General features: G+C 34.8%; 2 protein-coding genes across 5 annotated transcripts in view; one reads left to right on the forward strand and one right to left on the reverse strand.

Moving 5' to 3' along the window:
• Window positions 1–358: 358 nt before the first annotated feature.
• LOC129246274 (F-box/LRR-repeat protein 20) lies at window positions 359–85,411 on the forward strand. 3 transcript variants are annotated; one of them, XR_008582455.1, is made up of 10 exons: window positions 359–1,797; window positions 14,963–15,079; window positions 72,401–72,484; window positions 72,585–72,679; window positions 72,784–72,961; window positions 81,696–81,884; window positions 81,965–82,258; window positions 82,340–82,552; window positions 84,180–84,360; window positions 84,492–85,411. XR_008582455.1 is itself a non-coding variant. In XM_054884965.1 (9 exons), exons 1-9 carry the CDS (start codon window positions 661–663, stop codon window positions 84,285–84,287), a joined length of 2,415 nt encoding a protein of 804 aa, XP_054740940.1. In that variant the 5' UTR covers window positions 359–660; the 3' UTR covers window positions 84,288–85,411. The 3 variants fall into 3 exon arrangements, 1 of the variants encoding a protein (XP_054740940.1); XR_008582454.1 differs by having other exon boundaries at window positions 84,495–85,411; XM_054884965.1 differs by having other exon boundaries at window positions 84,180–85,411.
• A 56,715-nt stretch (window positions 85,412–142,126) lies between these two features.
• LOC129245524 (UDP-glycosyltransferase UGT5-like) overlaps window positions 142,127–144,179 on the reverse strand; it is a 5,996-nt gene continuing 3,943 nt past the window's right edge. For both annotated transcript variants that reach the window (XM_054883727.1, XM_054883726.1), the window contains exons 5-6: window positions 143,587–144,179; window positions 142,127–143,515 (exon numbers count right to left, since the gene is read on the reverse strand). The exon at window positions 143,587–144,179 is cut by the window's right edge and continues 46 nt beyond it. In XM_054883727.1, coding sequence (XP_054739702.1) covers window positions 143,239–143,515; window positions 143,587–144,179 — 870 coding nt within the window. In that variant the 3' untranslated portion in view covers window positions 142,127–143,238. The remainder of the gene's footprint in view (window positions 143,516–143,586) is intronic.

Genomic DNA, 144,179 nt, shown 5'->3' on the forward strand with positions numbered 1-144,179 from the left:
TGGCGTTTCCAATGATCCACATACATACATACATTATGTACATTAATACAAATTTACAAATAAAGTGGCTGTGCCTACAAACGGACAACAGATCAACAAACCGACGATGCGAACGAAGAACCTGTTTATATTTGCTTGTGTTGGTGTTTATCGTTTTTTTTTTAGAATAATTGCATTTATTTTTTTTCGCTACAACGCAGAAGCAGATAATTGTGTCAAAAGTGCCGGATGTGTCGCGTGCATTGTGAGCGTGTTGGCGAAGAACAAAGAGCAGCAGCCGTAGCAGCAAATAAAAATAAAACAGCATTTTGTAAAGATAATTTTATATTTTAGTGATTATTTGCTATCTTTTTACTAGCAACATTTGCAAAGCGTACGAAGAAAATTATAGCAAATAAAAAAAAACAAAAATTGAGAAAAATTTAAATTAGCAGTGCTAAAACGCAATTTTTGAAAAGGCCGAAAAAGACGCTCACCCCATTAACAGTTTCAAATTTAATTTCTTCGCCGTCTACTAACTGTTGTTTACGCGCATTCAACTTTGAGCCAAACAAACAAGCGAATAATAAAAAAAAAAAAAATTAAAACAAAAAAAAAACCGATTCGACATACATCTCCTTCAACGCCTCAGCATAGCGCGGCAACCGTCGTCGGCCTTAAATGTTCATCAAAAATAATACAATTTTGAATAGCAGCAGTGGAGTTGGCGTTGGCGTTGGCAGCGGCAGTGGTAACGGCAGTCTTGGTGTTGATAGCATCGTCGGTGGTGGTGGCAGTGAGAGCATTGGGGCGAGCAGCGTGGCAGGCAGCATTAGTATCGCCAGTAGTAGCAGCGTCGGCGGCAGCAGCATTAGTATTGGTGGCGGAGGCGGTGGTGGCGGCGGCGGTAGTGCAGAGTTGCTCTATCCGAGCAGCAGCAGCAGTAGTAGTTCGAGCACAAGTGGCCAAGCCAGTAGCGCTTGTAGTCATAGCGGTAGTAGCAGTAGCGTCAGCGCAGGCAGTGCAGCGCCACTAAATCCAACGCGTGCATCTCGCAACGCCACACAGACTGACAACAATAATAGTAGCAGCGCCAAACGCGGCCTCAATTTGAGCTTATTACACAATCACAGCAATAGCTCAAGCGGCAGCAGCAACAGCAGCAACGGTAATAACAATAACCACAATAGTCACAACAGCACCGGCGGCAGCAGTGGCCTTGGCTTGTTGGTTGGCAATAGTGTTGGCGGCATTGTTGGCAGTGGCCGACGTTTAATTGGTGGTCTTGGTGGTAGTATTTGGCGTTCGGCCACTTCGAATACATCTTCATCATCGTCAACGTCTGCATCATCCTCAGTTTCAGCTACCGCCTCTGCGCCGACAGCAAACGTAAACGCTCACTTAGCAGCTAGCGCAACTGCGTCCGTATCTTCGAATTCGACATCGGCATCATCGCCAACAGCCTCGTACGCCAATTCGACAGCCAGCAGTAGTGCTGTGGCATTGACCATTGCTGACGGTTTCACCATAGCCGGCGGTAATAATTACTTTTTAAGTGGCAGTGCGCCGGCGGCTGTAGCAGCAGCAGCAACTGCAGCAGCGATTGTTTACAGCGCCGGCTGTGGTAGAGGCAATAGTGGTAGCGGTAGCAGCAACAGCAGCAACAGTAGCTATTTGCGCGGCCATACAAAAGCATTATTATTGCAAACGGTTAACACAACAGCAGCAACAACGGGTAGCAGCGTGAGTGCAGTTGCTGGCGAGAGCAGCGCCATCATCAAAATGGACGAAGAGGACTCGATGGATGAGGAAGTGCCAGTAAATATGAATTTATCAATATGCTTTGCTATCTAACATTTGCTATTTATAAGTCATATGTGAATTTACATACACCTATGTTCACAATAATAGCAGCGCGGCATATTGAAAAGTTTTAACTATTTGATTATATTGCTTTTCATTTTATTTTGTTATTTCATTTTATCATTTTTATTTATTTTAAATATTCGTAGTTCATACTTCTACTAAATCCATATAAGTCATGGTATCAATTTTTTTTTTTAAATTGTAAAAAGTCAACAAATTTGAATCCAAATTTCAAACTTTTTAGTCTGAATTTTTAGAAAAATTATGAGTACACAGTTTTGTATTCCATTCAGTTTTGGTACGACTTTGTGCCACTATTGCCAAATTTGCGTTGATTGCTGATTATACTTTTTGTTGACGGTGTTAAGCATTTCATTTCAAATAGGGATGCTCGAACAAAAAAAAAAATCAAAAATCAATGCATTTTTAAGCTACTTCAAGCTGGTATCAAAATTCAAAGAGATTTAAGACTGCATACTCAAGATGCATTTAAAAAATGTTCTACAATTTTTTTCTAGAAATACTGATTAAAAAGCTATGTACATAATTTGAGACTTTAGGTACGATTTTTCCTGTAGAATGAACTGTATTTTTTATAAAATAATAATGCAAAAAATTTAATTAAAAAATAATCAAAGCTTTGCAATATCTCTCGCTGCTGTTATTGTGAACACAGGTGCATATGCCAATTGATATACATATGTATGTATCTACTTACATATTTCCATATACATATATGTAAATTCTCGCACGCACACACATATAAGCTGTTTACATGTATGCCTCTACATTTGTTTTATGTTCCCATGTAGTGCAATGCGCATTGCTTTATTTATTTTCACTTTGTGTTATCGGGTTTCTTCCATCCATTGCATTGTTGTTGTTCAACTACCCAACTACTCATTCGTTTTTACGCTTGAGTTCACACTTTACGCCCATTTGCTGCAAGAGTTCGTTGTAAGCGATTGCACATCATTCGTCGGCCATAGCCTTACATAGACACATATTTAGATATATATACATATACATATTCATTTATATACTACTTATACACATTATATTGATGACACTATGTATGTATGTACATATGTGTAAGAGAATTTATTGAAAAAGGCTGGTATCTTAACTAAATTGTTGCAATTTTCATGAGTGGTCAAAATCGAATTAATGATCACTTCTCACATACAGCCAACGTCAAAAGAAAGTGTACACCTCATATTGATAAGTTTTTACAATTAATTTTTTATTTTGTAATTTCAATTATTTGTTGATGAACCATATAAAGCAAAGTTTTGAATTTTTTATAAAATTTGTGAAAATTCGGCAAATTTCCATCAATATTTCAAACTTTTTGCTCAGAGTTTTTAGAAAAATATAGTGATACACTGATTTGTGAGACTTTTTTTGTTCGCGGTCTTGTGCACTTTCTCCATTTAAAGCCTACTCCATATTTTTTGTTGTAGTGTGAAATATATTTTTATATAAAAAAATGGAAATTACAAAATAAATAATTATGGAAATACTCAAAACTAATCATTATGTGGTGTACACTTTCTTTTGACGCTCACAGTACATAGGTACAAACACACTATAAGAGCAACGCGACATATTGCAATTTTATTTTTTTTGTTTGTTTTATTATTTTGTTTTATTTTTTTTTTTTTTATAAAACTATATTTGTATGTTATAGATAAAAAAAAATATGTCTATATATATTTTTTTTTATTTTATAGATAGAAAAGTATAGTTATTTTCCAAAAAAAAAAAAAAAAAAAAAAATTACAAATGATGTCGTACGTCAATCATATTTGACAATTTCGAACTAGACAGCTGCAGTATACAATAAATTAATGGAGTTCGTAGAGGTTCATTCATATTGGGGTTCACGCCTTCTAAATCAAAAAAGTCAACAATTCTATAATACCATATACGATTATCGATAAACCAATCCGTGTTGATTTTGTGTCCCCAAGACAGCCAACATAATTATGGTCACTTCAGGGTCTGAAAGAGTTAAGCTAAACTTTGGCTATAATTCTATTTGATGTTTTTGTCGTTGCTTGTAATAATATACGAAGTGATGTTCCATGTTGTATTTGGAAATACTCAATGCCATGTTTACTTCCTATCTTTTCATTATTACCCACGAATTTCATATTAACTAAATGATACTGCCCATAAATTATCAGCAACTTCAATGTTCTCTGTTACCTACTAATCCATAAATTATGTCATACGACAATTATCGAAAGTCAACAAGTTAAATAATGAATCAACATTACATTCTTTTCTTCTCATAAGCTTTACGCCAAATCCCGTAAATTGCTTCCTTAAAGAGGTAATAACCCGATTTGTGCATTCAGTTCTAATAAATCAACTTACATATAATTAAGGTTGTACGAGTCAAGAAGCCAACAATACAGCTGGCTTGCCTTGAAGTTTCTCACTCCTCCACTCGCCTATTTGCCTAAGCTTCTGCTCACCATTCATTTAGACGTTGAATTTGAGAGGCGTATGGAAAACCTGTTGTTGTTCCGCAACGGCACCGATAATGGTGAATGTGCTATAAATCAATATGTGCTCGTAAAATTGTGGGTACTTTGCATAAACAGCAGATACTTGTACGGGCAGTAGCAACAATAACAATAGGTACAAATAATAGAAAGCTACAATAACTTAAAAAAAATAAAATAAGAGAAGAAAAAGCAAAACCAAGCACGCGACTACAAAGAGTTAATGACTTTAATTGTAAATCAATATGTGGGTGAAAAATGGAAAGCCAGGAGTAAAAGTTTACTTTAAAAACAAAGAATAAAGAGATCTGTTAAAAGGGGAGGCTTTCATAGTAAATAAATAAATAAATAAATACTATGGTAAAACCAGCCGAGAAGTAGCTGTGCTAAGACTTTTACTTACGTCAGTGGGAGGTCAGGTCAAAAGGTATGCGGAATTAAGAGAAGGAAATGTTAAATTGAACATGAAATAATATTTTTATATTTTCAATACAATTTTTTTAAATTGCATATGTGAGTAAATGTTTTTTGTACGAAGCTCTTTCTTTTTTGGAAATAAATAGTTATTTAAAAGCGCTCCACAAGATATCACGAGGCAAGCCATCGAATGGAACCCACAGGGATCACGTCAAGGTTGTCGTCCAGCGCACATTTGGAAGGCACAGCTAGTGAAGAAAATATAATTAAGTAAAATGAAATGGAATGGAATAAAAATAATGTTATATTTGAGATTTATGGCCCTATGCTGCTTGACAAATTTCAAAATACGTTTCTGTGGTTGTTGTACATACCTATATGTGGAATGCTGCTGAAGTGATAGTCCTTGGCCGCATATAAATTCGGGTCGTTCCGGTTAAGTAGAACCAACTTTCATGGGAACGTCATTCCGAACGTCATTCAGACGTAGAGTCGACGTTTTTCTAAGCATTCATTTAAGTACACTTCCTGATTTATCGAACCCATTGTAACACAAAATTTCACTTCTCTCTTCCCTTCTAGACTTCTTGTTCACTTCCCCTTTGCTTTCCACGACCCGGGTACCTACCTAGTAGTGAATATTTATATTTCGCAAAAAATCATAACCTACTTCTTTAGTAAGTCTAGAAGTATATTTATTCAAAAAGTGAAAGCAGTAAATTTTTTCTTCTACACTCCTTAAGTTTTTTGAAGCCTCAATTGTGTTGTATAGTCATCACTATCGGCGAACGAGAGTTATCGTGCAAGGGTGCATTGTCAGCCGGGAACATTCAGTGCTCTAATGCCATACCAAAATGTTCAGAGTGAACGTTCCTATTAGTCCTAGATAAAAATTCAACCATTTCGGCGATATACGTTTACTTCAATAATGTACGATGACGTCATTTCAATCGGGCTGCCTTAGCCGTAATCCCCGCCAACTGACTCTCTGAGCTTGAATATACATACTACTTCCTTGGCAAAAGTGCCTGTAGTTGGCATGACTTTCATTTGGATCTGTGATAATTTGCATTCTGGTAAATTTTCTCCATAAAGGATTTTTTTTTAATTTTCTCTTTGATATATGCTTTTTCCCCCGATTTTCATCTTTATTCAGCGTTACCTCAAGGGGTGATTAACACATTTATCTAAAATTTGTTTGCCAAGTAGTGCTAAATAAAACAATATTTGTCGTCTGTAACCGTTTCACCGCAAACTTTTTGACCTCCCCTAGTATGTTTCTATCTGGGAGTTGCACGGAAGGTGATAGGCGGCAATGTGGGAGAGTTTAATATGCTACCGGCATGTGACAACTTCGCTGACACCAACAACTAGGTGCACGAGTGAAATGTTTTGTTTGGCTGTTCAGATAGCAAGTGGAAAGAATGAGTGAAATGAATGCACAGGTAAATGCAGAGCAACTTTCCCATGGGCTTGCTTGTACTTATTTACTTGTATTTGATGCGGAGGGATTTCCAAACGCCGTAATGTTCGTTAGCCATCTTGGAATGATGGAAATTTTCGCAGAGGTTTACACTGTGTGGAAGGTTGTTTTGGATTTGTATTAGCACTTTCTTTTCAGAAAACAATTCAAAACAAAAAACCGTAAATCTTCGTTAAAATGCCAGTGAATACTTATTTTTTAATTTATACTTAGCAAGTTTTTTTTAAGTCTTCTAACTCATTGGCAGAAGAAACACCGTAAACCCTAGTGGACAACGTGAGGCTGTTAAATAAAAAAAACTGGCGCTGTTTTAGAACATGTACGTATGTATATGTCAAACGCCAACTATCGTCAACTGTTTAGATGAAACCTTCCATTTCGATTGCTATCCCTCTCGCTTCCGCTAACAAATGTGTGTAGCCACAGCTTTCATTCGTTTTAAAGTTGGTGAGCTCAAGGTCGGTTTAACAATAAAACCATAAATTCAATTATACGAGTAGCTTTCGTTTAATTGTCGATGTTTTGACCTCAATCAGAAGTCATGTTCAGGAACTCTGCCTGTGTCTGGTGCCTGATCGACTAGTCCACCATTGCTAAGAGTAACAATGGAATAAGAAATTGTTGTGAGGTTTTACATGAAACCAGGACAAATTGTAACTGAGTCTTTGTGCTTTCTGACTGGCTTAAGCGATTGCAGGGTGGCCGGGAAGACTTTGAGAATGCGAGAATATCGGTGATGAGATGTCGAAAAAATTGGTTATCCGATTTCATCTGACCTTCTATTAATTTCATTAAAATTCAACATTGAAATAACTGAGTTTCGTGAAAGATTAAGGAACATACCAATCCGAATAGCTACAATGGATAAGCCATGGAATATACTCCAGAACAATGTGTCATCTCATTTCGTATTGTTTATCAAGAGAAGCTTCTATTATTTCCGTGTGGCTTTTAACGGTTTATTAAAGTACGATAAATATGTATGCAAAAGATTGCTTTACGGTGTCTGTCAGTCATGTTATTTCATAGGTACTCCTCCTATATGGTGTAGTGATGATAAATCGATAAAAGAAAAAAAAAAAACAAAAGTCAAAACATTGCAATATGTCGCGCTGCTATTGTCAAAACAGGTGTAACTATGCCTGGACAGGCAGAAAGACTGGAGCACTCATTGTCTTGGAAGCTTTCAAAGTTGCTTCCAAGCGTCCCCATGACAAGCGGTTCTACGCTACCGAAACGGCCAAAGCTTATATCCTGTCAAGGACTGTCACTCCAGCAGCATTATTTATAAATGTACGGGCAATGTACATATACATATGTGCATATGCTGATACAACAGCAATAACTACCAACTTGGGTACCTGATCACAGTGGGTACATGGAGTGCCAGCAAAGAGGCAGGCTAGTGAGTTTATTGGAGCTCTATTAAGCGGAACTATTCTTTTGCTTGAAAAGAAAAATACATAAATCGACTGTTATCGCTGTTTTTACAGGGAATTGCCTGATACAAAAATATGCAGGAAAGTTCAGAAGCCATAGTATGAACTATGAGATAAAAGAAACGACTTTTGTTTCACCTTTCCGAGTCATATAACTCAAAACAGCACATTTTGAAGCCTCAGTATATTTCGGATTATGCGTTCTACTTCCTCTTTTTAATGGAAATATATAAAAATTTTAAAAAATATGACAGCTAATATGCAAGGCATAGAATCTGACGCGCACAAAGAAAAACATAAAATTTCAAGAAAATATTTGCAGCGCCGTAAGAACTTCAAAATACGAATAAAAAACAAACAAAAGTCCCTTTAATGCAAACAAAATATTTGCTTATTTACTCTTTGCCACTTTCACCCTGCACTCCATCACTGACTTCTGTAAAATTTTCTTTGTTTCGCTCAGTTACCAGCCAAAGTAAAGTGAAATTGCAAATATTTGCGAAATAAAATCTTGGCAAACAAAGAAAGTCGCTGTATAGACTACATATGAACATGCGTTTGTAAATTGTATTCATATGTACTTATACCCACATACAAATATATGTGAGTGTTTGCATGCATATTTGCTGTTAAACTTCCTTGACCGCAATCGTAATGCCTACACAAAAAAAAACAAAACACAAAACACCAGATAAATATTATAAATAACAGCGATATGATAGCTTATGAAATCAGCACTGCGTAGTAGCAACTCCGTTTCGTCATGCGCCGAAAAACAAATTAAATACTATAGGAATGAAAATTCAAAATCAATTCACTGGCACTCCACTGGCTGTTTTTCTTTTTTTATCACAACTCTTCTATAATATTTGCTTTTCTACTTTTGCTATCAACTTTCTTCCTTTCCCTTAATGCCTCTTGAAGTTCGTCTTATCACATTCAAACGCAAGCTGTCACCGAAGTGCAATGAACTGCTTGTGAAATTTAATAATCACTTTTTGAGAGTGAGTAAATCCCTCATAAATAAAAAATACTTTAAATAGAGAATTTTTCTAAAAAAAAATTATCAGATTTGATAACTGTCGAAAGCCGAAAATCGGATACATATACAACATAGATATTTTTAGAAATTGTTAAAGCGTTCAAATATTAGAGAGTGGATCAGACGGCTCTTGAAAATGTAACACTCTACTACACAAAAAAACAAGTATTTTTCCATTAAAAACTGAACTTTTTGCAAATAGAAATAAGCAGTGTGTATTTTGTGATTAATATTCTTTTTGATTCGCATTCTGTTTTTATGTACGCTTTTCTAAGGTGCGTGCCAAACGAGCAATCTACATACAATTTGTCTCATACATCTTTTCATATGAAAACATTTGACAAGCAAAAATGTTTAAAGCGGATTTGGAAAGTAAAATGCACGTATTTATTTATTTATTAAAAAAAAAAATCTAATTTATTGCCTTTTTCCGCTATTTATGAAAAAAAAAAAAAAATTTAAGGTGATTGGAAAAAAATATGTTATATTCGGCACTGTCTCAAAATTCGTTTGAGATATCAATAAAATAAAAGATTAAATAAATGTACTATACATATACATATGATTCTTTTTATGTTATTATCGATTATAACCTCCTGGACATTGATGTAATAAGTTTTATTAGGTCATATTCTTGTAGCATCTTTTCCCCTTTACTCTTTGATGCACCGTATCAAGTTGTTTTTTGTTTGTAGGACACCTTTGTGTCACTTTCTCTTTCAAGTGCGACCATAAATTTTTAATTGGGTTGAGCAATTATGTAGCAACGAAGACCTGCATATGTAAGACATGTGCGTGGGATCATATCTTGGCATAATTTGATAATTTCAATGAGCCCAAATTTTTCCACACTTCGTTTGAAATTGTTACGTAAAATGTCTAAATAAATTCGTTTGATCCGTTTTGATATGTTTTCTTCTATAACTTTAATGACACCAATACCTTTTCTACAAATACAGCTCCATACCATTACACTAGGCTTCCCAAATTTCAGAGTGGGAATAATGTTCTTATTTTTTAGGGCTGTTTAAAGCTTTATCTAAACTCTGTTTGGGTCCTGTAGAGATTATATAACATATTTTTTGTCTCACCACAAAAAAAGCAAACAATATCTTAATATTTCACTGAGTGCGCAACGTGAGTTAGAGCAGTAGTTTGTTAGCGTTAGCTTGTGATAGTAATGACTATCTAAGGCCGCACTGCAATTTTTCGTGAATTTGTTTCACTATGGACCTTTTCATCCTTGATGTGAGCTTTTTTGGCCTGCCACTGGAGTGTTTTAACTACAAGGTGAGTTTCAGATACAAAGCTGTAAGTAATACTTACTTCAATTTCCCAAATTTTTTTTTACGGCAGCACAACAGTGGGGCATGGAGTCCATCAATTGCCTACAACGCTGCTTCGAAATCATAAGTCACACATTTTTAACAATTTCTCGAAGTTGTTGATTGTTATCCGGTTTTGAATTGCTCTTTTTAAGTCCCCCCCACAGATTTTCTATAGGCTTGAGATCGGGGACTGAGCTGCCCATTTTATAACCTCAACTTTATTTACGCGAAATCAATCCTTGGCCTTCCGACTCGTGTGTTTAGGATCATTATGCTATTTATTTGGCTTTTCCTCTTTGCAATTCGGCAAAATAACATTCCGCATTACAAGGTAAAGTCCAAAATAAACAAGACTGAGCTAATATAGAAACGGTAGGAGCTTTGTTCTCATAACTTCCAGTTTATTTATTCAAAATAGCCCCTCTGACCCCGATACTCTATTTTGCGCGATCTAAAAGCTTTTCGAAAGAGTGTTTCAAGTCATTGACCGGAATGTCCTTCAGGATGTCGGTACAAGCCTTTTGGATGGCCTCTACGTACGCAAAACGTTTTCCTTTCGTGACCAAATGCAATTTTCCAAATAGGTAAAAGTCACAGGGAGCCATATCAGGGGAATACGGTGAGTGATTAATGGTTAAAATGCGATTTCTAGTTAAAAAATCAGTCACAAGAGTGGATCAATGAGTTCATAATCATAAGTGCATAATCATGCAATTAGCGCCAGCTTCTCCCTTCGCGGTATTCAGGGCGAATTCGACGAATGCGATGCAACAAACGTTTCAAAACGTCAAGATAGAAAATTGCACTGACGGTTTGGCCCGTTGGCACGAACACTTTGTGTACAATTCCCTTGGAATCGTAAAAACAAATGAGCATTGACTTGATTTTTTACTTCTAAAAACGCGATTTTTTGGGTGGTGGCTCATCTGGGGCATTCCATTCGGCACTTTGACGCTTAGTTTCAGGTTCGTGTTGGAAACACCATTTTTCATCACCAGTTACAATGTTGTAAAGGAAGTTCTCGGCTTTCCTCCCCTCTTTAATGAGGTCTTTCGAATATTGAATTCTGAGAAATTTTTGGTCCTCAGTTAACTTGTGCGGAATGAAACGTGCACAGACCTTTCGTAAGCCCAAATGTTCAGTTGAAATGCGATAAATCGATGTTGTGGAAATATGCAACTCCGATTTCGATACATTTTTCATAATATATTCATTGTCATTTATGTCCTCACAACTATTTCTGAAATGTGTAAACCGTTCATGAGCACTGGCACAAGATAGGCAATCAACGCCATAAATTCTTTTCATCAATTCAATTGTTTCGGTAAACGTTTTACCGATTTTAAAACAAATAAATATAACGCATGTGTTCTGCTACAAAAAAGGGATTCAGCGGTGAGAAAATAATGATATTACATTGTGATAAGAATTATGCGGCACACTGTATGTATATCCATATGCCCCCTCGTATGAAAGTAGTTTTTGCATGGCGACCACAGCTGCTTAAATGACTTCTATCCATTCATGACGCTTTTCTTTCATTGCCAAATGTATGATAGTTTCGCGAATAGATAATAATCACAGGGTGCCATATCAAATCGGTAGAACAAAACAGCAGAGCCATTACAGGTCAAGTGACCCAAATATAGGATGGGCCATGTAAAATTTGCTTTTTGAATCGGCTATAAAAACAAAACTAATTAATATTTTTTCAAACTTTTTTTTTTTTGAAGATTGAACATTCGCATTTATGAATGGATAATTATAATAATTCAAATGACTGAAACGACTGGCTTTACAGTAGGCCATTCGATCCACCCAATTTTTAAGCACATTTTCGATTGTTTGGGCTCCAATTTCATGAATGGCAACTTCGATTTCGTGTTTTAAAGCATCAATCGTCTCTGGATGGTATTGTCCTTTGTCCATTTATCCTTAATGGCTCCCCACAAAAAATAGTCCAACGGGCTTAAGAATAGAAAAATTGTCAGTTAAATTTTTTTTCTAATTTTTTATAAAGTTAATAAATTGTATATTTTCCTTATAATTGTAATTCAACATCTGAATACATGTATTTGTTTTTACAATTCATTCTGAGCATTTTACGAGAAAAAGGAAGATGGAACAATTTTAGAAATAAGAAACATTCGAATTTTCCAACTTGAATACAACAAATTTTCCTGCTTAGAGTTCATATTTTGCATGCTTCTCGCTTTTCTCTCTCACAAATTCGAGTTAGTTGGATTTTCAAGTACTCAAAGGCTTTTCTACAGCTTCTTGCTCTACGAGTATTCGGCTAGTCGTAATGCTCAGTTTGTATAATTCTCGTTGTTGTTGTTGTTGTTAGTACTTTTGCGAATTTGTTTGTCTTAGGTTGTGCTGTGCTGTCTTTGTGGCTGATAAGGCCAGCAGTAAATGGATATTTACCTTTCACTTTATACGTAATTTGCAATTGCGGTTCTTGTTGTTGCCAAACAAAGCAACATCAAACAAGCAATTGTTGCGGCAAATCACCCCTTTTTTTTGCTATTTCCTTTTCTTGTGACGTTTTAGTCTAACACGAAAAAAATTGAAAGCAGCTTATGAAAAAGCGTACGGAATGATTTATTTTTATTTATTTGCTCGTTTTGTTTTGCTTTTGAGTTTTGCTAGCTTAATTAATAGTTCCTTTTATTCACCTGTTGTGGTGGTGGTGATGTGGAGGGGAACACATTTGATATCTGTCAATATGGATATATGTATGTGTGTGTAATCACCAATAAATGGACATTGGGCCGATTACTTTGTGTGGAGAAAGAAAATAAAAGTGTGTGTAAATCGATATCCATATATACATATACTCGGTTGGCTGTCTTTAGCCGTCAATTTTGTTGTTATTACTGTTATAGTTGTTGTTGATGTTAGCGCAATGATAAAGCCATATTCAAGGTCATTGCAAAAGAGGTGTTTGTCGATAGACATATAGACTGCCTTTGTGGTTTTTTTTAATCTTACGCAATTAACTACTTGCTGAATGTGTGGTCACTTAGGTATTATGAAAGGCAAGTAAATTTAGTAGTAACGAACTGGTACGCTTCTCGTGAATTTAGATCCATGACTAGTTCTCGCTTTTGCTATTTTTTATATAAATAATTCTTGAATTATACTGCGTGCTGCCATAGGAAGTCTTAATTATAAGTTAAATCTCTTTCAGATAGTTCGAAACTCATACGAAGTTCTCCAGATGAGATTTAGGACGCTTTGCATCTTCTCTCCGAAATTTTTTGTATGCAAAAATCGTACAAAAGTGAAATTGTGGGTAAAATACCCACGAACTTGTGGACTGACCTGATACCAAAACATTTTTTTTAATATACATATTTTTTTGTAGTAGTGTGGCACCAAAGTAAGCGTCTTGTCAACAGGATTTTGGCTCTTCGGGACATCTGAAATGAAAAAGTTAAACTGATTATTATTCTGGAGGCTTGTCATTCTGGCAGGTGCTACAATGGGAAATTTTTTTTGAAAAATAACAAAATGGCGGACTTTTGAAAAAAGGTATGTTTTTCGGCTGGAAATCAGACTGTAGTATGGAAAGTTAGGGCTGAAAAAAAAACGAAAGTAGTGATGCCAATAATAACATACTATAAAATCAAAAGGATCGCATTTTATTTTCTTAAAAAACAAAATCCTAAAAAATATCTTTAACAAATAAGTATTTGACCAGACTATTAATATACCTTAATATGTTTTAGTGTTTTATTTATATTATTTTAGGCTACTTTACTTAATTTTGGTTAATTTAATTTAATTAATTAATTTTGTTTTGAATACCTTTTATTTAGTTGTTTTTATACTTCATTTTATTTTTTATAAATTATTTAATTTATATTTGGTCTATTTATGTAAGTTTATGTTATTGAAATTGTTTTTTTTTATCTTATTTTAACATATTTATTGATTTAGTTTATTGAACAAATAAATAATATTTTTAGTTTTGATGTATTTTATTTTTTATTTGGTTTACGCTATTACAATATAATTCAGTTTTTTTATTATTTAATTCAGTTTGTTTTAATATTATTAATTTATTGACCTAACATTTTTATATTTTTGTTTTTATTTTGTATTATATATTATAATAAAATTTATTGTAGATTACTTTATTTAATTTGAGTTTATTTTCTTTTATTTTAGTTTCTTTTATTCTATTAAACTCAGGTGTATTACAATTAATTTTTTTTTAATATTTAGTTTTAATTGAATTTTATTAATAAAGTAATGCATTTGGTTATATTTTATATTAATTATTTATTGAACCGATATTTTTTATTCTAATATATTTTGTTTAACTTTATTTAATATTGAACAAATACATATAAATTTTTATTTTAATATTGTTCATTTTATTATTTATTTTTGTTTCTTTTATTTTAGTTTATTTAATATAATTGTTGAATTGTATTTTTTTTGGATGTATTATATTTTATTTTATTTTTTATTGTTTCTTTTAGGGTTTTGGTTATGCTCGTCTTTAATAAACAAATATTTATTTTATAATAATTTAGTTTTATTGTGTAACCATTTTCGCATACCAGAAATCTTGCCACAGAACCTATGCCAAGAAATAGTTTGTTAATTTGCTAATCTATAAATAAAATTATGTCTGTTATATATTTATACCGGTTTTTCTAGTTGAGATTTTAAAATGAATTTTACATCATTCCCAACATTTCCTTCATCACTCACAATAATTTTTAGTTGACTCAAAGCACCTAGACTTTCTTCACAATCCATACATATACACATAAATATGCATACATATTTTATATGCAAATAAACATTTTATTAATGAGCTAATCCGTTGGCACTAGATTTATTAGAAATTGTATTTTTTTCTTTGTTTTTATTTGCAGCAAACATTCCTCAGTTCATCGGATACGGATGATGAACCTATAAAACAACTGCCAAAAGAAATTCTTTTACGTATTTTCTCCTATTTGGATGTGGTGTCTTTATGCAGATGTGCACAGGTAATTTGCGAAGAACATATTTTCATATTTTTTTGATTTATAAAAATGGAAGCAAAAGATATATAAACGTAGAAGAAGATTTTAAACCTGTATGATAACACCTGGGCTGAAAAGTCCCGAGCGTAACAAAGAAAACACGTTTTTTTTTTGTTTAAAATTAGCTTTATGCATCAACGTAATTTCCATCAAGCATAACGCAATCATTCCAGCGCCGTTCGTACATTTCAATACCACTTTTGTAGAACTATTTATCTTTTGTCTCCAAGTAGGCCTTAGTTTCAGCGATAACTTCTTCATTCGAGCGAAATTTCTTACAAGCGAATATCTTTTTAAGTCTGCGAACAGCCATTAGACGCTGGGAGCCAAATCTGGCGGATACGGTGGATGTGGAAGCAATTCGAAATTCATGTAGTTATGTCAATGTTTTGCCATCATCCAACGCGTTCTTGTTCTTGGTCAACACTGAGGAAACGCGGCACCCACTTTGAACAGAGCTTTCTAATAGTCAAATGCTCATGCCATATAAAGGCAGCACGTTTTTTTATATCTTTAAGATGCCAGCAAACTACTTCACTTACTTACTTACTTCACTTTTCTATCATTCAAAACGGTTTTGTGGATTTTTTTTTTAAGTTTTCTGGTGTTACCGCCACTAACCAGCAAAACCATCATTTTATTGTTGTTTGTGATGGAGCGGAACACTTTTCTAGTCATTGCTTTGCTTGAACGATATTTTTTCCCATCAAGAAGCAGTGGAAAATTAAAACATGAACATCTTTTTGATCCATTGTTTTGAAAATAACAAAAGTAGCGTCACTCTTAACACAATAATTCACGAACTAATGAATAGAATATCATGAAATTTAACAGCTGTCTTTATAAACTTAGTACTACCTGAAAAAGAGGTGGATGTAATAAAACTAGTCCCATCTATATGTTAGGCCTAGGACTTTTCAGCCCGTATGTAACTTTTGTTTTTAAGTAAGTATTATAAGTATTAGGGCGGGTCGATTTAAAAATCGCTCATTGCTCTGTGAAAATCGTATTCTAGGGATCAAAATAAGAAACTTTGCCGAAGGAACCATACCTCTAAAACGAATTCTGATGTCCCCCAATTTGGGTCAAACGAAAAATCCCACTTTGACCCATTTAGAGTGCTCCAATCGAGTCCAAATGTATGACCGACCCCCAATAACTTTGGACGGCCGATCCACCCATGCCAGTGGTCACCCCCTGAAACTCCCCTGGGGGGTTCCCCATACAATCATTTCAAAATATCACCATTTTTGGCCTTTACATGAGAAAAGAAACTAAAAAGTTTGTTAGTACTTTTTCTTTTCCGCTCCATTTCTTCTTTTCTGTCCTTCTGTTTGCCACTGCCTGATTTGGGCTACTCTTTATATCGCTTATTAAGGAATTTCATTAAGCCACGCCCCAGTGTCTCGCTATGCGGTTCATAAAAAAATATATTACACTTTAACAAATATTTATTATTTCCGGTATATGTGCAAAAAAGGAGAAAAAGTGCATTAAAAAAACATAAATATGTATAGACATTTCTTACTTTACTTGATTTGAATCGCCGCTGAGAAAACTAGCATTACAAAACATCATACCTTTTTTATCTCGAAATTCACATTCAAATCACGTTTGTGCGATTTGTGAAATATTTGTTAAGTATCTGTTGGCAGTTTTGTTTGTTTACACTTTTCATGTACTTGGAAGTAGCAGTTTGCTTTAGATTTCGATATTTTTATTATTCTCTATTTTAATTTGCATTTCTGTATTTTTTATCGCATCATTTTATGAGGGCTTCTTTTATAGTTTGCACCCAGTAATGAGAACACAGTAAATTAATAATGAAAATGGCTTCACTGTTTTTCCAAATATTCTTCTTGGAAGTTAACACTTCTGCATCCGCTTGAATCAGTTTTCAAAGCACTTTTGATAGAGTGGAAGACTAAATATGAAATTATTTTGGAGATAGTTATAACCAGGGGTGGGCAAATACTTTAAAGCGCGGGCCAAAATGAAATTTTCAAAATGTCTCCCGGGCCGGAGGACTATACCGCATATGCTTTGCACAAGCGGATGTTTTGGATGGAGTTTTTTCCCTGCCAATTTTTTTTTGACAAAAACACTAAGTATCATTTCATTTTGAATAAAATATGTCACGTAATTTTTAAAGAAATATTTTTATAAATAAATGCCTATTAGATAAACCAGTCAATGAAGCATTTTATTTTGTTACTTATTTATGTCTTAATGATACAAATTATTTTATATTGACACATAGTTATTACAATTTAACATTTATATTGAATTTCGTAAATATAATAGTAAATAGAATTCAAAAAAGAAAAGAAAAACATCAAACGGTAAAATAAATATTTAAAGTTAATGCGAAACGTGAAATCTCGAATGTTCATCTGACATTATTTCTTCAAAATTGGGTTCCAAATCACTTGCAGCAATCCTTAATACCGAGTGTAGATTTTCGTCAGTAATTTGTGATCGATATTTATTTTTCGTGGAAACCATTAAAGAAAAAGTTCTTTCACAAATATATGTCGAACCAAATAAAACAAGGTATTTTTGAACATAGTTCAAAAAATGTTTGAAATGTTCATCATTCAAAGCGCCATAGAAAGCACTCAATTCGTTTGAGTGAAAATTTTCTTTTAGTAAAATATTTGATTGTAAGTCAATTAGTTCTAGTTGAATTTCAACAGGGGCTTCTTGCACATCGAAATTGAAAGGTTGGCTAATTAATGATAAAGGTGTTTCAATAGCTTTGAAATCTTGAAATCTTCTTTGGAATTCAGAATGCAGGTCTTGTGTTATTGTACTATATTTAAAAAAATCTGTATTTTTCAATGATTCTCGCCGTGCTTGCAATGAGGGGAAATGATTTAATAATTTATTATTAAAGTTTTCAGCAAATAAACTTAGTTTTGTCATAAATGCTTTGACGTTTGAGTGCATATTGAAAGCGAATTGTTTTTTCCCTTGTAGATTTATATTTAGTTCATTCAAATATTTTACGATATCTACTAAAAATGAGAAATCGTTTAGCCAAGCTTTATTTTGCAATTCAGGAAAATCATGTAGTTTTTCTTTTATCGACAAGAAGGATACTATTTCATCAAGCAAATATTGAAATCTGTCCAAAACTTTACCAATGCTAAGCCATCTCACTTCAGTGTAATAAGGAATTTCATAGAAGTCACTTTCAATTTCTTTCAAAAATTCAACAAACTGTCGATGGTTTACGGCACGTCCTCGAATAAAATTCACAACTTTGGTCACAACAGTAACGACGTGATTCAGTTTTAAAACCTTTCTGCATAGCACTTCTTGATGAATAATGCAGTGCAAAAATAATATATCGTGTTCTGGTTGTAACTTTTTTACTTTGTCGCGAATTCGTTTAAGTAAGCCTACATTTTTCCCTGTTAAACTAGGACAACCATCCGTAGTGACGCTTACTATTTTATTCCAAGTTAAACTTACTTTAACTAAACACTCTTCAAGAGCGAGAAAAAAGTCTTCACCAGTAGTTGTATCTTTCATTGGATGCACACTAAGAAGTTCCTCGCTAATTTCGCATTTCTTGTTAATGCCGCGAATAAATATTAATAATTGATTTGTATCAGTAATATCGCAGGACTCATCTAAAGCCAGAGAACAATAGGTAAAATCAGCAATTTTTGTTCTTAGCTGGTCAAGTAAGTTTCCTGAAATATTTTCAATCCGTCGTACTATTGTTCTTCTTGAAAGGCTTACATTTTCAAAAATATGTTTCTTTTCAGGACAACATATCTCCGACACTTGTACCATGCATTGTTTAACAAATTCTGCTTCATAAAACGGCTTACATAACTTAGCAATTTTGTGTGCGACAACATAACTTGCTTTTGTTGTAGATTTCTCTATATTACTTTGTTTGGTAAATATATTTTCTTGCTTATTCAAGTTTTTTGCCAAGTTTTCTGCTACAGTTTAAAGTTCTTTTAATGAATGTGATGCATATTTTGGATGTTTTATTTTATGTTTGTAATATTATGGATGTAAATTTATGTGCGGAATTTTTCAACGGGCCGGATAAAATTAGCAAGAGGGCCGGATCCGGCCCGCGGGCCGGCTTTTGCCCACCCCTGGTTATAACCTTTTTTAGGGTGTGTAAATTATAGATAAAATTGACCTAAAGTTCTTACGATCGCTAGGTTTTCATTGACTTCAAAAATTATTACTTTTCAGTTTCACCTTTTTAGGTTCCGCCAATTTAAGTTCGATGCCGTATAAATGGGCATTTTTTGATACGAATATCAGTTAAAAAAGCTGCCCAAGTACACAAATGTTTTAGGATTTATTTTCAAAGACCTTTGCGTTCGCATTACATATAGAAATTGCCATATGATCTGAACGGGAGAAACACGCAAAAAAAACCCACGTATCCTTTGTTGCTATAAGTTTTGACATTTGTTTTCTTAAATTTAATTTTAATTAATTTTCAATAAGAATATAGTAAATTTCTTAACAAAATCCACATCCTTAAGTTCCAAGCGTCATACGAAATTCAAAAAAAAAAGAGGTTGTCTGCAAAGTCGGTTTACTGACGATAGTTTAACGTGATAACGTCATAAGAAAATACTGATTGAATGGTTGCATTTTTCAAAAGAAAATTTTAATTTTATTTGTTTGATACATATTTTGTATGGATATAGAGAATGAGTTAACATTAACATAACATATACTTTAACATAACATAACATAACATAACATAACATAACATAACATAACATAACATGACATAACACAACACAACACAACACAACACAACACAACACAACACAACACAACATAACATAACATAACATAACATAACATAACATAACATAACATAACATAACATAACATAACATAACATAACATAACATAACATAACATAACATAACATAACATAACATAACATAACATAACATAACATAACATAACATAACATAACATAACATAACATAACATAACATAACATAACATAACATAACATAACATAACATAACATAACATAACATAGCATAACATAACATAACATAACATAACATAACATAACATAACATAACATAACATAACATAACATAACATAACATAACATAACATAACATAACATAACATAACATAACATAACATAACATAACATAACATAACATAACATAACATAACAAATTACCCCGTATTAAAGCACTTATCAACAGCTTTCATTTGATACCCATATTGTACATACACAACCAAAGGTTACCCGGGTCCACGTTTTGACCTATATCTCGAGACCCCAGTCACGGAGCAGATGGAAATACTCTGAACTAAAGCATTCACCAACAGCTTCCATTTGATACCCATATTGTACATACACATCCGAAGGTTACCCGGGTCAACGTTTTGACCTATATCTCGAGACCCTATCTACCAATAGGTATTCAAACTATACGGAAATCATCTTCAATACCTACTTAACAATGTGTGTAAGTTTGGTTTAATTCGGTTCAAAGACACGGCGGGTCCACGTTTTGGCATATATTTCGAGACCCTAGTCATCAATAGGTATGAAAATTACCCCGTATTAAAACACTTATCAACAGCTTTCATTTGATATCAATATTGTACAAACACATTCTAGGGTCCACGTTTTCGTCTCTATCTCGAGACCCTAGTCACGGAGCGGATGGAAATACTCTGAACTAAAGCATTCACCAACAGCTTCCATTTGATACCCATATTGTACATACACATCCGAAGGTTACCCGGGTCCACGTTTTGACCTATATCTCGAGCCCTATTTCCAAAATAAAATATAATCCATGTTACTCGTGATGTAGCTTTCGAATGGTGAAAGAATTTTTAAAATCGGTCCAGTAGTTTTTGAGCCTGTTCATTACAACCAAACAAACAAAGTTTTCCTCTTTATAATATTAGTATAGATATGGTAAATATTACCATACATTTTTTCCTTCAGATATAATAAAAAAAATAATAATAATAACATTAAAACAACAGGTATTATTAACAAACTTGGTTTTATTTGAAATTCTCAAGTAAATCAAAATAATAATAATCAATAAGAAGGCATATGCCAATACAAATACGTGAATTTATATATGTACATATGCGCATATACATACATACATATATACGCTCACTTAAGTAGGGGAGAGCAAGATGTCGAACGTTGCCGTTCGTTTGCTTTGTTTGCTTTGTCGTTCCTTCCGCTCTTTCGCTTGCAGTTCATTCAATGCAATGAGCAAGGTAACTACATATGAGCAAGGTAACTACATATGAGCAAGGTAACACTAATATGAGCAAGGTAACTACATATGAGCAAGGTAACTACATATGAGCAAGGTAACTACATATGAGCAAGGTAACTACATATGAGCAAGGTAACTACATATGAGCAAGGTAACACTAATATGAGCAAGGTAACTACATATGAGCAAGGTAACTACATATGAGCAAGGTAACTACATATGAACAGTAATGAGCAAGGTAACACTAATATGAGCAAGGTAACGGCAATGAGCAAGGTAACTACATATGAACAGTAATGAGCAAGGTAACACTAATATGAGCAAGGTAACTACATATGAACAGTAATGAGCAAGGTAACGACACATTTTTTCGTGCGTGCAGCCTGTTAAATCGAATTATAAGACGTTATCACGTCAATAACATTAAAACAACAGGTATTATTAACAAACTTGGTTTTATTTGAAATTCTTCAAGTAAATCAAAATAATAATAATCAATAAGAAGGCATATGCCAATACAAATACGTGAATTTATATATGTACATATGCGCATATACATACATACATATATACGCTCACTTAAGTAGGGGAGAGCAAGATGTCGAATGTTGCCGTTCGTTTGGTTTGTTTGCTTTGTCGTTCCTTCCGCTCTTTCGCTTGCAGTTCATTCAATGCAATGAGCAAGGTAACTACATATGAGCAAGGTAACACTAATATGAGCAAGGTAACTACATATGAGCAAGGTAACTACATATGAGCAAGGTAACTACATATGAGCAAGGTAACTACATATGAGCAAGGTAACACTAATATGAGCAAGGTAACTACATATGAGAAAGGTAACTACATATGAGCAAGGTAACTACATATGAGCAAGGTAACTACATATGAGCAAGGTAACTACATATGAGCAAGGTAACACTAATATGAGCAAGGTAACTACATATGAGCAAGGTAACTACATATGAACAGTAATGAGCAAGGTAACACTAATATGAGCAAGGTAACTACATATGAACAGTAATGAGCAAGGTAACGACACATTTTTTCGTGCGTGCAGCCTGTTAAATCGAATTATAAGACGTTATCACGTCAAAAAAAAAAAAATCATGCAATTTTCATAAAATATTTCTACTTTTTAATCAGAGTTTTTAGAAAACTTCTGAGTATGCAGTTTTTAAGCTCATTCAATTTTAGTATATTACAATAAAGTGAAAGTTTGAAGTGTCACAAACATCACGTTGATTCTTAACAATGTTTTTTTGCATTTCTTCCAATATCAAACAAATTTTTTTACCGAATTGCGAAAATGTGTTAGAGCTAGTAAATTTGAGGCATTTAGAAGAAATCCCCATCATTGTTTCTATCGGTTAGGCTGGAGTAGGGCAATAGTTGGGTTTGACTAGTGTCTAGTGAATCGACGGGCGTTAACGATATTCAGGTTTTGTAATTTCTTCGTTTCCTTTTATTTTTATTCAAAATTTTCTTTATTAAAATCATTAAAAAAAATTTAAAAGCTCTTTCAAATTTTGAAATCTCTTTCTTTGAGTCTTTCGAAGATTATGAAATGTTTTGATCTTTTCTCTCAGCCATTTATCAGCTTTTCTCCTTTGACTCCACTTTTTGCATTACATTCAATTAAAGAAAATAAATCAAATGGATTTTCGATGCTAAATCGTAAATATTTATTGCTTGCCTGTGTACGTTTTCCAGGAAGCCTTAAGGGGTTAGGTGGGTTTGAAAATTTCAAAAAATCTATTTTTTTTTTTGTCTTATTAAATAGTATAATATGTTTAAAATATTCTCCTAAAATTTCAAATTGATCCGAGTAAAATTCTACGAGATAGACCCTTCAGAAGTTCCGCCCATCAGACCATGTCAGTGCAGCGTTTCGCACGTATACGCGTTTATCTCAAAACTTGATTTTTTAAGTCGGTGGACACGATTTCTCGAAAAGTTATGAAGCGATTTTGTTCAAATTTTGCACACATCTTTGGAATAACATTATCAAGTTAGTGAACGAAGGATTTTTTTTTATTTTTATTAAAACTAATTTTTTCGAGCCAACACATGACGAAAATTTGACCAAAAAAGGTGTTTTTTTGTTCAAAGTCTGTCAAAAATTCAAATTAAATTTTATTTTTTTTTCCTTCGTCCAGTAACGAGATTTATCCATGTACTAACGAAATATTTTTGGTTTTTTGATTTTAAATGAACCAATAATGAGTTATGCTGTCCACGGCAAGAGCATTTTTTTGTGAGACGTTAAGGGAGATGAGGTACCAACGGCTGAGTTTTCGGAATTTTTAAATAAAAATTTCACAAAATACTGTTTAAATATGTATCTTTGATATGCTGAATTGTTTAAATAAAATAAATGATTGTATATATTAAAAAAAAAATAGTAAAAATACCCTTTTTTTGAACCTCTGTAACCCACCTAACCCCTTAAGGGGTAACACCACTGTACACGCGTAAAATAAACACGATTTTTAAAGAATTTTTTTGTATAGAAGGAAAGGGGAAACAATCACTCTGATTTGGGAAGTTATTACTTATATACTAAAATACAAAACTACAAAGTTTGATCGAAAAATTTTACAAAATGGCGGCATTGGAGACATTTTTGTAAAGTGGTTTCTCTTGAAGGAGCTCCGCGGCACGCAGCACAGAGGGTGCAAATTTTAATCTGGAACAAAGAAACATTTTTTTCTTAATCTAGATAAGAATAGCTAGAGAAACACGTAGGGGATTTAAAAAATATTTATTTTTGTGGAATTAGCAAGCATTTGAAGGAAAAAACTCTATTTTGGACTAAAAAAACGGCAATTAAATAATTACAACAATCGTTTAAATTAATCTATCGAAAATTCCCTACGCTCTTCTCTAAAGAAGGTTATTATACAGACGTAGTGAAAAACCTGATTAAAAATATTTAAAATTGTTTGAGTTATGCTGCGTGCCAATTTCAGAAAACGTGTTTTGAGAAAAACGCGTTTAAAGTTTGGAAATTTGGAGAAGTCGTTAGGTAGCAGTCACTAACGCTTGGTTAAAAGCTTAAAATATTTATGAAATAGACTTCGGTAACGTATAAAACTTTTTTTTTTGTATTTTAAAAGGTTCAAATAATTTTTTAAGCTTATAAAAAAAAATCAATTTTTTGAAATTTCTACAGTGGTGTTACCCCTTAAAGTAAGAGATGTGTAATGTAAATTTTTCACGAATTAACTGCGTGAATTGGTTATTTTTCATTGACACCAATTCCCTTCACTTACACCTACCGCAGTTATATCGTAAAATAGGAGTTACTCAGAAATTTGCATTATTTTAAGTTAAACAAAGGAGAATAAAGTAAATAATCTGCGCAATTCCAGTTTATACATAATTTTGTTGATTCAACAACGCACATCGAGCATTTGCATCGAGCGATTTCAGATAATTTCACTAAAGTGCGTGTGCGTTTGCTTAATACATATATGTATGTATGTATTTGTACTTGCGATTATTTACTAAGCATTAGTATAATATATAATTTATGGTTGGGTTGGTACAACGCACTAGTTTCAGAACTAGTGATGTTGATACTACCACTACCACAGGTGGAAAATGGATTTTACAATAATTGCTCTTATTTTAATTAAAGCTCACTAAAATTTAGGCCCATTTACTCTTATGTGGGGCCTAGTAAACTACACTTTTCTTTCAAACACATGAAAGTGGATGCAAATTTACGTCGATAAAATCAGAATCAATACTGAAAAGTTGTGTAAGGCCGACTTCCTTTCCGTTTTATCGGTATCGCTGCCTCGATAAGTGGATATTAGTTTAATTGGTGATTTCGGGAAATTTTACAAAAACAAAATACATGAAAAGTATTCTCTTCACGTAGCTCGGTCTGAATATTTCGTTTGGTGCTTCGATTAAAAGTAATCCTTTAAAAGTGACCCCTCCATTTTAGAATCATACATTTTTTGCACTATGAAGAAGCTTCTTCTCACTCTGTATTCTTTATTTGTGACGAGTTGGCTAAAACTCAATCGAAATAGTCCGACAACTACCGTTAAAAGACAATTCCGGAGACGTTGGAGTAAAAGAATTATTTGTTGGAGGTAGTTTATTTAGTAGAAAGAGAAGAAACGGATTAAGAAGAATAATAGAAATGTTTCAGTTTCTGTTTGATATGAGGTCCTGATAATATCCATATTTATGTACCTGTCTGTAGAATTTCTGAAATCATTAAAGACCCTGGTATTAACCAGTTGAAGAGTATTTAAAGAGTAGTTTCACCTGGCGAATGGTAAATAAGGATGCCAACATTTGCAGGAAATTTTGATCCCAGGCTTTCGGGATATATTTAAAGCAATGCCGGCACTGCCCGGGTTCGAAAGCTGTTGTGAGCATGAAGCAGCGAAATGATAGAAATGTTTTTTTCTAATAGCGGTCGCCTATAGACATAAAAATGCAAACATCCGAGTGTATTTCTGTCAGTAAAAAACTCCTCATAAAAAATCATCTGTCGTTCGGAGGCGGCAAAAGCTGTACTTATAGATCTCTCCATAAATAAAATTGTAATCTTCTAATATACAAAAATCTCATGTCACGGGGTTTGTAGTCACGGTCCTCTGAAATGGCTCGACCGATTTTTATGAATTTTTTTTTGTGTATTTGGTAGGCATGAGAATAAGTCCTAAAGTACATATATTTCATGCTTCTGACAAGTTGCCAACTGTTTAAAGAGAAAAATTAAACTAATAGGAGTGATCAAATATTGCAATGTGGGTGCCTAATAGAAAGGGTCTAAAAGTGGTATTTTTAAAAAAATATTTGTTTGGGGGTTGCCACTTTTTTGAAAAATTAAATTAAAGTTTATCAATAAGATAAAAAAAATATAACAATATGGAAGTCAAACGATAGAGGTTTGATAAATCTTACTTCGAAAATATTTAAATTATTATTTTTTTGTTAAAGAGGGTTGTCATATGTACGAAAAGTTAAAATCCATTAAATTGATTATATATGTATGTATATATATATAATTGGCGTATGGTTCCACAAATGGAAGGACTTACAGTTTTTAAGCCGACTCCGAACGGCAGATATTGTTTTATGAGGAGCTCTTTCGTGGCAGAAATACACACGATGAATCACCGCCTCAACGGCGAATAAGTTGTTTCCACTGTTGTCGTTCTTGAGGTAACCAGCCCGATATAAGTGTATCCCTAATTGGGCACGAAAAATTCCTCGAAGAGAACTGCGACACATAGCAACAGCACACTTTCAGTTTGAAGTTTAGAATTTCACTTTGTATTTATACAATACTTAAGTTCGATTTCTTTGAGATCTCCGTCGGAACTGTTAACGATCGCTAAAATTTGATCGATCGCGAACATACTTGAAATTCGTCTTCTTTACTTAACAACCAAAATATTCAGTAGAAATAATTTACCTGTAAGACAGAACAACGTTTGCCGGGTCAGCTAGTAATTTTTATAATCGTATATAACTACAGTTGCGTTCAAAAATGAAAAACAAATTGATTTATGATTGAATTTAAATGTAAAAACAGTAAAGCATTTAAGGCGGAGTCTTCTTATCTTAATAGAAAAAGAAAAATAGAAAAGCTTGTATTATAATTCTAAAATTTTGTAATAAACAAGTTTTTTTTTCCTTCAATTCGATATTTCAATTTTTTCGGGATTTCAAAAAATTATACGAGCTCATTTCGGGATTGCCGGAATGACATCCTTTCTACATATATGTAAATTCATACATACATGTGTCGTATGCGCACATGTACATGCATGTAGGTAAATATGTATAAGTGTTCGGGTACAAAGTGCGTTTCCCCCGCCATTTGTATTGATTTCCTTTACCTTTCACCGTAGGAAAAGTTTTCTATAAACCCAGCAAACTTCAAAACTTTTGTAGCCTTTAACTTGTCGAAGCAAAAATTAAAAAAAAGCAAACACATTATTCCCCCCATAATCCATAATGTAATTTTTAATGCTTTGCGTCGTCAAGCGTTGTTACATAATATTTTTGCTGCTGCCTTTTCTTCTTATGACTGCGCTTAGTCAATGCAAATGCATATTAATGAACAAAGCGATTGATTTTTTTTGTTTTTGAATAGTTACTTAGTTGTCAGTTTTATGATTATTAAATAATAATTACATGCCGCAAAGGTTCGCACGAGCATTCCATATACTCACATACCCCATATATGTATGTATGTATGTGTTATCCCCATATGTTTGTACACCTATGTTCATAATAATAGCAGCGCGACATATTGCAAAGTTTTAACTATTTACTAATTTTTTGTATTTATTTTTATTTTTACAACAAAAAAATATGATATAATATAATAAAATGTAATACATAAATTCAACCACTTTTCATTAAAACTGCAACCCTTTTAATCAGAATTACTAGACGTATTTTGAGTATGTTTTTTATGGACAATTTAATTCTGCTATAATAAAATGGAAGTTTGAAGTGGCTCAAAATAGCGTTAATTGTGTTTTGCTGGTCTGAAGCATTTGCTTCTTAAAAATATAAAAAATGAGCCACTTTAAAGTGCAATAATATTACACCATAATTGAATCGACTACAAAACTGGACTCGAATCGTCAACTCGCCACTGAAATATTCATACTTGGGATTACGATATACGGGAATGTACTGCATATCGTAGGTTCCGGTATAATGAAATCCGTGATAGTATCATTGAGCGTACGCTTCTTACAAACTGTCAATCGTTCACAATATGGAGCTCGAGTGCGTGCAAAAGTGGACAAACTCAAAAGATTGATTCTTATAAAAATTAAGATTATACGCAATATAAGCAGAGAAAATTTAAATTAACTGAAATTGTTGTAAATAAATTATAATTTTAAATACATTTTGCTATTTAAAATTAATTATTGGGTTGGCGGATTTCACTCATAGATGGCTAGAGTTAAATTTTTTGGTTTGCAGACGTAGTACAAATGTTGTTATTTAATAGTTGGCAATTCAGCTGTCAATCACTAAAAAAAGTTTTTTGATCGTTTACATAGTTTTCGTTGGGCGTTCGTTGAAAAATGGAAAATCAAAAGGAACATTTTCGTCATATTTTGATTTTTTATTTCCGCAAAAGGAAAACCGCATCGCAAGCTCATAAAAAGTTATGTGCTGTTCATAGTGAGGAAGCCTTAAAAGAACGGCAGTGTCAAAATTGGTTTGCCAAATTTCGTGCTGGTGATTTTTCACCACCACTCAAGGATGAAAATCGCTCTGACCGTCCAGTTGAAGTTGATGACGCCCTAATCAAAGCAATAATCGATTCGGATCGTCACAGTGTAACACGTGAGATCGCAGGGAAGCTTCATGTATCACACACATGCATTGAAAATCACTTAAAACAACTTGGCTATGTTCAAAAACTCGATATATGGGTTCGTCACGAACTGAAAGAAACGCAATGAAAATGATCCATTTTTAAAACGACTGATAAGTGGCGATGAAAAATGGGTTGTCTACAACAATATGAAGCGGAAAAGATCGTGGAGCAGGCCAGGTGAACCAACTCAAACAATATCAAAAGCTGATATTCATCAAAAGAAGGTTTTGTTATCAGTTTGGTGGGATTAAAAAGGAATTGTCCATGGTACTTTGTATTCTTACCACCCAACCGAACGATCTATTCTGATGTCTATATTGAACAACTAACGAAATTAAATAATGCAGTTGAAGAAAAGCGGCCCAAATTGACAAATCGAAAAAAGTATTATATTCCATCATGACAATGCATGACATGCCACACACATCTTTGGCCACTCGGCAAAAATTATTGGAGCTTGGTTAGGATGCTTTGCGCACACACATCCACCATTTAGTCTTGACCTTGCACCATCTGATTAATTTGTTTTTACTTTTGTTTCGATATTTACAAAACTCCTTGAATGGTAAAAATTTCAATAGTGATGATGATGTCAAATCGTACCTGATTCAGTTTTTTTGCTAATAAAAACCAGAAGTTTTATGAACGTGGGATTATGATGCTGCCTGAAAGGTGGCAAAAGGTCATTGATCAAATGGACAATAAATTACAGAATAAAGTTATTTAGTTCTATGAAAAAATTGTCTTTGATTTTCTAAACAAAATCCGCAATTATCTACTTAGTTGCCAACCCAATATAATGAATTGAACCCGAAGCATAACGAGTAGCAGAACCGTCGGTATTATTTCACATACTGTGGTCGGGAACATTCTAAATCTTCTAGTGGCTACTAATCTTAGAAACTGAGGCACCACTTTCGCATTCGCACATTTAAAATTTAATTCCGTCAGAATATACTCGCTTTAGAAATGTTTTAAAAATATGTAATAAATCGTGTATAAATAAACTTTGCGAAATACATTATGAAATGCTTACCCTGTATGCGGCAAAGGCAACTACGATCTTACTACGATCACTCAACTGCCTTCTTACTATTTTTCACGTCATTCGGAATCACTTGAACTTAAATAGAAAAAAGTCGGAATTTAAAAACCTTTGTGGATTGAAAAGACATTACGAACTGTTTGCATTCGTATGTCATCATCCCATTAAGATTATACTATACGAGATATATGTAACACGTAATTTTGTTGTGCACGATTACCGACGCGAACAAGGAAGTGATGATTCGAGTCCTGGATACTCAGAATTTTTAGAAATTACAATAACTTTTGAATTTCTGATGAAAATATGTTGAATTTATTTAAATTTCTCTACAAAGTGCACTTTGAGGTGTGTGATTTTTTTGTAGCATTAATTATATTTGAATAAACAAAATAAAAATATTTAATAAAAAATGGATAAGTAGTCAAAACTACACAAAAACATATGTATGTGCACTGCTATTATTTCGAACACAAGCATATGTAATGTACCATATATACATATACAGGTAGTTGCATATGTGTATGGAAGTGAATTATTTCAACACTCTTGTTCGCACGGCTTTCAAGCGCTTGAACTTATACTCGTATGTACACATATATTATTAGGTCTATGGATAAGTTCGTGCGGTTTTACAACAGATGGCGTAACTTGATTATTGTTCCATCGATCCACATTTCCAAACATTCATTGGAGAGCTACTGTCGTAAGGCACAAACGTCAGTATAAGTTTTTTATTTGAAGCGTAAACAACAATATTTTTACCACACTTGAAAATGTCGAATTTCGTGCCAAATAATGTGTTTTTGCGGGGAATTTTTTAATATGAAGAAAAAAGCAGCCGAAAGTCATCGTATCTTGGTGGAAGTTTATGGTGAGCATGCTCTAGCTGAGCGAACGTGCCAGAAGTGGTTTGCACGCTTTAAAAGTGGTGATTTTGGCCGCGCCGCCAAAGTTCATGGATACCGAATTGGAGGAATTGCTCGATCAAGATCCGGCTCAAACGCAAGAAGAGGTTGCAAAAACTTTGGGAGTTGATCAATCGACCATTTCCAAACGTTTAAAAGCCATGGGAATGATCCGAAATTCAAATTTCGAAAAAAAACCGCACGAACTTATTCATAGACCTAATAAATATTTGCATGTAGTTAGTTTGATGAATTTGCATGTGCAATTCTTGCTGCGTTGTTGGTTTGTTCTTTTTAGGTTTTGCTCGCATTCTTCTATTCGCTTGCAAGGTCAGTTTCTGATAAAGTTTTTCTCTTGCCGCGAATGGCTGTGATATTTATAATACGTACATGTTGTTTACATACGTACATACACACATACCTATCCATGTGCTAAAATACATGCTAATTGTGCGATTCAGTTGTTGATTGAAAGCTCACACCTTCATATAGACACAGAATTTATTATTAAGTAAAAATGCAGTATCTGCATAATTCATAATGTAGTAATCGCGCACTCATACATAATTCAATGAACGCCTAAGTATGTATGTAGATATTTATGCTTATTAAAAGCATTTAAGCTCTATCTCGTGACAAAAGATTTGTAGTTGATTCAAACAAAAAAAATTATGAGTATTTGATACTCGTTTATGGGGCAATATCAATAAAAAATTGAATTAATGAAGGAAATGAAAAGAATGGGTCGTCCCATAGCAGCAACAAGATACTCCCATACACGTTATGGGATATGGATTCGTATTCTCGCAAATTTCATATTTCATACGTATTTAATCATGTCATCAAATGAACAACAGATTCTTACTGACTACTGAACAAATATGCTTGGAGTCTACAGGGTGAGCGATATGAAGTGTTACCTATTCAAAACACCATAACTTTTTTGTGTGAAATTAGTTTTTATTGATTTCAAAGACAAAATTGTTCAAAAATGATTACAATTTTAACATATATTCACTTTAGCTCGATATGACCACCTTTTGCCTTGACTATGTTTTTTAAGTATTTGACTGTGATCTTGAGGTACTTTGGCCCATTCTCGTATAATCGCTTTTTTCAACGCTTTTTTCTTGCTCTCCCTAATGGATCAGATGGAATAGTCCATCGGATTTGCGTCTGGCGAATTCGAAAGCCATTGTGTGGACGAAATGAAGTGTGGAACATGATTTTTGAACCATTCTTGGTTCACACGAGTTTTATGAGACGGTGCCGAGTCCTGTTGGATCGTCCATGGTCTACGACCGAAATTTTTGCGTGTCCACGGCTCTAAAGCAGCTTCTAAAACATTTTCCCGATAATAATTCGCATTCACTTTGACACCAGGCTCGATAAAAACGATTGGAGAGCGTCCATCAGCGGTCACTGCGGCCCAAACCATTACTTGCGATGGGAAATCGCTTCGAGTGGCCATACGTAGGCTCAAATTCTCGTATGAGCGTTCGGTCAAGTAAACACGATCGTTTTGAGTGTTTATGAACTGCTCAATTGGGAAATTTTCTTCATCAGAAAACACAATGTTAGGAAATTCGCCACGTTCGTGCAAGCGCAACAACTCCGTTGCCTCTTCGCACCGAACTTTTTTTGCTTGGGTGAAAGATCGTGTGCTTTTTGGAACTTGTAAACCTTGACCTTGAGCTCATTTTTCAATATGCGTCGAATGCTGTCTTGCGATATTTTCAGTTCTTTGGCCATTTTTCTTCCACTTCGACGTGGATTTCGTTCAAGTCGAGCCTTCACTTTCCGAACCATTTCTGGCGTTGTTGCGGTGTTTTTTGGTCCACCTCCATAGCGTTTTGCTTGTTGTGATTTTCCAGCCAAATATAACGTAATCACACTATTGCGTTTGAATTCCATCACAGAAAAAAAAAATTCAACAAAACTGAGACGCAAATGCTTTTGATGGCTTATAAACAATATATTGAACTGTCATTAGAACAATTTTGACGTTGATGTCATAGCTGTTTTACAGATACAAGCAGTGTGAAGTTGATAACACTTCATATCGTTCACCCTGTATATATGTAAATCAGCGGCCGCCGTAGACGAATGAGTTGGTGCGTGACAACCATTCAGAAATCGGAGAGAACGTAGGTTCAAATCTCCGTGAATATCTGCCGTTCGGAGTCGGCTCAAAACCGTAGGTCCTTCCATTTGTGGAAGAACATAAAGGCGCACTACACAAATAGGAGGAGAAGCTCGACTAAACACCCAAAAAGGGTGTAAGCGCCAATTATATATATATATTTAAATATATATGTAAATCAGTATCAAAAAAGATGTGATTTAGTAAAAGAAAAAAAAATCATCAAATGGGTGAGCCACCCATTTCTATTTCACTTCTGAAAAGGCACTATCCTTTTTCCTTAGCAATCAACACAAAGTACATTGAACTGCCATTACCACCTTTAGAATAGGGTTTTCAAAAGCTCAACATATCCAACCTCAGTCTCAAATCGCTTTTCATTCGCATGACCACAGCAACCTCTACTACATTACTCATCATTTTCTAAGTGAAATTTTTTAAACAAACATTCTGCTTCCATTAGACTAATGCGCTTTACGAACATAAACATGTTTAAGAATCATTAAATTTAAAGCAGCAACACTTTTGTTGCAAAAGAAGATGGTGATAAAATTGCAGCCAAATGCGCCAGACACAAAGAAACCAAACTGGCGTCCAACTGCGGTCTATTAAAGCAGCAGCAGCAGCAGCACCAGCACAAGTACCACCACCACAACCATCACCACCAAAAACCATTATCCATGGCGGCGACTTTGCAACGAGCTTTGCAATGCTCGCCATGCCAAGCATGAATCATTTTATAGTTTTTATTTTTCCAAACAGTGCGCTTTTTGTGATAATCCTTGCCAACAGCATGTAAATAAATACGAAAAAACTTATTATTTTTTCATTCGTTTTTTGTTTTACCATTTAATTTTCATTTTCTGCTGCTTTTGGTTTCATTGTCGTCGTTTTCATTTGTTCGTCTCCTTTTGCTGTCTGGTATGAATTGCCAAGAATTTCACTGTCGTTGAAAGAACAAAGGAAATGCAGCAAAATCAACCAACCAAACAACCAATGAAGGACATTCATTGCCCTGAGTCATTTGTGGGGCGCAGCAGGCAGCAGCAATGTGTGGAGGGAGAGCTGTGTTGTCGGTCTTGTGTGTGTGTGTGTGTGTTGCAGTAGGAAAGCTTTAATGTTTATCGATTTAGAGTTGCGAAATTTTAAATTAACAAACAAGCTGCTGAGAAAGCAAAAATATAACTCACGTTTGCTATTCTTCAACTTCAAGCTCAGCCCACCATCAGCCATCAACATTACACTACCCTTTCTCTTCATGCACTTCTTCATTGGAGAGATGTGTCGAGAAAAGAGATGCTGTAGCGATCGTAAAAATAAATGTGCGTCCATAGTGACGGAATTGTAAAACATTTTTAGTATATATCTGCCGCCAGTCAGACTGCGTTTAAAAGCGAAACTCGTAAAAGCCAACAAAAGCAAAAAAGGGTTGGCTTCCAACATCTTAAGTAGACAACAAAGTATTGTTCACAGGTTCATGCAGTGTTCATGCAGTAAATGTTTGAATTGTTAAAGTTACTTCATTTCTTGCTTGGATGGATGAAATATCGCAGTCAGTCCTGCTGATTCAGCTGTGAATCCAAAGAGCCCAATAATCGTTCGAAGCGTATGTGGATGGCTAAATCGTGTAATACCATTAATTTAATGCCTTTATTTGCAAAAGTAGTTGTATGCATAAATACCTGTTAAATGAAGGATCCTGCTGATCTTCTAGTCGAGCAAAATTTAAAAATTTCAATTCATTTTGGATCTCTTGAGTTTTTTTAAGATGTGTCCAATAATGAACGAACAGGTTCAACCTAGTGTAGTGCAGTGCAGCTCGCATCATTAAAGTCCAGACTAGACTGGAATAATCCGAGCCGGTCTGTGTAACGAAGTTTGCTTCAGGCTAATCTAGTCTGGTATAGTTCTAGCATCGTTAGTCTGCCGAATCTAGTCCACAAATCAATCCATCAAAAAATAGTGCGCTTAAGTTCAATCTATCCATGTTCGTACATTTTACAGTAAATTTCTAGTTTACTTTAATAAATCCCAAATCCGTTTTATATAGCCTAAAGAATCTTATTTCGGCTTCAGTTTAGTCCAGTCCAGTCTACTTTAAAATAGCCTACTATAGTCTCATCAGTTCGAGTAAACCATTTTAGTAGATTATGGCCGGAATTCAATACAAACATTCCTAATCGATCTAGTGTAGTCAATTTTAGATTCGTCCAGTCCTATAATTCTTACTCTCATCCGGTCCATATCAATCCGATCTGGTGCTTTTCGGGTCAGTCAGACAAATTGAGTTCAGTTTAATCTGAGACAGTTTAGCCTAATTTACTCTGAGAGGGTGGTCCAGTCTAGCTTCTACTGAAACCCAACAGCCTAATCTAGTACGATGCATTCCAAACCTTTTCTAATCTGTTCACATTTGTCTTCCCTACTCTCGCGGAACCCGATTTAAACTAGTTCGATTTGGATACAGTTTAGTCAAGTCTAATTCTACATAGTCTGTAGTCTTTATTCTAGTCCACCCTCTAGCCTAATCGATATCAGTACTGGTTCAGAGAAATCCAATCCAGTTTGATTTAGTTTTTTTCTTCTAAATCTCAATCCAATCCATTTCTGGATCTTCCGTGTTGGTCCTGTACGGTCTGTGGCTAAACACTCTAGTTCAGTATACAGCTCTTTTGATTTATGGCAATTCTTTTGGTTTAGTCATATTTAGTTTAGACTAAGGCAACCCTTTCTAAATTGCTTAGCTCAGTTCACCTGGGTTTAATCTACTCCTGCTCTTTTCACTTCCCTCCAGTTCGATTTAGTCTGTTTAGTCAATCCCAATCTAATCTAATCCATTTCATATCATTCCATTTTGGTCCAGTAGGTCCTAGTTCAGTTCACTCCTCCTTCGGCTTAGACAGTTTGGTCTATGACAAGTCTCTCGGTCTATTCAAGTTTATTTTAGACTGAGGTAGTAATCCTTTCCAATATAGTCCGACTAGTACGACTCATTTCAATCCTTTCCATTTTGGTTTAATCAAGTCGAGTCGAGTTAAGTCAAGTCGATTCAGTACTGTATATTTGGTGTGATTCAAGAGAATTCGGTCCAGTTGGATCCAGTAGTGGTTAAGCATTAATAATCAAATCCTACCAATTCATTCTCTTTTAGTCCAGTCTGGCCTCGTATTGTGCTTAATTGTTTGAAGTAATTTGTGGATACAATGTATTCGAGTCTAACTCGTGATTGTAGTACTGTTTAGCCCAAATGAAGCTCAGTTCAATACAAGTTCGTAATACTCTTGTGGTACTGTTCAGTTCATTTGATTGTCAATTTAATCGCAGCTCGCTGCAGTTCAACAACCAGATCTCATCTCATCTAAACCTTATTCTAAGTTGATTCCATTCCAATGAAGTGGAATGCAAATCTATCTCTAGATCCTTCCTAACTCTATGCTCAGTATGTTTATTTCCAGTTAGTGTGAAAATTGTGAGATATCCATTTACGCTTTAACATCAATTGGTTACTTCCACACATACACCATATCACAGTTGCAAATTATCCCAAGTTGATTTTGCTGTTAAAGACCACTTGATAACCGTTAAATTCAATTCGTAATTCTCTTAATCTTATATACGAAACACGCATACGAGAAAATGTGTATGTATTTGTGCCCGTAAGACATTCACCATCTATGCAAATCCAGCTATTAGACTGACATCCTGTCCTTCCATCCAACCATGTACCCCTGTTATTTATTTGATGTTGTCATTTGATGATATGTCTCTTGAATTCTAGAGGTTTCCCATATTTTACGGATTCACAAACACTCAGGAATCTGCTCACGTTACCGCGCACTCCTCGCATATTTAGTTAGGTTTCGGTCGTTGACTAATCGTCACTCCAGTACATTGCTCAGACAATGTTTGTGCTTTTATTGTGCGGGTGTGGATAATTTTGTTGTTGTTTTTATGTTGCGGAGGTCGTGGAACTTTAGCAACACGTTGACTTTATTTTATATGACCATGTGGATGAATGCTCACCCTCGCTTATGCTGATACGCTTATCCATCGAGGCGTTGCCATTGTATTTGTTGCTTGCTGCGTTCGACGCGTTTTTGATTGTGCGTCGCTCGTCGTTCATAATTGTGTAGTGGTTGTGGTAGGTCAATGAAATTTCCAGGCGGAACTGTAAAAGGTGCCCATACTCTGATTAAACTCGCACTTGTAAGATGTGGATACTTCATTCAACAGCTGAGCCGTACTCACAGGGGTTTTGTGTACAAATACAAATGTAAAAAGCTGATGTTTCGAACTGTTTGGGGTTGATGCATGAGGTATTTTTATTATCGTATGAACTTTTTCTGCCTTTACTCTAAATTTCGTTCCTTATAGAGTTTTTACGTTATTTTTCTCTTCTAATCTACATAGATAGCAATTTAGTATAAATTATTAAATGCACGCACCGTCGTGGGGAAGCATACAAATTTCCAAATATTTATGGAAACATCATTTTTTCTTCAGTTGAGCCCTTTCATACAAAGTTTTTCTCGTAAAAATAATTATTACGTGACTAAGAAGACCCATTTATAAACTTCACTTGTGTCTGAAAATGATCGACACAAAAGCTCCACCTTCATCCTTAATATTCTTCGGTTTTAATAAACCCAACAATTGTTGAGAACACAAAAAGTCTTATCCTAAATTTTACCAAAATTATTGCTGAATTAGTGCTGCTGCACGCTTCACCATTTCTTTTGATTGTTGACTCCAAGAGTTATGATTCAAGAAAAATGTCGAATACCAGTAACATTAGGCTTATTGAACTCTAAACGCTTAAAAACTTGCCTAGAAGTAATTAGTAGAGGCAGAGGTAGAGTAGTAGAGGTAATTATAAAGTAATTGGAAAGCTACAAAGGCCAGCATGCCTCGGTTTATTGGGAGCTGTACACATCTCAAATAGAGCGGCATTTCCTATTGTTGCGTGGCTACAAAGGAAGTCCTTAAGCAAATGGAGTTCAACATGTAGAGTACAATCAATGACAGGCATACCGCATTCGGAGTGAAATCGAAGGAGGAGGGCTAAAGGCAATCAAAGCTAATTTGAAAGCCAGCTCAGATTACATTAGGTCGGCCGTGAACTTCTATACCAGAATTTTTCTATCGTTTCCACATAGGGACCACTTTTTGCTTTGACTATGGCCTTCGACGGTCCAGAAACGATAGCAAGCTACCCGAATGTGGATTGCACGTATTTTGGCCCACACGTGGACAATGGCTTTTTTCAGCGCCTCGAGATTGGTGAATCTTTTAGTTCGAACCTTGCTCTCCAATATTGCCCAAAGAGAATAATCCATCGAATTCGCGTCTGGTGAATTTTATAGCCATTGTGTGGACGTTATGAAGTTCGGAATATTGTTTTTCAGCTATTCTTGGTTCACTCGGGCTTTGTGAGTCGGTGCCGAATTCTGTTGAAACGTCCATGGTCTGCCACCGAAATGTTTGTCTGCCCACTGCTACAAAGCAATCTCCAGAATACAGAATATTTCCCGATAATATTTCGCATTTACCGTGACCATCTGCGGTTACAGCGGCTCATACCATTACCTGTGGCGGTTGGTACCTCCTGGTAGCCAATCTCAATGACTCAAATTCTCATATGAACGGTCGGTCAAATAAACCCTAACTCTCTCAAGTCTTACTTATTGCTGCTTTGATGTGAGATCATGCGCCTTTTGGATCTTGTAAGGCTTGACTTTGAGATCATTTTTGACTATGCAGCGGATGCTACGTTCAGATATTTTCAGTTCTTTCGACATTTGATTGGCACTTTGTCGGGGATTTCGCTCAAGTCGCTTCCGCACTTTTTGAACCATTTCATGTGACGTTGTAGTTTTTTGATGACCACCTCCATGACGTTTCGCGATGCTACCAAAATCATTGTAACGGGTATTGGTGCGATAAACAATAGCTTTATTTACGTTAAGGTGCTCGAGCTCACGAACAATCGTACTATTACGTTTGAAATCCATTACTGATTTTCTTTTTTCGCGTTTACTCTCGGCAAAATGTTACCGCGTGCTTGTAAATAATACTCTGGACTGGTATTTAGCCAACTAAATGCGCCCGAGCGGTCTGAAGTTGGTTACACTTCGAGTGTCGGACCCTTTATATCATTGTGCCCGATGCATGAACCAATTGCCCTTTATTGTTTAGAGCTGTTTTCTATATGACTTTAGGCTCGCTAGTACCACAGACAAAGAAAGTTGATCCGTCGGAGCTCTTCGACGACATTAGAAGGATTTTAAATTCAAAGATTCTCAAGGCTAAATCACATTCTCCAAAGGAATCTAATATTCAGCATGTTATATATACAAATTTATCCATTTTTCCGGGTATTTTGTTACAGGTGTGCATAAATTTGTCTTCATGCCAATAAAAAGAAAATAGCAGGAGTTATCGTTGGGTGGCGCTGCAAATCGTATTTATGGTCCTGCTTTACTCAAATTTAAAATTTGTTCTTTAATTGACTGGATAGGTGGCGCTGAGGTCGAGATATCTCTAAACATCGCATTTATGGTCCGATTTGGCTCAAATTCGAAACAAATCCGCAAGAAAATATTTTATCCTAAAATTCATTAGTATATATATATAAGAATTTTTTACTTCTATTCCTACAGTGAGTGTTGCTATAGTTGTACATAATAATATTTATAATAATAAAAATAATTTTCCTATTAAAACGATCTGAATGAAAGCAGACCGTTCAAGAGTGCCCGTTCTGTGCGAAATGCTATAACTTATGACTTAAACTATAAACTATCACTACAAAATCAATGCAATTCCTGCTTAGTCAGACCCACAGTCAGTAGATGAGAAGACGTCTCTAATGAGCATAAAAAGGAGCTTAAGCTTAGCCAGAATTTTTCAAGGAAGTAAAAACTGCGCTTTATATTTTTAAAATTAGCTAGATTCGCTCTTAAACGTTTGTTTACCTATGTGAGTTTTAACTGAGCTTTTGACATCAAGCTTATACACCACTTATGTGAATGCGAATGACAACTTTTACTCGGAAAATGAAACCAAATTTTGACTTGATCCACTTTTAGCTTAGACAAGCTGTATGAATACCTAGCAGTTACTCCAGACGTCAATTTGAATTAGTTTAAATTAACGACGACTCTCATATTCTCAATTAATTTTTTTTTCGCCTAGTGCTGCCATATTTATTTCATAACACGTTTGCCAATTACTTTTAGTTACTTTGCTCAAGGACTAATCAATTTCAATGCTTTGAAAAAGTATGTATTTTCGTTGTTTACCTAGACGAGTGCTAAGCATATTTTCTCTTTCATTCAATTATTCAATTGAAATTTTATTTCATTTTTTTTTTTTTTTTTGGAATTTTATAATACTGGTTGAATGTTGACTGGCACATGTTTAACGCTTCACAGCATTTGCTATAACAAGCGAAATGCTCGTCTGTGACCTCAACAAGGTTAGTCAAAGACAAAAGAAATGCTTTTCCACCGACCCAACGAATGAAATATCCCAAATGTAAACAACCTGAAACCAATTGGTGGCGATCCCAACCCGAAAATATGCAAAAGCATGCATATACTTAGTATTTGTACGTCGGGCATAAGGTGAATGCACTTGCAACACGAATAACTTTGGAAATTGTGAAGATTATGAGCTTATGTTTTTCTTCGCATTTTCCATTTTCGCCAAAATGTATCAGTTGAAGGGAAACATGCTTCAAATGTTCTTTGTGGGTGTGAGTATGAAAAAGTATGTGTGGCTGAGTGGCTGTGTGGCTGTGTGGACCATCCTGAACGGGCAATAAGAGTGATGTGATGCATAAATACGCACACACGCACCGACGCAAATCAAGTTTAATTAAAATAATTAAACGCTCATAAATTCTGAACGACGCACGCATTTACACACATACAAACATATGCTGTATTCCATAATAAGAAAGCCGTAAAATAAATGAACAAAATTTCACTTGGCGTCACTGATGATATTGCACTAAAAGCTGGAGTTGAAACGTATGCATTTATGTACACATACACATACAATACTAGAAGTAGTTTAAGGTGGTCCAAGTCTTCGGCAGCCTTATTAAAGCAATTATTTTAGATAAACGTATTTTCGTATTTATTGAGTGAGCAAAATAGCAGACTGCATTATAAATGTACGGATGTATTTTATTTCATTTGTTTATTTATTTAAAATTAAAATCATTTTCAAATAATTGCTGTACTTAAAAGCTGAAGCTCTGGCACCAATGTGGCTTTCGTCTTGTTGAATTTTTTTTAATATTTCATTAATTGATTAATTATACCAAAAATGTATGAAAATTTGAAATATATTTAGGAGTGCCAAATGTGTGAAAAAAGGAACATATCGCAAACAATTGTTGTCAAAGTTCCTATACAAATGAAAACTCTAACCAGCGGTCAGGCAGCAGTCACGTTCCCACGACGGTCGGTTCTACGTTGCCGGAACGACCGGGATTTATATCCTATCAAGGATTGTCACTCCAGCAGCATTCCCCGTCCATGTATGGGGAATGTTTATGCTGATAAAAGAACAACAAAAACAACAACAGCAGTCACTAAATGCAGTACTGCCTATCAGTTACTAACAAGCCACTAGTAAAGAATAATGCCTGAATTTCGGTGCAGCTGGTTTTTATTAAAGTTATTTTAAATTTAGTGTAACTAATTAAAAGGCTTTATTTATGTATCTATAGAATTATATAAATAATAATTTATTGTTATAAAAGGTGGTTAAATTTCAAGGGCCGATGCTGAATGTGAACCACACCTAAACGTTAACGACACCGTTGGACTTCTTTCTTTGGGGTTATTTGAAAGGAAAGGTGTACGTCGATAAGCCAGCAACAATTCAAGAGCTAAAGGATGAGATAATTCGGCACATTAACGGCATAGACCCTCAATTATGCCTCAGCGTCATTGAAAATTTGGACCATCGGATGGAGGTGTGTCACCGAGGCCGCGGCGGCCATTTGGCCGATATTTTGTTCCATACGTAATTGAGCCATACCAATATTGTCATAATAAAGAGAAATGACAATAATTTCCTAAAAAATTGTATTTTATTAAAAATCAACACCGGCCCTTGAAACCTAACCACCCTTTATAAAAAAGAACTATGTGACAACCCTATTTAAATTATGTTTGAAAAATAGCTTTCAAAAATCTTTCGTTATAAATTAGCTTAAGTTTTTCTTTAAAAGTTAATAACATTAAAAAAAAATTGGATCTCGTCATGTTTCCTATCTGAATTCTGTTCTTCAACAGATTTATTAAATACCGTTTATTTAATGCCCAGGTATTTCAAAAAAATAACCTGAGATAATAGAAGAGTTTAAGCGGAAAAAGTCTGCATAAAAAATCTGAAATTTTTAGTCAAAGTAATAAGATTTTGTATGCTATCTTTTATTTTATTTAGAAAATGGTTTTAAGGAAAACTGGAATAACTCAACCAAATCTTTCTCGATTTAGACTTCTAAGGTATTATTGAAAACATATTTTCTCAGCCTTTTCATTTTTTTCAAATATCGGAAATGTTGATTCTGTTCATACAATTTTTAAATATACTTACGCAGACCTTTCCAGCTTAAACTCTTTATCATCTGAGATTATTTTTTGCAAACAATTTTTTTAATATTTTCGATGTATTTTAAAGTTTGGCGGAAGTCTTAAAATATCATAAATTCTATAATTCCGATTGAATTTTTTTATATGCAGAAAATGCGCGAGATCGTCAAGAAAAAAAATTATCAGAATTTGAGCCGTTTCAAACTTGCGGGCTATAAAACTGCGTAACCAATTTTTTTTTAATTATGACTAAAACTTTTGAAATTTGTCCAATTTTTATAAATCTTGTGCAAACTTTTGAATAATGAAATTAATATGATTTTTATTATAAAATGAGCTTTATTTGTATGAAAAAAATTATATTTCAAAAATATTAAGGTGCTGTATTCTAAATTTGTATTCTATATTGCTCAAAATGTTCTACTAAATGGAAAACCTCAAACACTTACTGCAATTTCATTAAATGCAACTGTGGCTAGATGTACATATATATATATATATATATATGAATACGTATATGCATGATCGTGCTTATTGTTTTTGTTGTTCATGAAATTGCATCCACTGCGTGTGGCTTGCCAGACAAAGAAATCAACAATTGAACAGCTTCTCTGGCGCTGAGTTGCTGCGTTCACAAGATAACTACATACTTGCATTGCACTGCACACATACATGTATATGTATGTATCTGCAATATAAAACTATCCAGAGCCACCTTCATTTCTGCATTTCAGAAAACTATCGTTATATATCCCTTTCCTTCTTCTCCTTCCTATGCTTGCAGCCATCCATCCATCTAGCTATCCATCCAACAACATTGACGTGTCGGCGCCGTCTGTGCAATTTCGCCACTTTGTCTCGGCAACTCCTTAGCAAAAGTGTTTCGCTTCCAACCACTCCATGACGCTTTACGTCGCCTTTACGGCTGATGAAAGTAGATAACTTAGCGATAAAGGAGGGGAAAAAACAAAAAAAAAACAGTATTTAACTAACTCGGGTTTCAAAATTTTCTTGTTAAATTTGTTGTTCTTGCTCTTGGCTGGCGTGCCAAGTGTCAATAAATGTTCAAACTAAAGGGTGATTTTTTAAGAGCTATAAGAAAGTTTTTTTAAAAAACACACGTAAAATTCAGAAAAATACATTAAATTTTTATTTAAATCGATAGTACAGTCCATATAATTTAATGTTTGAAGATTATTTCATGCAAATGTTGACCGCGACTGCGCTTCAAATGGTCCATCCGCTTAGTCCAATTTGGCATACTCTTTCCAATGTTTCGGCCGGTAACTCACATACATATAAATGCTTTAATGTTGTCTTCCAATGCGTAACTGAAGTAGGCTTGTCTGAATAGACATGAGCTTTAACAAAGCCCCACAAAAAATAATCTAAAGCCGTTATATCGCACGATCTGGGTGGCCAATTGACAGGTCCTGAACGTGAAATAAAACGTTCACCGAACTCGCCTCTCAACAAGTCCATTGTTATGCGTGCTGTGTGGCATGTGGCACCGTCTTGCTGAAACCACATGTCATGCAAGTCAAGCTCTTGCATTTTGGACAAAAAAAAGTTGGATATCAATTAACGGTAGCGCTCACCATTCACAGTTACGTTATGATTCCCACCATCTTTGATGAAGTACGGTCCAATGATACCTCCAGCCCATAAACCGCACCAAACTGTGATCTTTTCTGGATACATTGGTAGCTATTGCAATTCTTCTGGCTGATCTTCACTCCAAAATCGACAATTCTGCTTATTTACGTACCCATTGATCCAAAAATGAGCTTCGTTGCTGAACACAATTTTTCGATAAAAAAGTGAATCTTCGGCCAACTCCCCAAGAGCCCATTCACCAAAAATTCTGCGTTGCGGTAGGCTTCAATTCTTGCACCAGCTGTATTTTGAAAGGCTTCACACCAGAGGCCCAATTGCTGCGAACGGCGACGAATCGATAATTGATGGTCATCATTAACACTGGCCCATACAGCTGCGATATTTTTTTCAGTTCGCACTCTACGTTGGTGGTTTGATGTCCAATAATGTAAATTTGGTTCTAAATTTAGTCACAATAGCTCGAATAGCCGCTTCAGTGGGTCGATTAAACTGACCATAAAATGGAAGAAGCGCGCGATAAACTTTCTTAACAGAACACGCATTTTTATTATAAAATTCAATAATTTGCAAGCGTTGTTCGCTTGTAAGACGATTCATGGTTAAATTATAGACCAAACTGAAGATGTTTGACAGTGAAAAAAACACGAGACGTTCATCAGCTGTTTAAAACAACTGTTTAAAAAGATAATAGCAAAAATATCACCCGCTATTTGTATACAGTCAAGCCTGCTTTCGTTCGATTTTTTTGGTAGATTTTAGGGGTGTTTGTTTTTCATTAGACTTTTTCTACACATTAGAATATATAATAATTCGAGTAAATTGTAGACCTTCGAGGTGCATGCATAAATATCCTGTGACAATAAAGGTGGAATTAGTTTTATACAATAGTAAAATCAGGGATATGTATACTAAATGTTTTCTTATTTTGGTATAGCTTTCTATGACTCTTAACTTGAAATACTCTCTTAAAATGAATAATCGAAACCAAAAGAAAAAGGTGTGAAAGACGATTAAAATAACAACTAAAACAATAAGTACAATATTAAATCGGCTAGCAGCTGGTGAAGGACCCAAAGCTCTTGGTAAGAAATATATAAATACATAGTACATTACATTTTGACCAGTTTTGATTTGTTTGTTTTGTTTTGTGTTTTTTTGTTGTTGTTGTAATGTTCATACAAGTTTAGCTCATGGTTTAACAAAATCTATCATATATAAATCCAAGTTTCAAACAAAAACAAAAATTCGAAACATTCCACAAACTTTTCGTCGCAATTCCACGGAATTGTACTTCTGGTAATATTTTTCGTATGCAGTTTATAGCTTATTAAATTCTGTAATAAAGTGCGAGTTTGAAGTTCCTAAAAACCCATTGATTTTTTATAATTTTTTACCCCCTTACCGTGCTGCCTATTTCTCCACATAAACAAAACTGCATGCATTTCTACTAGAAGTAAAGGAACTATAATTTCTTCAAGCTACAAAAATGAGTACGAACCAAGACTTTTCACTAGACAGGACGAGATCCAAGACAAAACAAACAGACACCTACTGGACGAGACAGTGTTTAGACAGACAATATACGACATTCATCGGGATACCGTCACCACCTTCCTAAGCTCCCGTCCTCCGAATGCCGTAATCGGAGTCCAACCACAACCTACAGCAGATGCTGAACTCCAGCTTCACCGCGAGACCTGCGTAACACTGGCACTATTACCTTCTGGATATTGTAGAAGGTTAAACTCCCTCTTATCCAGAATTGACCCCGACATACCAAACTTATGTCCGGCATGTGAAGGCATCCCGCACGACACTAACCACCTTTTCACATGCCCTTTAAAACCCACTCTTCTAACACCCCTCTCCCTCTGGACCCATCCTCTCAAAACAGCATGTTTTCTGGACCTACCTTTAGATGAGCCTGACGAAGACGACCGGTGATATGCTCTTCACTAACGCCGCTTCTCTTACTGCTACAACAACAACAACAGAACGAACCAAATCAAGATGCACGAACCAAATCAAGATGCACATTTTCAAAATTTACGGTTTTTTGTTAGGGCCTTCGGAGTAAATTTATGTTTAAAATGAGAAGCCAAAAAATGTTTGGCTTTTTTTTTGTTTGTTTGAACTCATTGCTATTTCCTAGAACTTTTATGTATTTCATAATTGTAGTTTCTTATGTTAAAATCATATTTAAATTAAAATAATTTCTTTTTATTACATTTAATTTGTTGTTTTTTCGCTATTTCACAACGCTTTGCATATCTTATAAGAGAGGCTGCTTTATACGCTCCCCATCCATCACCAGACAATAAATGATTCTACAAAACCTTGTGAAAAGTTATCGCTTGTAATTATTTAAAAAAACAAAAAAAAATAAAATAAAATTAATAAATTTGTGCATAACAGGTTTGACTCTAAATGCAGATTTAAGAAATTTCATACTTAAGTTTTTCTCCATCTTCTTGTTGGAGTAATAAATGCACTGTTTATTGTTGTTGCTTCTTTGTTTTATTTCATCTCCTCAGTTCTTTGTTATTTTAGAATTCACTTTTCTTGAGAAGCACAACCCCAAATGCGTCTCGCGTCCTCATTCGGAACTTTCCTTCTATTTTGCGTGCTTTTATTTTCCCCTTCGAAGCATTGAGTAAAGAATTTGCCAATTTATGAATACTTAAAGTACCTGCTGTTCCAGCTCTCCAGCGGAGCGGTGTCTGTGAATGATAGACAATCGATATCTTTTAATTTCGAGACAGTCGGTTTACAGAAAAAGGAAAGCAATATTAAGTTTCTTTTTATACTATTAGTTACATACTACTACATATGCACCAAGTACGCAAAATAATTCGTGTGAACCTCCATGTGCACCTCCACTTATCCATTTGTCTTCCTAAGACAACGCCAGTCTTGCACTTAATTGCATGCGCTTGTAGACAGTTAAGTAAAAAACAGACAGACAGGCGATATGTCGACATGTCGATGAACGTGTGAACATGCGTTGCTTAGCAGCCTTTGTTGTTTTTTGTTTTTTTGATTTTTGTTTTATTAGTTTTTGATGTGCTCAGAATTCATGTCAAACCAATGTAATGCAATCCATTAACTGCCATCCATTGCTGGAACAAACGAAGAAGTTGGTAAAATAAACAACTTAGCAAGATCTCTTGAAAAAATTAAGGAGATACCTAGGTAAATTTTTTTGTGCCACAAGTGCCAGCTCAAATCGGAGAATAAGCTCGTAGCGGGTTTACCGAAGATTTTTATGTAAACAAAAGACAATAATTATATCAATAAGTTAACCAATTATATTATATATTCGCCGTTTCTGTTTATAACCTCTTCCCAACTCTCGACCAATTTGTTGATGCCGTTCCGCCAAACATCGCCTGGTCTGGTGTCAAAGACGTTGTTGCGCCAGTTTTTAAGCACCTCTTTGTTATCGAAGGTAACACCCTTCTTATAGTTTGACGGTGAGTAGAAAATATGGTAATCGGTCGGTGCAAGCTCCGGAGAATACGGCGAATGCTAAAAGACCTCCTATTCGAGCTTTTGGAGTGCGCCTTTGACGACTTGTGCAACATGGGCGCCGGCGCTGTCGTGAAGGAGTATAGTTTGACCATGTCGGTCAGGTCTTTTCCATCGAATAGCCTCATTCACGCGGTGTAGCTGGGCAATGTACTATACAGTTCTTTGTTGACCGCGGCATTATTTTTGCCCATTTCTCAGTGCATGCTCTTCTTTGGATGAAGATCCGGCTTGACTCTCGACCTTGGCGTATCTCCTGGAGCCACCCACTCCATCTTTTGATTCATATTGATATATAGGCACCATTTCTCATCTCCCGTGACGATTCGGTACAAGAAGCGCTGTTTGTGAGCACGATTTGCTCGATGGCGGGCGAGATGTTGAAAAGAAATTCGAAGGCAACTCTGTTTTTTGTGTTGTTTTTCGTTGAGCTCGTGAGACACCTAGCTTCCCAATTTTTCGGTAAATCCCATTGAATGAAGGCGATTATGAATCGTTTTATGAGTTTGAGACTGTTCTTCTTCAAAAGTGATTTGAGACGTTCTTCATCGAATTCTGGCCTTCCGCTGCGGGACGTGTCATCGAAGTCAAAGCTGCCATTTTCGAACTTTGCAAACCACCTCCCTGCTGTAGACTCGCCTATGATACCTTCTCCATACACGTCGCAGGTAGCTTTTTGACTTCGATGAAAAGCAAAAAAGAGCAGGTGTCGAAAATGTTCATTTTTGCCTCCGGGTCAATCCATTTCTAAGCCCCAAAACTAATAGGACTATGAATAAGTTCCTTGCGGTTTTACAACAGATGGCGTAACTTGATTATTATTCCATCGATCCACATTTCCAAACATTCATTGGAGAGCTACTGTCGTAAGGCACAAACGTCAGTATAAGTTTTTTATTTGAAGCGTAAACAACAATATTTTTACCACACTTGAAAATGTCGAATTTCGTGCCAAATAATGAGTTTTTGCAGGGGAATTTTTTAATATGAAGAAAAAAGCAGCCGAAAGTCATCGTATCTTGGTGGAAGTTTATGGTGAGCATGCTCTAGCTGAGCGAACGTGCCAGAAGTGGTTTGCACGCTTTAAAAGTGGTGATTTTGGCTTGGAAGACGAAGAACGCGAGGGTGCGCCGCCAAAGTTCATGGATACCGAATTGGAGGAATTGCTCGATCAAGATCCGGCTCAAACGCAAGAAGAGGTTGCAAAAACTTTGGGAGTTGATCAATCAACCATTTCCAAACGTTTAAAAGCCATGGGAATGATCCGAAAGGTAGGCCATTGGGTGCCGTATGAATTGAAGCCAAGAGACGTTGAACGCCGTTTTATGGCATGCGAACAACTGCTTCAACGGCACAAAAGAAAGGGTTTTTTGCATCGAATTGTGACTGGCGATGAAAAGTGGGTCCATTACGACAATCCAAAACGTCGGGCAACGTATGGATACCCTGGCCATGCTTCAACATCGACGTCGGCGCAGAATATTCATGGCCTGAAGGTTATGCTGTGTATCTGGTGGGACCAGCTGGGTGTTGTGTATTATGAGCTACTGAAACCGAATGAAACGATTACGGGGGATGTCTACCGACGACAATTGATGCGTTTGAGCCGAGCACTGCGAGAAAAACGGCCGCAATACGCCGATAGACACGACAAAGTTATTTTGCAACATGACAATGCTCGGCCACATGTTGCACAAGTGGTCAAAACATACTTAGAAACGCTCAAATGGGATGTCCTACCCCACCCGCCGTATAGTCCAGACCTTGCGCCATCCGATTACTATCTCTTCCGATCGATGCAACATGGCCTGGCTGACCAGCACTTCCGTAATTACGATGAAGTCAAAAAATGGATCGATTCGTGGATTGCGGCAAAACCGACCGAATTTTTCACAAAGGGAATCCGTGAATTGCCAGAAAGATGGGAAAAAGTAGTAGCAAGCGATGGACAATACTTTGAATATTAAATTTGTAACCATTTTACGTCAATAAAGTTTCAAATTTCGAAAAAAAACCGCACGCAAAATTTAAAAACTCTAAAATACAATTAACATAGCTTTGTAGAGCAGAAAGAGTTCTATAGAATGAATACTTACACTTTGCCAAACAGCAAACATATCGTTGTAAAATAAAAGAAAGTATAAGAACGCTATGAACTTATTCCCCAACCCAATAGAATAATTAATTCAGGAGCTTGAAGTCGATATGTCCTCATTTAGCAGGGATAACCTGTTTGAGCGGACACACACATTTGAAAAAGAAATAGTTGGAGTATTATCTACGACTGTTGGAACTCTTTCCATAATGATATCAGTTCATCGCAAATAGGTTCCATATCACTTCAAAGCATTAACGCTTAGTGTCTTTACTGCTCTTTGTTTGGCAAAGCCATTTTATTGCCATAGTGTCTTATAGTCTATATAATTTTGTCCGAATAGATGTAAAAGCTCCAGCTCTGAAGGTATTCGATGCGATATCACCTACTGGTGATAGCAGAGTAGACGTATTTGGCTTCACTTGGTATGTCCAACAGGCACAGATTAGCATGTAGAAAAAACGACCAGCCGAGCTTAAGTCCAAAAGCGCTAAAGCGCTTGTGGCGTCAATTACGAAGAAGAAGAAAATGAATTGGAGATCGAAATGGATTGCGGTAACTGCCCAACACAGGCAAGCCTTCAAGAAATTTAACGACCCACTATTGCCCTATGGGGTTACTTATGTATTTCCAGCAATTAGAAAGGATCTTCGATGAAAAAAAAATTATTAATAATGAAGTTAAATTGGATGTTTCTGCCTATTTTGAAGACAAAACTTTTAAATGATATAAATATAGTAGACTTAAAGCTTGAGATTCAAAAAAAAAATATATATTGTATATATTTCTACATCGAATCGTCAAGAGTAATGGAAAACGTATATACTAGTATATCGAGAAGCGCAAGCGAGAAAATCATATGCACTGTGTTTGTTTGAATTGAGGACTAAAGAAATATAGTTTGGCAGGAAATTCTTAGGCAAATTCCCACACCAGAAACATTTCTAGAAATGTACATTAGTATGGACGCGAGCCTATATAAACCTGATACCAAACTCTCTATAGCAATGGGCTCTTACCTCGGGCTGAGGTTCTGCCTTAACTTGCATCTACTAGTATATAAACATTGTAAAAGTTTGAAAGGCACATTTGTTGACATATTGTAGGCTGTTAATTAAGCTCTATATAACAGTACTCGAATGTAGATACTTTTGGAAATCGAGTAAATCGTCTTCGCTTATTTTAACATTCGAATATTTTTTAAATTATTTAAATTATCTGGGGCTTATTTTATAAAGGTATAAATTATTATTTTTTAATATTGACATTACTAGTACAAATATTTTATTGTTTGTACAAATATCTGTTCCGAACGTAGTACTGAATGCTTAGGTGTACTCAGTATGGATACTTTTAAAAATTGGGTAATGCTAATTCTATTATACATCCTGTATTTTGTACTTAAAGTTTCGATTTTCTCTTCAAAACGTCCTTTAAACGCCGTTGCCTTCACGCAGGAAATCGACAACTTTATTGAATACTCAGGTTAATATGAATAAAAAAGTCAAACGAATTTCATTAGCTGCTCATTTTGGATGCGACCAACTTTTTTCCTTGGCGTCCTGCGACGCATACAATTTAATCAGCGCTCGTCTTCAATTGAAGGAAAGCAGCTCAAGTCGATTTGCATGCCACTGCAACGACTCCAGCCACAGATAGGGCTGCCACTCAACTAGTATTCGCTTGACTACAAAGAGATATACGTAGTGAAGTGCATGTTATGGCATTCAAATATGAAATTCGATTAGAGGCAGACGAAGTACTTACTAAGCAATCGAAAAATATGTAAATGGATGGGCGAGACAATCTCATAGACAAGCAAGTTTGTAGCGAAAATGCATTGGCATGATTACATGAGTATGTATAGTATGTATGGATTAGGGATCTCAATATTAGCGGAAAATGTTGATCCCTTGATCCCTTGATCCCGTGATATCGGGATATTTTAAGATTAATCCCGGGACTGACCTTGGAACATAACTCTTTTAAATGCGTAAACATTCAATAACTGAAATCATTTAAACATTCTACGAAATAAAGCCATTTAAAGTTTAGGATAAGCTGATTTTAAAAATTACTTAGTTATAAATACAAACAAATCTTAGAGTAATACGAGATACTTTTAAAATGCACTAGAAAATGGTTTGTTTAGCTTGATTTATAAAAATTTCTAAACAACAAATTCTTACACAGTTCGTCAGAAGGAGTTCACTTATTTGTAAAAACACGTGATGCAGATTTTAATTCAAATCAATTTACACCATAAGGTGTAAGTAAATTAAAATAAGTGTCGTGGAAATTGAAAATCTTTTATTGCAGTTAAATTTATTAAAAAAATTTATAACAATTTTACCATTTTTTTTCCCCCTTTTCTTCAATTTGATATATAAAAGTTTTCGGGTTCGGGATCTAAACAAAGCACCGAAATTCTAGAATTGGCATTCCTGATATGAATGTGTGCTTGTTTGATCTTGTCTGACAGTTAGCCGCTAAAATGATTTTATATTAATGCTGAATTGCATTATAACTCTACACTCACTCCGTCTTTTCTACTAGTTCATCTTTAGTGCATTACTCATACGCCCCGCACCCACTACTCTACATATGCATACATACATACGTTCTGGAAATATACAGGTATGCCATTTTTCAAGTATGTAACTAAATATTTGTCAAGTATGCTGTCAACAGCATGTACTGCTAACTATCTACAGTTGCTATGTATGCAAATTCTGTGCTCTCTATCTGCGTGCATATGTATGTATGTACATATGTACTCGTACATTATCACGACACTCAACCAGCTTCAGGCATCTTTAGCATTCGCTCTATCGCATCTACACTTGTAATAAAATTGTGAAGTGTAAATTCAGCTTGCCTGACATTCTCTAGAAGACTGCATTGCCTTCACTTTTACTTACATATACATATATTCTCTCGTTCTCTTTACACACAACCTATTCCGCCTGCGTCACCGACATCTTTACAATGCGCCGCTTCTTGGTTGCTTGATAATTTTTTCTATCCCCCACTCACCGCTCCCATTGCACTTATAGCTTTAACTTGGTGACGGTTGTCATGGCTTCGTGCCGTTGGTCGCATCTCACTTGCTGTGTATTTATACATATGTACGTATATATGCGAGTATATATGTATGCATACTTGTTTGTATCTATCCCAGCCTATGTTTTAGCTAGCCCGCTTTGCGTATTGAATTACAAATTAAGGTCATTCATTACGCTCGAGGCAGCGCAGCAGGAAAGAGCAGCTAGGAAATAAACTATTTTACCAGCTGTCTTGATTGTTGCTACACAGTTGCCGCTTACGTTCCCCCATGCTTTGCTATTATTGCCGCCGCTGCAGCTGTTCCATTATTTTGCATACAATCACTGCTACATACTATGCACTCGAGGCGAGTTCAGAGTTCATTGAATGTTGCTATTTTTATAACCGAAAACGTTGGCAATTTTTGCATCCCTAAGTGCTTGGAATAAATATGCACATATTTAGTTGCAAGCGCATGTGCAATTGCTCCACTAGGCTCTTAGGTGAGTTATAGACAGCCAGCCATTTAACTTTATTGTGCATATTCGAGTACTCGGACGTACTATTTTTGTGCACTTAGACACCTATAAAATGTATGTAAATATATAGTATTATTATTTTGTTCCAACTTTTATGAACTGCGCAGTGTGTATGTGTGTATAAATGTTTGATAGGTGACTTTTATAAAAAGTTTAGTTGTTGAGCGAAACCTGGAATTGAATTTAGATGTATGTACGTATGTATGTACAATACTATACATATGTATTTGAAAAAGTGTAGTACTATTTAGGTTTTCGTTTTCTATGGAGAATAAAATGCCTCAAAATTTTCTCGAAAGCCTATGGCTTGAAAGTATTTTAAAAATATGTGCAAACGAAATTGAGGAGCTACTCACTGACGTTAGTTAGTGATAATCTATAGCAATCCGCGCAATCGGATGCACGTATATGTATATAGGTATGTATATGTTTGGAGTAATATGGAAAATTAAAAATAGTTTTTGAACTTTTTTCTCCAGTCAAGGAGGCAAATTTTTGGTTTTAAATTGACCTAAAAAATTATATTTGTCTATCTAAAAGTTAAAAAAGTGTATGCAAAAATGAAAAAAAACCAAATTTTGTTGTTGTTTTAGCAGCATAAACATTCTTCATACATGTACGGGGAATGGTGCTGCTGGAGCCGACCGTCGTGGGAACGAAACTCTACAGTGTTTGACAAAACATATTCATCCATAAAATTTTAAAGAAGTTTCTAAAATCTTGACTTTTTTTGCTTTAATACCTATGTATATGCCGTCTTATATACCTATATAAGGCCGTCCGTCCTCAATGCTCCCTACATATAATAGCTTCACAAGACGTTTGCTATTGATCAACTCTAAGTCTATAGAAAGTAGAATATTAATTCTTGCTCTTTCGTTTGTTTTCAATGTTACTAAAGGTGACATTGATTGCCCATCTGCTGCAAAGTATTAATTTTCTAACACCTCCTAGAATTCTTCGTAACGCTCTTCTTAGTTCAGTTAGATATAGGTTTGTAATTAAATTATGTATGCAAATATTTTCATTATTCTTTATTTGTAATAGTCAATCTGAAATTATGTTTTCTTGACTTCTTGAAAAATAAATAAATAAAGAAGGAGAAAGAATTCTGCAAATGGTTTTTAAAGTTATCTGAAGTTGCTTTGTTGAAGTCATCTTTTTCCCCCAATTCTTTGTTTTCATCCGGACTTTGCGAAGGCCAATCAAGCTGCTGTATACCTCATTCTGCTTTTGTTTCGCTTCTACACTCAAATTAAATAATAGGAAGTACAATTTATAGCTAACCTGAATCCCTTTGTATTTTCCTGTTAATGTTAGTATGCGGTTGGCAGAAAAAAATCCTCAATTCGTCTACTACTACCAAATCGAATTCATATAGTACAAGGAGTGTTGGAGTAATCACAAAACAGATCACCACCAAAACGAAATAAAAAAACAGAACAAATCAGCTGCTCAAGCAACATCACCTTATATGAATTCGCCAGACTTCTATTTTTGCGAAATTGTTTAATTTCTAATTTAACTACAAATTAAAAAGTGGTGGTGAAATATCGAATTCATTTAAGTCAGCGATGTGCTAAAAGTTGTTTATTTACAATTTTTCTGTAAATACCATAAATAATACAGTCGATCGCCGCAGACGATTGATAATACGTTAAACAATGAGTTGGAAAATAAGAAGTATAGGTACTTAAAATGTGTGTAGATGTTTTTAACAAGCATATAAATAAGTGGGCAAAAGTCAGACGGCACAGTTTAAATTAAGAAAATTTATTAGCTTTGATTGCTCGTTTATTTGCGAATGCAACTAATGAAGCGAAGAAAGTAGCTGGACAGATGAGATATGTATAATGGGAAAAGCGGCACTGTAGGTGGATTACTTGTATTTTTAAATGTATGTATGTATTCTTATATGTATATGCCTGGGCCAGCAAACTGATGCATACATTTTACGAGTTGCTTGAATTTGTTATATATTCATTTGCATGTAACATCGAAAAGTGTGGCCGATATTTATGGATTGTGCGTTTCTTTCTCTTTATATATGTAATGTGTTATTTCGATCATTGAGTACATTGAAAACTATTTTCTTAACACACGCTAACGAAATCAACCCTTACACATTTTCCGTTTCGACTTATTTCTGGTGTTTAAGTTCAATTTTTAGCTTTGAGTTATTAAGATACTTAGAGTAGAACTTTGTAGTATATTTTAACCCATTATATCTCTCTGCTATGAGCATTTTTGGCCCCTTCCTGTGAAAAGGATCAAGAAGACCCATTTATCGAGGAATTTTTATATAGAACTGCTGTGCCATTATACATAATTCTAAAATGTATACATAGTTTCCTATGCTGTTTTACTATAAGAATGTGCAAGAACTTCCATTTCGACTAACTTGAATTTTTAGCTTTGCTTTATTAAGAAACTTATAGTAGAATTTTGCAATAAATATTTGTGTAGTACATTTTAACCCGTTATATCCACCAGTTATGAGTATCTTTTGCCCTTTTCAACAGAAATGATAAAACGCACCATCTCATGAGGAGTCTGAGGGTTAAACTGTTCCGCAAAAATGTTCCCCCTTGTTTTTTACATAGAATTGCTGACAATCTACATTTATTTTCTTATGTAGATTTACCATTTTTCTCCTATTTGTGGCGTGCGTCTTGATGTAGTTCCACAAATGGACGGACTTATAGTTTTAAGCCGACCCCGATCGGCAGATATTTTTTATGAGCATCTTTTTCATGGCAGAAATACACTCGGAGGTTTGCCGTTGCCTGCCGAGAGGCGACCGCTATTACCGCTGTGTTGTACACTGTTATGTTTTAAGCTCGTAAAAAAAGTTGTATCGGGCACAAATTTTAAAATTCTGCCAGGTATGTAATTAATTTATTTGTCTGAAAGGTATATGCAAGTATGCATTTAATTTTCTAAGTTTTAACGCTAATATTTCTGCTATTTGTGCTCTTTAACTTCGTGATGGAAATATTAAAAGGCGGTGCAAGTAAACGAACTTGAACTCAAAGAACTCTATCTGGTTGGTAAACTTATTATCAACACCGTTTCGCAAGGTGTCTCGATGAAAAAGGAACCAAATTAAGTTTAGAGATAGCTAATTACAGACGCCAATCTCTGGGATTCTGTGTGCAAAAAATCTGGGTAATAGGCGCCAGTATCTGAATAGATCAAATAAGTAATGAAATGAGAAAAATGAGGATAGTGTGAGTTACGATAAAAGTCAATTTTGGCCATAGAAAATTTTTCTGTCTGGAAAAACTTCACATTTAAGACAGAAGGCAATTAATTCTACTCTAGGAAATTCGCAAAAATACTTGCCCCAATACCACGTTGTGTCTTGGATCCGCGCGTATATAAATGTTTATTTCTAAAAAACATATCAAATTTTCTAGCCAGTCATAGCTCGATGGAGGAAGGACTTATGGATTTATATTTCAGTTCGGATATACCTAAATACATACATTATGGTATTATATGTCGAGACTTGCGCTAAAATATTTCGAAAAAATATTAAGTTTTACCGGAGCTGGGCCTAATTGAAAGTACCTCTAAAAATTGATTTCTTATAAATAAAAATTGTTTTTAAAAATATTTTCTTCGACAAAATAGCCACTTAAAAGATCTACACAAAAATACTTAAAAATTATATCAACGGAATCAACATAATATTTCCTTTTTTTTTGTGGAAAACCGGTTTGAGGAAAACTTGATTTAGACTTCTGAGGTATCATTTTTATACATTTTTTTATGCGTTGTTGCAAAGTTTCTTCATATGACAAATACACGACATTTTCTGTTGGAGAAAAAAAAAATTTTTTTTATTAAATCAACAGAATTCTTCAGCAGCTTCAAACTTGCACTTTTACTAAAGTCTAATGGTCTATAAATATGCATACCAAAAATACTTCGAGAAATTTTAATCAGAAATGAGTGAAATCCAATCAATGGTTATAATTTGCGTGAAGCTGATGGTGGTGGAAGAATGACGAGCCGCAGACCACCGACTCATATAATGGTTTATTTGTTTAATGCTCTTTTCAAAAAGAAAATTTTTAAATTACTATATTCAGCGGTGTATTGAACTTTAGAATAAATTGTTTGACTGCTGAAGGACAAAATTGTTTTCATTTTAATGTTTTTTTCTTCTTTTGTTGTTGTTATTGTTGTTTTGATTAATGCAATTTTGACTTTGCTAGCAACCGTCGGAATACGCAAATTGAATGCGGAAGACGCAAAAGCGTATTCAAAGTGAATAAATAAGTTTTTTTGTTTTTTTTGCTGTGGTTGGTGACTTTTCACAGCACGCAAACATTTGTATGGACTGCATGTCGCGCTGTGCGCTTGCCTCACTGACTCATTGGCGCAATTGTTCGAGCAGCTGCTACTGATCTTACTTAGCTTAGCTTGACTTGGCTTCGATTGCAATGACTCCTGGAGACAGCCGTTGGCTGTTGACTTACCGCCGCCTGCCCTTTTGCTGGACTAACTGTCGCATGTCTATAAACACGCACACACTCACACTTGTATTTTGTACACATGTATGTGTACTGCTATGCAGTAAATCGAACTAGTTTAGAATAAGCGGAGAACTAGTTTGTTATGACATTGTATTGGTTCACAAATTTTACATTTTTGATAACTTAAAAATTACCATTCTATGGAAGGTGGACGTGGTTAGAGCGAGATTTCGATAATTTTAAATGTTAGTCTACTTTGAGCCAAGGCCAACATATTTATCAAGATTCGATAATATCCCACATCTCTCACTAGATCCACGTGTGAACGGTCGGTTGGATGGACAGATGGAAAGATACGAATAATTCGATTCCCATCGCCATTCTGATCGTTCTTATTGGCAATTTTTGACAATATATTTTTCTTTTATTTAGTTTTAATAATTTTCTTATGAAAGTATTGTATAATTTATTCTACTACAAAAACCATATAAATCCAAGTTTTAAAACTTATGTGCACTAAAGAAAAAAATCAGTACAATTTGAAATATTTTAATAGCAGTTTCTAGCACAACTTCGAATATGCAATTTTATAGCCAATTCAATTTTGGTATAACAAAGTGCAAGTTTCAAGTGGCTTAAAACTTATATTTCTTTTGATAATTTTTTTTGCTGACGCCGTCGACCATTCTAGTCTAAGAGCTAGTAAGCATTTTTGAGCAGGTATTTGAGGCACAATGAAAATCATCTAGAATACTTTTTTATGTTATCTAAATATAGCAACGCAGACCTGGCTAAGGGGTGGCGGGGCTAAACCAGCCCTTAAATTAAAAAAAAGTATAAATTTTGTATGCAAAATATGTTTTTGAGGCAGCTTACCAGCTTTCCTACTATTCGTTATATGGAAGAAATGCACAAAATCGCCAGTTAAAAACATTTTCAAAATTCAATGCGATTTTTAAGCCGTTTCATATATACATATATTTAATTGGCGCATACACCCTTTTTGGGTGTTTGGCCGAGCTCCTCTTCCTATTTGTGGCGTGCGCCTTGATGTTGTTCCACAAATGAAGGGACCTGCATCTTCAAGCCAATTCCGAACGGCAGATATTTTTATGAGGAGCTTTTTTCATGGCAAAAATGCACTCAGAGGCTTGCCATTGCCTGTCGAGGGGCGACCGCTATTAGAAAACTGTTTTTCTTAATTTTGGTGTTTCGAAATTTCGAGATTCGAGCCTACGTTCTCTCTGTGTATTCCGAATGGTAGTCACGCACCAACCCATTCGGCTACGGCGACAAGGTATGAAATTATGAAGAACATTTATTAAGTTTTTCTTTACTTGCAAAATGTTTGTAACTGGGATTTATATGATTGTCGTAGTAAAATGAACTTTATTTAAATAAATATATTAAAGTTAACTAAGAAGCAAATAAATTGTCAAAACTTTACAAGTTTCCGTGCTATGGTTATGAAACTCTGTTATACTCCTTGTATTTATAGCCATGAGTTTCTCGATTCCAGTGGATTATTTCATTCAAAAACGCTATAAAGCTCTTTTTTATATGTGCCTGAATTTTATAACTTAAGTTTCATTATCTATAGGGTAAAAAAAGAGGAATAGTAATTTATTAAATTTCAAAGCCTTACCACAATTTATGTTCATAAATTCGAAAAACCACATCATGCTCCAAAGCTTGTAGAACTTACCCATCCTAATGTATCAGAAACTATAGTCAACTCTCGAGGCTTTGCTTTTTTACTCCTCGGCTTTCGCAGCCACAACATGAGCCATTTTACGTTGCTGATCGAAAACTAAACACCAACTGTCCCACTAAGCATCCATTATACACTAGTTCGTAGATAGTCAAAAAATGTGTAGTACAGAATGAAATGTATAGTGGCGCTTCAGGAGACTTGTCTCCATGTAATATTTATGCCCAATAAAGTATGTGTGCTTGTCTATACTTTCTTACAACTATGTATGTATGTATGCATTACCTGTGTATGCTGTGCACCTTTATGCACAAATGGTTGTCGTTTTATTTGAGTTGCAAATGCAATTGCAAAGCAATTTACTGGCGATCGTGTGCACCGTTGGCTCCTTAGTGCATGTAATTGCTGAGTGACAGGAGCAGCTGTTGTCGTCACCATCGTCATCTTAAGTTTTGTAATTTTGAACGTTTTTCTCCAAAAATATTCATTATTTCTTCGTTTCTTGCACTCTTATACAATTCAGTTGAATGCCCCCAATTTATACAATTTTTTTTATTCTTTAACTGATGGGTCAAAAGCTCGTCGCTATTCGAAACCACACTGCGATAGTAAAAATGTGACTGTCTTGTTGTTTGTATTAGCTTTTATTACGGTACTTATGGCTCGCATTTTATTGTTTGACACTTTTGATCTTATAAAACGCGAAAAACGCCAAATAAGTACATGTTTCTATTTTTAGTGTTTTTATGGCATTCTATTTTTCTGTTATTTATGTTTTGAAAAATTCATTAAATTCTTGAAGTTTATTATTATAATATTATATTTCCAATGGATGATTGGCCGTTTCTGCTTCTGTCAGCGAAAAAAAAAGAACACACAGTCATGATGTGCTAAGTTAATTGATTACTGTCGGTTCGAAAGTAAGGAAGCCGCAGTAAGAGGATCGATAATCTAAGGTGTATTCATTAACTGGCAGGCAAAGAGCCCGAGTTGCCCTGTGGAGCCGCTTAGATTCGCATGGAAGTCTCATGCCGTGTACTAGGAGGTTAATTAAATTTTGCGGTTCGTTAAAAAAAAACAATTTTATAGTTTCAAACACACTTTATTACTCAGTATAGTCTCCCTGAATATCAATACATTTGTTCCAATTAGATTCCAAGTTAGAATCTGGAAGCTTGCAAAATACGCTTCTACAGCTGTTATCACCCCATCATTTGATGAAAAACGCTTTCCACGCATGAATTTATTTACGACTCTAAGTCGCTAGGAGCCAAATCTGGGGAATACGGTGAATGCTCCTATAATTCGAACTGTAATTCATCGATTTTAGCCATTGTCAGTCATGTTATCATGAAAAATATTTCTTTTTTCTTTTGCAAACTGGGTCCGATCATTAATAACACTGGTTTTTGTATTGCATATTAAAATGTGTATAAGCTTTTACTAGAACTGGTCAACTGGTCTAAAAGGTTATCAAAATATTCGGAATTTATTGTTTACCAGTTTGCAAGTAATCTACAAACAAAAGTCCTTTCGTATCCCAAAAAACTGATGCTAACACCTTTTTCGCCGATTTCTGGACCCGAACTCGTTTCGGAGCCGAATAACCAGGTTCACACCACTCCTTAGTCTCTTGTTTTGATTTGAGACCATGGTAATAGACTCAAGTCTCATCCATAGTTATGAATCGACACACAAGATCCACTTTATTGTTTCGAAAAAGCTCCAAATGTTGCTGAGAAAGTCGTATTCGAATATATTTTTGTTCCGTTGTTAACGAATGCGGCACCCCTTGAGGTCACAGCTTTCTGAAACCCAATACTTTAGTCAAAATATTGCTTAATTTGCCCAATAAGATGCCTATTCTATTAAATATCTTTCAATCACTCTACGATTTTTCAATATGATATTCTCTAATTTTTCACGATTTCGCGTGTTGTTGTTTTTGGCCGTCCTGGACGTGAATCGTCTTCAAGGCTTGTATGACCTGGTTTAAATTCAACACCCCATCTTTTTACTGCACTAATTGATAGCGAAAAGCCCTTGCACACTTTCAACATTCGTTCATAAATTTCCTTTGCTTTTAAATCACTGCACAATACTTGGTTTTTTCCATTGCAGAAAATACTGAGACACGTCGTTACTAAATGGCTTGTAAACAAAAAATGAATTCACAGATTAAAATGCAATGAAATGCGACCTCTCTTATCGAACCGCAAAACTTATTGAACACTGAAGCAGCAATGCAGTCAAATATACTAATTCTGAACTATCTAAGTATAACTTTGCACTGAAACTGAAGTAGTTTCTCTTCCATCTGTTTCCAATGGTAGTGACGGCTCCAAGACTGAAAAAGGTTCTCGAGCTGCATGGCATTTGGATAATAGCTGCAGATATTTTACTGCTTTAGCCACAATGATAACGGTTTTTTCTATCGGAAGTCTTTGGAATACTTAAAGTAGCCGACTTGACAATTAGCGAAAGGTGGCGAGGGCTTATAATCAGGTTCTACAGTGACAGCTAAGCTGCGCTAAAAGCCTTAGAAATCGTTCGCACCTCTTCAAAAAAAATCTAGAAATGTAAGTTGAGGCTAAACTCTATTGCAAGGGACAATGAGCTTTAACTTGTGGGAATACCGGCATACTGTGGTGTTCAAGGCGACGAACTGGTTGATAAATTAGCAAACCGTGCTTCTTCCGAGATTCCGAGATTTGGATCGAATCCATTTTTAGGCCCAGTCATAGCAGGTTCCATTAATAAAGCTTATGAGAGAAGTTGGTATAGTACTGACACCTGTTAAACAATCAAGTACTTCTTGAAAATTCCTGAGAGGGAGATTGCAAAATTCCTTCTCACACAGAAGTAGAGTAAGAAAGGAGCACTGATAGGACTAATTACGAGATACAATTCATAGCGATGGCATACTGTCGTCGACGATCTATTGTGTACATCTTCTTTGAAGGATAAGGCTAGTACAGAACATCTTCTCTGCTACTCAGGTGGTACATTTTTGGGTCGGATGTATAGAAAATGTACGAGCTACATTCTCCTTCCAAAGGAACGTGGAATTTCTATCCACAACTCCATTCCACTCCAACTGGTATTTGTGAGAATAAATAAAAATTTCAGTAATATGGGAGTTAATAACTATTTTTTAATGGATACAAAAAAAAAGTCTAATCTGATTCGAGGCGAAATTCACCCGTTTTGGACGAGTTGGAAAAGCAAATAAAAATTGATCATTTAAACTTTCGCAAATATTTTATTATGAGTGAAATTATAACAAAAAATTATTTCTTATCAAATTTAAGCAATTTGTTGTTGGAATTAATAGTATGATTTGATTTTTAAAAATTACAAATTTCATGAAATTTATATTTAAGTTTAGTTATTCTTTTTAAATACTCTGTTTCTTATAGTTTCTCTTTCGATTGACTGCTTGCCCAATCCTTTAAGTAATGAAGAGTTGGATTTTTAGGTAGGCAAAGTACAAACTTCACTTGAATTATCAGAAACCCTTGTGTTACTAGATCAAATACGGTTGCCTTAATAACCATTTTATTCCATAAAAATGATTGCCTCTAATCAAGTGAACCAGTCTGTATGTAAACTTTTATGTATGTCCTCTGTGCGGAGTAGGATCCATCACCGATGCCAATAATCCCTTCACTTTTTCTAATAAGCCGAGAACAAACAAAACTTGTTTTAATTTTTAGTTGTCATCGCTGAGTAGAAAGCAATAAACAAATGGTGAAAGATAATATAGAGCTATTAATTTTTGGTTGCCGTTGTGGAATATGTTCGTGCATGGCTACCAGAAAAAGTTTTTTCTAAAAACGGTCACCCCTCGGTAGGCAGTGGCAAAGCTTCGAGTGTATTTCGGAAATGAATAAGCTGCTCACAAAAACCGTTTACCGTTCGGGGGCGGCGGAAAACTGAAGGACGTAGACAGATTGCCCGATTAAAAAACATAAAAAGGCATTTTAATGCTCAGTAATAACTACTTGCCGCTAATTACGTAGCTTTGCACTTAATTATAGACGAAGTGCCATATTTTTTTGCGCATTCTGTGGCTTCCTAAAAAGATGAGAAGAAGTCTTCGTTGGAATATTGTTTATTTAAACATTTATTGACTTATCTTCCACGCGGAATGATGTATTTTAACACGTGATACTTCACAACAACGGCTCAAAGATTCGTATCTGTGACGCACAAATAAACCTTGAAACATTGCTGCACAAGCCTAAAAATAAGTAAATGTATTGCATTTAATTTAATATTAATATTCGTAGATGCATGTATGTATGTAGGTATTTACATGCACTCAGATTCCGTAAATCCTCAATAAAAAAAAAAAAAAACTATTTCAACTATTGGAGCCCTCCTGTTTATTTGTACGCCATATCGCTTAAGCAATGTGACTGTCAATAAATATTTCATTAAGTAATTATGTTGTAATTATATTATTGCTTTCATCAGCCTTTACACCAGCTATTGGTTGTTCCGGCAACAGCCGAATATCCTTGAGCGCCTCAATGTGCACCACGTACATACAAACAAATAAATTCTTGCCTTGAATTTTGGTTGCCTATTTATACCGCTGAACGAACTTTTTTCCGTACATCTTCTAATTAATTAATTAATAGCGAATTAAATAGAATCTTTGCATGGTATTTTTCCCCCGCTGTGGGCTTCATTCTTACTTACCCTCTAATCGATTTTATCATTTCATTAACCAGATAAAATTAAATTAGGAATTGCTAACTAGTTGCATGTAATATGAAAGAGAATATTTAACATGAAAATACTAGAGAAGAATACGGTTAAATCGATTTGTATGTGGATTCATTCGTCATTCGGGTGAATAAGTGAATACTACGAGTATCATGACCCGATAATAACTAGCTTATATAAGTAGTCTATTGTAGCTGGTTTATCTGCATAGGCCAATAACCTAATGTATCCCACATAAAATGTAGTTTAAAAGAGTCTTTATACATTGATAGACCCATTTTTTGTGTTGATTCGGTTACCAAAATTGCCAATAAGTGATGGCTTCATGCGCTAAATGTACGCTCATTTGACTGTACGCTCATCATAGATGGCCCTTTTTGGTCTCATTTCCAGTTTTCAAAATTATGGGAGTATGAATGGCCACAACAAACAATAAACTTTTCGGGATTGATTTGGTTCTCAAGAATCTTGTGTAACTTATTTTATTTATGAAAAATCCTCTAATAGCTACATATATAATTTATTCGGATTAAGATAAAAATACTCATTGCTGCATTGACCGATATCTCGACCGATACATGAATAAAAAATGGTTTAAAAAACTAAAAAACACGCTTTTATTGCTAATCGAACTAAAAAGTAGAAAATAAATTTTAATGACAAAGAGACCTATAATGGAGTAATAGCAAATCGAACGATCAGTCATAGTCAACTCAGAACAGAATTATAACAAAAATTAAGATGCAAATAAAATAATTCAAATTAGAGTTAAAAGCGTGGGATGCTTGATATAGTAAATATTACAATCATTCTATTGGCAACTACCTATGTACAGAGGGTTATGAAAGTGAAGCAAAATGCATGTCCAAAGAAAGGCCAGCATTATTGGCCTTGACACAGAATAGATACTCTCAGCACAAAAAAAGGAGACAGTGGATTATATTGGCACAATCAAAACGAGATGTAAAGTTCCAGTTTTTTTTTTAGTTAATTTTTGTTGTGAATTGTACTTTAATCGATAAAATTTTATAAATGAAATTATGGTAATGATAAATTCCTTCTTTATTTGCCAAAATTTTGTTCCGTAAAATAATTTCAAAATTTATGTTTTCATTATTTTATTGTAATTAACAAAACTACATCTTATATGAAAATTATTTCATCTTATATGAACATTGAATAGAGTAAATTTGCATGTATGAGACTTGTAGTATCTAAGCATGTGTAAAGACTATACAAAGTGAAAGTGCAACTGCCCTGAAAACGTTTTAGCCTTCTATTCGTACTGCAGTGCCGCGTGCCCGAGCAAGTTCGAATTCGAAAGAGTAAGTCGTAGACTCCCGAAATCAGTAAGAGTAACTCGGAGAGTGCAGGCATGCGCAGACCGCGTGTTAGCTCTGTCTTTCTTACTCTTCTACGGAAGATCTATAGTAAAAAAAGAAAATATTAATCCTGGCAATCCTAATAAGGATAATGGAAAACTTTTATCAAATTATTGCATTGTGATCGGTCCGTGATAGGTGTGCAAAATTCCAAGTCGATCAGATTTTTAGAAGCCAGTGAAAATTAAGGTCAAAGATTCCGTTACATACATACATACATACAACCCGAGCTAATAAAAGTGTGTTAAAAAAAACATCGCACTCAGCGATCGATTTTACATAGGATTGTATCTAATTTGGTTTTTTGTTTTTGTTTTGGCAGTACTCTGTCTCTGCAACTTCCCGGTGAACACGGATTTGTTTTTAGGGTGACGCGCCTAAGTCGAAGTCGCCTCGAAGTCGAAATCTATCTATAATTCACCTATCTACAATATATTTAAAAACTATATACAGTCTGTGTAATAGCAGCGTGACCGGCATAGCTTTGAAACTATTTGACCAATTCGATTCTAACAAACTGCATTGTATGGGCTTCGAATATTTATTATACGGAATATATGAGTATTCAATAAAATTCATAGTGTATAGCTCCTAATTGTGGTGTGCGTCTGGATGTTGTTCCGCAAAAGGAGGGTCCTACAGTCTTAAGCCGACTCCGAACGGCAGAGGATTTTTTATGAGGAGCTTGGTTGGTTGGTTGGTTTAAGTGGCGATTCGTTCATAATCCAACAACTAGCGCTTCCGCACCATTCTGTAGCCACATCCTCGTTAGCAACTTGTTTAACGGTTATTTACAGCATGGCTATACCCAGTCTGTATGGCTCAGGAGCCTTATTAGGTTGTTGACATCTAAGCCAGACAGTTTTTCGAAATTCTCGAAGAGCTTTTTCATGGCAGAAATACGCCGCCTGCCGATGGGCCATCACTATTAGAAAAAACTTTTGTATCATTTGTGTTTCATGCAGGGATGTTCGAACACTTCCGAATGGTAGTTACGCACCAACCCATTCTGATACGGGGCACAGTGTGACTTTTTTCACTTTTAGGATGCCAAAATTAATAACAGCCAAACCAATGGAGTAATTCATTTCAAATTTTGCAGTGTGGTTGCAGATACCTAAATCTGATTTGAGAATAAAAATGGGCGTGATACGCCCACTTTTTCTCCTTGCCCACATATAAGGTAAAATTTCACATAATCATATTTTCTACTTTAAAAGCATTTTCCAGTGCCAATTTAAATACAAATTGTTTAGATTTCTTAACTTTAGCTTAGAGGCTTATGACTAATATTTAAAAGATTTCATTCAGCCCCTGGGTACCTTTTTATACTACATTATACACCTCAATGAAGGAGATAATCACAAATTGTTTCAATGATAAATATGTCACTAATCTTTATTTTATTAATAGTAAGCCAATAAACAGTTTCTAAAGATTAAACATAACAAAACATAAACACTTATTCGAAAGCAATTATTCATAATACTTCTTCCTGGGCCAGCAATGCAACTACATCTTGAGGCAAGTCCCGCGCTTGGTTTTCGATGGCTTACGTAAGCTGCAAATGTAGGGATCGGATGATATTAGAAGCCTGTGCAATAAATTATCAGCGCAAGTGCTTGGTCTGGCAATAAACTTTTGTTTGGCTCTTTCGAAAGTCGAGATTTTTTCAACACAGTACCTCTTGACGGTGAAGACAAACACAGCTCTTTAAATAATATTGCGGAATTTCTCTTACCGTTTGATCTAAGTCCCATTTCTGCCGCCATTAACACTTGTTCGCTATTTGATACTGCTAAAAGACTCTTTACTTTTCTTTTCTTTGTGCGAAGAGAAGAATCGGAAAACGCCACATGTGGTCTACCTACATTGGATCTAATAGAGGATGAAGTTGATGGCCCAACATCAAGACAGTATTTTCCAAAGTCTTCACTCTTGGAAAACCAACTATAATTCCGGGCTAGAACACGGGCCTTAACTCGGCAAGACCCCTCCCACTTTGAAGAAAATTGGTAACACAGTTTTTTTATACGCTCTCCTAGCTTTTTAGTATCCACGTCTCTTCACCTTCTCTAACACCGCATCACGACGCGTTTCTTTTGAGCTCGTCAGCCAAATTTCAAAAAGTTCTTTCCGAGGAATCGCCATGAAAACTTCTTTTAAAGCTGTGGTAGCAAATTGTAGCAAAATTTTATTCCAGTATCTGAAACACAGAATCCTAAAGATCGTTTCGCTGTTAAAGAATGGACGGAACTCGATGGACCAATATAAGTTTTTCTAAGTAAAATATCAAAAATAATATTAAGCTATGGCTGTTTTAGTGATATTTTACTGAGCGGATTTGTATCGATAGTAAAAACTTTATAATCCTCTTACTTACCCCTGAAGTACAAAATTGTTGAAATTTAATCAGCAAATACTCAATTTTATGAAATTGATACTTATTCGTATTATATCTTTTGACAAACTTCACAGCGATGTTCGGATAACAAATAAAAATTATTCAATTGACGCACCGGCTTGTGTTTGTAGACGGTTATCTTTCTTAAAACTATTGTTTTGATAAATTTTGAGTACACTGTCGTAAAATTTGGTCATTTTTACACAACATACCGAAAGAAAAACATTTTCGCAGAACTTTTTTTTTTTAATTTTGGCATCCTAAAACGATAAAAAGTCACAGTGTGCGGGGGCCAGTTTTTTCGCATAGTTTGTGTCTGGTCCAAATCAAGCAAATTTGCCTTAATATGATAGCTGTTTGATGGTCCATATTTGTTTTCCTATGATTTTTTGCTTAACTATTGCCCGAGTATTTTCAAAAGGGTTAGTATTAGGCGACTGTGAAGGTCAATCCAATATTTACTATTTTCATTATACAAACCTTTGATCGTTATGTTTTTGTAAAATACAAAGTTGGTTAGTTCTTCCAATCATCTTCGCAGATGACGGTATTAATGCTTTTTGATTAATTTTATTCATCAAAACTGCATTCAAATCGGCGGTAAACACTAATAAACAACCAAATCTTTCTTCGTAGAAGTAGTTCCAAACATTAACCTTAACTGGATGTTTAACTATTTGTTGAAGTTGTGTATTATCAGCAGTGTACCAAATCCGACGTATGCAACTATTTGTCCAAAAGAAAGATTCATCCGTGAATGTTACTTTTACCCAATTCTATTCAGAATTTGACCATGAACGTTTTTTTTAATGTGTAATAATGAGAGCAGCGGTTTTTGCCAATGTGCTCCGCAATTTGAGGTCTTCGTCACGTAAACGTCTTTGAATCGTGTATTTGGAAACATTAATAACAACACTTTTCCTTAAAGCTGAAGCAGCGATAAGTTCTTTTTTTCTCACAAACAAATCAATGATCTTCTGATCTTGCTTTGGAGAGACATTTTTTGTGGACCCCGCCTGTGGAGAAGTCGTCAACGTTTTTAATTGCACCAATTTATTTATGAACGTCTTCGACTTCTTCAAATATTTTGCAGTAGAGGCACGTAAAATTTTTGGAGCTTTTGGGTGTGTACATATAACTCTGCTTCAAATCGTTTTTCATACGCTGGAATCATTTTTTAAAAGCAACGTTCGCTTTCTAAATTTCTCACACAATGGCAAATTTCAAAAAACTCCACAACATGACATAGACTGTAAATCTAATATTATTTTCATATGTCATACTCAACTTGTTTTATGTAAACCTTCAAGGCTTTCGAGTTCAACTTATACTATTTAAATTTTGATAATTGAAATATGAATATTTCATGATACAAGGTGGCTCAAAATTAACCATCCAATTTTGTTTTTGAGCAACAATCTTTTTACTAAAAAAAAACGATTTTGAGTGATGGAAATCTTTGTCTAGTTCAAAGTGTCAAATTTGACTGACGTACGACGCGATTTGCAAAAATTATAAGTCTTCCGAAAGAGCTATTAATTTAGCGCCACTTCGAATTGAATTGTATTCATCCATATTCGAATTTGCCACTGATTCATTTACTGCTAATATTCTTCCTGATTACATCTATACTTATTTGTTTATTTCTAAAATTAGTCTATGTAGGCCTGCTATAATTTTCATCAGACACTTAAATGGCAAACATGTTTAAGTTATCAGCTTGTTTGTATATTTGCAAATGTGCAGATAACATTTAGGCACAGTTTTCAAGTTCAATTTGAATATGCGCACATTCACTCATGATGTTCGTTTGTTTATTTTCTTACATTTGTATCATACATAGAAATGTATACTATAAGTGGATGGGTATTGATGCTAGCGCGTGAAATTTAGTGACAGCGCAAAAATCAGTTTAAATTAGGTTCTTGACAATGAACTTTGGACGCAAAAGATAGAAGTTGAACTTTCACAATATTGGCGAGTATTGTTTGTTTGGCTTCTACTAATATAAAGTTCAAATAAAATGTTTCTTTGTTCCAGTTAAGTGGAGACTATTCCTTTTGATATAAGCAAGTCGAAGTTTGGTATGGGCTTCAAAGCGTGCAGAGATTAGGTTTTAATCTCCTTACAGTCTGTTACATAAGAGCGTCGTCACTGTTACACGTAGATAAAAAATAAGAGCGTCCTGTTTCTTTTTCTATGACATAGCGGGCACCTCAGTCCTTCATGCTTTTTGTAAACAGTCAGCTGTCTGTCAAATTTGGTCTTCATTTGAGTGGTTTTTCGAAATGAGTGCTGTTTGCATGAAAAAGGACCCAAATTAACGCAAACTGCTGCTGCGAAATATATGGGAAAGTCGAAGCAGTTCGTTAGCAAGTGGATAAATCGCTATAAAAAGGTCGGTAACGTTGATGATTTTCCTGATCGCGGATGTGCAAGCAAAGTCTCAAAAAAAGACGGAAAAAAAATTCTCGCATTGTTCTCGAAAGATCTAACTTTGACTTTACGTGGAGCTGCTGTGAAATTGAAAGCAAAAGGTGTTGACAAATGTATCTTACGGAACGATTCGCATTTTCTGATGAATCCTCCTTCTGGGCATTTCCGAGCATCAAACACGCCTGGATAACCTCCACCAGTAGGATGCTTTAACGGTCTGTTAAACACCCCATGAAGGTCCATGGCTGGGGATGTTTCTGAAACAAAGATTTCGGAACTTTGTTCTTATTTACCAAGAATTTAAATGCCGAAAAAAGGAATAAAATATATCAAAAGGCTTTGTTACCATCTGCTAAGCAATGGTATATCAAGAAAAATGAAAAGTGGATCCTTCAAGAGGACAACGATGTGAAACATCTGAGTCAAGCGTGTAGCGAGTGGAAGGCGCAAAACGGAGTTGTCAATTTAGATTGGCCATCTCAGTCACCGGATGCAAATCCCATAGAAAATGTGTGGGTTCTGATGAAAATGCAGCCTCGCAGACGCAAGCCATGTAATTTAGATAAACTTTCTCGACAAACTCGGAAAATTTGGAGGTCTTTTCCGGTAGAATATGCAGAAAAAGTAGTGGCCGACGGTGTCAGGCCATAATTGACAATGCAGGAAATTGGGCTTGCATTGAGTATTCACGACCAAATTATCAATAAATTAGCGAATTTTCGAAAAATCAATTATTATTTATCAGTGACCACGCTCTTATGTAACATACTGTAGTTCTATCAAGAGCGAGCGGTCGTCCCTCGGATGGTAAATCTCCGACTGTATTTTCGACATGAAAAAGCACCTCAATGGAGGTGGCTTTAAACTGTAGGTTCATCCATTTGTAGAAAAAAAAACCTCCAGACGCACACCAAATATAGTAGGAGGACGAGTTTGGTCAACCATACAATAAGGGATGTATATAAATAATATTAAGAAGATATGCTCATGCAGTCTATTGAGCTTAGACCAGATCAGATATACATATCGTAGGTTTTTTTTGATGACTTGGTGATTGTAGTCAAATTGGTGCCCGATAATGGATCCAAAGAAAATACTGCTATTGCAAGCGGGGAAAATGGAAGAGGTTCTCATACATAAGTATCCGTAAGAAACTAGAGATGCCTTCTTATCTCATCATAGTCAAATATAAATTTAAATCGTCACGTCACATAAAATATCTGGTTGCTATAATTGAGGGCCGACTCAATTTTAAGCCAATGGCAGAATATAACTCAGAAAGCATCCAGAAATTACGATGCATTCTCTAGAATGCTTCGGAACGTGTGTGGGCCTAAAAGTAGCAAATGTAGGCTACGAAATAAGGTCATCACATCCACTCTGCTGTATGCAGCTCCAGTATGGGCGAAATATTTGGATATAAAAGCGTTAAAAGTAAATTAGCGATTTTTGAGCATCAAATCTGTAATTTCCTCGAAGGGTTGTTTATCAGTTGACGTTGGTGGTTGTCCAGGGCAAACTTCATCTTCAAGACTTTGTGGTCTACACTTGATCCGTAAAGAACGGATTAGATGATAATTTTCTCATTCAAAAAATGGGTGTCATTGTACTGTAGAAAATTCTCTTTTGTACAAGGTGGCATCATTAACCTTGTTTTTGAAAAGTTTTTTTACTAAATAAAATAAAATGATTTTGAGTGATGGAAGTCTTTATTTTGATCCGCTCCATTGCTTGTCTATTTGTATACTACAGCTGTCTAGTTCACAAGTGTCAAATACATATGATCGATGCACGATGCCATTTGCAAAAATTATAGATTATTCAATGGGGTGATTAATTTTGCGCCACTTTGCAGAACATTATTCGCGCATATGAATATTTTTGTATAAACGAGCATGTAAAGATGTCATCAATAGAAATTTAATCACCTATCTTTATTTTTTATAATTAAAGGTCTGCAGATATTGGAATGTGCTAGCCTTGGATGGATCAAGTTGGCAGAAGATCAATTTATTTGATTTTCAACGTGACATCGAGGTGAGTCAAAGTCATCAGGGAAAACCTACTCACCAATGAATTCATAAACTTTAAATATTCAAACATAAAAAAATGTAAAAATTTTCATGTACTCATTTAGGGTCCAGTTATTGAAAATATATCCCAACGATGTGGGGGCTTTTTGAAATTTCTTTCATTGCGCGGCTGTCAATCAGTTGTTGATAAATCAATAAGGTAATAAGAAAAGCATTGATATTAAAACTTTTTTTGGGAAAAAACTTTTATTTTCGAATGGTTTTCTCTTTATTCCACCAATTGACATTTACAAATTCTTTCAGAACATTAGCGTTTCACTGCCCCAACATAGAAAACTTGGACTTATCCGAATGCAAGAAGATCACCGATATATCGACACAGTCAATAAGCAAAAACTGTGCAAGATTAGCAGCAATCAATTTGCAATCGTGCTCTAATATAACAGATGATAGCTTAAAATATGTATCGGATGGATGTCCGGTAAGTAGATATAATTTTTGGAGTAACTATCGATAATTAATATACGAGGTGTGGCTTTAAGTAAATTAAAATTAAATAACAAAACTGAAGTACGCACGCCCAAACGACATCGACAGCAAATTGACTTTAGCGAACAGCGTTCTCTTTCATTTACAGTACCTCTCGCTTCTGTTAATTCAGTAAAGCTATAGCCTTTGTGCGTATAAGGGTTGAGTTTTTGTTTTTTTAATTGAAGTTGAAATTGAGTTTTGTTTTATACGAAGGTTAAACTTTGTAAGTCCGGAGAACCCGCAGATTGTATCTGTGGAGTTTTTCTGCTAAACAAAGTATGTGGCCTTAACAGGTTTTGATTTAAGGTTAATAAATTCTGATCTATCATAGAAAAATGTAGTATTTTATCCAACCTTTACTAAGATGGTTGCTCAAGCTATGTCTGTGATTAATGGATTAAATATTTTGAGAAAAACAAGCAATTTAGTGCCTTATAGAAAAACAAATTTACTTTGAAAGTGGGTGCCCAAACAGTGCGTTTATTGAAAAATAGTTTCGAGAGAGCCAATGCATACACGGTCAGTTTATGGACCGAGATTGGAGATTTGAATTTAAACGAAATGTTGCCAGCCATCTTGCAGATGTCAGTTAGCCGCCTCTGAGCTTCGCTTAATTTAAGCCCATTCGCTTCTTTTGTGTGGGCTGTTTTTTAAAGATGCTATACGGACGAATCCAGAAACGATCTAAGCCTTTATGACAATATCCAATGAGCTTTTCGTTAGATAGGTACAGAAATCGTCGAGGCAGGCATTACAGGGAAGTTATATTCCACAATCAAATGGAGGATTTCTTCTTCTTGATTGGCGCGATAACCGCTGACATAATTTTGGCCGAGTTTAACAAAGCGCGCCAGACGTTTCTTTCTCGTGCTAATCGGCGCCAGTTGGGTGCTCCAAGTGAAGTCAAGGGTCCTTCTCCACTTGATCACTCCAACGCAGAAGAGGCCTTCCTCTTCCTCTACTACCACCAGCTGGTACCGCCTCGAATATTTTCAAGGCCGGAGCGTTTGTATTTATTCGGATGGCATGACCCAACCAACTTAGCCGCTGGATCTTTATTCACTGCGCTATGTCTATATCGTCGTAAAGCTCATACAGCTCATTGCTCATTGCGGCCTGCGATATTCGTCCCGCTAACGTGCGAAGGTCTAAAAATCTTCCGCTGAATCTTTCTCTCAAACACTCCAAGTGACGCATCATCGGTTATAGTCATTGTCCCAGCTTCTGTGCCATATGTTAGGACGGGCATGATGAGAGCCTTGTAGAGTGTTAGTTTTGTTTGTCGAGAGAGGACTTTACTACTCAATTGCCTTCTTAGAAAAAGTAGAACTTGTTGGCAAGAGGGAGATTTACTCTTTCCAATACAGCAAAAATCATTGAAAAAGATTTAATGGTGTTTTTTTTTTTGAAAGAAACTAGCATATGGCTTAGCCTTTATTTATTAATATATTAATATATAATACTAATAAGCTCGGCTCAATCAATTTTAGGATAAATTTTATAAATAAATTTACGACTAAATTTTAAAATAAAATAATTACCTAAATGTAGCTAATATGTGTGTATATTACGAAGTAAATTCAAATCGGACCATAATATGGTTGACATCAGCCGCCGTAGCCAAACGCGTGACTACCATTCGGAATTCAGAGAAAACAACGTAGGGTCGAATCTCGGTGAAAGGCCAAAATGAAGAAAAAGTTTTTTCTATAGGGGTCGCCCCTTGGCAGGCAATGGCAAACTTCTGAGTGTATTTCTGCATGAAAAAGCTCCTCATAAAAAAAATTCTGCCGTTTGGAGTCGACTTAAAACATAGATCCCGCCATTTGTGGAACAACATCAAGACGCACGCGACAAATAGGAGAAGGAGGAGCTTGGCCAAATACCCAAAAAGGGTGTAAATGCCATATATAGTATGTATATATTATTGGTCACAGCGCCACCGATCGGAAAATGCTAAATTTATCCTGTGAATTTTAACTCAATCCGCAGGCTACTTTTACCGTTTACCGTTCACAAACAAATGGTTAAAATTTTATATATCATCTTCCACCATCACCATCTTCTTTCACCTTATTCAATTTTTGTGCTTTTACATATTTAGTCTAACAGTACTTGGTGGAATTTCATTCACATTTTGCTCCCATTCTGCATTTTTTCCAACATTCATTGATTAAATTTTATTCTACAGCCAGTATTTTGCATCCTGTTATTTTCAACTCTTCTCACATTCTGTGCAAATACGTAGCATTCTCTTTGCTAATGCTAAACTTTTAGCCTCAAATGTATTGAAATCTATTTTTGGCATATTATTCCATGTTTGTTTTTCGCAGTTTTTTACTTCCGAACCCTTTTCCACCAGAACTGAGAAATGTGAAAACTGTTGCCAAGCTCAGAATATTTTGCATTCACGCACTCGGCAGCAGTTGTGCAGACACAGCTAAAATATCCTCTCCCCTTATCTCTCATGTTTCATTTTATTGTCGAGCACTCAAAGAGGTCTGCTAATCATATTTTCAACTCTCTTTTGCATACATATACTACTAAATGCATTTCTCAAAAATAGTTTTAGTTTTCTCTTTTCCCTTCGCTCTGTTGTGAAAGAAGCATCCGTGCTTCTCACGCAATCCTCTCTGTTTATGTAGACATTTGCTGCATGTCCTTGCCCATTCAGTTTCGTAATAAACAAATAAATTGAGGCCAAGAAGAGCGCACTTGTACATGACCACTCACTCGCACACACCACCACTGTTAACCTCTACTCATTAGTACTTGGCATACATATTCAGATAGATGGATATAGTATATTCAGATATTATACGATGCCAGCAGAGTGTACTAAATTTGTTGGTATTTATACACCAAAAATTCACATAACACACATACACATGCAAACATAAGTACATATAGACCCAGTATTTCGCATTCTCAGACATTTCGCATGCCGTATACATATACTATTTTTGGCCTACTTTAAGGCGCTTTTGCTAATTTTTATCGCCGCTCAACCCGCGCTGCAATTGCACACATTTTGTGTGTATGTGTATGTACGCGTGTGTGGGTATATTTTCATTTTTCTTCGTTTGCCATTTATACATATACATTTATTTATATATAAATATGTATGTGTTGTTATATGTTGCTATTTTTGTTGGACTCTGCTGCCTACGCTTTCCATCAGCTTTTTATGAGTTTATGCCAGTTTGTGGAGCAGTCTGAATACTTGCGTACCTATGTACAAAAATTCCAATCTTCGTGTGTATGTGAGTTTTAAAAAGTTTGCTTGTGTGCTGCACATACATACATATACACATATTACAATTTGTGGGTGTTCATGTGTGGCCAAATTTTGTGGGATTTTGGAAATAGTTTTTCAAGTACTTTTATTTAAAACTGTTTTTTTTCTCCTTCGCAGGTTTGTTGATTTGCTTTGGTAAAACATGTTCCAGTCAGTCTCTAAGAGCGCTAGCCGCATGATATACATGCATATGTACTCGGAAATGGAACATTGAAATATTTCTGAATATTTTTAGCTTATACTATTTATATATATGTGTATACTTTATACATTGTATGTATATATTTATTTATTTAAAAAAAAAAATTTAACCAAGCACGAAATTGAACCTATTAGGAATAATTATTTTTCGACGGATAATACTCATCCACCCAGTTGCTGTGACTATAAATTCATTGGTGGTATGAAAAAAAGCCTGAAAAATGCTCATATTCATTGGAAGACTCGAATTATAGACTTGCTATCAAATATAATACAAGTAGATCTCATCAGAGGTCACATTGGTCATATTCTCCTATGTGCTATGGTCTTAGGTAAGAAAATACCTTCTCCAAGCTCCAGAAAGACAAGATAACGGTCCATGTATTTAGGCCAATAATGTCAATAAGTCTAATTCTTAAGCCAGCAGATTGACTGGAGTCACCAACATCAATTTTAAAGAAGTCGCGGGTAAAATATCGCCTTGCCGAAAACTTCATTTGATCTCAAACGGCTCGGTAAAATCCTTGCTGATTAAGAAGAAGCTGCAGAAGACGCGCAACGTCAGTTTGTATAGCTGAGTTAATTGTAAGTTAAGTTTATAATTAGACAAGGCGTTGATGTTGTTCTTGTAGCAGCATAAACATTCCCCATACCTATATATGTACGGGGAATGCTGCTCAGGTGACAGTCCTTGGCCGGATACAAATCTGGGTAGTTCTGGTTACGAAGAACCGACTCTCGTGGGTACGCTAGACAAGGCGTCGTACAGGCAGCTTCATTTCGTGTAGTCAAAATTGGTTCTAAAATCGACGAAAAAGTGTTCCATGGTGATTTGCTTGTCCAAGATTTTTTGCAAGATTTGACAAACTGTTGCTGATTGGCTTCTATCTTTTGCGCGGTATTTAGAAAACTTTATTCACTCCCTTATGGATTGGGTAGAGCATCTCAAATTCTAATCTTCGGGTATGTAGCCAAATCACGTCAAATTACGCTTAATATGTGGTAATAAGCGCACCACTCAGCTTAACAGGTATACCGTCAACTCCAGCGGCCTTTTTTTTCTCTTCTTTTCTTCTTGCTACTCACCTTGTTTTGGTCGAGTGGAGAGATATCATATTTTAGTCAGGGGTCTTCTTGTACAGTGTCTTGCTCAGATGAAGAGACATGAGTCAGAGTTCTTCTTCTTTGTAAGATGCAGGTTTTCCATTGCACAACGTAGAAAAGAGTTAACTCCATATCTAAAGTATACTTTGGACTTGCATTACCAAATTTTCAGTCCCTTCTTTGCGGTATCCAGCCTCGATCATTTGATTACCATACGTTCCCCGGACAGTCGGTTCTACGTTACCGGAACGACCCGGATTTAGTATATATCCGGTCAAGGACTGTCACTCTAGCAGCACTTCTCGTACAGGTATGGGGAATGTTTTTGCTGCTACAACAACATTTGATTGTCATATATTAGTTTTTCGTAATCTCGCAAAGTATCGATCAAACAATTTAAAGTTTATGCTCGTTGTAAAGGTGACATTTCACACTAAACAAAGTCTTTTCATGTTTTTTTTTTAAGTTCCATTTAGTTGTGAGTTACAGTTGCTAGCAATGGAAGTCAACAAAGACAAAAATCGGTACATTTTAAAGTTTTTCTTTGATAAAGGCAGGCAGGATAAAGGTGAATGGTGCTTATGGTGCCGATACTGTATCAACTAATTACGTGCAATTTTGATTTCGTCGATTTCGTTCAGACATCGGAGATTTGCCATTGCCTAATTGCCGCTACTACATAAAAACTTGCTTCCAACATTTCAGTGTTTCGTGTCCACAGTGGGTTTCGAAACCGGGCACTACCGAGAGTAAACCCATTCTGCATCTCAATCTCTGCGTACTCGCGTCTTTCTGCCTCCCTTTTTCTTTTAAAAGACGCTTTTCTCTCTCCGTTTCGTTCAATTGCAATTTAATGACTAATTCACTTTAATTTATTTTATCTTATTAAATTGTTATTTCAAAATATATTATTTTCTATTTAATTTTTGGTCTTTAATTTTAATTTATATGCCTAAGCTTACATATGTATGTGTGTAAATACTACCTAATAACCTTGCTTATGCAACCACGCTTCCATATACATATGTAGTTCAAGTGTTTAAGTATGTATAGAATTTGTGAATACGTATGTACGTATGTATGCATATAAGGCATATAAATGTGAATGATAATTTCCTGCTTTCATTGCATTGGCCCACTTTCGAGCTGAACCATGTTGAATTTATATACACCATTATTTAGTTCATCGATAAGTACACTAAAACTAAAGTACCACACAAATACATACATATGTACATATGTATGTACATAGGAAAACATTATGTATTTGTTCAGTACATAGAATCTATAACTAACAGTACAAACGGCTGTGACTAATCTTTCATTCTGTCAAAATGAATTTTTTTATTGTCACACTCCCTGACACTTGTAAAACTACCCCTTTGAAATTTCAAATTGAACGCTGTTTATTTCATTTTACTTGCACAAACGCCTACAAGTATGCAATAATTTTTTTCTTTCCAACGTTTCTTAAACTTGTTGACTTTTTACCGACATATGAACGGTGTTACTTACTTTTGGGCACATATGATTTTTATTGCATGCATTGTGCCTACTTACACACGTATGTATATGCATATGTATATGTGCACACACTCTCCTAAGAGTTCTTCCACTCCTTGTTTTGGTTATGGTTTCGAATTTTTTCACACGCTCCATTCGACGAATATCTGTTTTATAATGCAATCAACTCGTGTCACATTTTGTCGTCTTGGTAATAGACTAGGTTGTATTGTAGTAGAAGAGTGCCATCAAGTCGAGGAAGGTGCTATGAAGACGCAATAGCACCATTTCAATGTCCTTCGTGTAGGTTGGTTCTGTGCATACTTATGCACAGACGAGTGGCTGTAGCCATTGCTTTACGTGTATATGTATGTACACATAGTTGTCCCACATTTTCCAGATCCATGGTCTCGCTATGCACATAAGTGCCATATTTCATTATATACTCGTATATGCATATACTGCTATTTATGTATGTATATACCTATGTATACTTTCATATATATACAAAGATTATGAAAAGATTTTCACTTTCATACTTGCTTTTTTATTTTAGTTCTACATACATATACATTAATATGGGTAGATAAAAGTATGTGTTGCCTTGTTCTCCTTTAGTTTTCTTTCCTTTCCTCTATCTTTTCACTTTTCACTTGTATTTTAATTTTATTTTTATTTTTCCCCCTTTGGAAACGAAGGGTTATCAACTGCCTTGTGTATCAACAGTTGTTGCTATTCTTGGAATTTTTCTGTTGCTGTTTTTAAAATGCTACTAATATATGCGCATATGTGCAAATATAGTATGTTGGTATGCAGACACCCCGCTGTTGCGCTATTCGCGACCTCTTCCGCTATTACATTCACCTACTTTCCCTTCGTTGCCTGTTAGCGTTCAAGGCCAATAGACCAAACAACTAACCAACCAACCGACTACGGAGCCAACCAACAGCCATCATCCCAAATACATATATGTATGTATGCACATATATAACAATGCAATCCATTGCTCCCACTCATGGTGACAAATAAAGTGAAACTTTGGTTATGTGCCAACGTCGCTAACAGCGATGTCAGTCATACCCGCTAGTGGTAGTGCTGCTGATGACCAGCTCTATTTGTTTCTCGATATCCGTAAGCGTGGCATTAGTGTGTGTCTGTTGGGATCAATAATGAATTTTTCTGCATTCATACTTTGGCATTTGTTTTTTGTTTTTTGTGCTCTGTGAAAGTGGTTCGATTGTACGCCTCCGGGTATGCAATTTGCTTGCATTGTATGTACATAATTGTTGGTTTTTCTTTACTTTTCCTGTAAAATTGTATTTTCCGTTTTTCCTTGTCATTCTGTGCTTTGTGCTGTTGCAATGTCTCTCGCTATGCAAAAACAGCTGATTTCCTTTATTGTTTTCCTTTTGCGACCAAAGCAATTTATCAGAGGTGTTGCATACTTTTGGGCTAACAGGCTTTGGGCGTGATATATTGAAGGAGGCATTTTGCGTGTATGCATACAATGTTTAAGTGGTAGGTTTGGTTTCATATCAATACATAGTATAATATAATATACAGGGTATTTCAAGTTCGAATTTCTTTCATACCAGTGTTTTGTGCTTTGGCAGCTGCCTGAGTGCATTGGCGTCTCTTTCGGCATACATTCATAGGTGTATGTTGATAATGTTTCTTTCAGCTATTATTGATGGTATGGATACCGAAGGTAGATAGTTTCAAGAAAGCCACACGGCCAACGTAACATTCAATTTATTGCAAACTAAATTCCGGGGAATCAGCTTGAAACAGTAGGTCCCTCCATTTGTGGAATGACATCAAGACGCACGCCACAAATAGGAGGAGGAGCTCGTCCAAATACCCAAAAAGGGTGTACGCGCCAATTATATATACATACATATATATATATATATATAAATTCCGGGGGACAATAATTTACCGATATTCTATAGCAATTTAGTCACTAAAATGCCTTATGTGTAAACTGCTTTCTGATATATTTTCGTACTATAAATATAGAAGGCTCATACGAGCTTTGCAGTTCACCGCAGCACTAATAAGTGTGTGAACTGTTCTGGCCCATGCCCCATTAAAATTTTGATTAATCGAAACAGTGGTGGAAGGCGCTTTTTGACAGCTTTTTCCTTAGCCATGCCACTTTCCCTTTCACGGTTCCAACGGATTCGGAGAAACATTTAAGAATCGGCGCCAGATAACGCAAATGATCTAACACTGGAATGCCATATTTGACCAAAAACTTCTTAACAATCAAAACGGAATTACTTACATTTTTGCGGCGAAGCGAAGTGAAACAACACAACAATTCTAATGCAACCGAGGGCTATGGCTATACTGATTTGCTTACAGGAGCGAGAGGTACCGCATTCGAGAGAAAAGAGTTCTCGCTAATCAGCTGGGAAGTGCAGGCGTTCGGCGCGTGCGTACTGCATCTATGCTACAACTCGTATGCCTTATGTCTATATTTTATTAGCACAGTAATTTTTTTCCAATCCTCCTTATTATGCAGATATTTTGCATTTTATATAATTTTATTAACGCCGACGACTTTTTCTTTCAGAACTTACTTGAAATCAACATTTCTTGGTGTCATTTAATCTCAGAGAATGGCGTTGAGGCCTTGGCGCGTGGCTGTAAAAGGCTGCGCAAATTCTGCAGCAAAGGTTGTAAACAGGTCAACGACAATGCCATCACCTGCCTGGCCAGATTCTGTCACGACCTAATGGTGCTCAATTTACACAGCTGCGAGGTAAAAAACAAATATTAAACCAAATTAGAAGTTAATTAATCAAATTAAAAATATAAACTTATCATATTTTTACTTTACAGTCAGTCACCGATGCCTCGATACGACAGATCGCAGCGAATTGTCCTAAAATGCAGAAGCTTTGCGTTTCGAAATGTGCCGAACTCACTGATCACTCGCTCATGGCTCTCTCGCAGAACAATCCGCTGCTGAACACACTCGAAGCATCCGGCTGTCGTAACTTTACTGATATCGGTTTTCAGGCATTGGGCAAGAATTGCAAATATTTAGAACGCATGGACTTGGAGGAGTGCAATCAGATAACAGACTCGACGCTGGCGCATCTGGCTACAGGTTGTCCCAGTTTAGAGAAACTGGTATGCACAAATTTGAAGAAGTTGTATTTGAAGTGCCTGCAAGTTCTTTATATTAATAATTTTAAATTTATATTTGTTCAGACCTTGTCGCATTGTGAGCTTATCACAGACGATGGCATACGTCAGCTGGCGGCTGGTAGTTGTGCAGCTGAAAGTTTATCCGTCCTCGAATTGGATAATTGTCCATTAATCACCGATCGTACATTAGAGCATTTAGTATCTTGTCACAATTTACAAAGAATCGAGCTATTTGACTGCCAAATGATATCGAGAGCAGCAATACGAAAATTAAAGGTGCGTGCAAAATTTTTGTGAGTGAAAACAAAGAAAAAAAAATAAAAATGACGCGCGCATTTGAATACAAGAGTATTATAATTTTGTTCACGTGGCGGTTGTACGTAACAGCATAAAATAATCGAGATAGATATAGAGATGTACCTAGTCCTGCCATAAGTTCTGTTACAAGTTAAGTTCGTTGTAGATATGAAATTATAATACTTTTTTTAATGAAGTTAATTTTATTTAATCACATAAATATTAAAAAACAAAATTTTAATTGTCATTCAAAATGGTCACCATATGCTTTTACACAGGCCTTCGAACGATTAGGCCATTAAGCTATTGCAGCACGCACAGTTCCCATGAATATTGATGCCGCTCGAACCAAAGATTTTTTGGTACTCTCCAAATTTCTGGAAGGTCTTCGACAGGCTATGTTCTCCAATTCTGGTCACAAACTGTAGTCCAATTTTCTGCGACTATGAATATTGTTATTTAGCCACTGCTGGGGGATTTTACCTTATGTCTTTAATATTTTGACACATAGTATATATGAGAAGGCATATTTGTATAGGTGGCACAAAATTAATCATCATTAGTTTTGTTTTTTAAATCATTTTTTTTTTTACTAAATAACAAAACAAGCTAAATTGTTGGAGTAGAGTTCGCTGCCACGTCATCGGAGATTCGGCGGCAGAATTTTTTTATATATTCAGTTGATTCAATCCTAACACAACAAGGATAAACCATATAACTATTAGTGCTAGTCACAGTAGGTTCCAATTTTCATGGTAAAATTAATGATAAATTCTACCCGCTCATTTCACACATATTCTTATAGACTAGACAGACGCAGAGTTAATCGGGATTACCGGCGCGTTTAAAATGGTAGTGTGACAGACGGTTGTTGTGCAGATTAGCGAACAGCTGATTTGTTTATCGGATAGTTTTGTCAGTAAAAGATGGATCGCAGGCGAAACATTATGTTACTGCCCTGATACTAAAAAATAATAGTTTATTGAAAAAATATTTTAAATTGCTATTTCTCAAACTGCTCCGCAATATCAAAACAATTAATGAAGTTTCGAACGTGTTAGTGCAAACTTCAATTGCACACAGTCTTTCTTGATTTTCATTTTAAAAAGTCTGATTATTTTTCATTCTCATTAGATATTAACTGTCATTATTCGGCAATGTTGCCATTGAAAATTCCCAAAAAAATTAGAATTAAGTCTAGAGTTGCACTTAATTCGTGAGATAATTCCGAATTAAGTCGTTAATACCGATTAACGCCACCATCTGTCTAGGCTATTACGCTCGTCTAATGAGTTGTGTCCAGACGGCAACGAAGTAGCATGAGCGCAGACTCTGTTGATTTGTTTTTGTATATCACCAGTAAAATAACAGTTTTGTCGTAAACAAACCGCTATCGCATCCCAAAATAGCGTCAGTAAGCCAGCTGATTCCTTCAAATTTGCTGAGAGGCGGTTAACGGTCTGATGTTGGCCACTCTTTCTACATTCTTTCCTTAAATAGTTTATATTATTTTTTAACAACCTGTACGTTCTATATGCTATATTCTTGTATATGTGTAGATTATTTCCTAATTTAATTGCTTTTGGTTTTTTTTCTCACCTTCTAGAATCATCTACCAAATATTAAGGTACACGCCTATTTTGCACCAGTAACACCGCCACCAGTCACCACTGGACATCGCCCACGGTATTGTCGCTGTTGTGAGATTCTCTGAGATTCGGCCATCGGCTTCGCCAGGAAATTCTTGTGCAAGGGCCCTACTGACTGATGTTTGTATATATTTACTAGTACGTTTCTAATTGTTCTGACGATCATTATGACATCGCTAACACTCATGTATCTCTTCTCAATGATTTACTATGTTTTTTGAAAATTAACTAAAAATGCTAAAATGGCAACATACAACAAAAACAACAAGAAGAAGAACTATAACAAGTATCACAATAAAAAAAGCAAAAACGCCACTAAAATTGCAAGAAAGATTTGTGTGCGAAAGGCAAAGGCAAAGGCAAAGCAAAAGCAAGCCAAGCAAAGACAAAACAAAGCAAAGCAAAGCAAAAAATGTATTAACGAAATGAAAAATGTTAAATAAAAATTTGTAAACGAAATTGATGTAATAAACGAAAGGCAAGGCTTGGAAAGATATATACATATATACAGAAAAGAAAACAAAAGCAAAGAAATGTAAACAACGCATTTAAATGAATGTGTGCGTATTGAATGCAGCAATGATTAGACGTAGATATACATACAAGTAATTAATTTAAAAACAAAATAATTGAAACAAACTCTCTTAGTTTGCAAGACATGCCAACTTTGAAAATTTGATAAGGCAAAGGTAAAGGTAGGCGAAATATTTTGGAAATGCGGAAAAGTTGGGGATTTTAACGAAATTCTAAAATCAAAATATAATGCACAAAGCAAAATTAAAATCGAAAAAGACTTAAACATTTAAAGTGAAAACTCAAATACATACATATGTATGTAGTTAATTGATAATTGATTGAAATTTTAAGGTAAAAATCATTGGCTGCTGACAAAAACCAACAACAAAACAAAAAAAAAAAGAAGAAATTAAGAAGCTTTGGCGTTTGACGCTTTCCATTACTATTTGCAATTTTACACATTTAACTACATACAAATATTTTTTATTTCTGCTGCGCATACAAAAATAAAAGTAGTGAGTATTAGAACATAGAGCAATATTCCTTGATTGAAAATTGAGAAGCTAAATGCGGTTGGAGAGTTGGTGAGGTGTAGGGAAATGTTTGTGATTTTATGCGATTTTGCCTGTATTTATACATACATATACATACATAAATATATCATTTTGTGTTATTTCTGTTTTTTTTTTATTATAATTTTTACACATTTTCGTTACATGTTTTAGTTTAAAAAGCGAAATTTTATGTACATAACTACATATACATACATTTGAATGTAAAGAGCTAATGTTTATAGGTTTTACATAAAAAAAATTGCGTAAAGGCACTAATCCATACATATATGCATACACATAAGCATACATACATACACATATTGAAATTACATAAATTTGAATCGCTCTTGCGATGAGTATGAGACAAAATGTATATATACATACATATAATATATACATACATACACATACATACAACTAAAATTTCATACACATATGCATATATCATATATGTAGCACCCACAAACCTATGTGAGAGTTTCGGGAGGGACTCATTTAACAAATTTAATTTAGAAATTATCTTACTTACATTTGTATAATCCGGGGGTCTTTTGAAAAGTCCGTGCAAAAATAAAAAACTACTTAATTGTTTGGGTTAAAACTTTCTTATTGTTCAACATAGTCTCCTTTAAGGCTTATGCACTTCGTTCAACGCTATTCCAGTTTGTTGATCCCCTCCGAATAATCGGATGTGTCCAAGTCTGAAAAATAGCCATTCGTTTCTGCAAACATTTCCATATTTGAATCAAATCTTATTCCCGCCAGACATTTCTGCAAATTGGGGAACAAATAGTAGTCCGAGGGATAGGAGGGAATCAAGCCTGGTAGGATGTGTAACGAGTTGGAACCCTATTTCCATTAATTGGGCGGCCACAACTACTGAGGCGTGAGCTGGTGTGTTGTCGTGGTGGAAAAGGAAAATCACTCGACTTTCTCGATTTAAACGAATGCCAACCACAAATAAATAGACCGATCTGGCTGAAACTTGGTGTGTGTTCTTCCGAGAGATACTACTAACTAAGCATAACCTCGATACGCGCCAGTAGTGCCATCTCTCTGATTTTGAATGAACTTTTCAAGCGACCCTCCTACGTTTAAACCGGTTTTTAGTTTTGTCATAGTTTATAATTTTATGTAGATTTTCGTATTAAAATTTTATTATTTTATTATTAAATTTTACTTGAAAACCGGAATATAATTTTTATAAATTTAATCCCTTTTTTATAAAATAAAAGCAAATACCTGATGATTATGCTTATACCATAGTGCAAGGCGAATCTATTAAAGATGGCACTAGACCAACAACAATGTTTTGCACATTAGAATGTCACGGCAAAAGAACGTGGGGTAGTATAAAATTGAACGGCTATTCGTCATTTCGTTTTTGATTTTTCAAATTAATTGGACTACTGCTATCACCTTTAATAGAATCGCCTTGCCATAGTGTAACGATACATACCTACAAAATGGGCCAGCCAGTTTGATGTACGCATATTTGCAGTTTCCGTATTTTCATTTCTGATTTTAACTTTATATATTAAATAAAGTTCTGAGGGTTTCCTCATTTTGTATTAATTGAGCTAAATACATTCCAAATGATTTTTGATAATATGAGCTTTTCAATTTAGATTCTCGAACATCACACCAGTCGTTTAATTTTAAATTTAATTTTTTTTTTTGTATAATGACTGTATTACTGCCAAGTCTGCGTACTGAAAGCGAATGCCATTACTGTCTGGCAAAATTTATATTATTACACTATGGCTTATACCTATGGGGATCGCAACTGATCTAAATTATACTAAAATTATATAAGTTTATTTTTTATTTACAAATCTGGACTTGGAATATTTCACACGAGCTTAAATTTGTTAATTGTTCAATTTCTATGAGCCATGCTGCTATTTGACTACCAATTTGGGTGTAACTATAATTTTCAAGCAGCTCAAAACAAAAACAGTTCCACTTGGTCTTTTATTTGTAATAAGAGATGAATCCATGTTTTTGATTTAATACAACCTTTTTATGAACTCCATATAAATGATAATTCATCCCCATGAAAAACTGCGCAAATTTCTATTCCTTCTTATAGTGAATTTTGCTTTGTTCAAAAAGTGCGTGAGAATGTTTTCACATGCAAAATTTATCTTGAGAAGAAAAAATTTTACATTTTCACATAGAGTTCGCATGTTTTTAAGATTTTCACAATTTACATCAAATGTATCGTTAAATAAGGGGTAACATGTCCGTTACAATAATGTCTTTACTTATATCAAATTTAAATTTTTGAAGAATTTAAAGAGTTCCAAAGCATTTTAAATTATCGTCGCATATATCATTGTGATTACAATCAAGCACTTTCAATCGTAATTCTCTATATATATGCATATATATCCTTTTTTTTTATAATATTCACTTATTTTCGACCGTTAGAGATGGATGAGTTCCTATTATACAATCGAATCTTTTATGGCTACAATTAGCCCTTACGGCGCTGAAAAAAATTACTAAGCAATGCTCTACTTTGTGTCCTAAGCACACCCGCGATCGATTGAAAATAAACTGTCCTGAACCGTGCAATAAACGTCAAAGATTATACATATACGAGTAAAACTCAGAAAAGAGAACCGAAGTGCAAAAGACAAGTTAGGCCTTATTCTCTTTTAAGACTCGCGCTAGCGTTAAAAATAAAACTCTCGCATACCAAATAATAAAGTTTTAGAGCTTTAACGTATAGCTAAGGGAGAGACCGAAGAAAACTCGCCATTGAGTAAAAACTAAAGCTCTCGCAGTTGGAATCGCACGTGAATGATGGTGCAAAAAACAGGCCATGCGAAAAGCATAAAAAAGCAGAGCTTATAGTTATTGCGCGAATTCAAATTGAAAGTTGTTAGGTCGCGATATATGTAATTGATTTTATAAATTTCCAAAAAACAAAAAAAAAATGTCCAGATTCTTTTATGCTTTTAAAGCAACAACAAGCTAGATCATATTTTGTATTTTTTCATTTCCATATGTCGAATTACATAAATAATCATCCAATTAATGATTTTTAGATGTAATGAGTAAACTACTTTTAGAGAAAGGTACTTTCCAAAAACATCTTTAATAAATGCTGTAAGTTTAACAAACCTTAATATTTCGTTAACGTTTAGTGAAAATTTCATTTTTTGATTCTATAAAAAAAAATAATAATTTTTTATAAGCAAATGCGCTATTTTCGTGCACTCTCTCACACATACTTATATACAATTACATACATACATGCATACACACAACGTCTGGCGCTTAATATCCCTTAATGCTTGACATATTTGTGGAATAGAGATTAATTTTGCAACGAAAATATGTTAGGAAAAACAATTTTTTCATAAATAAAGGTTTAGGTGGTTGATTATTTATTTTTTTATGAATTTTTTTTTGCAATTTTCACTTTTTTGTTTTGTTATTTTTTAATTTTTTGTTTTAATATTAAAATTTTTTTTTATCATATCATCTACATACTCACACTTCACAATGATGTTTAGTGCGAAAACCAGCAGCTAAATACAAAATACAATATTATTTGCTAATTTGCTAAAACAGCAACAACAAAACCCTTTGAAAAAGTGTGATGAGAAACACAATGTATGGAATTGTGTGAAAAGCAGGCGTACGTTTTCATAAAAAGGCCGACACACACATATATATACGTATATATATGTATACAAACAAAATAAAATGACTTACAACTGAAAGTAATAAAATCAATTTCATGATTTGAAAGTAAGGTTAAAAACAAACAAACTTAGGGTCCCATAGCAAGATGGAACAACAAAAAATACAATACAATTACAAACAAAACAAAACATAGCAGAAACAAAAAACTCAAAATATACTAAAATATACAAAGCAAACGTAAATAGCGATAAATAAATAAACAAAAATACAATAAATACAAAATAAAAGATGTGAAAATTAGAATGAAAGGTGGGAACAGAAACAGAAGCAAAACAGAAAATAAGCAAACAAAACTAATCTTAATGTTTAAGTAAGTAGATGTGTGATAAATGCTTTTAAATTTTTAAACTAATAATATTTAATATTAATAAATATTGAATATAAAGTAAACAAATATTAATATTAATATTAAACGATACTATTTAAAATTAATACTATGCTATATAATTAATATTAATTAATGAAGGAATTATGTAATTAATTAATTAATTGCAGTGCGTATGAAAACTATGAAATATACTATACATAGAAATGTAGCTACGAAACAAACAAAATGCGAAATACTACAAAACAAATAAAAAAATTTAAACGAAAAAAACCAACAACTAATATCTGCTAAAATTCGCTACTACATCTATGCTATGATTGTGGCATATATGTAAATGTACATACACATATACGGATGTATGTATTGACATACACATGTAAATACATGCATACATCTGTAGGAGGGATAATACATAGGTTGAGGGTGATTAAGTTTTACGCATAAGTTTTTTTTTCAGAAAAACTAAATTCATTTAAAATACTTTATAAGTGGCGAAAATGTCATTTTAAAAGTATTTGAGTGCTATTGGAATTTTTAAGTATCCGGTCTTTAAGAATAGCAATTATTATGACAAAAATATTTGCGGCACTGCGGCATATTTGAACTGATTTTTATGAAATTATCTACAAGCGTACATGCATCTGCATACAGACGTGGTCACAATAATAGCACCGCAACATTTTTTTTTTTTGCCAAGTTTTTACTATTTATTTATTTTTTTTTTGTGCTTTTATAAAAATATACAATCGGTTATACTACAACAAAAACCATGTGACTAAAAATGTCACAGTGTGTACAAAAGTTTAAAAAAATCAAAAAAATGTTCATCAAAATTTCAAACACTTTAATCAGAACGTATTTTTTTTTATTCTGCGTACGCAGTTTTATAGCCCATTCAATTTTAATAATGGGCCTCTTCGTTTCGCCAAGCATCAGCAAGTGGCGAATAGCTGAAGCAATCGATATAAATAAACATATTTTGATAGCACTGGAAGAGAGCTGCGAAAAATCACATTTCTTTGGAAGCACTGAATGAGTATTAGTAAGACGGCGTTCATATGTTACAGGGAAGCATGTGGTGCCTCAACTCGTTACTTGGGATGCTCGCACTCTTTGCGTTCTCGTTCTACTCAATGCTGTTGTTGACTGTAGACAAAAAACCAACAATTAAAAATAGTGAGTTATACCAGTTTTATGAGATATAATCATACTCGCTAGTGACGAATTTTGCTCGATAACTTTGTTGTTGCTTTCACATGCAAATTTTTCGTCAAGTGAGCAGAGCCCAGAGATGATGAGCAGAGAAGTAGTGAATCAAAGGCGCCTAATATAATATTGCGCAAGTTTAAAGTGGCCTAAAATTCGCGTTCGCATGCCACGTCTGTATGTGCATACATGCAATTTGGCAAATTTAAAGAAATCATACAATAATGAACATTTCCATATTTTCTTCTTTTCGACAAGTAAAAAATTGTAGTAGCTTAATTTTATGAAGAACATAAACTTAAAATGCTTAAGTTGTAGTTAGTCTACACAACCTACTTCCTATATGGAAAGTTGCGTAAGTGATCAACCAAAACCAGTTACCAAAAATAATGTTTAAAATTTCGGATCTAAAAAAAAGTTGCCCACATTTTTAAATAAAAAATTAAGTGGTCTCATAACACTTATTGGTAAGAAATATTTTGCCGATAACCCTTATTTTTGAATTCTTATTTTTTACGTTACCTGGTAACTGTTTGCGGCAAAATTTTTGAGTAAGAAAAAAAGATTTCATTTATATTTTATTTAACTTTTAAAATTTAAATTAAATTTTAAATTAAATTTTATTTAATTAATTTATATTTTTTTGAGTTTGAAAAAAAAAATTAAATTTAAATTTTATTTCACTAATTTCATTTTTTTTAATTTTATTTTAATAATTTATATTTTTTAAAATTTCAAAAAACTCGAAAAAATTATGTAAATGTGCGTTATTTATTTATTTTAATTTTTTTTTGGATACTTGGGGAAAAATTATATACACGATCATTATTGATTTATTTTAATTTTTCAAAGTAGCAGACGTAATAAATTGATGCGTTTTTTGCAAGTCTTAGCGGTTGAAGCAGCTTCAAATATAATTTTTAATTAACATACAAATTTAAATCGAGTCCGACTCTGAGGTGTGATGGCAAACTTGAATACTTGAACACCAGCCTAGAGGTTGCGTCAGTGGTGCATTCAGTTTTTAAACTCTTCACCATTTTGGGTTTTTAAATCTAAATTTAGTTCATAATCTGCAGCCTCGCATACAGAAGTGTGCATTTTCGGCAAGAATTTAAAAAAAAAAAACTGTCGCCATGTTTTTCTCCTTCATAATTAAGTTCAGCACATTAAAAAACCTTAAAAATATTTTCTTTAAAATCTTCATATTTTTTAATTAAAATTTTAATTTTTTTTTGTTTCGTTTGAGTTTGCGCCATCATTCGAGTGTTAAAACCCTGTAGATTTTAGATTTTTAAGTTACTATCTTACGCAAATTGAGGGGTGCGGTTGGGAATTAGACTACTCGCCAAGTGTTCGTTTTAATAATCCTTGAAAAAGTAAATAATAATTTTCCAAAAAATTGTTTAATGTGTTATCACAAGCGGCAAACTGTCAAATAGCTGTAGTGAAAAATATATGTATATAGTATATGTATATTATATAATTAAATGTCGACAAAAACAAAATTCTTATTAAATTAAAATTATCTGCAGCCCCGCCTAACTGAGCTTTTAGTGTCTGGAAAAATTATAGTAAATTTGTTTTTTTTTTAAGCATTATAGTTTGTTTGATTATTCACAGTTTGCTCATGATTTTTCAAAGGGGACATTCGAAATTTGCTAGGTTATAGCACCAATTGTAAAATTTTGTATCGATTATTCACTGGTGTATAGCCATTTTCAGTGGAAGTTTATAGTTTGTGCCAAAGTGTACCAAATCCTCCAGCTTCATTTTTAAAATCTAAATTTCATTTAGACAATATTCCACGCATTATTTACTTAACCATCTGGTTGGGTCGACTATTCAACGTAGGGTTAAGTTCGTTAATGTACATTGAAAAAATTAACTTATTTCTGGCGTCTAAGTTAAATTTGAGCTTTGTTATATAAAGAGATTTATAGAAAATTTGTATGGTAAATATTTCTGTGGTACATTTTAACCCACTTTAATCCTCTGAAATGTGCATTTTCTGCGCTTTCCCGCAAAAGAAACAAAAAATTCCCATCTCTTGAGGAGTTAGAGGATTAAACTATTCCGTAAAAATGTTGCCCGTTGTTATTTGCATGGAGCTGCTGACCACTTATATAGCTAAAATGTAAGGATCACATAATTTTCTATGTCTATTCACTTTAAGAATGTGCAGCAGGCTGAAAATACTATGAAGCAAAATTATCGAATTTGGTACGATATCATCATCAAATGAGAAAATCAAATTTTATGGCGGATTTACTTTGATGCAAACTCTATGACATGGATACCGATGACAAGTAGCACCTACAAGACGGCGCTGCATTCTATAGAGTGGGTTTAATAATTGATTTAAGGATGTTTGCACGAAAATTGAGTTACCGAAACGATCCCGATTTATAACCGGTCAGAAAGTGTCACTTCAGCGGCATACCCCAAAAATGAATGAGAAATCTCTTTAATGTTGTTGCAACAGCAGGATTGCTGATGACACTGATTTACTTTTTAATGTTTTTACGTTTTTAATTGCAACATTAAAATAGCAGTGCCTTCCGTTTTTTACTGTTATACAAGGAATGTTAATAAAATTTTGCACAGAGTTACACGAGACTACGTTTTGTATTATTTATTTGTATATATATTTTTTTAAATTTTGGTAAGTGTCATTCTTATGTTTCTTATGTTTTGACTATAGTGGGTCGAGCGAGACACTGCACCACAGAACAACTTAAACAGATTCTGAAATTAAGAGCAAATGGAAGATCTTACACATTAACGCAAAATAATCTTTCATGTTTAGCAAAAATGATTTCAAATGCAAACGAATTTGTGAAAAAGCCGGAAAAAATAGTAGGAAAACGAAAAACTTCCCTACAAGGCGATCGTAGAATAGATGATCGTCAGTGCAGTTTTTTTTTTTAATTTTTTTATAAACTTGGTCGGAATGCGTTGCTTATATGACCACTGCTATTTTAATTATTTTAATGTTAACCCTGAATTACTATCTTTTGTTATAAAAAAAGATTGGGTTTTTGGTTATAGAATTGGTTTAATGATATGAAACAAAGTACGCGATGTACCCAAAACACTTTGCGTCGGCAACTGTTTGTTCCAATGAAAAAGAATGTTATAGTATTACCAAAATTATTTATTTTCCTCAAACTTTAACAAAAAAAATAATTTATTGCGGTTTACTCCTTTTTTGGTGATAAGAGAGAGTTTTTGTTGGCGAATTACTCCTTCAAACGATACAAATAATATTTCAAAATAATAATTAAAACTCTCTAATTACATCATAGACTAAAAATATTTTGCAGAAATCTAATATTTTTTGGGTACTGCTTTCATCGTGTGCGCAACTGTACATATGTACAAGATGTATTAGAAAATATTATTTTTTTTAAATTAATTTTTAAATTTAATTAAATTTTTAATTAAAAAGAAAAAAATGGAAAGCGTTTGTCATATGAATATACAAAATTTAAAATATAAAATTTGAAAACCATACATTTTTACCTATGAACCAAGGCACATTGAACGAGTCGTAGGAGTAGAGCAGTTGATTTGATTTTTTCTCTATTTATTTGGTCTCTAAATTATAAAATGTTGTTTAATTTATACTAAACCGCCATTCGTATTTATAGATTTTCAACTCTAGGTACCAAAACCACAAATCAAAATGCATTAATTCTCGTTTTTGCTCTACTGCTACTACCCGTTCAATGTGCCGTGGCATGAACCATTTATGTATATATTACTTGGTTTGAAAGATTAAGGGGTTATATACCTTGTGTTTTTCAAAAAAATCAAAATAAATTTTATTTCTTTATCGTAAAGTACAATCCCTTGAGAACATTTTCCAAAAATTTCATAGAGATCTGAGCAATAGATCGAAAGTTACAGCGTTTTAAATTGTGCGTCGTCACGTCCTGAGCGTACGGCCTCATGCGGCGCTTGAAACTTTAAACGCGATTATCTCAAAAACGTGTTTTTCCAAAAATGCTTTTGCGGTGGACGCGATTGCAAAAAAAGTATTCAACCGATTTTTATAATTTTTTTTTTAAATTGTTCGTAATGATGTCGCCTCTTAGTGAACGATCAACTTTTTATGTATAAATTTTTATTTTGCAGATATGAATTTTTTAATGCCAATTTTAGGACTGTAGAAGTGGAGTTTTTTAAAAACATGTTCCTATTTTCACAAAAATCAAAATATTTAATATATTGATCGTTCACTAAGAAGATATAACCCTATACTAATGAAATCTTTTCGATTTTTTGATTTCAGTTGACTTGGTGGACTTGAATCGCGTCCACCGCAAGCCTCTTCCAAAAAAAGGGTCTTGGGGGAAAACGCCATAACTCCGCCATTTTTAAATATTTTTACACAAACAAAGCCTTTTTTTTCTTTAAGCATTGTAATATCCAATAATAAAAACTTTTATACAATAAAATTATTGCTACATATCTTTAAAAAAAACCCAACTTTCGCTAATTTCACCGGACCACAAGGTATATAACCCCTTAATAATATACATTTCCGCATTGTATGTAGAATCTCATTTCAAATTTAAAAACATTCAAACTCGCTGCTGTGGCTTAGTCATTTTTTAAACTCATGCATGAACATAAAGCGCTGAATATCAAAATGTTTCGGGATTGTTGCGAATGCCCCGCAAACAAATTTTAAATAAAACAAACCCCATTTTGGTACTCACTTAGATTTATACTGGGGCTCTTGTTAGTTGTTGTTGCTGTAGCAGCATAATGTATGAGGAATACATGTACGAGGAGTAAGAACATTAACGAAATACGGATTAGTATGTATTATTTTGGTTTGTGCTTATAATTATTTAAATATTTTTGTTTTTTTGAATTTTTAGCAGAAAAAAATGATAAAAAATCGGAAATAAGGAGCATATTGAGAGTTCCAGGTTGGTATTTTTTTATAAGTTTATAAACAAATTTAATTTTTCAATTTCTTTATTAATTATTTTTATGAAATTTAGTTTTTACTTTTGACAAATTTCTAAACTCTTTTTTTACTATATTCTATTCACTTGCAAACCCAGCGGATGTATGTAAAACAAAATCTGTAAATACCGGCTTCATCTATGGCTGATGCAAGGAAAAGTAAAAAAGCGTATTATATGTAATAATTAATAAATTAATGATAACTTTTAAAAAACCGAAAAAAAAACAATACAAAAACAAAAATAAGCGAAGCAGCCACTTTTTTGTATTTAGTCTGTGATGTTATAAAATAAAAGCTAAGTGTAATAAAAAATAAAATAAGTGAAATTTTCAAAGTAATGATGAAAGCATAAACGCAATATTCCGAAAGGCGTGGAATAGAAAGTTAAGATGAGGAAAAAGAAATGGAGAGGAAAATGAAAACGATACAGCAAATATTTAATGACATTGAAATGGAAGAAATAATTGCAAATTTTGTCAAGATCTGAGCATAAAACGTTGACAAATGCTTAACGACAATTAGCAAGGATCTGTTCGATGATGATGTGTGTAGGCTAAGCAAAAACAATAATACAAGTACATAAACATATACTTTCAGTTTCCACACTCAAAACAATACCACATCGAAAACCTTAACTACAAACTGCACAAACAACAATAAATTTAAAAAAAAAATACACAAAAGAATAAGGAACAATGGAACAATCTGAAAATAATGCAGTCAAATTTGATTGTCTGTATGTATGTTGAGTGGCAATTTAATTTTATGGTACAAAATTAAGCCACAAAAAGTGGAAGGAGATTTGTGGAACTTAAAAGCTTGACATCAACCGGCGTACCACTACATATGCACATACATACATGTGTGGGGATGTATGGCATCGTTATCAATGTGTATGTCAGTATATCGGTGTGCCTCACAAACAAAAAAACTGTGGCTTCTCCACTGGAAAAATTTAATTCATTATAATTTAAGACATCCGCCAAAATATTTCATAAAAATATTAAGATTTCCGTGAGCCGAACCGGTTTGAAAATACGTCCAAAAATCGAGTTTTTTTTATAAATAAAATAGAAGAGTTTAAGGGGACAGATACCTATAAAATTAAAAAAAAAAAAATTTTCATAAAATGTTAATATAATCCTTTAAGAATATGTGAAAAAATTTGTAGAACGTAAATTTAAGCATTTCTTATATTATAGACCGTCAACCGTGACACACGAAGGTGTGCTAATGTTTGCTAAAAACCACAAATTTTGGGACGTGAATGACGCAATTTTCCAAGAAATTAAATAAAATGAAGATACAGTGCACTCGCGGTAACTCGAATAGCCGCTAAGTCGAACGACGTGCTAACTCGAACACATTTTTTCCCCTATTGACTTCTTTGTAACTCGAACAATAAAAAAGCGCTATAACTCGAACAAAAAAACAAATTTATTTGTACACACATTCTTTTCAAACATGTACATTTTGTACATAGATACATATGTAATAGTATATGTATATAAATTATATGTATACTAGTGTATTGTCCATATGAATATTTCGACGTTAATATCCCGTTAGTTTTCTGGGAACAACATCTTGCATTGACCAAATTGCTTTAAATTTGTCATTTGTAGTGTATCAGTGCATGTGAGTAATGGATCGTAAAAGGTTGAAGTGTTTAACATTAAAAGAGAGGGCTGAAGTCCTTAACAAAATTATACGTGGATGTAGTGTTACTTCTCTAGCGAAGGAATATGGGGTAGCCAAGTCCACCATAAGTCTTATAAAAAAGAAAGATAAGGCAATTTATGGCTTGCACTAACGCTACCGGCAACCATAAGCTTAAACTTCTCGTTATTGACAAAGCAAGAAATCCTCGTGTTTTCAAAAATTTTAACTGTCCGGTGGAGTACAAAAATTCCAAATCAGCCTGGATGACTTCGGCGATTTTCAAAGACTGGTTTCATAATTCGTTCGTGCCGCAGGTAAAATTCAGATTCATTAAAACAATTTTTTTAACCAAGTTAAATGACTTTAATATTTAGGTAAGAAAATATTTGAAAGATGGGGGACTACCTGAGAAGGCTCTTCTTCTAATTGATAATGCCCAATCACATCCCAACGAAATCGAATTAAAGTCCGAGGATGGTTTAATTTTAACTATGTTTATGCCGCCGAATGCGACACCATTGATCCAGCCAATGGACCAAAATGTAATTCGTATAACGAAACTATACTACAGAAATTTTCTACTGGCTTCCATTTTCAACAATCGATCGAAAAATCGATATCGATGACTGTTTTTTTAACATAGCACACTCAATTGATAAGTCGAACAAATTCGATAAATCGAACAGCGCCTGTTTTAATTAGTTCGAGTTATCGCGAGTGCACTGTACTTTTCAAATGATGCCTCAGAAGTGTAAATCGGTCAAGATTGGTCTTAGTTATTCAAGCTTTAAAAAAAAAAAAGAGATTGTCTGTAAAGTCGGTTTACTGACGATAGTTTAACGTGACAACATCATAAGAAAATACTGATGGAATGGTTGCAATTTTCAAAACAAAATTTTAATTTTATTTGTTTGATAGATATTTTGTTTGGATATAGAGAAGGAGGTAAATGGAATTGCAATAGAATAGGTCAAGTTACATTTACACAAACGTAAAAAATGACGAAACATTTATCAAATTCATGAAAGATATCTTCAATTTCGGTTGTGCATCAGACGTTAATAAGTCAACAACACTAAGAGGAATCATCATCGATTTTTCAAGACACATTACACTTGCTTGCATTACACTCCCTTTCATTTCCTACTTTTTCTATCATCTCCTATTCTCAACAGAGAAATGGTTCATTACCATGCATACAGGAAGAAGGCATATGCAAATACAAATATGTGAATTCTTATACATATGCGCATATACATACATATATATGCTCACTCAAGTAGGAGAGAGCCAGATGTCGAACGTTGCCGAATGCGGGGGCCGATTGTGCTCTTTGTCATTCGTTCCGCGCTTTCGCTTGCAATTCAAGCAAGGTAACGACGCATTTTTTGGTGCGTGCAGCCGGCTACATTGAATTATAAGACGTTATCACGTCAAAACTAATCTTCCAAAAAAAGACAAAACCAGCACCAGAAATCTCATTATTCTGATTCCATTGATACAATTTTCAACATTTTCGTGCAGACCTTTTAAACATAAACACTTTTATTATTTGAATTGATTTTTTTGATTGAAATATTTTTCAAAACTAGTTTTATTTATGAAAACTGCGATATTTTTGGTATTTTCAAATCGGTTCAGCATATGTAATTTGAATATTCTTACGAAATATTTTGGCGCAAGCCTTAAAATATAATACATTTTGTAATTCCGTTGAAAAAACATCACCCTTTTTTTTGTATGGAGTGCGAGGCATCCTAATGTACACGACTTCGAAAAGCATTGCATCTGATCAAACCGCGACCTTGGCCGGTTGTGTTATAAACTTATATAGAACAAATGTGTGATCAGTCGCACGTTATTTTACATCAAAGTTCTGAACTTTATTAAAAATTAAAAACAATAAGTAAGAGTAAGTTTGCTCAATGCAAGCAAGAATAGAGAAACAAACATTCAAGAAAAACCTATTACAATGCTCGTCAAGACAAAATTAGCACCTAAACAAATGAAACAGTATAACCGAAACAGTTATGTATATATATTCAAAAAAAAAAAAACAAAAACAAAAAAACAAATAAAAAAGTACAGCAGAGGCATATTTTCTTGAAAACTTTTTAAATCACCTAACAAAAAAAAAACAAAAAACAACAGAATTTTATGTAAAAACAATGATATTGTGAAAAAAATAGTCAAATATGTATGTATGTAGCGAAGAAATTAGTGTTGATATGTTAAGTGTCGTTAAGTGGTTAGAAAAAAGGTAATAATCAAATCTTCAAATAGAATATGTGCTGATTTGCGTTGAGTAAGTAAATAAGAGTTGGCAAACAAGAATGTTTATCTATTTTCCTATAATACATACAAACTTACATACACACTTACTTACATACATATATCTACGAACGAGACAAAAAAAAAATAAAAATAAAAAAACAACTGCTACAAAAGTACAAGAAGTTAAGCGCATTAGGCAGTTTAATTTAATTTTTCTTTTTGTTTTTTTGCCTCTTTTATTAATTACACCTGTCGTATGACACTCAGTAATTCTTTCTACAGCTTGGACTTCATAACATTAATCATTATCAATATTACATTTTGGTTAAGTTCTTGTGTGAGTTTACAAGTGTATGTACATAGCTTTCTGCTGATGGGAGTTGTCGCATGTCAGTATTTATATGGTTCATTAAACGGACACTATGATTTGTGGTGCGTTTGCGGATGATTTCTTGCTACTGTATCGATGTTGAGGTCGCGATGAATATCTTCGTTTGAGACGTACCAAGGAGCATTGGTTATAGTTCTGAGTATTTTTGATTGTAGTCGTTGAATAATGTTAATGTTACTTTTACTTGCAGTTCCCCAGATTTCTATGCCGTATGCCCAGATTGGCACAATCACAGTTTTGTATACATATAAGGGTTTTATTCAGCAATGACAGTTTCGAGCGAACGCCTGCCAAGCGGCCAGTTTAGTTGTCGGAATTTGTTTTTTACCTCATTTCTTTTCAACGTGATATATGTTCTTTCCAGAGAAGTTTGGAGTCAATAGTCGTTCCAAGGTATCTTGCTTTGGTGTCTATCGGGATTTGTGAATTGTTTATTGTCAGATTCTTGTGTCCTACTTTCTTGTTAGAATAAACTACATGAATTATTTTGCCACTATTGATTTTTATATATGTATGTATATATAATTGACGCGTACACCTTTTTTGGGTATTTGGCCGAGCTCCTCCTCCTATTTGTGGCGTACGTCTTGATGTTGTTCCACAAATGGAGAGACCTACAGTTTTAAGCCGACTACGAACGGCAGATATTTTTTTATGAGGAGCTTTTTCATGGCAGAAATACACTCGGAGGTTTGCCATTGCCTGCCGAGGGGCGACCGCTATTAGAAAAATATAAATAATTTTTGGTGTTACGCCGAGATTCGAACCTACGTTCTCTCTGTAAATTCCGAATGGTAGTCACGCACCAACCCATTCGGCTACGGCGGCCGTTTGGTTGGTGTTTAATTTTGTTGAATTGACATTTTTTTTGGATTGAATTTAATTTAATAGTTTTTTATTTTATTTTTTATTTTTTGTATTCATTTTTTTGTTTTTTATTGTATTGTATTTAATTCAATCTAATTTTGTGTGCCATTTATTGATTTATTTATTTTTTTGTTTTTAATTGTCTTATTCCGAAATTTCAATATTTCTAGTTTACTTTTTTTTGTATTTTTTTTTTTTAATTTATTCTATTTTATTTTATTTTATTTTATTTTATTTCATTTGATGTATTTATTTATTTTTTTTAGCTTTGATTTTATTTTGTTCAACTTAAATTAAAAATCATTGATCTAAAGTAATTTAATTTAGTTAAGTTTCAGTTATCTCAAATGAGGCTGGTTTCTCATTTAACCAATAAAGTGAGTGAGTAGTGAATACTGAGCGAATAAATTTCTATCATTAAGAGGTCCCGCTGGTCTAGAGCTCGAAAATTTATGGTATTTTCAGGAATTTTTTTATAATAAAAAAAAAATAAAAAACGATGTTTAAATTTCTTAGGCTTCTTACATATATTAACTTCTTTTACATACAAAAACGAAAATTTTTTGTTTTTTTTGTAATATCAATATGTTTAAAAATTGACCCTCCCGAAAAATTGGACCCGAACGGTGCTTTCCATTTTGGCTCTTTTATTTATCTGCAACACAAAAACCAAAAAAAAAAAATATTAATGAGTATGACTGTAAGTATGTCCCGCTACTAGAATAAAAAAAAATTAAAATTGACAAAATGGCGCGGTTTTGGATTTGACACTCTAAAAATCGGTTTTTCAGTTTTTTAATCAAAAAAATACGATTGATTCTGAAAAAATAATATGATTCTAGTACAGGAGATAGCCCTTGATGCTGTGAACAACATATTAAAAAATCGGACGATTCGGTTGAATAGTTTTTTTTTTGTTTTGACAACACCAGGCCGCAAAAAGTCGTTTCGAGATAAATGAGTTTAAAGTTTGAGGCACAGTAGCGCGCGGACCGCTATCCACCTAGCTAATGGGCTGTAGAAGCTATATAATTGAGAATTTCCGCATGAAAATTTCACAGTATATTCTTAAGATACTATGCTTTCGAAATATGGGGAAAAAACCAAAAATTGTTTTTTTGAAATTTGTAGACCACCGGGTCCCCTTAAGTGCTCTTGAGGTTAATTCGATATAAAAATATACATTTTTGAGGATTTTTTTGCCTTTGCGATATGGATAGTGTTAATTTATTCAATCGATTTCCTTATATTAAGTATATTTAGCAATATTTTCCAAAATTTACATTGCAAAATATTGAAAATTGTTCGAGTTGCAGCGAAACTCTGGAGTTGACTAAAAAAAGGTGTTTTGTGGTGTATCATAACTCGTAACGGAGTGATCGGAATTGTAAGCGAAACAAAACGATTTTCGCTAAACGCTTCGGATACTTGCTGAGTTGTGAAAAAGCACTGTGCAAAATTTCAAACCAATTGGTCCATCAGATTTTATACTTCAAAGTCTAGCAGCTATGGAAACCCGACCTTAGGCAACGGACTCTCAAACACTTATAATTTGATGAATTTTGCGCCGATCGGCTTGAAATTGTGATATAATATTCTTAGGACAAACCGTTTAACAAAAACAAAAAGTTTAACTCTTTTCGCTTTCTGACCTGCCTGACAAAAATAAATTTATTAGATTCGAAACTACGGCAAGGGTAAGAGCCCTCCATTGTGTTCAACTATTTTCACGCCTGGTAATAGGTTTATGGGCAATGCAAATAAAGTGCAAGCTTGTACAAATTATTACAAATTCGCGTTCGTTGCAAGTAGAGAACGCAATTAGAGGGGAAGTCGCAAATCCGTGCTAGGAAAATTTTAGCGAGCAAGAAGTTGTAAGCAGAAAAACCCGCTGATTGGGTCATATGTTTACAATATTGTCAACAAAACAATCAGATAATTAAAATTATAAAATTACAAAGGCATAAATATGAGTGATCCAAATCCAAAAGTTAAAAAAGAAAAAACAAAAATTGAACTAAAGCATTTTTTGGTTAATTTCATTGATTTAACTAATAAAGAGTACCTGCTAAAAGAAAATGTGTTCGTGGCAGCGCAACGAAAACATCGCCGCAAACTGAGAAAGTAAACAACTGTTTTTACTAATAGGACTATGAATAAGTTCGTGCGGTTTTACAACAGATGGCGTAACTTGATTATTATTCCATCGATCCACATTTCCAAACATTCATTGGAGAGCTACTGTCGTAAGGCACAAACGTCAGTATAAGTTTTTTATTTGAAGCGTAAACAACAATATTTTTACCACACTTGAAAATGTCGAATTTCGTGCCAAATAATGTGTTTTTGCGGGGAATTCTTCTTCATTATTTTAATATGAAGAAAAAAGCAGCCGATAGTCATCGTATCTTGGTGGAAGTTTATGGTGAGCATGCTCTAGCTGAGCGAACGTGCCAGAAGTGGTTTGCACGCTTTAAAAGTGGTGATTTTGGCTTGGAAGACGAAGAACGCGAGGGTGCGCCGCCAAAGTTCATGGATACCGAATTGGAGGAATTGCTCGATCAAGATCCGGCTCAAACGCAAGAAGAGGTTGCAAAAACTTTGGGAGTTGATCAATCAACCATTTCCAAACGTTTAAAAGCCATGGGAATGATCCGAAAGGTAGGCCATTGGGTGCCGTATGAATTGAAGCCAAGAGACGTTGAACGCCGTTTTATGGCATGCGAACAACTGCTTCAACGGCACAAAAGAAAGGGTTTTTTGCATCGAATTGTGACTGGCGATGAAAAGTGGGTCCATTACGACAATCCAAAACGTCGGGCAACGTATGGATACCCTGGCCATGCTTCAACATCGACGTCGGCGCAGAATATTCATGGCCTGAAGGTTATGCTGTGTATCTGGTGGGACCAGCTGGGTGTTGTGTATTATGAGCTACTGAAACCGAATGAAACGATTACGGGGGATGTCTACCGACGACAATTGATGCGTTTGAGCCGAGCACTGCGAGAAAAACGGCCGCAATACGCCGATAGACACGACAAAGTTATTTTGCAACATGACAATGCTCGGCCACATGTTGCACAAGTGGTCAAAACATACTTAGAAACGCTCAAATGGGATGTCCTACCCCACCCGCCGTATAGTCCAGACCTTGCGCCATCCGATTACTATCTCTTCCGATCGATGCAACATGGCCTGGCTGACCAGCACTTCCGTAATTACGATGAAGTCAAAAAATGGATCGATTCGTGGATTGCGGCAAAACCGACCGAATTTTTCACAAAGGGAATCCGTGAATTGCCAGAAAGATGGGAAAAAGTAGTAGTAAGCGATGGACAATACTTTGAATATTAAATTTGTAACCATTTTACGTCAATAAAGTTTCAAATTTCGAAAAAAAACCGCACGAACTTATTCATAGTCCTATTACTTCCTTGCAAAAGTTTGCAATTTCCTTTACCTGTAATTTTATTCTTTTTCTCTGGCTTTTTACCACTAACACTTTTAATGACAGTGGGCAAAATCAATTATTTTGTATTTAAAACGTCTTAATAAATTTCATTTTATTTTAAAGTACCAATACAACTCACTTTGCACCCAAGGCAAATCGACGAGGTAGTAACAGTAAATCAGTTGATTTTATTTTTTTATAATAGTTTTGTTTCTTAACTCGCCAGAACTCGCCAGTTTTTGCAAGAATTCCTCCAGAAAGCATTCTCCAAAGCGATTCTCTGACAAATGAAAGGACAAATTTTAAAGTGAATGAGTTGAAAGGCTTTTTCCGAAGAATTTTTTTGGTGAAATCTGATTAAGCGTCAAACCAGCAACTGTGCTGTCAGAGCGAAGAGAAAGTAATCAAAAAAGCCACAAACATTCCAGAAATTGTCATATTATTTAAAAGCTGGGCCACAGTCGTTACTCCAGAATAACGGAGTATTTGGGTTGACTTGATGTAACGCCGTATGAACAATTTTATGCAAAATGGTGGAGGTATTAGGGAGGGATTCCTGAATAAACTCTAATAACTCCAAACATTCCGGAAATATATTAAAAGTTTTGCAATTATTTGCCTTCAAAGTGCCTTCGGGATTTTCACTATGGTTTGGCTCATTATAAAATATTTTCTTCTAAACTTCACTTCAATTCATAAAATGCGTTCACAAATGTGGTTTTACTTTTTGTCACACTTGTGTTTAAAATATTTCAATGAAAATTAAAATTATTTATTAAAATCATCAGTTTCCAATTTTAAACGAAACTAAGAATTCATTGGAACATTATTGTCAGTTCGTGTGGCCCGACGCCTACAAATGAAAATAAAAATACGAAAAAAAAATAAATGAAATTGTTCCTGTAGCAGCATAAACATTACCAATACATATACGGAGAATGCTGCTGGAGTGACAGTTTTTCACCGGATTTCAAATCCAGGCCGATCCGGTAACGTAGGACCGACTATCGTACTGCGTTTTAATTTATGTGGGATATTTTTTCAAGCGGCGGGCTAAGGCCGCCTACGAGGCAAAAAGTTCTACTCAAAATATTGTGTTGGACTGAGATTTTTTTGAAATTTGAATAGATCGAGCCAAGGAGCACCAAGATATTTGGGGGCTCCTAAAACACTCAGACTAAAAATCCCATTGTAAAGGGTGTTTTTTTAGAGGTTAGGTTTTCAAGATGAAATAAAACGTATATAATTTAATGTTATAGCCAAGAATTTAGCTTTATTATAAAGATAAGGGTTTGCCATTATGTTTTAAAAATGATTTCGGGCAAGTGGCCGCCGCGGCTGGCCCGAATAAATTCCAGCCGAGAGGCCCAATTTTCGACCACTTTTTGCTGCAATTGGGGCCGTATGTCAGCAAAAACCGCCGAATATTCTCTTCCAAGACGTCAATCGTCTCGGGCTTATCTGCGTAGACAAGCGACTTCACATAGCCCCACAAGAAATAGTCCAGCGGTGTTATATCGCACGATCTTGGAGGCCACGCCACAGGTCCACGGAGCGAGATAATGCGCTCATCAAAAGTTTCCTTCAATAAATCGATTGTTGCGTTGGCTGTATGGCATGTAGCGCTGTCTTGTTGGAACCAAAGGTCGTCCACATCAACATCGTCCAATTCAGGCACGAAAAAGTCCTTAATCATGGCTCTATAGCGCTCTCCATTGACTGTAACATTATGGGCGGCTTCATTTTTAAAGAAATATGGACCAATGATTCCCTCTGCCCATAGAGCACACCAAACAGTGACTTTTTGAGGATGTAACGGCGTCTCAGCAATGGCTTGTGGATTATGTTCACAAATGCGACAATTTTGCTTATTGACATACCCATTCAACCAAAAGTGAGCTTCATCGCTGAACAAAATTTTCTTCGATGCGTCGCGCGAACCGAACCATTATTTTCGTAATAATATAAATTTGCACGATTTGCAAACGTTGTTCAGGTGTAAGTCTATTTATTATGAAATGGCAAACCAAACTGAGCATAAATCAAGTGACAGCTGTCAAAAAGACCATCTACGAAAAAAGTAGTGCCAACTTGAAAACCTAACCTCTAAAAAAAACACCCTTTATTTAGAGCTCTGGAAAGGGGGTAAATAGTTAAGGAGGAAACAAGGAGGAAAGAAGAAAAGTATCAGAGAAAGAGATAGGAAAGAATAGAGACAGATCGTTTCCTTGAACACCGGAGTGTCCTAGAACCCATATAAGTACAAGTCCGTTCTGTCTTGCGATAGAATTAAGCTCTTCTTCTTACATTCTTGAACAATTTTTGAGGTTTGCTTGGCGTTCTTCAGGACCTTCAGTGCAGCCTGACTGTCACTGAAAATTTTAATCTCTTTCCCGCTCCATCTCCTCTCGAATACCCAATCGGCTACTTCCAGGATGGCAAAAATTTCAGTTAGGAAAACAGTTGTCCATTTCCCCCTTAACATAGTCATACTTATTACTATCGTTTAAGTACTATCCGGCACCAGACCCAATTTCATTCTTAAACCCATCGATAAAGAAAATATTCGTCAAACCTCCCTGAATGCATTCTGGACCGTTCTATTGCTCACGCGTCTGACATCAAATTTTCAAATTTCCAAATGAAAATATGGTTACTCAGGTCGTCTTTAGGTGGTAAAAACAGTGGATACCGCTCAGATAGCAACTTAAAGATTTCTCTGTGTCCCGAAGTTCCATCTTTGTGCCAGAAACCATATTTATGGAGTCTACACATTGCTTTTATTGCTTCCTGTTGTATCTTAAGATCCAAGGGGAGCAAATTAAGCATAGCATTTAGAGCAGCGCCGGGGGTCGTATTCATGGCACCCGTAACGCATAAACATACACTTTTGTGTTGGGCTGATAAGTTAATTTTTTAAAGCCCACGCGGCAGAAAGTTCTACGTAAAAAAGTGCGGATTTAAACATACAAACATCCTTCTAGTCAACGTCTGTGTAAAATTTGAAGGAAATTGCATACACATTTCGTTCTTTTCAAGTGTCTGGCAGCACTAAATTTTCACTTATTCCCATGGCTTTCGGTTCTACGTTACTGGAAGGACCCGGACTGTCACTCCAGCAGCATTTCCCGTATATGTGTAGGGAATATTTATGCTACTACAACAACAATTAGCTTTTCACGAAGTTACACAAATTTAACAACAGTTTACTTAAAAACTGTAAGCCTCCGGAAAATATGATTCCTAGTTTTAAGATGGAGATACACCTCTCTTTCTAAGACTAACAAAACCGCAGCTTTCGAATTTGGTGGGTGTCTTTACCGGCCATTGTCCCTTAGTTATCCATGCGGTGAGACTTAGGATTGCCTGAAGTCCTTTCTGCAGAAGCTCCCTGGAATATGCAATAGAATCATCTCAGCACCTTCTCACTTTTATGTTACTCCTGTAGATATAGTAGATTTATATATCACACAGGCGGTAAATTTCATCAGCAGCTTGCAACGGTTAAAGGAAATGTAATTAGCCATCGTTTGGTCGTTATTTACCAGTCCGAAACCCAAAACCCATACTTCGTTTTTGCCCATGTTTGGTTCTTCTCTCTCTGTTTTTCCTCTGCATGCCATCACACTGCATGCGTTTGATTTTTGTTCCAAGTGGACCTTAGCGCGGGCAGCCATTTATTCTAACATAATCTACACCCGTCTACCTTTTTTAAAAAATTTTGTTTTTTTGCGTTGTTTATAATTAGTTGTATTGTATTTTTTTTAATAATGCTCTAATTTTTTTTTTTTTTGATATTGTGGTTTTAGCTTACATGAAACAAGTTTTTTAAATTTTATCGATATTTATGGTATATAAATGAAAAGTATATTCAATAATCAAAAAATTTTATTCTCCGAACCAGTTAGTCACAAAAGTATAAAAAAAATTCCGTTACCGTTTGGAAACAACTCAAAAAGTGCAAAAGGACAATTTTTTCGACAATTAAAAATTATTTAGAAAAATATATGCAGAAAAGTTTCAAAACAAAAAATAAATTGTTAAGAGTACATATTACTATACTCGTAAAATTTTTACAAAAAATAGTTTGCAATCAGTTGTAAGACAACTATCGGCACATAAGAAACTCATCAAACCACAAAACATTTTAAAAATACTATACATACATATATATACATTTTAACGAAAATAATTATACCGAAAAAACAGAACAGATTAAAATAAAAAAAAAAACTATTAAAAACACGAGCCACATTCAGTAACCGATAAAGTCAAGAAAGGATACGTATGGGAGATTTAGAAGAGTTCAGAAAATCGCAAAGAAGAAAAGGAAGATTAGAAGGCCTAGGGGTGCATAAGCGCAACTGTAAACGGTACTGTAATTTAATCGTTTATTCTTAGCTTAATTTACGTTTCATAAATGTGTATTAAGTATCAAAGCAAAGTTTATAAAAATCAAGCATACGCAAGAAAGAAAAAGTATTAGTAATTACAACAATACGTGTATTATAACTTAAAAATTTAGATTCGCAATAAGCGTGAACGGCATTAATTAAGTTATTCGTATTCGTAAAATTTAGAAAGGAAAATATTATAATATATATAAAAAACACGTTCGTACACCAAGTAAACACGCCCACTTAAAGAGACAAAAACAAAATATTTAAGCAAAAAACAAAACACCCAAAGAACTGTTGATTTCCTTTTCTTGGTATTCGTAATAATCCAAATTCACGATAGAAAACAGAAACAAACAAAAACACAAATGTTTAAAAATCCCAACAAAAACTTTACGATAAACGTGAAAGAAAAGAATTAAGTTATGAAATTGAAAAACAAAAAAATAAAAAACAAATAAAATTATTTACACAAGCTTTTTATATACAACAACAAAATAAATAAATATTATATATATATATATAATATCTTGAAATATGAAATTAATATTATTGAGAACTAAAATAAGCAAACAAATGAAAACGAGATCGAGCAGGCGATTTGCAAGGTAGCAGACGGGAGAAATGTACGAATTGTAGTACTTAATAACCAAATAAACCCCGTTGCAAAAACAAACAAAAAAAAAAACAAAAGAAGGTTTTAAGTGCATAAATAAAGAAAATAAACGAAACTAATTATAAGGGTTTTTTTTCATTCTGAAGGGATAGTTTTTAATTTTACATAATATTTTTTTATTTAGTTCTACTTTATTTTATTTCGTTTTACATTTTTTTAATTTCTCTATATTAAATCTTTTCTTTTTATTTATTACCTCTTATTACGACTGTTTTCTTTTTAATCTATTTTTCTCTATTATTTTATATTATGTTATTTTATTTTATATTTAATATTTAATGGCATTTACTAAAAATAAACGAAAATAATTATAACAGGTATTTTTTTTATACTAAAGGGGTAGGCTCGAAAATTTAGGGTATTTTCAGAATTTATTTTTTACAATAAAAAAAATTAAAAACGAGACTTAAATTTGTAAGGCAAACCAGGTTTGTACTTATATGGGTTTCAGGACACTCCAGTGATCAAGGAAACGAAATTGCCGTTGAATCGGCCACTGTGGCTCAGCGGTTCCCCCACAAGGGCCAGAGCCAATAGTCGAAATCAGTTCTACAGGAATCATGAATTGGATCAGCGATTATATAGGCAATCTACATAAAGAGCGATGGTCCGGTCTAGAACGCTCCAGAACTGCAAAGTGTTTTTTTGACAAGTCCGAACAGAAAACTGTGAAACTTTATACTAAAACTTGGAAGGAAAGACGTTCGGTTGATGGTCGGTATTATTAAAGGACACTTCCCATGGGGTCAGCATATGACCACCATTGAAATCATTGAGAACCCAATGTGCCTGTCGTGCTTGGAGGAGGCGGATAGCACTGAGCACATTCTCTGTGAGTGTCCTGCCTTTGCTAGAGCACGGCTACGAGTTTTGGGTTCCGATGTCGTGAGAATGAGTAAATCTGTTCTCTACAACTGAAGGATATTTACAGATTTGCCAAAGAAACTGGAAAATTCTCACAGGACTAACTACCTTTGTCTCTCTCTCTATTCTTTCCTATCTCTTTCTCTGATACTTTTCTTCTTTCCTCTTTAACTATCTACCGTCTTTCCAGAGCTTTAAATACAATGGGATTTTTAGCCTGAGTGTTTAGGAACCACCAAATCTCCTGGTGCTCCTTGGCTCGACCTTTTCAAATTTAAATTTCAAGGCTTTTTATTTACTTTTACATACAAAAATGAAATTTTTTTCTTTATTTTAAAAATGGCGCTGAACATGAACCTCCAGAAAAATTGGACCTGGACGGAGTTTTCCATTTTGGCTCTTACGTTTATCTGAAACACAAAAACCAAAAAAAATTAGCAATCAGTATGAATGTAGCTATGTCCCGTACTAGACTAAAAAAATTGACAAAATGGCGCGGTTTTGAATTTGACACTCTAAACATCGGGCTTTTTCAGTTTTTTAAGGGGGAAGTCTACTGTGACAAGGGAAAAAACAGGCTTATTTTCCGGATTTTATTTCTAACAAAATATTGCTCGTACATAAAATCTATTTAAACTCTTATCTTTATTATATATTTAAGTTTTTGAAAAAAAAATTTTAAGTCAAAATATTCAAAATGGCCGCTGTGGCACTTCTGCAAGCGCAGGTCCGCTTTTCTTAGGTGCCTAAACGGTGTACATGAAATCTTACGTTTCGGTGATCTAAAACAAAAAAACAAAATATTGTTATCATATACATAGTATTGACTCTCGTCTGACGTAAGATTATGTCGATAAAAAATTTTGGCGTTGAAAAAAAAATTCTTGAAATTTTTTTCTTTTTTTTGCCTAAAATTGATGTTACTATTGTTTATAACAATTTAACAAATAACGATATCAAAAAAATCCTATGTCAGACGAGAGACACTATTACAGAGAATATATAATTAAATTTTTAAGCTGATTCATTTATCAGAACTCGAGATATCGTGTACACCGTATACAAAAACTTAGTTTCGAGAAAAATGCGTTTAAAGTTTCAGGTGCCGCAGGTACGCGCTTTGGAGCGCTTCGGGAAAAGGTCGAAATTTCAACGAAGAAAAATTTAGCCAGCTGTAACACATATTGTACCTTATTTAAGAGGGTTCAAAGTATTTTTTAAGCTAATAAAAAAAATCGATTTTTTGAAAAATTCACATTAGACTTCCCCCTTAATCAAAAAAATACGAAATAATTCAAATAATAATATATTATGATTGTAGTAGGGGCGAAAGCCATTGATGTTGTGAACAACATATTGAAATTTAAACAGATTCGATTGAATAGTTTTTTTGTCTTTGACAACACCAGACCGTAAAAAGTCGTTTCGAGATAAATGAGTTTAAAGTTTGAGGTATGGGAGCGCGCGGACCGCACTAGTTAATGGGCAGTATAAGCTATGATATTGTGAATTTTCGCATGAAAATTTCATAGTATATTCTGAAGATACTATACTTTAAGATACTAAAATATATTTTTTGAAATTTCTAGACCACCCTTAAGGGTTAGTATTTAATTTTATATAATCTATTTTTTTAGGAATTTAGTTTTATTTTATTTTTTTTTATTTCGTTTCATATTATTTTTTATTATGCTATTTTATTTTATATATATTTAGTAGGCGATTTTTGGCGGAACGGCATCAACAAATTGGTTGAGAAATGGGAAGAGGTTATAAACAGCAACGGAACATTTCTTGGATAATGCTGATTCGAGTTATAGAAGTTTGACTAGGTATAGTATTATTACTATTTTGCTACGCTCGATAATGTTTGTGCAGCGTGTTATCTGATTTTACATATATTTATTTTTGTACAATTTACCCTAATTTATTTAGATTTGATGTGGGTCAAGTCAAGAGAAGGAGACTAATAAATTCTGATCATTTTATGTGGCAGTCCATAAACTTTTTTTTCTAGCATGTAAAAAGTTAAAAGTAATCTGATTTTGTTCTTTTGAAAATTCGATTTTGTTACCCACTTTTTATCTCACATTCAAAATTTTGTAATATTTTTTATATATCTTTAGAATTATAGTTTTGGCTTGCATGTTTTATGAAATTTTTTTTAATCAACTAGAGTCGCATTATTTTCTGTTTTCGCTGGTTCACAAAGCGTAAATAATTTCACAACAGAAACGGTACAGTTAAAAGAAGAACTCATATCGCCCTCGGAGGTTTCTTACCCCAATAAAATATACGGTAAAGTGCCGATAAGGGAAGCTATTAAAAATTGCAATAATGAATAGCAAAGAATAAATAAATAATAATGAAATTGACTATAATTCCGACGAAAAAACGAATGTTAAAGAATTGCCATTATTTTTCGCAAGCATTATTGCTACATTTAAAGCGTTTCTATCTGGATTGAAGACAGCAGCGAAATTACGCATATGTATTTAAGGCCATCTAGGCACTGAAAATAGAAATGAAGGAGAGAATGAATAAAAGGCAATCAAATAATTCTAAGAATTTATTAATTTAATTTAAATTTACATTTGAATTAAATATATTTTGTCATGATGAACTCCCTTCGCAAATTTTAGTACATTAGTTGCCCCTTCTTTTTCTTAAACGTTCTCTGAGCACAGTGACTTATCAAAGAGTTTTTTCAATTTATTTGTTCATATTTAATTATTGATTAAAAGCTTAATTAATAAGGATTAAGTTTTTAATTAATAATTTTTTTATGAAAATATAGTTCATTCTCTTACGTGCTTATTTGCTTTATGCAAATTTTATAGCAAATTAAAATTTTCATCCAAATTTGAAATTAGAATTTTTAGAAAATATCCGGGTGTGCAGTTTTATACCCCAATGAATTTTGGTGTAATTGAGTTTCAAACGGCTCCAAAACCACACTAATTTTTTAAATTTTTTTGCTGGCAGTGTTGGAAGTTCTCTTCCATGTAAAAAAAGTCCAGCATTCGTTTGAGAAAACTGTAATATTTTTAATTTATAATCAGCCTTATCATGAGTTTCACTGGAGAAGAGTAACAGTCACGTTTTCGATTTCTCATTTATCAACAATCTGGTTTCACTTTCGCTCGAAATATTTTAGTTTCCACTTATCGCTTAATATAAATTTCACCCGGAGATGTCTGACTTTCGAACATAAATTCCCTTATCGACAACACAAAATTTCGGGCGAAAATAGCACCCATATTCACTATAACAGTTCACTTGGTTTTAAGTTCTCATTTAAACCTCAGTACCTTTCAGTAAAACCTCAAGAAGAGGCATAACATAGAGCTGATTAGGGAAAACCCACTTCAAAATATTTATCGACACTCTTCTGGGAAACAACTTCCGTAGAAAACTACAACAAAACGTCCAGTTAAGCGTTTGAGGAATACCATATTTTTATTTATAAATTTGTCATAAAATGAGAATATTGAATTTGGTTGGTAGATATACAAACAATAAATTGTATTAGGCTTATAAAGTTTCAGGTAGCTCCAAGGGGTTAGCTGTCTGCTGTCTGCGGCCCCATTTTCTACATTTGGGAAAAATTTAGTATAGTGTCAGATGCTTTGAAAAAAAGGTTGTAGTGGGGGAATAGAGGGGGGTATCCCCATCTTAAAATTGCAAACCGTACCCTCCGGAGGCTTATAGTTTTTAAGAAATTTATTGTTAAAGTTGTGTAATTTAGCGAAAATTTGGTGTTGCCAGACACCTGAAATAAGAACGAAGTTCGCATGCAGACACGTTCAGTTTGTAAATCTGCAGTATTTTTTACTTTAGTTAAGAATTGAGAAACATTTTCGAAAATATAAACATATAAAATTGAATTTTACAGGAACGTCGACTAGAAAAGTTTTTGTAAATTTGTAGAATTTTTGCTTAGAACTTTTTTTCGATACAAAAAAATAACATTGATCAGTCCAACTCCGGCTACGCAATCCACAGTATTTTTGCATAAACCCGTTAAAACAATTGAACCCAAAATTAAAACGTCATATACGTGTGTGTAGTAAGGAGGCTCAATAAACCCCATCCCCATCATCAATACTGAACGGAAATACTTCATTTTTGTTCATATTTTATTTTCATTTGCAGGTATCCGGCAACAATAACTGTTGTCAGTTTCAATTAATTCTCATTGGCGTTTAAGATTGGAAAGTGATGATATGGGTAAATGCATTTGTATTTAATTTTCATTGAAATATTTCGAATACAAGTATAAAAATATGTAAAAACACGCGCGTGAGTGTACATTTTGTGAATTTCAGTGAAATTTAGAAAAATATAAATAATAAATAATTTTAAATATTATAATGTGCCAAACTATAGTAAAGTTCTCGAGGGCACTTTGAAGGCAAATAACTACCAAACTATTATTTCTGGAATAATAAGGAGTTATAAAGGTTGTTCCTGAACCACTCCCTAACATCTCCACCAAGTTTCATTAAATAAGACATTATAGTTTGCCTGAAATTGCCCATGTTACATATGTATAGCAAATCTCAGCCATACATTTGCTTTTCCCTCAAGCGAAACTCGCATTGCGATTAAAAATATTTTAAATTGTATCTAAATTGACACTTATAATACGTTCACATATATGTAGGTAGATGATCTACTTTTTCGTGCTTAACTCCCAATCCGTAATTAAAAAGTGGGATTTCCCATACAAAATTTCTCTTCCAAAATCTGAAATTATAAAATAATCCTAGATAATAACCATACTTTTTGACATACATCCCTGTGTTTTCTATGTATTAGATAAAAACTAAATAAAATGGATGTGGGCAAAGAAAACAGGTTTGTAAACATAATTCTAATAAAATGTTTGTTAGGTATTATTAATTATGGATTCATATAAGAGAAAAAAAACGTTTGTCCTCTTATTATTTATAAAAAATAAATATCGAATTTCGAATGCGTATTGCTGCCATACTTTTTTGAACCCTCTGTAAACTTCGTTTATGGATTTCCTCCAACTGCTTATTATTAGCAGCCGCAATTTGCGCAATTAAACTAGCTATTCCTTCTTCTTGTCTTTTCTTCATATCGCTAATAGTAATTAAAGTAACATCTCAAGAACATTATCCTAATTTTTCAAGTCGATACGAAAAATAGTTTCGGAGATACAGCCTTTGGAAGGTGTGCGCTCCAAGTCAGGTATATTGTTCGTCAAAACCTTAAACGCGTTTTTCTCGGAACCGTATTTTCAAAGTCGATTGTCAAATTTTCTCGAAAACTACTCAACCGATCTTGATGAAATTTTACACAGGTGTTCGAGATACAACTCGTGCTTGGACGAAGAATTTTTTTCCCTCAATTACAACTATTTAAAAAAAAAAACAAATGTTAAGCAAATTTGACCGAAATTTTCATTTTTTTGCAAAAATGTCTGCCAAAATTCCAATTTTTACTTTTTTTCTTTCCTTCGTTCAAGCACGAGTTTATGGTCTTAACTAAAGCACTTACTTTTGTTTTTTTTTCATTTTTGATGAGCCTGTCAGGAGTTATGCTGACAACGCGGATGCACCTTTTTTTCGAGGGCTCACCGGAAATGACGTCACAATGGAGGAGTTTTAACTATTTTTTTTTTAATTTCAGAAATTATTCTTTAAATTTGTATCTATAAGACAGAAAAAAGTTTGAAATGAATAAATAATTTTTTACTTAGAAAAAAATATTGAAAATAGGCCTTTTTTTACCCGACGAAACTCATGTAAGCCCTTAAACAAACCAAAAACACCGAAATATTCTACCAATATAATTTCATTATTCATTTCAAATTAAATCTTTCACAACAGTATTAACAGCTGTTTGTCAATTTTGCAGGATATCTGCTATATGTGACGACTAGATTAATTTTGTGGATTTATTGGTAATTAATGCATATGTGAACGTACTTTTAATAATTTTCAGCTTTTCAAGTAGTTATCAGAGTTGATACTCTTATATTCGAATAATTCGAAGTGAATTTATTTCGGATAAATACCTAATACATATCTTTCTTTCGGGCCAATGAGAAAATTCACCGTGTTTTATTTTCCCGGGCGAGGCTCATGATAAGATTGAATATTTTATCTCTGAAATGTAACATTTTTTTTTATTAAAGTTCTAAATAAATATGGCAACATTGTAAAAATCTAGTTTCTCACCTTACCTCTACTCCCTCTTAAAGGCATTGCCAGTACAGATGGAATTGATTTTTGCATACCATAGTTCGCCGGCTGCAATTGGCTGCAACCGAATTGGGAAGATTTGCTGGTGGCATAGATATTGGAAGTGACGTCGGTCGGTCGGGCGTTAGGAAAGTGGTCAAATGTGTTTAAACGGCAAATAAATAAAATTTACAATAATACAATAACGTCAAAAGAACTATAGATTGCAGGATAAATTGTGTGCAGTTGTGAATAAGTTGTTAGTGTTTGAGTTAGGTCAGTGGAAAAGTAGCCCGACCCCACTCCGATTCGTTTAAGTTATTAAGCCATTGTGGGCTGATTAGATGTACATATTCTTTTTATATTAAAACATTTATTGATTTGTCGTAGCCTTGCTTTCAATAATTGCAAATTTACATCAATAATAAATGAATGCCAACTTGGCACTAAAGAATCGGGTGTGTAAATTGCATTGCAGTGCCGAAGAGAACCTAAATAATATACATGGAATTCAAAAAGAAAGCCGTTAGAAAGTTATTAAGTGAAATAATGTAAAGTTGTTTAGGCGCTATTTACAGTAAAAATCGGTTTAGAATAATTTAAAGAAAAACCAATCGAAAAGGAGTTTCGGTCAATTGGCCGTGCTGGCAAACCGGTATGCCTCGATGCACGGTGCAGCATAATTACGGGCAATGGCAATGTAATATTTTTCTTTTTAATTAAGCATCTATAATGCCTTCATTATAGATATTTGACTTTTAATGCAATTTTCGGTAAATCGACTGTGAAAAATCGATGTGCTGCAATTTTCATTTCTTTTCACATTTTCGCCTACGTTCGCCACCATTTTTGTGTTTGATATTTAGCAGCAGCAGCTACAGCAACAACGAAATAGCAAGAAAAAAGGAAAACAAAGCGACAAACCATAAACAGCTGCCGAGAACAGCTGTGCATTGCAAGAGAGTAGTGAATTGCAATAAAGAAAAAGAAAATATTTGAACCAAAATAATAACAAACGTTATTAGAGCGCCACTCAGTGTCGATGAAAAACAAAAAAGTAGCATTTGAAAGTGATTTTGAGCGCTGTTCATTTGCTTCCCAAATATAACTACTTGAGTTAACGGAAAACCAACTTTTCCAATTTAAATATTCAAAAACGCTTTGTCTATTCATACTAATTTGCCAATAATTTGAGTTCAAGTTTAAAGGAAGATTCTGTTGGCAATTACGTTGTGTTCATTAGTTTTTGCAATTCATGCAGTGTAAAAAAGAGCGCCTTATATATTTGTGATTTGAATACATAGAATAATTAAAAAAAAAATCCCTTGTGGCCTAAAAAATTAATATTAATTACAAGGTACCAGCTTAGCGCTGCAGTGATATAAGCTCCATACATTAGCGTTCGTTAATTCCATACCGAAGGTGGAGCACTGCGTGTTTATAAGCTACGGAAATTTTCCAAAGTTCATCGAATATGTTTGTGCAATTTTTAAAGCAGTTATGTTGGAATATCTTTTAATTTTTGTGTTAGGTAAGTGCGCTAGTTATGCATAATTTTATGAAATATTAATAAAGAAAAATTAAACTGCTGTTTACTCATTAATATGTGTATTCTTACATTAAATTATATAACTTGAAAATATAAACAAAACACTGCAATTGGCCAAGCAGTTTGCCGTTTAAACAAAACATATGTTATCGTCTTCTCTTAATTCGCCCACTTCATTTGGATTTCGCTGCGTGCCAATGAAGAGAATTGTTGTGTTTTTTATTTCTTTTTCCAACGGTGACTCTCTCTCATGCTATTTACTCTCAGGCGAATTGCGGAAATCAGCTGTGTACGTCAATTCGAATTTGTTGATATTTGTTTGTTTACGATTACGAATACTGTTGCCAAATTCATTTTATTTGTTTAACCTGTGCAAAGCAGAAAATTAAATTATCACGATAATACAGTATTATGTAAACTATCACCGCACATAAGTTTATACTGTATTTGTAGTCTCCACTTTCGGTCTTGTACACATTTTTTCACCATGGTGTACAAAATATGAAGGTAGTGACCATCTCGGTATCGTTGTTTCGCTCGCAGTGAATTTGACAGAATGGCTGTGTGCGTGACGTCACACTTGTGCGATTTATTGGTGTGTTCTTTATGAAATTTGCTGCATTCAGATGGTCAAATAATTTAATAAAAACCAGGAAAGTTTTTCTTATTAATTCGGTATTAATAAAAAATATATTAATTAAAATATATTCCACACTTTTAATATAAAAAACTTAAATTTGAATAGTTCTCAAAAATGAAGTGGTTGGTTATGTTTTATTAGTACCGAATTAATAAGAAAAACCTGTTACAAAAATATGCAACCACGTAATTTTTATTGAACTATTAAGCTAAATACACACCAGGCAACCGTTGAAGCAACGGTTGCAGCAACGTGTTGCCTTTGTTTAAGAAACACGTTGCGACCGTTGCTTCAATCTCAGTTTTGTGTATAACTGTGGTGCAGGAAAGGTACAAGCGGAAGATACGTAAAATTAAATTTTTTAAATGATCGACGAAATGCGTAAAATTACTTCTCTTATTATAATTGACGAACTTTTGTACGAAAATGAGGAAGAAGACATGCAACAAAAGAAGAGAAAAAAAATCTGGTCCAAAAATTGGCTTTTAAAAAAATCGAATTTTCGAGCGAGAGGCTGCTGAAAGAACTGAAGGAAAATGAGCCAGCGGACTATAAAAATTACATGAGGATGGACGAAGCCCTGTTTAGAAAATGTTGGACTTCGTAAAGGCCAAAATAACGAAATAAGATACCATAATGAGAGAGGCAATATCAGCAGAAATTAGACTGGCAATAACTTTGCGGTATCTTGCAACAGGAAACGCTTTTGCGGACTTGAAATTTTTATCAATTTTATTGTATTCATTTTTTAATTGTTCGTATGCTTTTTTTCTAAAATTTTTATTTTTATATTTTTCACTACTTACATATATCCCACAGCTCTCTCAAATTTTTATATCTATATATATAAATGTGAAAATCTGTCCCTATATTCGCTTAAAACTCGCGAACGGGCTCACCTATCCAAACCAAATTTTTAGGCTTTGTTTGGACTATTCAGTAGATGGTTTGTGTTTTAAAATTTTAAGAATCGGATACCAGGGTCTCGAGAAATAGGCCAAAACGTGAACCCGGGTAACCCTAGGATGTGTTTGTACAATGTGGGTAGCAAATGGAAGCTGTTGATGATTCTATAGTATAGAGTATTTTTGATGCCGCTCCGTGGCTAGGGTCTCGAGATATCGCCCAAAATGTGGACCCCGATAACTTAAGGATGTGTTCGTTCAATATGGGTAGCAAATGGAAGCTGTTGATGGTTTCTATAGTATAAAAAGTACAGAAAAGGCTATTGTGACATCTTTAGAAAGTATGTTGAATGAAAAAAATCAACTAATTCAACTGTTTAAACATTTTACGAGTTCTATAAAGAAAACTTAATATGAAAAATTTCTTGCGATATAAAACAAACATTTTATGTATGGTGGTGCGAAGCCCACTGGGTGATGCTAGTTCGTTAATAAAATTAACATAATTTTCATTATTTTCAATTGCCATTTTTTCCTTTTTCACTTTATTTTACTCCGCACGAACCTTCTTCTTTGCTTGTGTTCAACGAACTGAACGAGTAAAAGCAGTAAACAATGATACACACGAAGCAACGGTTGCAGCAACCTATCCCAGAAATCAAATTTATTTGATATTTCAGGCAACGGTTGCAGCAACACGAAAATCATTTGGCAACACAGCTACACACGAGGCAACGGTTGCTTCAACATGGCCGAGTTGCTGGAACGGTTGCCTGGTGTGTATTTAGCTTTAGGGATTACGAGAAATCCTGTAAGGGGGATGCTTTAGTTTTGGTCAGTAAACGAAGGTACCCAACACATTTGAATTCGAATTCTTACTAATGAGTGTTGACCACACAGACAATTTGCGGACCACCTCTTAAGTCTTTGTAGAGGAGAGTAGACTGTTTGATGTTAATTAGTAGCGCGGATAATACAACATGAAGCAATAATTGAAGGCCATCTTGAGCTACTTAATAAATACGTGATGTCCTCTTGGAAAAATTCTGGAGCAAATTCTAAATAAATTAAAATAAAAAATGCTCATAGAAATTAATAAATTTGCTAAAAAGTTAGCAGGTAATACTAACTTGCTGGGTAAACGAGAGCATTAAGTTTGTTCATGTCTCGAAACACAAAATGTAAAGATATGGCAAAGACAATATCCAAAATTCGTACTTCGATTAACATAGGTCTTCTGAGAATATGTACATATGTATATACATATTTATTTTAATGGAACTTTAATTTGTTATCACTAATTTACATACACTTGCCAGAAAAAGTATCCGGACACAAAGAACTGAAAGCAGAATTTTAGGAAATTCATTATAAAAAACACTAAAACATTTTAAACTTTTATGAGAAATGTTTAATCAGTAATTATTCTACAATTTCTGTACATTTTTTCCTAAGTACATCTTTAAAAATTAAATTTTACAAAACAAAAAACTTCACTTCATCGAAGCAGAAAAAGTTTCCGTACACATGAAAACAGGGATGTAGCCGCAGTGGCATATTCATACCCAAGGTTAGGTTAGGTTATGGTGATAGTCAGTATGAACGACCTGTGCTACACGGGAACTTCATTTATCTTCCTTCGTGGAACCATTTTGTGGCTCTTATGAAACGTAGTATTGATCCCAACCCACGCCAGACAGCTCTGTAAGAGAATTAAAAAAGTATTTACCTAGACAACCTGCTCTGATTTTAGCTAGGGCTGGACAATTGCCAAGGAAGTGCTCGACAGTTTCTTCCTCTTCCTCATCTCTGCAACTTCTGCAATATTCATGGGAGAAAACTCCTAGTCTCGAGGAGTGCCTGCCAAATAGCCAGTGACCGGTTAAACAAGCCACGACCTTCGGAATATTGTCTCTTGAGAGACTAAGCAATTCCTTTTCTTGTTTATTTGCGGCCATAGTAGCCTAGCTGTTAGACATGTATCTTCATTTCTCCATGACCTATTGGCCTCTTGGATAATGTGGTTTTTTATTATACTTTTATCACTGAGCAGTTGGAGAGCAGTACCTTTTCTGGCTAGCTCATCAGCTTTACAGTTTCGCTCAATATCTCTATGCCCCGGAAAAGGCTGACATTGAATACGTCACTAATATCATTTAGTGCCGCCTGGCATTCCTGTGCAACCTTCGATCTTAGTAAAGCCGCATTCATTGATTTGATGGCCGCCTGGCTATCCGAGAATATATTTACAGTCGTTTTTGTTACGGCGTGCGTATTTAGATATGTAGCCACTTCCTTTATAGCTAGAACCTCTGCCTGATAGACGCTGCAGTAGTCTGGTAGTCGAACGGAGAGTTCCAATCCTAATTACTTGGAGAAAACTCCATAGCCAACCTTATCGTCTAGCTTGGAACCATCTGTATAAAAATTTCATTCCCCCCTTCTCCAAGGCCTTGGTGTCCGCCACTACCTTCTTGACGGTAAACTCGTCTTGAAAAGCCTTTCAAAGGTGAGTCTAGGGAAAGAGTAGTCTATTTTTTGTTTGTGACTATTCAGAGAGTGCAAAATAGAAGTGTGGCCAAACCACCAGTCTTTCCATAGCGTTTTGTTTGGGTTAGTCCTTAAAGCGCCAGAGATGCATAAAAAAGCTGCTCCTTGGACCTTACTCATGATTTTAGCGTAAGCCGCCTTTTGAGCGGATGGCCAACATACAAGTATTCCATACATTAAGATTGGCCTAACTACAGAAGTATAGAGCCAGTGCGTAACACGAGGTGTTAGTCCCCATTTGATAGCGACCGCTTTTTTGCAAGTATATAATGCAACGTTGGCCGTCTTTAGAGCGCTGAATATCCATAAGGGTGTTAGGATATTTGCCTTTAACGGCAATTGCTAAGTCATCTGCGTAAGCTGTGACGTGGCAACCCCTCTTTCCAGGGTCAGCAATAGAGAGTTTACTGCCAAAATCCAAAGAAAAGGGGAGAGGACTTCGCCTTGCGGATATAACGGTTTTATTTTAGTTTGTAATTGATTTGGCTGTGACTACATTACTTTGGAGTTATTTTAAAGTTTTTGTGTACAAGAAATAGCGATGGCCCTCCAAACTAAGGAAATTAATATTGACGACAGAAAAATTATCCTGTAACTTAGAAATGAAGGCAATGCTTTCTGCAAAATTGGGAAAATCATAGGAAGAAGTCACTCTTCTGTGCAGTATGCCGTGCAAACTTACAATACAACTGGTGCAATTGTGTCAAACCACGTTCGGGTCGCCCTAGCAAGCTGACCGTACGTGAAAAACGAACCTTATTGCAATCAGTGAAAAATAATTCTCGAATTACGGCTTCTCAAATGTGTAAAAACATTTCAAATTCCTTTGGCAAGTATGTGTTCGACGATAAAAAAAAAAAAAATAATTGGCGCGTACACTTCTGTTAGGTGCTTGACCGAGCTCCTCCTCCTATTTGTGGTGTGCGTCTTGATGTTGTTCCACAAATGGAGGGACCTATATTTTCAAGCCGACTCCGAACGGCAGATATTTTTATGAGGAGCTTTTTCATGGCAGAAATACACTCGGAGGTTTGTCATTGCCTGCCGAGGGGCAACCGCTATTAGAAAAATGTTTTTATTAATTTTGCTTTCACCGAGACCAACCCATTCGGCTACGGCGCGTGCACGACGATACTGTACGTAAAATACTTAAAAAAGATGGCTATCGCGGTCGTGTAGCACGTAGAAAACCGTACATATCCGAAACCAACAGAAAAAAGCGCGTGGATTTTATAAACGAATATGTTAACAAGCTTCAGAATTTTGGGAACGTGTTCTATTTTCGGATGAAAGTAAATATTGCATATTTGGCATGAAAGGAAGAAAACTAGTGTGGCGTAAGAGTAGTACTGCGCTCGAAAAAGAAAATCTTGTACCAACTGCGAAGCATGGCGGGGGAGGTGTGATGGTCTGCGGGTGTATGACGACGCAAAGAGTTAGCAAACTGGTTTTCGTAGAGTCAACAATGGATCAATTTTCTTATTTAAATATTTTGAAGCCTTACATGATGCAAAGCGTTCAACAGTTGGAGTTTGGTGATGATTTCTGGTTTCAGCGTGATAATGATCTGAAGCATTCGGCATATAATGTTAAACTCTGGTTGCCGTATAACAGAAATCACCAATAACGCAATAAAGCACGCCAAATATTCGATACTTTTTGTAAGTTTCAGTGGAAAGATTCAATATAAAGTATATACTTGTATAAAAGACTGAAAAAAAATCCAATGCTGTTCCCGTAGTTTGCAAGCTTGTGAAAGTATAACAATCTTTGATGATATTTTATATTTATAGCCATTTCTCCTGCCTGGAGAGAAATATGTAACTGGAGTACTGAGACAAAACTCTCTTTTAATATGACTTAAGGTCAAATACTCATTTTTTATAGATACTTTTTAGGAATTTTTTTTTTAAGAAAATAAAATGGGATCGTTTTGATTTTATAGTATGTTATTATTGATATCAAAATATCAAATAAAGGGTGTTTTTTTTAGAGGTTAGGTTTTCAAGTTGGCACTACTTTTTTCGTAGATGGTCTTTTTGACAGCTGTTACTTGATTTATGCTCAGTTTGGTTTGCCATTTCATAATGAATAGACTTACACCTGAACAACGTTTGCAAATCGTGCAAATTTATTACGAAAATAATGGTTCGGTTCGCGCGACGCATCGAAGAAAATTTTGTTCAGCGATGAAGTTCACTTTTGGTTGAATGGGTATGTCAATAAGCAAAATTGTCGCATTTGGAGTGAACATAATCCACAAGCCATTGCTGAGACGCCGTTACATCCTCAAAAAGTCACTGTTTGGTGTGCTCTATGGGCAGAGGGAATCATTGGTCCATATTTCTTTAAAAATGAAGCCGGCCATAATGTTACAGTCAATGGAGAGCGCTATAGAGCCATGATTAATGACTTTTTCGTGCCTGAATTGGACGATGTTGATGTGGACGACCTTTCCTGGTTCCAACAAGACGGCGCTACATGCCATATAGCCAACGCAACAATCGATTTATTGAAGGAAACTTTTGGTGAGCGCATTATCTCGCGCCGTGGACCTGTGGCGTGGCCTCCAAGATCGTGCGATATAACACCGCTGGACTATTTCTTGTGGGGCTATGTGAAGTCGCTTGTCTACGCAGATAAGCCCGAGACGATTGACGTCTTGGAAGAGAATATTCGGCGCGTTATTGCTGACATACGGCCCCAATTGCTGCAAAAAGCGGTCGAAAATTGGGCCTCTCGGCTGGAATTTATTCGAGCCAGCCGCGGCGGCCACTTGCCCGAAATCATTTTTAAAACATAATGGCAAACCCTTATCTTTATAATAAAGCTAAATTCTTGGCTATAACATTAAATTATATACGCTTTATTTCATCTTGAAAACCTAACCTCTAAAAAAAACACCCTTTAGTATACAAAAACATTTTTTTTTTTTATTAATTTTTTTTAGTAGTGTGGCACCAAAGTAAGCGTCTTAAAAAAATAGGTGGCTTGTCAACAGGATTTTGGCTCTTCAGGACATTTGAAACGAAAAAGTTTAACTAATTATTATTCTGTAGGCTTGTCATTCTGGCAGGTGCTATAATGGGGAAATTTTTTTGATAAATAACAAAATGGCAGACTTTTGAAAAAAATGTAATATATGTTTTCGGGTGAAAATCAGACTGTTAGCGATTTTTTTCTAAGGTAAGTTTCTGTTAGAAATTTTATTACTCATTTCGTTATAGGTACATACTATGTATAGTATGTTTGTAAGTTGAAATAAAATGCAAATTATGTATGTATGTATGTATATCGAAAGCGAGGAATGAGTGCGTGTGCGTACTCGTGTGCCATACGGCTGCTACTCGTACAATAAGGTTCTCTCGTAATGTGTAGGCCATCGAATAGGGAAGGAAGCCCACTTGCAATGCCAATAAAGTGCATATGAGCATAAAGAACGGAAGTGGTTGTCGCTATGTAGGTACAATAATGGCAAACATGCATATGCATGGAAATGTGAAGGCTTATATGAGTTGTATGGGGGGCATTATGACATTGTTGTTGCAATAGTTACCCTTCAATGTTGCTGCCATTTCATATGAAACCTACACAAAACGAAGAAAAGCACCACTTGAGCATATCGATGGTTTTCGAGAAAAGTGACACAATTCAAATACACAAAATATTGAGTTGGGTCAGTTTTCTAGATAAGTGACGCGCCAATTCGATCACCTGACAAAACGACACTAACGCCATCTCTCAGAATTGCTTCAAGATTCGCTTATGATGCTTTTCCATCGATATTTGTAAAAAAAATTGTATCCTGTTCTTAATACTCTTAAGAGTATCTCCGAAAGTTTGTTGATAAAGGAATTTTATAAAATTTATTATAAAGATGAATCAAAAAGCATTATCTTCTTATTTTAGTCAGTAGGATCTATACGTACATATGTTATGGGAGCGACTCGACCAAAGAGATGCTCCCTGTAATGGAGCACAACAAACTGCTCAGCAAGTAGTTCCTGTTAGGATGCTACCGAAAGTTTTCCCCTTGTAGACACCTGCTTGAGCCAGGCACGTCAGGAGACACCTCCTCAATTACGCCGACGAGATCCAGGACAAAACGAAGAGAAATGTGTTTAGATAGACAATATAAGACATTCAACGGGATACCGTCACCACCTTCCTAAGCTCCCGACCTCCGAATACCGCAATCGGAGTCCAACCACCACCTACAGCAGATGTAGAGCTCCAGCTTCCCCCCGGCACAATTACGTTCTACATATTGTAGCAGGTTAAACTCCTACTTGCTCCTCAAAACCCACTCATTTAACACCCCTCTCCCTCTGGACCCAACCTGTCGAAACAGCATGTTTCTGGTCTACCTTTAGATGAGTGAGACGAAGATAACCGGCGATATACACTACACTGACAGGGCTTGTATTACTGCTACAACAACAACAACAACAATAACAACAACAACAACAACAACCACGGACCGTCCCTTCATCAGCATTCACCAACAATTTAAGGAGAATATTGTATGCTGTTATACTACAACTACATATCTCTTTTTGAACGCGATTCGATAAAAAAATAAAGAAGCCCATTCAATATTCGACGAAAATATTGCACTTGTATATTTCTTATTCTATTGTATAATATTATTTTTCAGTAACAAAGTTTATTTTGTTTGATGGAAATATTATCTAAACTTTTGAAGGCTCTTCACATCTCTTCAACCTTCTGTGAAAAGGTTGCATCACTTGTAAACATTTTTTTTTGACTCAGAGTGACACTGTCAACATTTCAAGTTTTTTGAGCACTTAATTTCATTTGCTCACAAAATTTTATGCAACTTTTTTGGTCCATTTTTTCGATAGCAGAAAATAGCCTAGCACGCAAAACTCTTGCCTTATTTATGCCTCTCACAAACAAAGTAAACATGCTATATCGCTAAAACCGTGATCATATCTTCGAGATGACTGTACCGCAATAAAAAAAATAATAATAATCGAAAGTACGTAGCCCGCGATATTTGAAAGCTTCATCTTATTTTTTGTACACACCTCGTATTTAATATAGACCGAAGACTTCACAGTAGCAATATTTTCATGAAGTTCTTGAATTTTTTGATATCCCTTTTTTCCCAAACTATTGCAGAAAGTGGGGCGGTCGAATGTTTTAACAAAAACGACTTCTGAAAATCTGTTTAAGTTTCTGTTACTCCAACCTTGAAGGTTTTTTTCTTAAAAGCGTGGTCGTACCTCTACTAATTAAAGAAGAAGCACGATCGTTTTTTTGAAAACTCGCCATACTTAGCTCTTATGAAAGTGTATAGTAAGTATTAGTCTTTGATGTGCTATTTTATGAATAGAAACATTTCGATTCCCTAATTAAATTATAATAGGATTTTGAGGTGTAAAAAGTTGTTTTTGCGTAGGCATAGTTTGGTAGGCCTATTAAAATTCCTCTTAAAGGTCTATTCTGCATACTATTTGAAATTTTTAAAATATTACATTGCCAAAAGTGATTAACGTTCCCCGTAATCGGTATTCTGGTGGACTGGTAACACTATCAACAAAGTGAAACACCAAGAATCCTAGAATACAATATTTCGTGATCCCAGGCCGTGACATTAGCACATAATCAAAACAAAAGAATAAAAGAGGAAATATATCTCAGTGAAAGCGTGTGGAAATTAAAGACACAAACTGCGTTTGGAGTCCTTATGGTATTATCTTTCGAGCCATCACAGTTTAACACTCGTTACTTTATTTGTTTTAAAATCTCTGTTTGTTTTGTTAATTTAAAAACCAAAATATTCATTGGACATGTACGAGCAAGTAACTTGCACACACATATTTGTTTATTTTCTGTGTTAACCGCCACTAAGAACAGCCGATTCTGGTAAATTCGCCAAGAACAAAGTAGCAAAACTATGGAGGGCGACACCTTTGTATTCTCTACATCATTCACCATAGGGTGCAGAGAATATCTCTTAATGCATCAGTTGCGAAAATTGTCATGGTTGCATATTTCAAGGCGCACTAGTTAACAGTTTGGCAGCATGTGGAGTGCATTTATGCGAAATGACCTGCGGAGAATTTTGAAGTTTTATGTCGAATATCATGTGGGCCACAAACGGAAAACAAATCCAAACGTGGTTGAAACTCATTTTGCCATACACGTGCGGATTTGTTGACAATTTTAATTTCACGCTTATCGTTGATGAGTAAACTTGGAACGCGGGGGAAAAATGTTGATAATGTATGGTATTTATTTGTGCATGAAAAGAAGGGAGGAAAATAAGAGGAAGAAAATGCGATCAATTTGTGGGCAGGTCTGCTTAATGTTGTCATTTGTCCGCTCATGTGCACACTTCAAAATTTCAAAAAAATTGAGAAAAATCGTCAACTTCGCCACACACACGCAACCGTTTGCAAATTGACAAAAATTTTGGTCAATTTTCGATCGGTTTGCCAACTGCGCCACACACACATCAATCTGTTAAAATTTCAACCGATTGTTTGGATTTGTTGTCCGTCTGTACTCAGCTTTACTGGCGCTCTAATATCAATTTGATTCACGTAAAGGCAAAATTAAATTGTTAATAATGTTTTGTTTATTGTTCCAAAAGTCAGCATCAGCATCAGCATCAAACATCTTCTTATTTTGTCGTTGTTACCACATTGCAACCACCTAATAGCTGCAAAAACAAATTTCTGTGGTGACAATTGTGTGCGGAATACAAAAAGGGTATACAATTTGCCGGAGTTTATCCACTCATGCTCAAAATAATAAATACACGTTATTTTGACCAGTTCTGACTATTTCAGTTGTTTTTTGATTTTCATAATTTTGTTATAAACACATAGCTTGGTTGCTTGGTTAGCTTGATTGGACTTTCGCCCCACCTTTCTGCAATGGGTTGAATAGTTTTTGACGGATAGATACTTTGGTAAGAATCGATGGACCTTTTGTTCTTGTTATTGTAGCAGCATAGTTACATATGGGGAATGCTGTTGAAGTGACAGTCTTTGACCAGATATAAATCCGAGCCATTTTACAAGAAATATCATATAAATGGGAGTTAAAAACTTTGTACAAGATTATAAAAATTGTACAAATTTTTAAACTTTTTAATCAGAATTAAAAAAATTGTGTTCGCTGCTTTATAGCCCATTAAATTTTTGTTAATAAAGTTTAAGTCTGAAATGGCTAAAATTTGCGTGGATTTTTCATAATTCTTTCGTTTCGTAGATGTCAGGCTTTCGTTTTATGGATGAAATGCTTAAATAATACTGAATGTGTATTTAATATGTTTACCATGAGTGTGTGCACACATATTAATATGTTAATTCTACCATCATTTGGTTTTGCATTTTAATGAGTTTCTACATTTCAACTAAGTTGCATGGAATGCTGCATCAATAATGTTGCTGCAACTTTGTTGCTAACAACTATTCTAATATTAAGGGAGGGGTAACGTTAATTCATGGAAAAAAGGCGCATTTTTATTATTTTTTTTTGATGACACAGTTAAAATTTATTCGTCAAATCTTTTACTACATAAAACTATAGCATTTGAAGTATATTTTGTGAAATTTTCATCCAAAAATATTTAAAAATACGGCAATGGCCCGCGTAAAACAGAACTTATGCTTTTTACCACCAGATACAAGGTACCAACTTTCACCCTACCAAATATCAACGGACAAACTCTGTCACTATCAACCAGTGCAAAGTACTTAGGAGTAATTCTGGACTCCAAACTTAGCTGGAAGTTAAACGTCGAAGAACGGGTAAGGAAAGCAGAAATTGCTTTATATGCCTGCAAACGTATGCTCGGAAGAAGATGGGGTCTTCAACCGAGGCATACATTATGGCTGTATAAGGCGGTTATACGACCCATTCTATCGTATGGTTCGGTAGTTTGGTGGAAAGCTCTAGGGAGAGAGTACAATACCAAATTACTCGGCAGAATACAAAGATCAGCCTGTGCAATAACGGTCGGTGCAATCAGATCATGTCCTAGAAAGGCTCTCAATGCTCTGACACACGTTATTCCAATAGACCTACATATAAAGAAGACGGCAACCATGAGTGCATTTAGGTTAAATGAAGCGGGTCGCTGGAAAGAAAAAACTTATGGTCACGCTAGTCTATTGTTGCGACAAACTCAGTTAACCTCGGTGAGGACTGACTACATCGTCCCGATGGTAACGTTCAATAGGAATTTTGCCACACTCTTTCCATCTAAAAAAGAATGGAATAAGGGATTCTCTCTAAACAACTTCGATACCACAGTCTATACAGATGGCAGTAAAATGGATTGTGGTGTTGGAGCTGGTATATATTCTCATAGACTTGGAATTGAAAAATCTGTGCGTCTCCCTAATACCAGCAGCGTCTTCCAAGCGGAAGTACTAGCAATTGGGGAAGCCTGTAGGTTACTAATCGCAGATTTTTCTTTTAAGGGCAATATCGCTATTCTTTCGGATAGCCAAGCCGCAATCCAGGCGCTGGACGCGACTATAACAACCTCTAAAGTGGTGGAGCAAAGTAGGAATAGCCTCACCAACTTGAGTGAAAACCATAGAGTAACCTTGATTTCGGTCCCGGGACACCGGAACATAGAAGGTAACGAAAAAGCTGATGAACTGGCAAGAGGGGGATCTGCCATGAATAGCGCTCTTGCAGTACCAGTATTCACTCCACTAGGTGCGGTCAAGAATGCAATTTCCCTAAAATATCTTCGAATTGCAGATTGTAGATGGAGAGACCAGACGAAATGCAAAATCAGCAGAACGTTACGGCCCACCTACAACGTCAAGCATTCGTTGACATTAATAAACATGAAACGACGGGACACCTGCAGACTTACGGCAGTCATAACTGGCTTCTGGTCTATCGGAGAACAAGCCGCCAAAATGGGTATCCCTCACAATACATACTGTCATAGTTGTAAACAACCGGAGGAAAAAGAAACAATCTTCCATTTCCTCTGTGAATGCTCTGCCCTATGGAAGGACAGAATGTTAACCCTGGGCAAACCGCTGTTCGATAGTTTCGACCAACTGTCTGGCGTAGACGTCAACAACCTAATAAGGTTCCTAAACCGCACAGACTGGATATAGTCCTGCTGCAAATAACTGTTAAACAATTTGGTAACGAGGATGTGGCAACAAAATGGTGCGGAAGCGCTAGTTGGATTCTGGATGAATCACCACTCTAACCAACCAACCAACCCAACGGCAATGGCAGAAATTATTCGGACGCATCTCAAAAAAAGTAGTTTTGTGGTGCCCCTCATAACTCGGTGTTAAATCATCTGAAATCAAAAAACCAAAGTTATTTCGTTAGATAATCGTTTTCTCCGGGTAACGCCGAGAGGGTTTTTTGAAATTAAATTTTTCGATTTTTGGGAACACGTTAAAGTCAAAAACACGATTTTTGCGTAAAAAATCGGTGAATTAGTTACCGTAAAAACAAAAGTATCAACAAATTCGATAAGTGTTCAAAATTTCAAAAGGATCGGTGCAGTAGTTTCAAAGTTATGAGGGGCACCGACTTTGAAAACGTAAGTTGTGGGAAAAACGCTTTAACGCTAACACTAAACGCGGTTGAGCCAGGTAGGTAGCAACACTTACATGGCTGTATCTTTGTAAGTTTTGCTCCGATTCATCTAAAATATTCACAAAATATTCTTGAAAGGTTCTTCATTTAAAAAATCAAATAAAAAAAAAATGCAAAAAAAAAATTTAAGGGGGAAGTCTACTGTGACAAGGGAAAAAACAGGCTTATTCTCCGGATTTTATTTCTAACAAAATATTGCTCGTACATAAAATCTATTTAAACTCTTATCTTTATTATATATTTAAGTTTTTGAAAAAAAAATTTTAAGTCAAAATATTCAAAATGGCCGCTGTGGCACTTCTGCAAGCGCAGGTCCGCTTTTCTTAGGTGCCTAAACGGTGTACATGAAATCTTACGTTTCGGTGATCTAAAACAAAAAAACAAAATATTGTTATCATATACATAGTATTGACTCTCGTCTGACGTAGGATTATGTCGATAAAGAATTTTGGCGTTGAAAAAAAAATTCTTGAAATTTTTTTCTTTTTTTTTGCCTAAAATTGATGTTACTATTGTTTATATATTAACAATTTAACAAATAACGATATCAAAAAAATCCTATGTCAGACGAGAGACACTATTACAGAGAATATATAATTAAATTTTTAAGCTGATTCATTTATCAGAACTCGAGATATCGTGTACACCGTATAGAAAAGCGGACCTGCGCTTGCAGAAGTGCCACAGCGGCCATTTTGAATATTTTGACTTAAAATTTTTTTTTCTAAAACTTAAATATATAATAAAGATAAGAGTTTAAATAGATTTTATGTACGAGCAATATTTTGTTAGAAATAAAATCCGGAAAATAAGCCTGTTTTTTCCCTTGTCACAGTAGACTTCCCCCTTAAAAACGTTACCCCCCCTTAATGCTTGCGGCAAATCGAATTTTACAGCGCATTCGTTTTTATGCAACCTGTAGTTTTTTCGATTTTTGTGTTTTCTTTTTTTAATTTTTGTTTGTTTTTTATTTGTGTTTTTGGTTTTTGTGGTTTACTTGTCTCCTCCCTCGGTTTAAGCTTAAATTTAATTAACTTTGGTTGCTACTGAATTAATTGCATTCAATTACATCAAAGCTCTTCTCCTTCCTCAATTACTTACAATGCCATTGTAGTTAATTATTTAATATTTTAATTGGCGGTTTCGGCTTCACACTTAGTTCGTGCTTATTTGGCGATTTTTTGTTTGTTTATTTAGTGTTTTCTTTTTTACCTCGTCATTGAATGCTGATTTATTTGTTTTTCTTGCATTATTAAACAATAGATTTTTAAAGTAGACGAGTTTTTATATTTATGTTTATATAGTATTTTTCCCACCTATGATGACGACTGTAAAATTACGTTTTCGTATAATAAATAGCTATTAACAGAAAATAGGTTTGGATATCTTATAAAATTTAGATATTTTAAGTGATAATATTGATAGAATGATGATTTTTAATTAAATAAAATATCAATTTGTTCCCACTGAGTATGAAAAATTGGTTAAACAACGAAAAAAACAATAATTTAATTTTTTTTTCATCTACAATTGTGAATAACTTTTGAAAGAGCGATTTTATAAAAAAATGTTTTTGTAGAGAATTGAATTTCCTTACAAAATTTTTATTGTTCGTTTTTTTATATTTATTTGTTGATAAGTTGCAGAATTGCAAAATAAAAAACTTAAATAAAAAAATACATCAATGTTCAAAGCTTGATTACTCGGAAACGACTCATCTGGCAAATATTTTGAAGACCTTTTTTGTAGGGAATTTAATTTACTAAAAATCTATGTATATAAAAATTCTTTCACCTCAGTAGTTTGGGAGCTTTGACGCAAAATTGAAAGCACAAATAAAAAATCAAAATTGAAGGTGATAGACCTCTTTATTGATATTAAGGGCTCAAATCTTCACGATATTTTTTTTTTATCACCTTGAACAATATTTTCGATATAGTGAAGAAAAAAAAATAGTCGATTTTTTTGGCCCAGTCTATGGAACATACATACATATGCAATTGTTATTCAATATTTGTTTATTGCATTTTCATACCAAAATTATGCCGTCCCGAATTTATGTAGGGTGGACCCGAAATGTAATTGGTATAAATAAGAAACACTATTTATTTGGGAATTATTTCTTTTAAATCAATTTATCTAATGTAATAACACTCCAATAATCCCATACCCAGATATCCAGTCACCGCACTGACTGATTATTTAAGGCCCACTGCCAGAAAGTTCTTCTTTTAATTGTTGTGGCAGCATAAATATTACCCATACATGTACGTGTCCTTGGCCCGATATCAATTCAGCCCGTTCTAGTAACGTAGAACCGACTGCTGTGAGAACGTCTGCCAGAAGGTCTTCAGGAGCGGTATGAAAATTAAATTATTAAATCATTTAATTTTGTATATTTAAAATTTGGAAAATTTATAAACTAAAATACTTCCATACCTATAGAGTCGTGGGACTCTGTCTTTACTAATATCTGTTGAAACTCTCGTTTGAAATCAGCGTCGAATCAATAAGAAAATTCGGTGTCAAATTTTCGTACATTTTTCTGCTTTTTTTAACGAAAGAGAATCGGTAAAAAACCACTGTGAATGTGCTGCACTTTAAAGAAGCCGTGCCACATATCTTGACGATTATTTCTTTGAAGACCTGGGAAATTCGCAAAATGTCCCACTGGCAAGTCATTTCCAAATAAATTTTTTTTTTTTCATCGCTCCAAAGTATGTTATACCATTTTTTCATACCCTCTGGTCCACACCATGACTTGTGCTCGTGAGCAGAATTTTTCTTCTTCCTTAAATTTGCTTGTTCCATCAGAGGAACTTTACGAGCTATCCTACTTAGTAGGTTCATGTTGTATCATACAACTCCATTGCATGAATATCAACTTCTACAGTGAGGGGCAAACTCCATTCCCTATTTTTTTTTTTTTTCATATTATGTGAAAAATATACAACAGATTTAAGTTTAATCGGTTTTGTTAACTAATGTTAATCGATAGAATTCGATTACACTAAGTGTGAAATATGATGTCACGCAAATGTTTGCCTTTTTCTTTAACGCAAAGTTGAGCTCGTTTTTTTGTATTTTCTATGACTTTTTTTAATGTATCTGCTCCTATGGCTGCAATTTCTTGTCGAATATTTTCTTTTAAAACTGTAAGTGTCTTCAGCTGGTTAGTGTAAACCTTTCCCTTCAAATATCCCCACAGAAAAAAGTCGGGAGCAGTTAAGTCAGGTGAACGCGGCGGCCAGTCAAAATCACCTTTTTTTGACTCTAATCGACTTGGAAACATTTCGTTCAATAAATAAATAGTCAGGCGAGCTGTATGGGCCGCTGCGCCATCTTGTTGGAACCAATAATCTATTAGGTTATTTTTCTTTATCTCAGAACGCAAAAAAGTGTTAAGCATAGCCCGGTAACGTTCCCCATTCACAGAAATTGCTTCGCCATCGTCATTTTCAAAAAAGAAAGGTCCAATGATGCAATCCGCACATATTCCACACCAAACTGTGACTCGTTTGTCATGAAGAATACTGAGAATACCAGTAGATTTAAATTTAGCATATAATGCACGAATTGTCTTAGGATCAGGTGCTTTTTTCCAAGGAAATTTTGCACGAAACGCGCGTTGAGTCAGAATAATTGAGTTCTGATTCTTAATGTAAAGTTCGACGAATTCAGAACGTTCGACAGGTGTATACTGCGACATGGTTAGAATTCTACTGACGTTTACTTTTTAAAATGTCATACTTTAAGCCGCATTTACGTCTACGTCAAAAATTATGGCCAGTTTACATTAGGGAATCGAGTTTGCCCCACCCTGTATCTTTCTAGCAACAACGTACAGGGTGGGCCATATAGCGTTTGCTTTTTGAACCACCTATTTTTTTGAGAATGGTAATACAAATGCCATGTCAAATGTGTTCATAATTTACTTAAAGGTTTGACATTTACGAAATGGGACGCTATACGCTTGAACAAAATTGGGAAATATTGAAAACCTATTTCCAAAGTGGTGAGTCTTCTTCTTCTTTTCTGATTTTCACATCGCTGGCTACGTCAATAAGCAAAATTGTCGGATTGGGGGCTCAGAAAATCCACACGTTTCTGTAGAGAAGCAAATGCATCCACAACGAGTCACTGTTTGGTGCGGTTTTTGGTCTGGCGGCATCATCGGGCCATTTTTTTCGAAAATGAGCGAGGAGCCGCGGTTACAGTAAATGGCGAGCGTTACCGTGACATGCTCAACGAGTTGTTTCTAAAAATTGAAGAGGAGGACATGGACGACATTTGGTTTTAACAGGACGGTGCAACTTGTCACACTGCCAAAGTTACACTCGATCTTTTGGCTACCGTTTTTGAAAACCGAATAATCAGCCGAAATTCTGATATCAATTGGCCGCTTCGGAGCTGTGATTTAAGCCCGTTGGACTATTTTTTGTTTGGAGCCGTTAAGGACAAATGCTATGCGAACCATCTAGAGACGATTGATGCTTTAAAACACGAAATCGAAGTTGCCATTCATGAAATTGGAGCCCAAACAATCGAAAATGTGCTCAAAAATTGGGTTGATCGAATGGCCTACTGTAAAGCCAGTCGTGGCAGTCATTTGAACGATATTATTTTTCATTCATAAATGACAATGTTCAATCTTCAAAATAAAAAAAAAGTTTGAAAAAATATTGATTAGTTTTTTTTTATAGCCGATTCAAAAAGCAAATTTTACATGGTCCACCCTATATATTGCGTCGTCTGATACCGGTCTATAAGCGCATGCAGTACGTAGTGCGCTGCTTCTGTGGGTGCGAACTACCTCACGTATATGGCTATGTTTAGCCTCAGCCCATATCGGCGCCGCTTATAATTTGATAGAGTCCATCACAGTCGATATGAGTCGTCTCCTCTCTCCTTGCGGGCCACCTATGTTAGGCAGCTGCAATGGCCTTTGATGACTTAAGAGGATCCCTCTTGGTAAGAGTAACAAATTAATTATCAGAAATACAAGTAGTTTTCTTTTTGCCACCACGTCATACTGCAGATTTTGTGGGTTTAAGGGCATTTACAACAAAAATTTTGAACCGTCCAAGGGGCTCAGGGATAAATTTATAAGATTTTTTTTTGTTCTTGAAGATAGACAACAAGTCTCCACTCCTCAACTGTGCAATGCTGCACACGACCCATCTTTGAAAAAAAATGCATATTAATTATTAGTTATTAAATTAATTATCTAATTCCCTATTTACGTTACATTCAATATTTTTCTCTTAATTAGTTGGAATGCAAGAGATATCCGCAAAGTATTTATCTTAGTGGCCATGCAAAGTTATACTTTATGAAAATAACCGAATCTGTGCGGCCAATAAAGCAATTTAAAATAACGAGTCTTAGAAAATCGATAGATAAAGGCAGCGTACCTATTTTAATGACCATATGTGTATATCAGCGAGCTATTGCATTTCCATACATATGTATGTATATGTACATGAACAATTTGCTACCTCATTTACAGCTTAGCACCTTGGCACCTTGGCACCATGTCGACTATTTGTCTATTTGTTTGCTGAAGCTTGCAAATTTTATTGCGTGTGCCACTATTTCCATTTCAATTTTGTTTGTTTGTGCTGTGACAATCCGCTGTTTTAGGGTACACATTTATTTGCATACATCTTATTTATATGTATTTAAACCGCTATTGACCCTTTTGTAATAACGCACTATTCTCTCAAAAGCTTTTATTTATTTTACTATCGTAGAATATTCACTGGCAATTATTTGTTGATAAATATATAGAATAAACTACACTAGTCTGCAAGGAATTGCTACAAAGTACGCTCGACAATCTCTTGTATATGGAAGAAATTGGCTAGCACCGTCAGCAAAAACCAAAAAACCTCAAAAATCAACGGTAAAAATCAACGGTAATTTATAGACACCTGCAACGTGCGCATAAAAAAATAACAATTGACGCGGTGTGAGTCTTGATGTTCTTCCACAAATGGTGGGTCCTAAAGCTTTAGGACGATTCCGAACGGCAAATGGTTTTCTATGAGAAGCTTTTTCAAAGCAGAAATATACCCGGAAGTGGAAGTATGCCATTGCCTGCCGAGGGACGACCGGTCTTAGAAAAAATTTTTCTATAACTTTGATATTTCGTGTACGGAGATTCGAACCTACGCAGTCCCGAAGGCTAATCACGCACCAACCATTCGGCTATGGCATCGAAAGTGCACATAAAAAGTTTAAAAACGCAAAACACTAATTAACAAAAATTTTTAGATGCCAAATTTCTGCTTTGAAAAAGCTCCTCATAAAAATCCTTTTGCCGTTCAGAGTCGCTTTAAAACTTTTGAACAACATCAAAACGGACGCAACAAACAGGAGTAGGAGCTCGGCCAAACACCTAACAGAAGTGTACGGGCCAATGATTTATTTTATTTCTGGTGTACTTTCTATGCGATCGATCATTTGTGCGCACTTTGCGTGACGTTGCATACGAATTACCTTTTTTTAATAATATAATAAATACTGCGCTTTGCTTCCTATGCGAGTAAATGGGATGTGAGTTGAACTTGAAAATCGTTAAGAGGTAATTGTTTAGCTTAGAAAGAGTATGGGCCGAGGGCAGATGAGAAGGGTTACTGGCTATTCTATTGTGTTATACGTAAAATTATTTAGAGCTGAGGGTTCAGAAATTATTTCATTCAGCTGTGTAAATAGCTCGAGTAGTCTTAGTGTTGCCGAGAAACAGGCAAGTAGATTAGAACCACCAGATTTTATGATTGGAAACATGCGCATACGCACTATCAAACAGACCATCAGGATAAGCTCTCATAGTTCGTTAATACCTACACGCATGGTGCATCGACCTGTTACAAAAGTTGTTTGTTTTGTTCTTATCTCGCAATATAATTAAACTGACAGTGTGTGCCGTTCCAATATACTATTTCGTTAGTCAGTTGATAACAACTCGAGTGTATAGCTAGAGGAGCGAAAAAATAAGCAAATACATACATATGTTTGTAATAAGTTATTGGTTCGAGTAATATATTTAGAGTCCACGTAAACTACTCTGCATCCTTAAGATTCTCAACGCTTGAAAACATGGAATATTTTTTAGAAACACACAATTTTAACCAGAATTTTAACTCAACTTAATTCGACACAGCCATACTGGTCGTATTGGAATCCATCAGACAGACAGTTTGCGCTCAAAGGTGACATACAAACGACGCACAGATGACCCAATCTGGGAAAATGCAGTTTTTTAATAAAAAAAAAACCCCGGATACTTTTTGAACAGATGGGATAATTCAATTTCAGGAATGATAGATTACCAGATTGCGCAGCTTTAAGTGGAAAAAAGTGCGTAACTTCTTCCTGACGAGGTTGTAAGTGAGGTGTGTGAGAGAATAACTAAGAAGAGAGTGTCCGAATAGTTTGCTTTTGTAAAAAAAATGAAAAGTTGAGTTAAGTCAATGTAAACAAAGAAGATATTAGAAAGGAGAATAGAACGAAAAAAGTGTAAACAGAAATTAATAATTACGTCAGCTCAACAGTGGATTCTGCGGCATCGTAGATGTACAGGGTATCCGGTGCAGAATTAGGAAATAAAACCGTCGGATGCTGCTCTCTTGACGCGAATTATCGTGCAAACTTGTTGCGACGAGTTCAATATTTTGATTTGCTCTCGCGCCCCTGCCGTGGGCTGTTTTCCACCGAAATGTTGTTGCCCAAAATCTTCGCACTCGTGAACGAATCAAATCCTTCACGTAAACGTCGCATATTAGGTTAGATTAGGTTAGCCTGGTTGGCAGCAAGCCACGCATAGACCTTTTGGTCCCTAGCGATAAACGTTGCATATTGTAAGGTGAACAAAATCTACGAGGAGCAGTTGCACCCGAATAATTAACATTGAAATACTCTTCGATTGCGAACACACCTTGTTCACCCGTCCACTGCGACATCGTGACTAAATAACCCGCACGAATGACGAAGCTGACCCGAAAATGCTCACCGGTAAAATTTCGCTCGAATGAAGAGGTTATCGCTGAAACTGAGGCGTATTTTAAGGCAAAATATAAATCGTTCTACAAAAGTGGTATTGGAATGTTACAGCGGCACTGAAATGATTGCGTTGCTCTTGATGAAAATTACGTTGATGAATAAAGCTAATTTTTAACAAAGAAAAACATGTTTTTTTCGTTAGGCCCGGGACTTTTCAGTCCATGTGTTATGGGGCGCTTTCTACTCAAAAATTGATAATATATTTAGTTATTGGTCAAATTGGTTGTCGCAAATAAAATTGGTGAATAAGTCTTTTTAGAAGAAGGAACCAAAATAATTGTCTGATAAAACGTTTTACCAAAAGTACTATTCATACGTATGTGTGAGAGACGGGGTAAACACATCTAGAAAAAATGTATTACTTTTGACCCTATATAAACATACTGCAGCTCCAAGTAGATATCAGAATTCCTACTTTCGGAGAAGACACTTCACTTCTTGCGAATAATTTGTTGAAAATAGATAGCGAGCAGTTTCCAATGACAAGTGAGCATAGCGATCTAAAAAATATTTGTATTTTGATTCAAAATATTGAAGATCTGATTGCGAAGGTATAGCTTGAAATTAGGAATTTCACAACTAAGTGGTTGGACAGGTTTAGAGAGCGAACTATACTATGCACTATATTGTAGTGCGAGCCATATAAAATTTGATTTTTGAATCGGTTATAAAAAAAAACTAATAAATATTTTTTCAAACTTTTTTTTTTATTTTGAAGATTGAACATTGCCATTTATGAATGAAAAATAATATCGTTCAAATGACTGGCACGACTGGCACGATCAACCCAATTTTTAAGCACATTTTCGATTGTTTGGGCTCCAATTTCTTGAATAGCAACTTCGATTTCTTGTTTTAAAGCATTAATCTATCAATCGTCTCTGGATGGTTCGCATAGCATTTGTCCTTAACGGCACCCCACAAAAAATAGTCCAACGGGCTTAAATCACAGCTCCGAGGGGGCCAATTGATATCGGAATTTCGGCTGATTATTCCGTTTTCAAAAACGGTAGCCAAAAGTTCGAGTGTAACTTTGGCAGTGTGACAAGTTGCACCGTCCTTTTGAAACCAAATGTCGTCCATGTCATCCTCTTCAATTTTTGGAAACAAAAACTCGTTGAGCATGTCACGGTAACACTCGCCATTTACTGTAACCGCGGAAGAAGAAGAAGACTCACCTCTTTGGAAATAGGTTTTAAATATTTCCCAATTTTGTTCAAGCGTATAGCGTCCCATTTCGTAAATGTCAAATCTTTAAGTAAATTATGAAGACATTTGACATGTCATTTGTCTTACCATTCTCAAAAAAATAAGTGGTTCAAAAAGCAAACGCTATATGGCCCACCCTGTATAATAAAATTAGCTACCAATGAGCAGTTGGACGCTGTTAATGCCTTCTTACTTTCAAAGTGGAGTGCGGAAGCACAATCTTTATATTCGATAGATGCAATAGTAGTAATTAACGAGGCACCCAATCGTATTTTTAAATTCTCTCAACCATCTCGAAATGCCGCCAAATAAACTAATTATTAATGCAAAATGCCCCAGTAATATTACTACGCAATCTAAATCCGCCAATTCTGTGCTTCCATAGGGCAGGACACTCACAGAGGAAATGGAAGATTGTTTCCTTTTTCTCCGTTTGTTTACAACTGCGACAGTATGTATTGTGAGGGATGTCCATTTTGGTTGCTTGTTTTCCCACAGACCAAAAGCCAGTTTTGACTGCCGTTAGTCTCCAAGCGTCCCGTCGTTTCATGTTTATCAATGTCGACGATTGCTTGAGGTTGTAGGTGGGCCATAACTTCCTGCTGATTTTGCATTTCGTCTGGTCTCTCCATCTACGATCCGCGATTCGGAGGTATTTGAGGGAAATTATATTCTTGACTGTACCTAATGGTGTGAATACCGATTCTACAAGAGCGTTATTCATGTCAGATCCCCCTCTTGCCAGTTCATCTGCTTTTTGGTTACCTTACATGTTCCGATGTCCCGGGATCCAGATTAAGGTAACTTTAAGGTTTTCACTCAAGGTGATAAGGCTATTCCCACTATGTTCCACCACTTGAAAGGTTGTTGTAGCCGAACCCAGTGCCTGGATTGCAGCTTGGCTATCCGAAAGAATAGCTATATTGTCCTTAAAAGAGAAATCTGCGGTTAGTAGCCTACAGGCTTCTCTAATTGCCAGTACTTCCGCCTGGAAGACCCTGCTGATATTAGGGAGACGCACATATTTTTCAATTTTAAGTCTAAGAGAATATATACCAGCTCCAACACCACAATCCATTTTACTGCCATCTGTATAGACTGTGGTATCGAAGTTGTTTAGAGAGAATCCCTTATTCCATTATTCCTTAGATGGAGAGAGAGTGGCAAAATTCCTATTGAATGTTACCGTCGGGACTATGTAATCGGTAAAAGTAAGTTGAATATGATGTCAGCGTTAAAAGAAAATGTACGCTATACATTGACAATTTTTGACTATTTTATTATACTACAACAAAAACCATATAATATCATTTTCATCAAAATTTCAATCTTTTTACTAATAATCTTTGGATAAAATCCATGTATACAGAATTTTGGTACAATAAAGTGCAAGTTTCGAGTTCAAAAATCGCATTGACTTTTTTTCTTGCTGCTAGCCTTGTGCATTTTCTCCATTTAACGCACGCTCGATTTTTTTTTATATAACGCGCCTAGATGTTGTTTTAAAATAAAACATGTCAAAATTTAGATTCTTTCATGCTTCACTATTTTTATTCAAAATACGGCTTTTAACAATTATATGTAAAAAATTGCATCATTTAAATGGGCACATGGGTAAAATCCGCCAAGCAGCCGACTCATTAATGCCTAATTGTTCGTCCAGTTTTTGAGCTGCCAGTCCTTGGGCAACACTGTTGCAATTGCTCAACTGATACTTTTCTGATGTTCGGCAAACAAAAAATTTTTGATGCCGATTTATTTGTATTGGCGCGAAACATTTGCCGAATTTTTGACACTTCGAACGTTATGCTTTCACAAATCATGCAACACTGCGGTTGTGATTGAAGCTCGAACAAGGCCCTTTTCCGAGGTCCTCGATAGAAGTAGTCTTTGAAATTTTTTCACCAACCAAAAAAATCACTAATTTATCGATTTGTTGTTCTTAAAGATCGATAAGTTTAAATAATTTTGTTCAAATTTGATGAGTTGTGTAAAATTGTACATCTGTTTATTTCACAAATGTCAAAGATGACATAAAAAAAGTCTACCCTCTAGGAATTATTCACTACTGACATCTAGGAGTCACTTTCGAGAGTTTTTATAACCATATATTGGAGTTCATCTAATTCAATCGTTTGAGTCATCGTTTCAAAATAACAAATAATTTTTTTTATACTATAATTCAGTATAATAAACTTTTTTATGATAAACCTGTGTGAAACAAGTGCAGATTGCTAGTATTATATGCAAGAAGTTGCCATATGACTACAATTAGTACGCTAAAATTTATCTAGTTTAAAAATGTTCATATTTCGCCGTTGTGAAGTTCTATACACAACCACAAAAATATCACAAAACTCAGCGATGTGCTTAATCAGTCTTTCGTTTCTCTGATTTGGGGCGGCGTGCGCAAAGTTTGCCACAAATAAAACTCCAGCTTAGTACCGAAACGAACAAAATGAAGCCGATGAATAGATAAACATCCAGCGAGTGATATACAAAGCGTGATAAATATACCGCATCGGCTTTAGTAAGTGGAGCACCCTCAGTTTTGCCAACATATTCCACCCACCAGACGGCAGTTTCGAGCGCGGTTTGGGGACGATGCTTATAGGAAAAGGATACCGCTTTGGCGTTGTCCATATATCTAAAAACAAAAAAAAAAACGAAAAATGTTGAAACTTCCATGTAGTTAAACATACATGAGGTTAAACTTACTGTTTCTTTAGCACCTCCCTAATCGATCTGAGCACTGAATTCTCCGTGAAAGCGTGAAAGTGCAATATTACACCCATACCACGGTGTTCTATCGCCGCCGCATTCAAAAACTGATCACCATAGATGGGTGTAGCTACAATGGGCACACCACAATAAGCTGCCTCTGAGGTACCCATCAATCCGCTATGCGACATAAATACCTTCACATTGGGATGACAGAGTATATCGCGTTGTGGCAACCATTTGCTAATGTATAAATTGTCTGGTTTGTTATCCAATGTCGTATTCTCCCATTTCCAAATGACGCGCTGTTTCAGACGTTTTACAGCGCGCAAAATGGCCTCACGTTTGGCAGCTGGCAAAGTCTCGGCGCGTATCATGGAACCCCAACTGATGAAAACCACGCCGTGTTCGGCGTTGTCAATAAACTTTTGCAGTTCAGGATCCAAGGGTTTGGCTTTCTGTATATGTATACCGCCCAGTTCGATAACGGATGGTGGTAGTGACTTAACGCCGCTCAGTGAAAAGTGCTGATTCACAAAGTACAATGAAGTTTCTTTAGCCAATTCTGCAACGGAGGGAAGATCATGACC

This window comes from Anastrepha obliqua, chromosome 4 (assembly GCF_027943255.1).
Source record: "Anastrepha obliqua isolate idAnaObli1 chromosome 4, idAnaObli1_1.0, whole genome shotgun sequence".
Taxonomy (NCBI): Eukaryota; Metazoa; Arthropoda; class Insecta; order Diptera; family Tephritidae; genus Anastrepha; species Anastrepha obliqua.

Bases quoted from the DNA above. Each gene is read 5' to 3' on its own strand.
- LOC129246274 (XM_054884965.1), top strand. From the start codon at position 661: ATGTTCATCAAAAATAATACAATTTTGAATAGCAGCAGTGGAGTTGGC. The intron at 15,080-72,400 runs GTAATTTGCGAA...TTATAATTAAAG, and splicing joins CTTTATGCAGATGTGCACAG to GTCTGCAGATATTGGAATGT. The intron at 81,885-81,964 runs GTAAAAAACAAA...TTTACTTTACAG, and splicing joins TCAATTTACACAGCTGCGAG to TCAGTCACCGATGCCTCGAT.